A 144,179-nucleotide genomic window follows, 5' to 3' on the forward strand; every position below is an offset into this window, starting at 1 on the left:
GCGTTGGAACGTGGCCGATGCTGAGCACACACCAAATGGGAGCACCTTAAACTCATAGAGGCCGTCGGGCGTCACGAAAGCTGCCTTCTCCCGGTCTCTTTCGTCCACTTCGATCTGCCAGTATCTACTTTTAAGATCTAAGGACGAGAAGTATCGGGCGTCTCGCAATCGGTCGAGCGCGCCGTCTATCCTGGGCAGTGGGTAAACGTCCTTTTTGGACACGTTATTAAGTTTTCGATAGTCAACACAGAAACGCAGAGTGTTGTTTTCTTTTGACAAGAACCACAGGCGATGCCTATGGGCTGGTGGACGGCTGAATAACATCGTCCGCAAGAATTTCGGCAACTTGATTTTGAATGGCTTCTCGCTCCGTCAGCGAAACACGGTAGGGGCGCTGGCAGACGGGTCGCGTAGTCGCATCAGTGATGATACGGTGCTTGGCGAGTGGAGTGCGGCCGACCTTCGAACACGTAGCGAAACAGTCCGCAAAGTCTGCCATGAGGTCCGACAGAAGATCCTTCTGAACAGGTGGCAAGGCCGGATTTATTTTTGACTGACTGAAGAGCGTGATGTGGGCCAGCATTCTCTGGAGTGGGTCCTCCCACGGTGCACAAACAAGGGATCGCAGCAACGTCGTGAAGGAAGGCAACAGCCGTGCCTCTGACGAGGTGTTGATATTCGTTGGAAAAGTTCGTCAGGGTGACGTTAGTACGGCTGTCACGTAGTTGGACGAGATCTCGGGCAACAACAAGGCCCCGCTCAAGCAGCAGCGAAGTATGGCCATCTGCCAGGCCCTCGTAGTCGTGGAATAGGTCGTTCCGCACGAGCACCAGAACAGTGCACCGCGGCTGCACCACGACGCCATTCTGGACAATGCGCAGAGCGTTGCTGCAAGGATCTCGGGAGTCAAAGTGGGCTACGGCCTGTTTGGTCGAGAACGTGACACGTGCGTCCTTAAAGTCAATTACAGCACCGTTCGCCTGCAGAAAGTCGATCCCCAGAATCAAGTCTCTGGACCACTCAGAGAGCACGAAAAATTCACCAATGTACGTGAACCCACAAATTCCAACCCTAGCTGCGCACTTGCCAACAGGGGAAATTAAGTGGCCACGAGCGGTGCGCATGGGGGTCCTCGTCCACGGTGTCAGAACCTTTTTAAGATCTTCAGCAAAGGCACGGCTCATAAAGGAATAATCATCACCGGTATATCGAGCAGCGCGGTAAGCTCAGTGTCTTCAATTGTCACCCGCAAATCGGATGCAGCTTATCGGGCACTACTGTCGCTGCCTCTCTCTGTCCAGGTATCGTCGGCCCGATGGTTCCGCGATGCAGGATCTTGACACATCTCGACGTCAGCGGCCTTGCCTGCAGAGGTCGCTGGTGTTAGTTTTCCCGACGAGGACTGGGCGAGCGGCGGCCAGTGGAACTACTCTGGCGGCCGGGGATGGACGCACGATAACGGAGAGGCGAAGGCGAACGGGACTCGCGCGTGCCAGAGTAAACACGGTTCTGGCGCGCCCAGAGATGATCCGCCATCTCAGGTGGTCGTTCACCGTTCTGAGGACAAGGTGCGTCAGGACGGAAACCGCGAAGACCCACATGGCGGTACGGACAGGCTCGGTAGAGATGACCGGGCTCCCCACACTGGTAGCACAGCGCCCTACGGTCTGGTGTACGCCACAAATCTGACTTCCGAGCACGTGGCTCAGCTGTAGCAGGGACAGTTTCATAATATGGGCTGGTGCTACTGACAGCAGACGTCGAGGAAACAGCGGAGCCAGGTGCGCTTGCGTGACATATGCCAATGCTGCTCATGGCAGGTGTCGGAGCAGCGGGACCGTAGCTAGCCTAGCGACGTACAACGAATGCATAGGTAGGTCGGGCATCGAACTGGGGCGGCGCTTAGGGAACAGGAGGCGCCTGCGAAACCTGCCGCACTTCGTCCCTGATGACTTCTGTCAGCGCTGCCAGGGGCCCAGGCGCAACCTGGGGCAGACGGAACCGTTGGAGTTCCTCCCGGACAACTGACCGAATCAGTTCGCGCAATGTGTCTGTACTGCCGCCTAGGCACGACGAAAAGATTTCGGGCACAATGCTGTTGATGTCCTGATTGTACTGGCGGGCCCGTTGTTGAAGCGTCGTCTCCACGGTAGTCGCCTCGGTGAGAAATTCCGCTAGAGTGCAAGGTGGGCTGCGTACGAGGCCTGCGAAGATCTGCTTCACCCCTCGCATCAGATGGCGAAGCTTGTTCTCCTCAGTCATGTTGGGATCGGCACGCTTGAATAGACGGGCCATGTCCTCGATGTACATGCGCACACTATCATTCGTGCGCTGGTTTCGGGAGTGCAGAGCAGCTTCAGCCTTCTCCCGGCGGTCGGAGTTGCGGAATGTAGCCAGGAGATTCTGGCAAAACGTTTCCCAGGTGGGAAGGGCAGTCTCGTGGTTTTCAGACCACGTCCGGGCAGATTCTTCCAGAGCAAAATATACCTTGTGGAGCTTGCGCTGGTCGCTCCAGCCGTTGTAGCGGGCGACCCGCTCGAAGGTCTCCAGCCAATCCTCAACGTCTTCGAAAACTTCACCGTGAAAAGATGGCAGTGTTCGCGGTGCGTGCCAAAAGATCGGCGCCAGGAGCGGGGGGTATGGGGGTGGCCATGGCAGTTGGACTCACGGGTCTAGGCTGGGTCGGCGCCGGGGACCCGGTGTCAGTGGCCATGTCAAACCCGGTGGCCGAGGCTGCGTCGTTCTTTTGGGTGGGATAAGGGGCCCAAATTCAGGCGACTCTCCGCGGATACGGCGGCTGGGTCGCTGGTGGACAGGTGTGAGGTCCGTTGTGGTGCCGTGCGGAGTGCGCTAGTTGGGAAGCGTGACCCAGCCCTGCTCTACCAAATGTTACGACCACTTCGAAGAAGAACCTCCGGAAACGAGACGCAAAACTGTGGCGGTCCCTAAGTGGCCCGAGCGCGCGAGCCGGAGAGCAACAACTTCTTTCTCCACGGATGCAGGCGCTTTGTTTTCTTCTTCCACAGTAGTATGTATCAATATGTAGTCGGGCAAGGAGGCGGCGACCCGACGATGTTTTTGAGAGAAGTGTATATTGGTTGGTCAAGTGGGCTTCCCGGAGCTCCCGTAACGTGTTAACCATACCCAGCCCACGAGACGCTGGGTGGAGGTGTTCACGGGGAGGTCCAGGGCCTGCTTAATAATTTTGCGGATGATGACTTCGAGTGCATCCTCGTCTTGCTTCCGCAGGTGGAGGTACGGAGTCGAATATAGAATTCGACTTGTCACAAATGCATGCGCCAGCCGCAAGGCGTCCTTGCATTGTAACCCCCCGCGCTTGTTAGAAACCCGGTGGACCATGCGGCCCACCTGGTCCCCCAGCTTATGGAGTTTTGTCAATGTCGTTTCTGACCGTTTGTGTTGATGTATAAAGAGCCCCAGTACCCGGACTTCGACATTTTCAGGGATTGTACCTGTCTCAAGAGACAATGCAATTTTGGCTGTGCACTTTGGTGAGGGGCGTATGTGAACAAATTCAGACACTTGGGGGAGCATTGGAGGCCGCAGCGGCGGGCATAAAGGTCCACTATGGTCGCCGCCTGCTGCAGGTAGGACTCAATGTCTCCGAGGGAGCCCTGCGTGGCCCACAGGGTGATGTCATCGGCGTACAGCGCATGCTGCACACCGGCGACAGCACCCAGCTGGGCCGGCAGTTGCATCATATCCAGATTGAACAACACGGGAGAGAGCACCGCGCCCAGAGGGGTACCCCTGGTTCTTAAATGAATAGGGCCATGTTCCTTATCCTGGATTCGAAAGTAAGATTGCCTGTCGGTCAAAAATTGCCGAATGTATTCGAAGGCGTTTCTGCCGCAGTTAGTTTGCGAGAGGTGGGTGAGAATGATCTCGTGGGTAACGTTGTCGAATGCTCCCTTTAAATCCAAGGCGATTACGACCTTGTCATTGTGGGGGCATTCGGCGGGGTAGAGGACAGTCCGATTTAGTAGTAGCAAGACATCCTGAGCAGATCTGTGTGGGCGAAACCCGAACATGATGTCTGCGAAAATGTGATGAGATTCTATGAACTCGGACAACCTGTCGCGTCCCTCGTTTCCATGACTTTGCCCACACAGGAAGTCAGAGAGATGGGACGGAGGTTGTCTGTGTTGATGGCCTTGCCAGGTTTAGGAATGAAGGTCACCAGGGCGGTCTTCCAGTCGATTGGGAGGGGCACTTCTCCAAGCCAGATTGAGTTAATGTAATCCAATAAAGATAAGTATGCCGGGTCGGAGAGGTTGGCTAACAATTTGAGTGTAATTTTGTCCCGACCCGGAGCAGTGCCAGGTTTCATTTTCGCGAGGGCCGCCCTCGGGTCATGGAGCTGGAACAGTTGATCTAGCTCAACGTTATCAGAGCCTGCATAAGAGTACGCTGGCCCGCGGGGGTCCTGGATGGTGCTAAAGTACTGGTCCCGGAGCTTGTGCGCCAACTGAGTTGTGTTGCCCTGCAAGCTGTGTATTCCTCTTTGGAGGTGTTTTTGAGTTTCCGTGCGTGTTTGCGTTGTGTCAATTAGGGCGCAAATGACTCGCCAGGTGTTCCGGCTAGACATCTGCCGCGCGGCTGTATTGCATTGGGCCACCCAGTTGGATTCGGCGAGTTGGGCCACATACTCAGCCGCTCGCTAGGTGAGCTCGGCGATGCGAGCTTTTAGTTTCCGGTTGTGCTTTTCCCGGCGCCACCGACGGATAAGGCAATGCCGGGCCTCCCAGAGGTGGAGGAGGTGGTTATCCACATCCTAGACCACCTCTGAGAGCAGAATTTGAGATTCGGAGGAGCGAAGGCTAGAGACCAATTGCTGGGACCAAGATTGGTAGCCTTGCTCATGAATGGGTGTCGCAGTGTTATAATTTTGCCTGAACTTGGTCCAATCTGGTAGTCGGGTCTGTGTTGTGGCTCGCGAGAAAGGACAGGTCCTAATAATAGTGTTGAGGAGACAATGGTCGCTGCCGAGGGCTTCCCCGGTGTTGACCCAGTCTGCGTACTGAATGTTGCGGGTGAAGATCAAGTCCGGACACGTATCCCGAGTCATGGTGTTGCCTATACGAGTTGGGTGGACTAGGTCAGTGTGGAGAGTGAGGCCCAGCGTTGACGCAAGCTCCGCCAACCTGCGTCACCGCTTCTCTTCACGGCGGTAGCCCCACGCCGGACCGGGAGCGTTGAAATCGCCCACAATCAGGAGGGGTCCCGACCCGCAACTCAGCGCGCGGCTAAAGAGGTCCGCGAATGTTACATTCGGCAATTTTGGAGTGCAGAATACGTTGAGTATGAGTAACGGTGGGTCATGCTTGCGTAGTGGGAGGAGGGTCACCATTACATAGGAGTATTCAAGTTGCAGGGCTAAGTCGACCTGGTTGGCTGTATAATTTCTATGGACGGATAGACAATTCAAAGTGTCCTGCTGGAACGTCGTATAATTTGTTACTGTGTGGCCTCTCCCTGGCTCTTGGAGGACAACCACGGCTAGCAAATGCTCAAAGGTTGAAAGGAAAAGCCGGAGGTCGGCCCGCTTGGAACAGGACCGGAGTCCCCGACAGTTCCATTGAGTAATCGTAAAGGGGAAGCCGATTTGGAAGGGGGGAGCGCATACACCGAGGGTGTCTTGCCATGCTCAGATTTAGGGGTGAGAGGTGAAAGTGAGGCTTCCGCTGAGCCGGTTACCAGGGGCTGTAGCTCAGCGCCTGGAAGGGGGAGCTGCCTTCGTCATCTTCGAGAGCAGTGACGCGGCGGGACAAATAGGATTGCCGACCAGATACGCCCTTAAGGGGGCCGGCTCTGCGAGAAGGGCGGGGGTTAGTCGCGACGTGGTGAGCGATCATAGAGGGGATGCACGGCACGGCTGTACTCAGCCAGTAGAGCCACAGCGATAGCTCCTAGCAAGATGTGTCGGCAACGATAGTTCCCACCGACTCGGAGCTGAGCGCCCGAGCAACTGTCGTCACAAATGATAGCCTGATCGGTTCGCGGGGAGTAGCAGAAGAAGAAGCCGAACTTGCAGAACGCTGTTTGCAACCGACTAGAAGGCGCCTCACTGGCTTTTGCGACAATCGAAAGCCCGCCTACATGCGTCAATGAATTGCGCACATTTTCTGTTGCAGATCATCTGTATGCCTTCCGTCGCAGTCATTATACGGTAATGATATTTTACTTCTCATTCTGCGCAAAACTCTTTCTTCCACGAGGATAATTTCTTATGGTAAGAGTCGTGGCCACTGTACAAGAAAACAAAACACACTTTTGACATGCTTTAGCGTCGGTTCTGAGGAAAGGGAAGGCGCATTCCCTGTCTCACATTTTAAGTCCACCCTAGAACGCCATGAGATAGGATGGAGGAACGGATTTAGCTTGAAACATATCAATACCGGCCGCGGCCATCTCGTTTCAATAAAGTGAAATGAAAGATTTAAAATTGGTTTTTGTGGCAAGGCAATAGGGAGCATCTGTCTGACTTATTGGCGGACATCTGAACCGTGCTGAGGAACTAGGACAAGAAAAGAAGAAAAGGTGCTGTAGTGGAGGGCTCCGGAATAATTTCGACCACCTCGAAACGATAATTGGTTTTCAGGACAGGAAATAGCGCAGTACAATCGAGGCAGGTGATCAAGCGTTCCCCACCGCAATTGCTGAGGCATGTGTGTTCCTGCTACACTTCGCGCCTACACATCGGATCAATCGAACGCAACAAATACACCCAGGGCTTGCACACTGATACATCGCTCCATTACACACCAAACGCATCAGTTCACCTCCGAGACGCCCTGTGTGATCACAGAAATCATACAAGATACCATCTATTTTTATTTCAAATATATACCACCCACCGTCTCATCCGATGGTTTCATTGCAAACGCTACTGCGAGATCTCCATCCTATTGCAGGCAAGCAACCATTCATTATCTGAGGGGGCTTCAACTGTCAGCATACTGACTGGGGCTACCGCACCACCGCGGGACGAGGAAAGTTACTGTGGTCCTTCGTAGAAGTGCGGCGCCTCACTATACACCAGAACTTTAACACTCCCACGGGAATTGGCAACACTGTCAGCGCGGACACCAGCCCGGACTTGACACTGAGCCGCAATAGGGAGCGATCTTTACATCTCCTCCGTTACAGTACTGTAGAAACAGAAGAACCATTCACCTGACTCACAAACTCACCAACTGGGAGGCGATCCGCGCCGCACTGGCGGCCTTTCCTGACTCTCTCATTACAGACATCTACCAGTGGTTGGCATCACTCACGAACGATGTCTACGCACACACTCGAACCCTCGACACCCCACCAGATACGTCCACCCTTGACACACGCCTGGCCCACCTATGGGAGTTCCACCATCCTAGAGCGCTTGAAAGGGCAAAAACTCAATCGGACCCTTACAAAGCAACCGCCGCGGTGGCTCAGTGGTTAGGGCGTTCGACTACTGATCCGGAGTTCCCGGGTTCGAACCCGACCGCGGCGGCTGCGTTTTTATGGAGGAAAAGGCTAAGGCGCCCGTGTGCTGTGCGATGTCAATGCATGTTAAAGTTCCCCAGGTGGTCGAAATTATTCCGGAGCCCTCCACTACGGCACCTCTTCTTCCTTTCTTCTTTCACTCCCTCCTTTATTCCTTCCCTTACGGCGCTGTTCAGGTGTACAACGATATATGAGACAGATACTGCGCCATTTCCTTTCCCCAAAAACTAATTATTATTATTATTATTATTATTATTATTATTATTATTATTATTATTACAAAGCGGCTAGCAGTACTGCTATCACCAAATGCTGAGCACTCTGAGGAGCTCTGCCGATACAACTGAGGGCAGATTTGCGATTGCATGACTGGCAATCTGTCATCAAAATGCATTTGGGAACTCCTCCATCAGCCTCGCCGCGGTGGCTCAGTAGTTAGGGCGCTCGACTACTGATCCGGAGTTCCCGGGCTCGAACCCGACCGCGCCGGCTGCGTTTTTATGGAGGAAACACGCTAAGGTGCCCGTGTACTGTACGATGTCTGTGCACGTTAAAGATCCCCAGGTTGTCGAAATTATTCCGGAGCCCTCCACTACGACACCTCTTCCTTTCTTCTTTCACTCCCTCCTTTATCCCTTCCCTTACGGCGCGGTTCAGCTGTCCAACGATATATGAGACAGATACTGCGATATTTCCTTTCCCCAAAAAACCAATTATTATTATTATTAACTCTTCCATCACTTAATTCACCCCCCGCAATCCAAACCAACCACACAACACTACGTCTCACGCCTTATACACAGGACCCACCTTTCTCCCGACTCACTCACCGACATACTTAGGAACACACACAACTCCCGGTACCTCAAACACACTGCCCCTTAGGCAGGTACCCCGATTGCCATTCTCGACGCGGAGATTACGGAAGCAGAATTCAGAGCGGCCTTCCTGACTCTCCGCTCTAATTCCACTCCAGGAGTTCATCGTATCTCCAATAGCATGCCCCGCAACTTGGACGATGAGTCGATTGCCCCGCTCACGGGGTACTTCAATGCAAGCTAGCAGGAGGGCACCCTTCCACAATCCTGGCGTCAAGCCAAAATCTCATTCATACCCAAGCCACACAATCCTCTTACACCTGCAGATCTTCGTACCATCTCACTAATATCATCCCTGGGCAAGCTTTTGGAGCATGTCGCACTCACCCGACTCACCCAACCCATGACGCAGCAAGACCTCTACCCGCACAGCATGGGGGGCTTCCATCCCCACCTGTCGGCACAAGACGCCATGCTCCATCTCACACAGGACATTTTCGAGCGACTCATACTAAGCCACACAAAAGCTGTCCTCACCTTGGATCTCTCCAAGGCCTTTGATCGTCTAGACCATCAAGTGATCATCAAGTGATATTCAAGCATTCCTTACTCACCGCATGGCCGAAATTCGCTTCGGTCCCCACACATCGCACCCATGCACCCTTAGTTGGGTTGGCACCCTCCAGGGATCTGTCCTCTCCCCTCTTCTCTTCAATGTCTCTCTCATCTCCCTTGCCCGCAAGCTACAAAACATCCCTCACCTTCGGCATACACTCTATGTTGCTGATATGACGCTATGGACCGCGCATGGCAGTGGTGGAGGCATAGAGAATATTCTGCAGTCGACAGCTACCCTTTCCGATACACATGCGAGGAGAATCGGACTCTCATGATATCCAGAAAACTCCGAGCTCCTAATATTCCGCCCCACAACCCGAAATTACCCCACAGCCTCTATGACCGTGACACTATAAAACCGGTACATCTCGGAGGTAAACACTCTCCGGGTACTGGACCTCCACATCCAGAACAGGAAAAACGCTCTTACCAGCCACAAACTCAAGCAGATGGCAGTGTCGATATCCCAACTAATCCGCCAAGTTTCTGGGCACCACCGGGGCATGAAGGGGCACGACCAATGTCGCCTCATTCATGCCTTCGTCCTCAGCCGCTTTCTCTTCACGCTCCCCTGATTGAAACTCCAGGGCACCGAAATCTCCACCGTGGATGCCATGATCCGAACAGCATTTAAGACAGTACTACATCTGCCCTAAATACCTTAACCGAAAAACTCCTCCAGCTAGATTTACAAAACACGATAGGTGAGCTTATCGAAGTAGGTAGGTAAACTCTTTTATTGCGCCCAAAAACAGGGGACCAGTCAAAGGACCGGTTGCGCTGACTTAGAGGAGGTCGGCGGGGATCCTTTGGGATGCCGCGGCCTCCACCGCGCGCTGGATAAGCCAGCGTTGGTCTGCTGGCTTGGAAGTACACAGGAGAGACTCCCACGTCTCTGGGGTGTTTGCGTTGTCTGTGCTGTAATGTGTACAAGTCCACACCATGTGTATGAGTGTGGCCGGAGTTGAGCAGTGTTTACACATGGGGGCTATCTGTTCCGGAAAGATCCTGCTGTATAAGAGGGGGTGTGGGAAGCTGCCAGTTTGTAGTTTGCGCCATTGGACGGCCTCGCGTCTTGTTAGATCGCGGTGTGCGGGAGGATATGTGCACCTTTGGAGTCGGTAGTGCTGGAGTATGTCCGTGTAAGTGGTGAGTAGAGAAGCGCGTGGGATATTAGTGTCAGCGGAAGCAGGGTGGCTGATCATACTCTCGGCTCGGCAGCTGAGATCTCGAGCGAGAGTGTGTGCCTGGGCGTTTCCGCTGAGCGACTCGTGGGCTGGAGCCCAAAGAAGTAAGCGAGATGTGGAAGAGGGTGCTGTAGAACGTAGAATGTGTAACGCCTGGCAAGAGATACGGCCAGCATCGTAATTGCGAATAGCCTGTTGAGAGTCACTGATGACGACTTTGGTATTAGGGTCGGCTAGCGCGAGCGCAATGGCAACCTCCTCAGCCGCGGTGACTGTTTCTGCATTGCGAATGCTGCAGGCTGTGTACCAGCTGCGGTGAGGGGCGAGAGCTACCGCCACCATCGCTGGCCTCGATGGATGGTAAGAGGCGTCCGTATACGTGACGTCCGGACGTCCGCTGAAGCGTTTCTCGAACTGACGAGCCCGGTCGGCCCGTCTCTCGGCGTGGTGTTCCGGGTGCATCCGTTTGGGAATGGGAGGAATGCGGAGATTTAGGCGATAATCCGATGTAAGCTTAGCGTAACTTGGGGCCGATCTCGGCGGGGAGATCCCAACTTGCTGCAGTACCGCTCGGCCAGCGTGTGTGAGTGAGAGCCGCTCATACTGGGCGGTGAGGGTTGCTTCGATCAGTTCGCTCACGGTATTGGAGATTCCGAGAGCCATGAGCTTATGGGTAGCTGTGGACATGGGAAGACCTAGGGCCGTCTTGTATGCTTTTCGAAGTGACGCGTCTAGCCGTTCGCTTTCGGCACGAGTGAGACGTAAGTAGGGTCCAGAGTAGGTGATGCGGGAGCAGACGAAAGCTTGAACGAGGCGCAGGAGGTTGGACTCTCGCATGCCATGATGCTTGTTGGAGATTCGCTTAAGGAGGCGTCCGATCTGCACAACCGACTGGTCGATGCGTTGGATCGTGATGTTGTTGCTGCCGTTGGCCTGTAGATGCAAGCCCAGGATCCTGATGTTGTCTGTTCGAGGAATCGGGTTTCCTTGCACCTGGAGGTTGATGTCCGGAAGTATCTTTTGAAGGGCGTCGTCCCGGGGAAGGAATGACGATATACTCGGACTTTGTCGCCGAGCACGTGAGGCCAACTGTACTTAGATAATCTCCGATCCGTTCGATCGCGGTCTGTAGTCTCTTCAATCTGGCCGTCACTGCCGCGCGTGATCCAAAGTGTGAGGTCGTCAGCATAAATGCTGTGATGCAGGTGGGGGATGTCGGCCAGTAGCTTCGGCAGGCCTATCAGTGCGACGTTAAAAAGCATCGGCGAAAGTACGGCGCCTTGCGGCGTGCCACGGTTTCCCGGAGAGATGATGGAAGGATCTCCCGTGCCGGCTTTAAGTTGCACTGTGCGGTCGGTGAGAAAGTTTCGGATGTACGCATACATGCGATGTCCGACATCGAGAGCTTGAAGTTGTTGAAGAATCGCTTCATGGAGGACGTTGTCGAATGCCTTGGCAACATCGAGGCCGACGATGACTTTCGTGTCTAGTGTACGTCTCATGACTACCTGATGATGGAGAAGAAGCATAATGTCCGGGGCTGCTAAATGAGGGCGGAAGCCGAACATAGTGTCTGGTAGAAGATGGTCGTCTTCAAGGTATCGTGAGAGTCTGGTCTGGATAACGTGTTCCATCAGCTTCCCAACGCAGGACGTGAGAGAGATGGGACGGAGGTTGGCCAAGGTTGGTGGTTTGCCTGGCTTGGGGATGAGGACTAGATTGGCGCATTTCCACTCTTGAGGGATGGTACCGCTGGCCCAACATTCTTGAAAATATTCGGTAAGAGCATGAATGGATGCGTCGTCTAGATTCCTAAGCATTTTATTTGAAATGCGGTCAGGACCGGCCGCCGAAGTCGTCTTGAGGTGATTGAGTTCTGCTCGAACCTCCGCTAAAGTGATCGGAGCGTCTAGACAGAGATTTTCCGCGCCCTGATAGAAAAAGAGGTTGGTTGTTGGTTCAGGGCGGCTGTAAGTATTTATAAGCTCTTGTTTAAGCTCGTCAGACGTGCCAGGATACTGGTGGAAGATTCGCTCGAGCTGTTGGTGTGTTTGGAGCTTGCCTCCTGCTGGGTCGAGTAAATGTCGAAGGAGGTTCCACGTCTCACGAGCGTTTGGAGTGTTGTTCATCTGGTCACATATGTTGTGCCAGCTCTGTCGAGTGAGTTCTATTGCATATTTCTCGATATTCGTATGTGCGCGCGCCAGTCTACGTCGGATATTGCGGTCCCATTTCCGAGTGGCAAGTAGAGCTTCGAGCGACTTCTTGCGCTCCCACAGATGGGCGTAGTAGCGGTCGCAGTGTGGGATACTGTCCTCTAACTCGACGGTTTGAGTGGCGTCGGCCACTTGTTTGACAATTTCGGTTGTCCACGCCTTGATATCAGTTATAGCGGGAGGTTTGTCCTGCTGTTTCCTGTGCGTCCGGAAGGAGTCCCAGTCAATCACCTGAGCTGGCCGCGTACATTGCCTGGTGGGCTCGTGTATTACGATTTCGAGTACGAAGTGATCACTCCCAAAGTTTTCGTGAGTGTGACACCAAGTCGCTTTAACTCCGGAGGTCGTAAAGGCCAGATCCGGCGTTGTATCACGATGTAGGCCCGTACCGTGTCTAGTGGGGTAGGACACGTCCGTGATAAGAGTCAGCTGGTTCATATGCCAGTCATTCCAAAGGCGTCGACCTTTAGCGGAGTCATAGTGGTAGCCCCAAGCGCGGTGATGCGCATTAAAGTCACCGAGAATGAGGAGGGGTTGCCCCTGCGCCAGCTGCTGGGCTTTGAGGAAAAGCGGACCGAAAATATCCTTATGAGCTCGGGGAGGGCTGTAGACATTAATTATAAACAGACTAGTGCAACGTTTACGCGAGGGTCGGGGTAATATTTCTTAGACGTATTCGGGGAAAGTTGGATCTAAATTGTGTTGGAGGACAGTGAGGTTACGTTTTACGAGAGTAGCTATTCGAGGTTTTACTCGTTCCGATAGGTATGTACTGTAACCGGCAAGTTTCGTGTTCTTGTCGCATTCCTGGAGAGCTACTAGTTCGGGGCGATCACTCGCGGCGAGGAACTGCTGGAGGACCGGACGCTTACGCGCGAACCCACGACAGTTCCACTGCCAGATGGTGTTGTTACCCGAGCTGCTCGCCATGATTAGGCGGGGATAGTTGTGGGGTTTGAACTGGTGTCGGCGCAGGGGCCGCGGGTACCACGGCAGCGAGGAGTTTGCCCTGTGCTTCTATAGCTTTGTTCAGCATGTCAAATTGTTGCGTGACTTGTGAGCCGATTGTGTGCCCACCGACAGACACAAAAGATACGTCTCCCGAGAATCACCACCGGCCGACACATCCTACACACCCTCGGTATTAGGATACCAGCCACGGGTCCCACACAGCCCCAGGTCCCCAACGGCATCCACCGCGAACAACTTATTGAACCTCTCCCCAAAAACATGCACCCCACCTACTACCATCACGCATGAGTGGATATCTAGACGTTGCGGTATAGCGGGAAATGAGAGCGCTGATGCGGAAGCTAAGCTGGCTCGAACTGGTTCATTTAGTGCATGCTGCCATGCAACAACACTGCAACATCTCTAACCGCCAGCAGGACCGCATCCCTCGGCTTGGCGGTGGTTCGCAAATTCACCTGCCATCAAATGTTATTCGACGTGAAGGAACTCTGTTCCATCGGTTGCGGCTTGGTGTAGCAAACACTAGAGGTTACCTACACAAGACTGGAGCTGAAGCAAGCCCGAATAGTTTGTACTGCAGCTATCCAGACACAATTCATTGTATTATTTGCGAGTTCCCTCACTACACTGGTGCGAGAAGGGCCTTGGAAAATATTCTCAGGGAGTCGGACGGACGTCCTCTCTCTGAGGGAACTACCCTAAGCGCCAGGGCGTCCCTAATTGACAGCCGGCGTTCATTGCAGCCTGTTCTCACGTTTTTTAGTGAAATAGGAATGGATTCCCATCTGTGATACTTGCGTGCGCTGTTCGCGTCTACAGCACGCATGTGCATGCGCGCTTGTGCCGGGACATGTGTCTATACTTCAGCTTTCCCAGCAGGTGTGCGTGGTGTGGCTGCGCACGTGTGTGTACTGGGATGTGGGAGTGTGCATGGCCCTTCCCCGCAACCGTGTTTGTGTGTGGGTGCGTGTGCGTGCGCTCGCGCGCGCATGAAATTTGGTGCGCGGAGGGACACGCACAATGTACTGCATGTCGTCTCTCAAGATGGCTGCCGCCCAGTGTTGGCATGGTCTCGCCTAACCTGGCATGCTCCGAGCATTTCATTTTAATATGACATCGTATTCTATTAGCGCCCACTCTCACCTTTTACTTTCCCTTTCCCCTTACCCAGTGTGTAGCAGCAGCACAGGGTCACCTGATCATGGCGACATCTGCACCTTTCCTTCCGTAAAATTATTTTTTTCTCTCAGCCGCCGCGTTGACTCAGTGCTTACGGCGCTCGGCTGCTGATTCTTATGTGGGTTCGATCCCAGCCGTGGCGGTCGAATTTCGATGGAGGCGAATCTCTACAGACCCGTGTGCTGTGCGATGGAAGTGTACGTAAAAGAACCCCAGGTGGTCCAAATGCTTGGAGTCTTTCTCTACGCGTCCCTCGTAGCATAGCTGGCTTTGGGACGTTAAGCCCCTCTAACCCAAAATTAACAAATCTTTATCTCTCTCTCTCTCTCTCTACAGAAAACGTTTCAAATGAAAAATTGGTTGTTGGGGAAAAAAAATGGCGCAGTATCTGTCTCAGTTCTCGGCAGACACCCGAGTCGCGCCGTAAGAGAAGGGATAAAGGAGTGACTGAGAGAAGAAAGGAAGAAAGGTGCCGTATCGGAGGTCTCTGGCATAATTTCGACCACCTGGGGATTTTTAACGTTGACTGTAGAACTTTCTTAAGGTGCACTAACAATGTTTACTACATTCGCATCAGTGCGAAATCACAGATTTGTGCTACGTAGAAGTTCCCGGGTTCGAACCCGACCGCGGCGGCTGCGTTTTTATGGAGGAAAAACGCCAAGGCGCCCGTGTGCTGTGCGATGTCAGTGCACGTTAAAGATCCCCAGGTGGTCGAAATTATTCCGGAGCCCTCCACTACGGCACCTATTCTTCCTTTCTTCTTTCACTCCCTCCTTTATCCCTTCCCTTACGGCGCGGTTCAGGTGTCCAAAGATATATGAGACAGATACTGCGCCATTTCCTTTCCCCAAAAAACCAATTATTATTATTATGCTACGTAGAACACAACGATGCGCGGGCAGTGCTACGAGACGGAGCGCTCGCTCCTGGCGAGCTGGGAACTCAAACAACGGAACAGACCATGGACGATTTTGCTTGACGTTGGTACCCATCGGATTAGTTCTTACGCACTATCAATGATCTGATTTCAGCGCAAGATGCCACTTTGTTTTCTTGATTTTTTTTATTGACCTCTAGCTACATTCAAGGAGAAACTTGCAGCTCCACTGACGCCTCGAAATGCTGTCCGGGTGTTGCTTGTCGCTTGAAAAGCAACTGCAGATTTACAAACGAAGGGTCGCTCGCAATGCGGAGCAGACTAATAATATTAAGAATACGACTAATAACAATATTAAGTGTTTACTGACACCATGTGGTCCGGACGAAAAGACCTGGGAGGGGTAACCTACTGTTACAAGTCATATATAACGCACGGTGAACTTGGTCTTTCTCTCCCACACATAAACAAAAACACACAAACACACAAAGGATAGTCTGTTTAGGACAAGCCCGGGTCCAACGACCGCATCTACTGTTACTATACCAACATACATTATGTACCAGAAACAGTATAACACTAGAAAAACGCAACAAAAAACAGAATAGACGTAAGAGGGGATAGCAACTAGTCACAGTGATGGATTCTGCAAATTGGGATACATTGCGGGCTTCGGCTACCGACGGTCTGCATCTAGGCAGCAGCGGCGGCACAAAACGAAGTACACGCAGGCCACCACAAGGCGCGAAAACAAGCTGCGCTGACGCCGAACCACGGTGCCAGCGCGGACAGAAAGCATGCGCCACGCGAGGCGCCACATGACCTGGGCGACCGGGGAATCAAAGAGAAACATGATGCGCCGTCTCAGTCGGGCCACAATGGAGACACCTCTCGTTGGGTACAATTCCCTATGCTGCTAGGTGCTCTAGCGTCGGGAGAACGCCCCATCACCGTTTCCACTCGAAGTCGCGGACTTCGATCACGGAATTCTATGGGGAGCATAGTCGCAGCCCACGTCACCCGTTTTTGCGACCGCGGTGCGCCTCTGGTCGTCGGGCCTGAGCTGCGCGCACGCCATCAAATCGCCTACGCGCAAACCTGACGTTTCGGCGAAGACAGTACCAGGGAGGTTAGCCTCCAGGCTCAACTAAAACTCGCGGCGTCGCGGTAGAAAGCGAACGGTCACTCGGCCTGCGAGCCATTGTGATGATCTGGGGCAAACGCACGGCCCGGCTCTGCTCAGCCAGTAGAGCTACAGCGATAGCCCCTGGCAACATGTGTCGGGAACGATAGTTCTACCGACTTGGAGCTAAGCGCCGGAACGACTGTCGCCACAAATGATAGCCTGAAACTTGCTCGGTTCGCGGGGAGTAGCAGAAGGACAGACAGAGCTTGGAGAACGCTGTTTGCCACCGACTAGCAGGCGCCTTGCTGGCTTGGTGCTATAATCGGAAGCATGCCTACGTGCATCAATGAATTGCGCACATCATCAGTGCCAGATCATCTGTATACCTTCCGCCGCAGTTATTATACGGTAATGACATTTTATTTCTCATTCTGCTCAAAACTCTTACTTCCGCGAGGATAATTACTTTTGGAGAGAGTCGTGGCCAGTGTACAAGAAAACAAAACACAATCTCGACAAGTGATTGAACGTTCGTTTTGAGGAAAGGGAAGGCACATTCTCTGTCTTATTAATTCGACCGTACAACACCATGAGACAGGATGGAGGAAGGGATGGAGCCTGGCACATATCAATACCGGCCGCGGCATCTCGCTTCAGCAAATAGAAATGAATCATGCTTGAGCGTAACTGTTTAAATATGCTACCTTTCCATAGAATAAACAGTTGGTAGTGTGCGCATGTGGTGTCTCTTTCTTGTCTGTGTCCTGATTTGCGCAGCCGTTCATTTCATCATGCACCAACTCGCCCCTCAGGCCGTTATTCTGATTCGGTGGTGGTGGTAGTGGTTTTATTAAGAATAGTAGCAAAAAGGAAGGTTGGTTGGTTGGTTGTGAAACTTTATTTCCAGCGGATATAGAGGAGCGACACGAAGTCGCCCCCCGCTTAAACGGCGGCCGCTATCCCTTGGGCAGCGGCGGCGTCTTCAGCCAGCTGGAGGAGCTTGATCTGTATCCCCGGGTCGGGGCTGAGCAATAGAGCCTCCCAATGAGCAGAGTCGGTAATGAAGTGACTCGCGGGTAGGGACTGCGGGCAGTTCCAGATCATATGATTTAGATCGGCTTTCGCATCACAGTTTTTGCATTTGTTCGAGTAGAGTCCTTCCGAATAGAAGCTACACAATTGGGGATTTGGATAGGTGTTAGTTTGAAGTTTACGCCAGGCTTTGGCCTGTTGCTTGGAGAGCGTTTTATCTGCTGGGGGGAATCTGAGTCTTGCAAGCCTGTAGTGCTGCAGGATTTCTCTGTAAGAAAACAACCTGTCCTTGCCAGAGTATAGGGCGGGTCGGCTGCACGACCCAGCTCGGCGAGACAGTTCTCGAGCTAGGTTATGAGCCGCCTCATTACCAGCAAGGGAAGCATGAGCAGGCGTCCAGATTAGGCGAATGCGCCGCGTGGGCTGATAATTTAGCAGAATCCGAGCTGCTTGTGGGGAGATTCTTCCAAACGTGTAGTTACGTATAGCCAATTTTGAGTCGCTGACAATGGTTTCTGCCGAGGATCCCACAATGGCTAGAGCAATGGCTGTTTCTTCTCCAACATGTGTGTGCTGAGTGCGTATAGTGCCCCCAGTTATGAGTGTACCACGTTCCGTGGTGACCACAGCTACCATCTTGTCAGCCGAAGAATCTGCCGCATCTACATATACCACAGAGGTATCATTAAGAAAGCGTTTGCCTAATGATTTGGCTCTCTCTGTACGACGTTCAGCGTGGAAATCTGGGTGCATGTTTCGAGGTAGTGGAGGAATGACCAGAAGCTGGCGTATATGTTTGGGAAGGTCAGTTGTGGGTCCGCCTTGTCGTTCGTATGTTATGCCGAGTGTGGACAGAATGTGTCTGCCAGTTGGTGTGGCCGATAGTCGTTCGTACTGCGAGACGGTTACTGCTTCAATAATCTCGCTTAGGGTGTTATGAAGACCGAGACCTAACACTTTCTCAGTCGCTGTGTGCATGGGTAGCCCAACTGCCTGTTTGACGCATTTTCTGATTATGGCCTCCACTTTTTCTTTTTCAGCTGACTTGAGATGTAGGTAAGGGCATACGTAAGCTATGCGGCTTATCACAAAGGCTTGTACTAAACGGAGAGTATTGCTTTCCTTCAAGCCCGAGTGGCGGTTACTAATGCGGCGAATGAGTCGCATAATTTGCTGCGAGGTTCCCTGAAGCTTCCGAATTACGTCACCATTGAAGCCGTGTTCTTGTAGAATTAGGCCCAAGATTTTAATTTTGGGCACTCGAGGAATGGGGACTCCGCGAATACTGAGTTCGATGGCCGGTGGGGTTTGCGCAAGGGATCTGATGTTGCGGAATATGAGAAATTCAGATTTGGCTGGAGAGCACCGCAGCCCCCTAGGGTCTACATAGTTCCCCACGATATCTATTGCATGCTGTAGTCTCTCCTCGATTTCGGCATCATTGCCCTCGGCGGTCCACAAGGTGATATCTTCAGCATAGAGGCTGTGGTGGAGTTGCGGAACCTGCGCTAATAGGTGTGGAAGTTTCAACATTGCAACGTTGAAGAGAAATGGTGATAGGACCGATCCCTGCGGGGTGCCCTTGTTGCCGAGGGGAAAGTCATGCGAGTGGAGACCTCCTACTTGAAAATGCGCCTTTCTACCTGAAAGAAAGTCGCGGATATAGTTGAAGGTGCGGGCTCCCACCCCGAGTTCATGAAGGTTCTCCAAGATCGCATCATGTCTGACATTGTCAAAGGCCTTTTCCAGGTCAAGTCCAAGAATTATTCTGGTGTCCCGCGTTTTTGCCTCAATAATCTGATGTTTGAGCTGAAGCATTACATCCTGCGTAGAAAGTTTTGGTCGAAATCCAATCATGGTTGGAGGGTACAGCTCGTTCTCCTCCATAAACCGGTTGAGGCGGGTATGAACTACGTGCTCCATGAGTTCACCTACACAAGACGTGAGCGAAATCGGCCTGAGGTTCTCAAGGCTGAGTGCCTTCCCTGGCTTTGGGATGAGAATGATCTCTGCCGTTTTCCATATTTGTGGGATGGAGCCCTCCGACCAAGATTTCTGCATATACTCAGTTAGTGATTGTAGCGACACTTCATCCAGGTTGCGGAGGATCTTGTTGGATACTGCATCGGGGCCAGTGGCGGATTTGCAGTTTAGCCTGGCAATCTCTGCCCTAACCTCATCCACAGTAATGGGGGAGTCGAGCTGCGTGTTTTCCGGACCAGCATAATCTGGGAAGGCTTGGATAGGAGCATTGCCAATATATCTATCTTTAAGTTCAAGGAAAAGGTCCTCTGGTGGGCCTGCATACTCATGCACAAGCTTCTGCAGGTTCTGCCTCTGGGTGGTTCTGCTACCTGTAGGGTCAAGTAGATGACGGAGCAAGTGCCAAGTCTTAGAGACTCCCATATTGCGATCCATTTGGTTACATATGTCATCCCAGTTTTGTTGAGTAAGTTTAGCTGCATGATCCTCGATCTCCTTGTTTAGCCTAGCTATTCTTCTGCGCAGATTGCGGTTCCACCGCTGTCGTTTGAGTCGGTTCTCAAGTCCACTCTTTGCCTCCCATAGGTGAAGAAGCCGGCTGTCCGCAATCTCCAGGTGGTCAGCCTGGTCTAACGTATGGGTGACTGCTTTGGCATCTTGACAAAGATCCTGTGCCCAGATATCTATGTCTAGTATTTCGGGGGTATCAGCTTCTCGGGCGGCTCTTTTAGCGCGGAACGTGTCCCAATCGACAAGGGTGGGGGCTCGAGCGCTACGACGTTTGGGGCCAGTTGAGGTCACTATTTCCAATATGTAGTGATCGCTGCCGAAATTTTGTTGAGTGTTTATCCATGTTGGAGTGCCCGAATTTTTAGCAAAAGTCAGATCGGGAGACGTATTCCTGGAAACACTGTTACCGCAGCGGGTGGGGACTAGTGGATCTGTAAGAAGAGTCAACCCACACTGTTGTGCGGTGAGCCACAGTTTTCTACCTTTAATGTCCTCCTGTGCGTAACCCCAAGCCGGGTGTTGGGCATTAAAGTCTCCCGTGAAAATGACGGGGTGATTGCCTGCGAGCTTCAGGGTCGCCTGAAAAAGCGGGCCGAAGCTTGCTTTCCGTAACTTTGGGCTGCTATAGACATTCAGCACAAACAGACTGTGGTCGGGTTTCCTAGGCGGAATTAATTCGACTAGCACGTGTGTGACATTTGTGACTGGGGTATCGTGCTGTACTACCGCAATATTTCGTTTGACAAGAGTCGTGACTCCAAGCGTTCCACCCCCCGATGAAAAGGATTGATACCCACCTAGCTTGCTATTAGTTTGTGTCTCTTGTAGTGCGATTAAGTCCGGTCCGTCCCTATTGTTGAGGAATTGTTGGAGTACAGCTCGTTTGCGGCTAAATCCTCGGCAGTTCCACTGCCAGATGGTGTAATTGGGTTGTGGCGCCATGTTGTTGCTAGTCGGATACCGCTTCAGAAGAAGCGGGTTTGCGAATTTTGTGAGGAAGGAGCCTGCTCTCTGCTTCCTGCTGCCAGCTGCCTAAGTTAATTAATTCCTGCCGGTGTCTGCATAATTCTTCCATGATGGAAGTCATTGTAAGCTGCACTTGAATAAGGGTGCTGTTAGTCTGCGTTTGCGCTTCTTCAATTTTGTGAATGGTGTCGGCTAGTGTTTGGCCTTCGGACAGGGAATCGCCTGCTTTTCGCTTAGGCGGGGGTGCCCGCGTTGATTCAGCATGCATGTCCGCTCCGGCGGAGGTAGAGGGGGTAGGTTTATTGGCGCCATCGGTCGTAGGCGGTGACCCAGCCTGCATTTGTTGCTGTTTTAGAGCGGCATTTTCTTTCTTTAGGTCCTCGACCTCACGAAGTAATTTCCCTACCAGCACTTTCAGGTCTGCTAGCTCAGAGGGGTTGGAGTTAGATTTCTGGGAGGCTTTATCTGCCCAGCCTACCTTTTGCGTGCCGACGGCGTCCTGGTTCAAACCGGGGTTCCGTGGCTGGTGTGAAGGAGTCCTGGATTTGGAGGCGGACCGGCCTCTCGGTTCCAGTCGTGGAAACGAGCTGGATCGATGTCTATAATTTGTCCGTCCCCTGCTTTTGGAGCGGCTGCGTCGCTCTTTAGACTGCGGCGACTCTTGGCTATGCTGGGTCAGATGTTGGCGTTCCTTTTCCCAGCGGCGTTTGCTGACAATGTATGGAGTGCGGTAGATTTCGCGGCATTTGTTGCTGCCCAGTTCATGGCCCTTACCGCACAAGGCACACTCAGGCTCGCAGCTATGTGTCTCAGGAGGATTGGCCACGCCGCATCCGCGGCAGCGAGCGTTTTTCGGGTCCGGGCAAACGTCTCTGCGATGTCCGAGTTGTCCGCACAAAGAACACACTTCGTATTTTTTTTTTGTAGAGGCAGCAGCGAATCATGCCACCACCGAAGCTGATCCAACGGGGAACTCGCTCACCGTTGAAGAGAATGAGGACCGTCTGCGACTGCGCACCCATGCGCCGGACTCCACATATTGGAGGATTCCTTGGATGCTGAAGGTTCGCAAGGATGTCAGCGTCCGATAGATGTTTCGGAACGCCTTGGATCACTCCTTTACCACTGCCATCCGGCGTGGCGACATACGAGGTGATGGCGATCTTGTTCGCGCCGTAGATGAGCTCCTTGATGTTTAAGTAGCGTTCCACTCGTACCGCGGAATGGGTGGCCACCAGTATGGTGTGTTGCTTGAAGTTGAGTAGCATGCAGTCTTCAGATGATTCTGCCAAGGTGAGGCCCGCGGCGTCCCGGATGAGTTGAAAGATGCCGAGTTGGCCACAGCTCTCGAGTATACGGAGGCCGCCCGATGGCCGGAATATCACCTTGGTTAGGCCCTTGGATAGGCGAGGTAGGTTCGACGCCACCGATTGTCGAGCAAGTCGTCGGCCAAGCTTTTTCGCAGAGGAGTCGGCAGAGTGCCGCATGCTGTCCTGTCCCTGGGCGCGATCGGTTCCATTGTGTGCCGCGGGGTTATTCCTTTGGCGTTCGTGACCGGAGCGTTTCGATTCACCGACGGTGAACCAACAATATTGGTGCGAAACTTCTTCGGGGCTAATGTCAGGCCCCTCCACGGTGACTTCCATGTCCAGTGTTGGAGGAAGATCCCACTCAGATAATGCGGCACAGCCCCGTCAGAGCGGGGTCGCTAGGCCTGGCGTGGGCCTAGCGGGCCGTGCGTACCGGCGAGAGCCGAAACGCAGAAAAGTCCGCAGAAACAGGCAAAAAGGGACTTGCCGATGCATCCGACGGCGTTATCCGAGCTTCGAAGACGAAATCCAGGCAAGAGCGGTGTTTACCGTGGCTGAATTCAGCGGTGGGCATGGGTGAAGCGAGGAGCGTTCGCGCGAGCGTCCGATCCACGCCACGTCCGAGCCGGTTCTCCAAAAAGGAAGGAAAAGATTTTTGCTAGCCCCGGCATCTGCCATCGATACTGAAGCACATGAGCTGGGGCAGCGGAAATAAAGGATAGCAGGCAGAATGGAGAAATGAAATGAAAGAGGTGAGGGGACAGGAAGAGATGATAGGGGGAGATGAAATATGTACAAACCATTTACACAATAAGAAATGTGTCCAGGTTGTGCGCGTGCTTAGTTCATTTTAGAGGAATTAAATCTCACACGCGCAAAGCACTGTGCTGGTTACAACTGGAGTGGGACGTCCAGTTATTAATCGTTCAAGGTAGAACTCGCGGAGCGTTCGGTCACTGCGTGTAACTACCAAACGGAGAACAGACGGGACTTCAAGCCCGTGTGTTCTAGGAATGCACAGAGACTCACCAAAGCTCGCTCACGAGTGCGCGCACTGCCCTGCGGCCACAATAGCGTCTTGGTGGAGGCTGGTAGTATGCCCTGCGCCCTATATGCTGCGAGCATATCGCGACGAGCATCGGCGAACGCGGCACAGTGAAGGAGCAGGTGTTCTAGTGTTTCCACTGCACCGCATCCGTCACGCACATCACTCGTCGCGATTCCGTGACGCACCCGTCGTTCCCCGGGCCACACGCAGCCAATGCGCGCGCGGAGGATCATTGCATGTTGTGACCGTGTAAGTGCGCGACAGCCGGTGACACTGTCGATGCGCTCACCTCCCGCGATGCGTGAGTCGGGGTGCTGCTTTCGTAGATGGTCGTGGATGGCCGCAGGCATGTCCGCCAGCGCTATTCTGATTTAAAATTGGTTTTTGGGAAAGGAAAAAGGGAGTATCTGTCTGAATTATTGGCGGACATCTGAACCGCGCCGCGGTGGCTCAGTGGTTAGGGCGCTCGACTACTGAACCGGAGTTCCCGGGTTCGAACCCGACCGCGGCGGCTGCGTTTTTATGGAGGAAAAACGCTAAGGCGCCCGTGTGCTGTGCGATGTCAGTGCACGTTAAAGATCCCCAGGTGGTCTAAATTATTCCGGAGCCCTCCACTACGGCACCTATTCTTCCTTTCTTCTTTCACTCCCTCCTTTATCCCTTCCCTTACGGCGCGGTTCAGGTGTCCAAAGATATATGAGACAGATACTGCGCCATTTCCTTTCCCCCCCAAAAAAACCAATTATTATTATTACATCTGAACCGCGCTGGAGAACTAGTACAAGAAAAAGAGGTGCTGTGGTGGAGGGCTCCGGAATAAATTTGACCACCTCGAAACGATAATTGGTTTTCAGGAAAGGAAATAACGCAATACAATCAAGGCAAGTGACCAAGCGCTCCCCACCGCAACTGCTGGGGCATGTGTGTTTCTGCTATACCTCGGACGTACTTATCGGCTCACTCGAACGCAACGAATACTCCCAGGGCTTCCACACTGATACATCGCTCCATTACACACCAAACGCATCAGTTTCACCTCCGAGACTCCCTGTGTGATCACAGAAATCATACAAGATGCACACTCCACACCATCTATTTTTATTGCAAATATATACCACCCACCGTCTCATCCGATGGCTTCATTAGAAACGCTACTGCGAGATCGTCATCGTACTGCAGACAAGCAAACATTGATTATCTGAGGGGACTTCAACAGACAGCATACTGACTGGGGCTACCGCACCACCACGGGACGAGGAAGGCGACTGTGGTCCTTGGTAGAAGAGCTGCGCCTCACTATACACGAGAACTTTAACACTCCCACGAGAATTGCCAACACTGTCAGCGCGGACACCAGACCGGACTTAACGCAGAGCTGCAACCTTTTGGGTAATACGTGGAACGCAACACATCACATATTAGGAAGTGATCATTACATCCCCTCCGTTACAGTACTGTAGAAACAAAGAACTACCCTTCACATAACACACATACTCACCAACTGGGGATGCGGTTCGCGACGCAAGGGCGGCCCTTCCTGACTCTCCCATTACAGACATCGACCAGTGGGTGGCATCACTCACGAACGATGTCTCCGCACACATTCGAACCCTCGACGCCTCACCAGATACGCCCACCCTCGACACTCGCATGGCCCACCTATGGGAGGCCCACCATAACATCCTAGAGCGCTTGAAAGGCAAACGCTCAATCGGACCCTTAGAAAGCGGCTAGCCGCAACTGCAAACACAAATTGCTGAGCACTCTGAGGAGCTCTGCCGATCCAACTGAGGGCAGATTTGCGATAGCATGGTTGGAAATCTCTCACCAAACGCAGTTGGGAACTCCTCCATCACTTAATTCACCCCCAGCAATCAAAACAACCACACAACATCGCTTGACACGCCTTATACGCAGGACCGACCAAATTAGGAACACACGCACACACCTCCCCGGTACCTCAAACCCACTGCCCCTTATGCAGGCACCCCGAATGCCATTCTCGACGCGGAGATTACGGAAGCAGAAGTCAGAGCGGCCTTCCTTACTCTCCGCTTAACTCCGCTCCAGGAGTTGACCGTATCTCCAATAGCATGCTCCGCAATTTGGAAGATCAGTCGATTGCCCAGCTCACGGGGTACTTCAATGCAAACTAGCAGGAGGTCACCCTTCCGCAATCCTGGCGTCACGCGAAAATCTCATTCATACCCAAGTCACACAGTCATCTTACACCTGCAAATCTTCATCCCTTCTCACTAACATCATCCCTAGGCAAGCTTTTGGTGCATGTCGCAGTCACGCGACTCACGCAAGCCATGACGGAGCAATACCTCTACCGCACAGCATGATGGGCTTCCGTCCCCACCTGTCGGCACAAGACGCCATGCTCCAGCTCACACAGGATATTTTTGAGCGACTCATACCAGCCACGCAGAAGCTGTCCTCACCTTGGATCTCTCCAAGGCCTTTGATCGTCTAGACTATCAAGCGATCATGGTGGCGCTCTCTTGAACAAAGGCGAACGTATGTTCACCTATATTCAAGCATTCCTTACTAACCGCACGGCCGAAATTCACTTCGGTCCCCACACATACCACCCATTCATCCTTAGTCGGGTTGGCACCCCCAAAGCATCTGTCCTCTTCCCTCTTCTCTTCAATGTCCCTCACATCCCCTTGCCCTCAAGCTACAAGACATCCTTCACCCTCGGAATACACTCTATGTTGATGATATCACGCTATGGACCACCCATGGCAATGGTGGAGGCATAGAGAACACTATTTAGTCGACAGCTACCCTCACCTAAACACATGCGAGAAGTATCGAACTATCAGGATCTCCCAAAAAGTCCGAGCTCCTCATACACTGCCCCTTAACCCGAAACTGCCCCACAGCCCCCATGACCGTGACACTTGCAAACCGGTGCATCCCGGAGGTACCGCATTCGCGGATAGAAATAATTTACGGATCATGAATACCTTCTTCCGCAAACGAGAAAACAGGAAGTGGACCTGGAAGAGCCCAATGGTGAGATTAAAAATGAAATCGACTTCATACTATGCGCTAAACCTGGCATCATTCAGGATGTGGCCGTCCTCGGAAGGGCGCGTTGCAGCGACCATAGAATGGTAAGGTCTAGAATTAGCTTAGACTTGAAGAGGGAACGGAAGAAGCTAGTGAAGAAGACCATTAACGAGTTAGCCGTAAGAGGGAAAGCACAGGAGTTTAGGATTGCGCTGCAAAACAGATACTCGGCTTTAACTGAGGAAGATGATCTTGATGTTCATTCAATGCACGATAACCTGACATCAATAATTACGGAGTGCGCAGTAGAAGTAGGCGGTAGGACAGTTTGAAAAGATACCGGGAAGCTATCTCAGGTGACGAAAGATCTGATTAAGAAGCGCCAAAACATGAAGGCATCTAACACTACCGATAGAATAGAACTAACGGAGCTATCAAAGTTAATAAATAAGCGCAAGGTAGCCGACATAAGGAAGTTTAATATGGAGAGAATCGAGAATGCTATAAAGAACGGAGGTAGCCTAAAAACAGTGAAGAGGAAACTAGGCATAGGTAAAAACCAGATGTATGCATTAAGAGACAAGCAGGGCAATGTCATTAGCAATATGGATAAGATAGTTAAAGTAGCCGAAGAGTTCTACACAGACCTGTACAGTAGCCAATGTAATAAGAGCGCTAATGAGAAAGACAGCAGTGCACAGCTATGCGTCATCCCGCCAGTAACGAAAGATGAAGTAAAGAAAGCCTTAGCAGCAATGAAAAGGGGAAAAGCAGCTGGGGAGGATCAAGTAACAGCAGATCTGTTGAAGGATGGAGGGGATATCGTGCTAGAAAAACTAGCCACCCTGTATACGCAATGCCTTATGACCTCGACTGTACCAGAAGCTTGGAAGAATGCAAACATTATCTTAATTCATAAGAAGGGAGACGCCAAGGACTTGAAAAATTACAGGCCGATCAGCTTACTATCCGTTGCCTACCAAGTATTTACTAAGGTAATCGCTAATAGAGTCAGGGTAACGTTAGACTTTAATCAACCAAATGATCAGGCAGGCTTTCGTAAAGGATATTCCACAATAGATCATATTCACACTATCAATCAGGTGATAGAGAAATGCGCAGAATATAACCAACCTCTATATATAGCTTTCATTGATTACGAGAAAGCATTCGACTCAGTGGAAACCTCAGCAGTCATACAGGCATTGCGTAATCAGGGGGTAGAAGAGCCTTATGTCAAAATACTGGAAGATATATATAGCAACTGCACAGCTACTATAGTCCTCCATAAAGTCAGCAATAAAATTCCAATAATGAAGGGCGTCAGGCAAGGAGACACGATCTCGCCAATGCTGTTCACCGCATGTTTGCAGGAGGTATTTCGAGGCCTGAATTGGGAACAGTTGGGAATAAGAATAAATGGAGAATACCTAAATAATCTGAGATTTGCTGATGACATTGCCTTGCTGAGTCACTCAGGAGGTGAACTGCAAATCATGATCAACGAGTTAGACAGGCAGAGCAGATCGATGGGTCTAAAAATTAACATGCAGAAAACCAAGGTAATGTTCAACAGCCTAGCAAGGGAACAACAGTTCACAATTGGCAGCGAGAGCCTAGAAATTGTGCCGGAATACGTCTACTTAGGGCAGGTAGTGACAGCTGATCCGGATCATGAGAGGAAGATAACTAGAAGGATAAGAATGGGGTGGAGCGCATATGGCAAATTCTCGCAGATCATGAGTGGCAGTTTTCCAATTTCCCTCAAGAGGAAAGTGTACAACAGCATAATCTTACCGGTACTCACCTACGGGGCAGAAACGTGGAGGCTAACGAAAAGAGTTCAGCTTAAGTTAAGGACAACGCAGCGAGCCATGGAAAGAAAAATGATAGGTATAACGTTAAGAGATCGGAAGCGGGCAGAGTGGGTGAGGGAACAATTACGGGTTAATGACATCCTAGTCGAAATCAAGAGAAATAAACGGGCTTGGGCAGGGCATGTAATGCAAAGGCAAGATAACCGCTGGTCTTTAAGGGTAACGGAGTGGGTTCCAAGAGAAAGTAAGCGTAGCAGGGGGCGGCAGAAGGTTAGGTGGGCGGATGAGATTAAGAAGTTTGCAGGCAAAGGGTGGATGCAGCTGGCAAAGGATAGGGTTAATTGGAGAGACATGGGAGAGGCCTTTGCCCTGCAGTGGGTGTAGTAAGGCTGATGATGATGATGATGGTGACATCCCGGAGGTACACACCCTCCGGGTACTGGGCCTCCACATTCCGAGAAAAAAACAATCTTACCATCCACAAACTCAAGCAGACGGCAGCGTCAATACTCCAACTAATTCGCCAAGTTTCTGGACACCACCGAGGCATGAGGGGGCACGACCTATGTAGCCTCATTCATGCCTTCGTCCTCAGCCACTTTTTCTTCACGCTCCCCTACCTGAAACTCCACGGCACAGAAATATCCACCGTGGATGCCATGATCCGAACAGCATTTAATACAATACTAAACATGCCACTAAATACCTGAACCGAAAAACGCCTCCATCTAGACCTACACAACACGATAGGTGAGCTTATGGAGGCCCACCGACAGACACAATAGACACGTCTTCCGAGATTCACCACCGGCAGAGACATCCTACACACCCTCGGTATCAGGATACCACCCACGGATCCCACACAGCCCTAGGTCCCCAGCCACATTCACAGCGAACAACTGATTGAACCTCTCCTCAAAAACATGCACCCCACCTACTACGAACCCCTCCGCATATCTTGCGCACGTCGCTCCATAAACACTATGGCACGGAACCGGATGCCGTGTGGATGGATGCGGCATGCACAGGCGAGGACGCGGTTTTAGCCATTACGAACCCCTCGCTATAACCGATTGCACCCTTCACATATCCCCCACTTCCACTTCGAAGGGGATTGAAGAGGCCGCCATTGCCCTAGCCATCACGCGCATGGGGGCCCGGTAAATACTACCGTACTCTAAAACTTCAATACTAAATTTTGCCCGCGGTAGAGTTCACGTCCCGGCATTTCGCATACTGAGCTCCCTTGCTGCACACCCACCCCGCCACATGGAGCTGGTAACGAGTCCTGGTAACGAGGCTGCCAATGGTTTAGCCCGAGGTTCTCTAAACCGGGCACCAGCGGCATACGATCTGTGGTTCTCACCGGAATACATGCATTCATTCCGTCAACTGCTGCAGGCCAGCAAAGCCGAGCGTAGGCTCTAGCCCCAATCCCATTCCTCTCTCGACAATTATTGCGAGACACTTTGGAGGCGGCTCCAAACACGCACCTTACCCTCCCCTTATATACGCTCGCACTATCACCAAGTCCAAAAACCCCTCCTGTACCCTCGGCCACCACCCTAAAGCCACTCTCGATCATATATTTTTCCTCTGCCCGGCGGATCCTCCCCGCAGGGCCTGGAGCACCATACCACTTGGGAGGCTTGGGAGACCCTACTCGCTCCGAGAACCCGGCCAAGCTAGCCATCGCCAGAGGCCGGGCTGCCAGCGTCATGAGCCTTCAGGACATGAACGTTTGATTGCAGTGGGGTCACTGGGGGCCCAAGGACCTGCGTGTCCTAAACTCCCCGGTGTATAATAAAGTTTCCACCACCACGACCAGTGCAAGTGCAAATGCGTCCTTGTTTTTACACTCGGCGACACCTACGTAGACTGCTTCGTTGTAATGCCCCGTACTTAGCATGTAATCCTCTGGCTCTTGCCTTCCTGCGGTTCTCGTGATGTATCGGATGCATATTTTGGGCAAATGTTTTATGTAAATCCCTGATGCATTTCTCGTTTCACCTAAATTTTCATGTCCCCGGCTGGAGCATCAACTGCAATGCCGATCCTCTATAATATGTCCCTTCCTACTCTCGTTTTTCAGTCTACTGAGCTGCGTCATCAAGTCCGCCTACCGCAGTTCTTCCATTGTGTTGCGCACCCATAATCCCATCAGCCCTTCGGTAGACGCTTTTTAGGCAACCCAAGGGCTGCCTTATACGCCTGCCTAATCATAGCCTCCACCTTGCCTTTCTCCGTCGCGTCCATCTTCTTATAAGACATCGCATACACTATTCTACTGAGCACAAACGCCTGTACCAGCTTACACAAGTCCTTTTCCTTGACCCCTCTCTTACGGTTGGCGATTCTCCTGATTAGCCTCACGGTAGCATTGACCGTATTTTTAAGCCTTTCTAAGGCCTCCCTATTCTTCCTGTTGGTCTGCAGATACAGAACCAGGATCCTGATCGTTTGGACCTCAGCGACCGGTGCACCCCCCCTTTCACCTCTAGCAGTGGTGGCGGCACATAGTGCCTCGCATGTATCCCTCTTGGTTTATCGCTAAGCACAAAAAGCTCATTCTAGGGCCGAGAGCACAAGAGTCCTGCCTCCCCTGCTAGCTCCTCCACAATATCCCCTGCCGGTTGTAGAGTTTCCTCCATTTGTGCGTCGCTTCCCCTTTTTACCCTTAGAGTAATGTCATCCACATAAAATGTATGTCTAAGTCCCGATATCCCTGCCAGCCTCGGCGGTATCTTGATCGAGGAGAGATTAAACAAGAACGGCGATAAAACCAACCTTGTGGTGTCCCCTGCCAAACAACGGGAAGGGATCCGATTTAACTTCTCCGGCTATGATCTCCACAGACCTACCCTCCAGAAATGATCTCACTTTCATGGATCCCCGGAGAATGCTCGGGACGAAAGAATGGGCTAGGCGGCAGATGTACCCACACCGACGCACATTTAATACACCCTACGTGAAACAAACACTAGCACACAAAACTAACACAAAACACAAAGACTACCGATACACACGACCAAGGAACACTGCTACTAGCGTCTAATACTAGCGTTCTACTATTAGCGGTAGGCATTCATGCACACGGTTCGGTGCCAATGCAGTGTTGCGTCGGTCAAGTAGCCGGCGTCGAGGTGGCGTTCGAAGTGCTCAGGCTGGCGTCGCTGGCGGCGTCGTTGGCTGCGTCTTACAAGCTCCCGTTCCATGCGCCCGTGGAGGTGATGCTGGTTATGAAGTTGTCGGCACCATCTGTATGAGTGGCAACAGCGCTGGAGACACCCCTGGCCGTAACAGGTGCTTGTGTCATTCGTTGACTCCCCGGAACGGGCTCAGGAAGGGATGGAAATCTACGGTGCGAAACCTAGAACTCGAGATCACCGGAGCAGTAGCCAGCGTTGCTCTCTTCCAGCCGAGGTTTTCATGACCTGCCGGAACCTCCACTTCTCTGTTCTTCCCCCCCCCCCCCCCGTGCCTCGCTCTACCTCGCGCTTTTATAACCTTGGCGATGGTACACGTAATCCTTGTTGTCGTCCTCTTCTCTTCTCCAACAATCATTTCTTCCTGCCTCACCAAATCCTTCTTCTTCTTCTTTATTCTCTGGTTAATACACGTCTTTCTTATTGCCATACTCGTCGTCTTCTTCAATCCTCTTTCATTCATACTTCTATTTCAGCCTCCCTATTATATGTGGCAAGGGGGCCCTCTCTCAAAAGTTTTTTCTATAAAAATCTGCTCACAACAACATCATCTTCTAGCCTTCCAGCCAGCCGACTATCTTCTGTGGCGATTCATGACCCAGCACACAACACACCGCAGATATCGAGCGTACACCAAAAGCACACCAAATTGCATTTACGGAACATTAACACACCACTGCTGTTGTCCGTGCGGTGTCCTTAATAAACATGTTAATATCCACAACACTCTGCCTCGTATAAGAACATAACAACAATAACCACAAAAAGGTACGTCCCAGAGATAGCTAGAGCTGTTAAGTTGGCTCTATCTGTATAGACATCCCATTTCCAAAATATGACCTCCGTTTTGCAGTGAACATTCGAAGACACATCCCACTTGATTTAGAGTAGAGCTGTGATCGTCTGTCTTCATTCAGATTAGGGCTCATTAGCGCCTTATCCCATCCTACACTTTCTTCCCACTGCACGTGGGTGCGTCGGCAACATCACCTGTCTCCTCTGCCACTACGGAGCATGCTACCTTAGGAGCGTACCGAAGTACGGGATCTCTTTCTTCGTATTTCTTCAACATATTTGCATGGAAAACCTTCCAAGTGTCATCTATCAGTAGCTCATAATTTATGTTTTCTTCTTCTGCGTCACAAGTCAAGGGCCCTTCCATTGCATTAGTAACTTATTATGATTCTTGGGTAGCAGGATGAGATCCGTGTCGCCCGGATTCAGATTTCTGTGAGTGGCTTTCTTGCCATAGTAGCCCTTACACGTTTCCGCGCCTTTTCCTGGCCTTAATATGCAAGACTGTATGTTTCCTCCAACTTGTCTCGCAACTCAGAACATATATTTATGTTGTTTTGAGATCTGACGCAATATCTTTATTAGCCCGCAGCTCCATGAGTATTGTAAGTGGAGCTGTAACGTCTCCCATACACATCTCGAAGGGCGAGAAACCAGGACTCGCTGGCGGTACTTCGCGGTAAGTAAGCAAAAGCGCTGGGAGGTATCTATCCCAACCAGTAGGTCTCTCCTGGCACAATTTCCTGATAAGATTTTTGAGGGTTCTGTTGAACCGTTCAACAAACCCATTACACATATCATGGTATTGCGTTGTTAGTAACTGCCTTACTGACAAAAGGCGGTTAACCTCCTTCATTGGATCCGACGATGTTCGCGCCTCGGTCACTCAAAATTTCCCGGGTACCCATAACGCGAGAACATCTCCACAAGAACCTCTGCCCCTTGAATACTGTCAATAGTCTCCAATAGAATAATGTCAGGATAACGAGCGGCCGCGTTAACCAGGGTAAGCACATATCTAATGCCTCTGGGAGATACTGGAGAGATTGGCCCCACAATGTCAATAGCCGCTCTCTGAAATGGTAGGTCGATGGCTGGCATCTTTCCCAGAGGTATGAGACCAACTCTTCCCTTTGGAACTGTGCGCTGGCACACGTCACACAAGCGAATAAAGCGTTTAACGTCAATCTGGACACCTGGGCGGAAGAACTCAGTGATTCTAGACACCGTTTTTGAACACCCTGGTATATATATATATATATATATATATATATATATATATATATATATATATATATATATATATATATATATATATATATATATATATATATATATATATATATATATATATATAATATGAGCGCCTCACTGAAGCCGCGCCCTCCCCTAACGCCCTGCCCGCCCTGGCCTGCTGCCTCGGCAATACAGCATGATATCGTCGGCATCGCGGGAAAGCAGAGCACACCCCTCTGTGCTGTTCAGCAGCTGGCCACAGCCGTCATACACGTGGAGCTTCAGGACCATCGATCTCCTCGAGTACACTGATGGCTCAGTTGCCCGTGGCAGCCGCTCCCTCGAAGTGGCGGCTACCATCCCCGCCCTGCTCCTGCACAGCCAGCAACACGCAACCTTCCTGGGCGCCTCCACCACGGCGGAGTTGATGGGGATCCAGCTGGGATTGGACCTGCTGCACTCCATCGTCCCTCGGCCACCAGAAGTACTCTGCTATGCGACTCCTGCACCACCCTCAGCCGCCTGCAGTGCAAAGTCCGCGGTACCCCACTAGTGCGGGACGTTCGCTCACGCATCGAGTTCCTCGCGCAGAAAGAATGCGCTGGGCGTGCAGAGTGGATACCCAGACACTGTGGCATCGCTGGTAGAGAGCAGGCCGGTGAGCTCGCAATCGTTGCACACCAACTACCTCCAAGCGATCTGCCTCTTGAGCTGGAGAACGTGCGTGCGTTCATCCAGGACCATCTCCGACGGCAGCGCCCGACCCACGCATCACCCGAGGTTAGCGCATCGCCAGCAACAACGGCTGCTGCGCTCTTACGCGGTCGCAACTTGCTATGATCCTCAGCGCGCGGATTGGCAGCGTGTGGGTCGTAGAACGACGGGTGCGTCACGCAATCGCGACTAGTGATGTGTGTGAGGGGTGCGGTGCAGTGGAAACACTAGAGCACCTGCTCCTTCGCTATGCCGCGTTCACCGACGGTCGTCGTGATATGCTTGCGGCCTACAGGCCGCTGGGCATACTTCCTCCCTTTCAAGACGCTATTGTGGCCGCAGGGCAGTGCGCGCAACCGTGAGCGAACCTTGGTGAGCCTCTGTGCATTCCTCGAACACACGGGCTTGACGTCGCGTCTATTTTGCGCCACGTAGTGACGCGCAGTGACCTCACGCTCCGAGTGCGCTACCTCGGATGATTAACAGCTGGGCGCCCCACCCCAGCTGTTGTGTGCAAAGTGTTGTACGCATGTGTTTTCTATTTTCGTTCTTGACTGCACACGCGTGCATCTGGGACAATTGTATTGTTATCTTATGTAAATAGTGTAAATATCACCACTCCCCCTGTCCTTTCTTACTGTCCCCTAAAGCCTTTCATTTCGCGTCTTCAAACAGCCTGCTACCTGTTATTTCCGCTGCCCAAGCTCAGGTGCCGCCGCCGCAGTGATGGAAAATGCCGGGGTTAGTAAAAATCTTTTACTTACATTTTGTTATTCTTCTTGAATTAAACACTTACTACTACTTACACTCTCAATAGTTCTCTGAACACCAAAGGCGACGAGCTGCCAGGGGAATTCAACAGACTTCCTGGACATTTCGCACATTCTTGGGGAAAATATTCTAATATTGGTAAATTGTAAAGTACTTGGAAATATTTAAGGTAATGACCCATCCTTTTAAATGTTTTCCATAGCGGGCATCGAGCAGGTCACGATAGCAAAAACGACAATAGCAAAAAAAGTAATTGCAATTGCCTATAGATTGGAGATTGTGACAGTGAAATCTTCCAATATATGAAACATTACGTTCATACCTTCATTCTGGTTCAAAAATGGTTTTTTCTGGAATTGTTGAGTATGAAATCGTTTTGAACGAGACGGTAAGCCTGGATAACTGATGCACAGGGTGGAGTAAGCACTTTTTTCTTGCTAACAGGTTTGGTGTGTTGCAATTGTTGGGATTCAAGTAGCAGCATCCCACCGCTGCCACCAGTTGTTGGGATTCAGGTAGCGTGACTGGGCCGGAGAAGAGACGAGGACGATCGGAGGAAGACAACTTTGAAAACTTTATACAAAGACTATTTACATAATGTACAAGTAAGGGCAACTGAGAGTGCTTCTCAGTAAAGAGAGCTTCTTAGCAGTCGGGAGTCTCTCCCAGCAAAGGGTATCTCTCAATAAGGGGGCTCTCGTTAAATACTCTTCGCATTCCCCAGATCCCTAGCTGGGGAATACAGTTCGAAAAATGATGTCCAATCAAAGGGTGGCACTGATGGTACCACCCACGGCAGGGCGGATCTGATGTTCTCTCGCAGCTCGATCGAAGGAAAGAGAACAGGACCCGGTCACGTTGTCGTCCACGCGGCCTCCAGGCGGGCGCGCACGTGTGTCCGGACCGCGCCCATGTGGAACCGGAGGGCGCCTGCGTGACACAGGAATGCGGGCTGTCTCCCAGCAGGGGTTGAAAGATCTTGTACTGATGACCGGAACGCGTAACCTCTGTCGAAGGCGCAGCTCTCGGGCAATTGTTCAACCCCAGCGTGACCGAAGAGGGCAACACTGATCTTGTTCTTCGTCGTCTGATCAGAGGAACGAATACGCGGGGACGCTATTATCGTCGCTGCACCCGATGTTCCTGCAGCCACGTTTCTTCCAGAGGGCTCATTCACCTTCGTGGTGGTTTTCAGGGAATCCTCCCATGCCCAAATTCGCCGAACTCACAGCAGGAAGGGAGCGCGCGCACAACAACATGTAATATTATTTCTGACCAGTTTTCGTTGTAGTTCATTAGGCATGCAGTATATAGCAGTAGAGATCGCGCAAATGATATCCGTTTTTTATTATTTTTTCGCCCTTACAGCCCCCCCGCCGGTCAGGTAATGCGAGAGAGAAATAACTTTAATTTTCACCCGTAAAAAAATTATTACAAAAAATGAAAAAATTACGCAAAATATTATTTTGGAGACTGACATCAACAGCTGGGTTATGCAGATGCGTGTGAGGCAAGGTCAGTGACCGCCTCATTGTTCCGACGTGTGACGCCAGGCTCAATTTCAGAAGTTACTTTACTACACGTAAAAAATTTCTAGAAATAAATTTACTAAAAGTATCATACATCATCAATGGCTGCGGATCTAAACATTACGGTTCCTCATAACGAAATTCGCTTACTTTTTGGTCAAAAATCTACTACCTTTGTTTGTTCGCGTTAATTTTTAATTAATTACTGGAACTCCATGAGTCTAATTTGCGCAGAAAAATATTTGCTTTAGTAATTCCTTCAGCTTCAGAACGTGATGACACCAAATCACTCGTGTCATCGGCATATATAAACAACTTGGTATCTGAGCAGATGTGTACATTATAGTTAATGAACATATGAAATAGTACAGGGCCTAAAATGCTACCCTGTGGGACTCCTGAAATTATTTGTTTTCATTGAGAAGTGAAACCATTGATGTTGACATCTTGAAATCAATTTGATAGGTAACTTTCGGGCCGAGCCAAAACATGTCCCAGTATAGCATAATGAGGCAGTTTTTCAAAAAAAAAAAACTATAGTAGGACTAATATAATCGAAAGCCTGGCTAATATCAACAAATATAACTATAACAGTGCGTTTCAATTCAAAATAATTCAGAATATATTCCTTACGGTCCAACAGCGCCAGCTCTGTAGACCTGTCCCTTCTAAAGCCATATTGCGAAGTAGTTATTATGTTATGATTGCTGCAGAAACGCAATATTCGATCTAGGATTATTTTCTCGAAGCCATTTGAAAAGGTAGATAGAACTGACACCGGTCTGTAGTTAGATACATCATTTTTATCATCTTTTTTATATAAAGCTATAAAACAGGCGACTTGCATTTTTGCAGTAAAAACAGCTGTAGAAATGCAGAGATTAAAAATATGTGCTTGAATGGGGCTGATTATACAAATCGCATACTTCACGGGTCTTATTTGTGTATCGTCAGTACCAACACTATGAGAATTATTTAAACTGAACAAACGAGAACACACTTCCTTGCATCTGTTGGTTCTGCCTGGTTTTTCTCGCTCCGACCCATCAGTGCATATAAGTTATTCTATATTTAGTCGGTGTGCTTTGCGTTTCAACCGAACATATTCTGATAGTGCAGTTTTGTTGCTTTTCTTAGCTGCTTAGTCAAGTCCTTACGAAATTTTTTGAGCGTGGCGAGATCAGATGCTGTACGAGTTTGCATAAGTGTTTTAAATAGACGTTACTTCTTTTCAATCTTCTTGAATAGGTACTTTGTCACCCATGGTCTTCGACATCTCTTGTTGCCCGTATGGCGTTTGAAGTCGAAGTGACGTTGGTATACCGAAAGAAACAAACTCAAGAAGGCATCATAAGCTACGGTCGCACTTGTTGCCTGAAGGACGTTTTTGCAGAAAACTGTTTCCAACTCCTGATAAAAAGCTTCTAAGAGGGTAGTTAACAGGATGACAAATATTAAACACTTTATGGTGAAGGTTTGGCTGAGTACTAAATTTTATGCTACAAAATAAAGGCAAGTGATCACTAATAGGATTAGTGAGAACAGCGGTGGTGACAAGGTTCGCGTCATAATTCATTATTATTAAATCTAGAAATTTTTGCGTTACCGTCCTTAGTCGCGTGGGAGAAACAATATGGTTTATACAGCCATTAGATAGCAATACATTTTCAAAATATGTTTTCCTCGTACTATTGCTACTCATATCAACATTAAAATCATTGGCAAGTATCACATTGTGCCTTTTTTGGTGAACAAATGACAATAAATTATCTAAAAACACAAAACATCAAGGACAGAACCATCCAGAGGGCGATAACAAGTTGCAAATAGAGCGTCTTTCATTTGCAAACAAATAATCTCAAGATTATCTGTGACACATGAAAATTCTGAAGCAAGGCAGGCTGTAGGAGAGAGCTTACTAGCACAGGCACACCACCATCGCGACGAGTGGTTCGGTTAACAGAAAAAACTCGCATATTAGGAAGGTAAAAAGTGTCGCAACTGTTTGATTGCCATGTTTATATTATCATCAGAACATCAAAACAACTCTCAAGCTTTTTTAATAAAGATTCTATTTCAGCAACCTTGTTGAACACAGACTGTGCTTTTAAATGAAAACAGCGAAGACAGTTGTGCGTCTGACCGCCAAGCTCTCTTAGGAATTCTCCGAAGGTGGCGTGCCCTAGGTGCGCCATTTCAAGATAAGGGCCGCGGGTTCTCGATTACACGACAAGGCATTTAGCTACCAGTGTGGAGAGTTAACTCACGCTCTTTATAACCTTAGCGCCATCACCACTCTTTCTACGCACCAAAAGTTTCCCATTGGCATGCCACACATATGCAAAGCCAGCCTGTTTAGCCCACTCTTTTGTGGCTTGCATCAACACTCTCGAATAGTTCGTCCTGTTTTCTGTGATGTGTACTGAGTCGCCTTTTTCCTTAAGAACCATTTTTTTTTTCAGAAGCCAAGCGTCTCGTAGATCCGGCCTTACAAAACGGGCAATCACACCTTTTGTCTTTCCTGGTTTCGCCGACATTCTATGAAGTGCGAGGGTGCCCGCCTCAGTGAGATGGTCTATGGCAATTTTATCCGCCACTTCGTTGACTTTTGACAAGAGGTCCTCTCCTTCTGCCCCAGGAATACCGTGAATGTCAATGTTCAAGTGCCTGCTGTGCCATTCTAAGTCAGGGTCACTGAGTTTTAACTGAGTTATATCTTTTGAGTCTGCATCTTTTTCGAGCTTGTAAAATCTGCCTTTAATTCCTTTGATTTCCTTATCCTGCGTATCAAGACGCTCTTTAATAGTGGCAAACTCTTCATTCAGAATCTGGATTGAGCTCTCTACTGCATCTAGCTTTTCAGTAAGAGGGAGAAGGGAAGTCAATTTCCTGTTCATTTCCACAATAAGGACTTTCAGGTCGGCATCCGCATTCGAGTCACCGTTTAAGGCGTCACCGTCGCCTCCACTCGAACGTTTAGACGCTTCACACTTCCAAGCCTCCTTAGTCGACCCTCGTTTTGAAGCAAACGTCGTTTCACTCATGCCAGAACATATCGCGCCATGAAAACAAAATTCGCACTCACTGCATGTGATGACGTTATCGCCATTGTTTACTTTTTCGCAGTATTTGCAACACCGCGTCATGGTGACCAATATCGACTAGCAGGTTGATAGCAGCGGCAGATAGCTAAACAAAATGCACGAGCTTAATATGGAAAGATTTGAAAAACCTGTAAAACACAGCCAAGAACGAATTAATGGTTAATGGTTAACGTTAATGGTAGAGTTTACAGCATTGGCTATCAGGATATTTAAACATATCGCAGCTGATACTGTTTCCTAGTTCCCAAGCGGGTTGGTTTATATAGAATTAATTTGACACATGTTTGAAACGCGTACCTATGGTAGCCGATGAAATAGCATAAAAGTAAAAATTACAAAATCCCTCAGCTTTCAAGAGAGGATTAAAAACGTTCATTTTTCAGGATACTGGCACCGATTAAAACGCGTTTATTTTTGTCTCCATAATGGGTATATGTATCCTGTGTACGTGGAGAGACAGAGCCAATACATAGGTGGAGATGGTGTCCTCCCATATATCTTGCTTGGATTCGTTTTTGTGAAAGCAGTAGTTGCACAGTGCCTTTCTCAAGTCTGATATACAAACGCGGTTTTTGGTGTTGCTATGCAGTAAGCTATAATGAAGAAATGACACACAAGTGCACAAATATTCACCAAAAATCCCAATATTTATTATCCGCATTAAGAGCATAAACCACTTTTGCATTTCTGAAAGAAAAACAGGAAAGTTTATGTAAAAAGATTGCAGCATGAGTCATTGCTTTGACAGTTTGTTATTACTTACGGTATAAAAACAGCACAAAAGTTTTTGTGTTGTTGGTTTTTTATTCTTCACGATGCCTATTCACACACTAAGACGTGTCTCCGATAGGATGCGATTAAGGCAGCAAAAACTTCAAATGGCGCCCATAATTTCGTGATGGTGTAAACATATGGCACGGGTCTAGTGAAGAAGGTGCCGGGTTCCAATTGTGTTTTTTTGGCACACAGCCTGGCGTCTTTTTACTTCGCAGGAGATTCAAACAGATTGAATTTCAGAGATTTCAACCACTTTGCCTTTGAAGGGTGAGCAGCTGTAGAAATCTAAAAGATCCCAAATACGTGGCAAAGCAGTGAACTGCTGTAACACCAGTATTACTATGCCGCAAAAATATTCTTTTCACCTCAGAAACCCTACTTTGAAAACATTAGTGATCACCTAACCTGAAATACCTGCCAGATATACAGGGTGTCTCAGCGAACTTCAGCCAGACTTTAAAAATAGCGCGCGGCACGCTAAGACGACGCCACCAAATGCATGTTGCCGGCTATTGTGTGGAGGAACTCACACAAATTTTTATTTTGAGCTTAATTGAATAATTAGTCGAGATTAAATAATCAAATTCGCAAGCAATGAAGATAGGCAAAAAAGTCCACTTAGAAAGTTGTAGAACGGTCCACGAAAGGTCCAATTGAACAGTTTCTTACTTTCCATCCATTACGCATCTGCTTTTTTTCGCCTTCTGCAGATGCCCGAAAAATACAAAAATACCACTTGACATGTCCGCTTGCGCGCCGCGATTGCAGTGCTCTCAAACGTTCCGCGTAGGAACGAACAGATCTTTTAGCCCGGTGTGCTGCTGCGTGAAAAGTTTACAGGGCTGCGACGCGGACGCTGGCTGCACGATTTACGCGAGCACAAGCGATAAGGACTGTGTCTGTTTCCAGCTATCAAGCGCCAAGGGAAGCATACCGCTTGCCTATATCTCACAGCCAGCTGCTGCGTCACTGACCTGTCACGTTTTAAGTGGCAGCAGACAGGGCTAAATGATCTGCTCCTTCCTACACGGAATATTTCAGAGCACTGCGATCGCGACACGCAAGCGGGCAAGTCACGTGGCATATATATAATATATATATGTAAATGAGGGGCCCGTTAGACAAACTTATGAAGGGAGCGAACATATATATATATATATATATATGGGCCGTAGCAGGTGGAATTTTAATCAATGATTGGACGCGCGATGCTGCTCAGGAAAAACCTGGGTCTCCTCACAAGCCCCAGCGGTAGCAACACTTCCCATCGCAGGGCAGTGGCGCATCGCTTAACCACTGCACCATTGCGCCAAGAGTGGCAGGGATCCATGAATGTGAAGTAAAGAAGTAGCAAATTGCCAATTTTGCATATTCTAAAAACCTTAATCTCTGAACGAAGGATCGGAAGATTGGAACCGAAGTGAAAACCTGATTCGCATTCGGCCGAACTACCCAAATCGACCCTCAAATTTTTTTCTTGTACACATTTCCATTTTCCGAAACCACTGCTACTGGTTGCCACCTTTTTCCTGCAAAAGATGTTTACTCAGTTTTAATCACGTGAGAAAATATTAGTGTTGCGACTACGAAAGGGAGGGGCTAAATTCATGGTTCTGTCTCTGGTAGTTGGTTTTTTGGCGTGCAGCTCTCGTACACCTCGTAGAGACGGTATGTATCGTTCTTATATATTATCGTTCAGTGGTGTTCCAAGCATTCATAATCTCTCATTTTAAGCTGTCTTCTGTTCTGAGGGAGATGAAATTAATATGAGGAAAAAAAACTATATTCTTGAAGTTAAGGAAAAAAATGCCTTGTGGCGAATTCTTTTCTGCCAGGCCATGACCTATCTAATTAACTGACGAATAAAACTGGTCGTTTGACTGATTGGTTCATTTTTAATGGAAGAAAACTTCCACGGCGCTAAAAAATGAAGACACATACTGGCAATGGGCAGGACGCCGCTGTCCTGTTTGTTGCCTATCTTTTTGTTCGTGCTTCTTCATCGCTGTAGAACTTTACATTTATGATGAGTACTAACACCACTAATACGGCGAAAGAGATTTGCTGGTAACCACCGCTATCCAAACTAGACCAGTTAAAAAGACTTACATCCGTGTAAATATTCTATTCCTAGATTTTTCGGTATGCCCGCGTTTTTCAAAACGTCTTCAAATTTAATACTTCTAAGCAAAGTTGTGTATTTCTGGAACGAAGACTGAAGAAAATTCTAGGGTGGAGTGCGTATTCAATTAATGCTCTGTCCCACGACAAAACCACTCGTAACAATGAACGTAGTCAGTGCTGATGCGAGTTTCGGAAATGCGCTCATCAAAACGGGCCGTGAGAGCCTCCCATCACCTTCGGTTCGCCAGTGCTGCTGCAATGGGTTCCATCCGGTGCAGATATTTTTGCTCTGCTCAAAGGCCCCTTCCAAGTCTTGAAAACGCAGAGAAACCTGCAGTTGTTATCAGCACTTGTCTGCAAAGTGAAAATAGATTTTCGGCTCTAAAATTGCCTCTGTGCGAGCGCGTATTCAACCAAAATCTATATGATAGCATTTCTATATCAGAGAACACATTTATGCTATTTTTCGCCGTAATTTAAAAAAAAAATTGCATGGCAGTAGATCAGGATCCGCACCCGTGCTTCACACGAAGAGGCAACAAATGCCACCCCTAGTGACCCACCTTCACTCAGTCTTCCTCTCTTCTTCTCCCTCATCTCCCATAAAACTAGATAAAGGAAAATACCTCTCTCTCCTTTGCCATCCTTGTCCTCTCTCTCTGTCTCCCCCTCTCAAATAAAAGAGGTGAAAGAATTTCACTCTCTCCACTTAGGCACCTGACAACCGAGTCTGGTTGCAGGGGTTGTTGCGGACGCTGATGACGGCGTCGTCAGACCAGACACTTTTAGTTGGGCGTACACAGTAAGCTAGCGTATGCATCGCTCAATGTGTTTAGCACGCTGTAAATGGCGTACACACGACACTTTTTGCCGCGCCGTACCGTGCCTGAGGTAAAGGTCTAAACAGTGGCGCCATCTAGTGACAAGATGTCAAAGCGCAACAACGCTGGATTGATAAAATTTTTATCCGCAATCATTGATAACAAGGGGGGTACATGGCGAGCCTTTTGTATTCAAAGGAGAAAACTATGCAAACAGAAAAAACCGTCGGACTAAAAGCAACAAAACGGCTTCGTCAGTTGTGTCGCTATGAGGAAAACCCACAGCCTAGGCCTAATAGCTGGTAAGTCCTCAAATTATCCAAAATTATCTGCCATCTACGGTCACATCGTGCAGGTGGTCCTATAAGAAATGCACTTATTTCTTCCAGCTAGTAGGGTCTGTTACAACAGACGATTCCTCTTGTTAAATCTCGTGACAGTGGCAAAGAAATGGAGTTATAAGCGCCAGTGTACAATCTGAAAGCGGGCGCTCAACGGAGTTCGGTAGCCTTACCATTACCAATGAACAGCAGCAATTGCTTAGGTTCACCATAACCACACCCTAGATTTCCTTTCGCAAGCCCATCAGCAGCATGGCTGGAACAGAGAGCAGCATGAACAAGCCTGAAGCAGCTGTACAGCAAGAGATGCCGAAAGAAAAAGCACTAGTTCCGCACAAATAATATCGGTAAGTCGTAAAACCCCAGCCTACACCGACCCGATTTAGCGATTAAGAGGATCAGTGCGTGTAGCGCACTGGCAACAATGAATTCATCATTGCATTTTCTACGGCCCACTGCAGGTGAAGGAAGAAGGAATGGGAAAGTCTTAAATATTCAGAAGCATCAGCTGCCACAGATGAAAATATGCGTCACATTATCGGTGCCATGTGGATTCCTTTCAAATGACTCACCACAAAGTCAACTCAAGGCTAGCGATCTATATGCTTCCCCAAAGCAGTATCAGCAAGAATACTTTTTATATTGCAGACGAGGCCCCCTTGCAGTGATGGTGATAAAGAGTTCGCGACTCCACTGTAACCCGCAAGTTGTAAAATGTTCAAGAAAGTGCGATTTTGCCTCGGGTTTCTTTTAGTGACATTCCACATTATCAGTGATCTTGTTCTATGGATTTATATTATAACGATAACTAGCTGTCAATGCCATGAACCCCCGGGTCTGCGACGTTACTGTAGATGTCCGCAAATGGGTCATGTGACCTAATGGGTGAGGTTTTGCGATCGATGAGTTCCAGACACAGAACCAAGGACTGCAGTGTTGAAATGCACCGTCTAGGACGAGGTATGTGGCGTCCGCGTCAGCGCCCTGCAAGGGTGAAAGGGAATACAGAGGCTCTAGACGGACGATGAGATTTCGGAGCTACAACGTAATGGAATTTGCCAGAGGACGTACAGCGGTCCAAGAGACGAAAGAAGTGCTTTAGCAGCTAGGTGTTCATTTAGATGTCGGAAGATGTACATAGACGCTAGGAATCGGAGATAAAGACAATGTTGTGAATGCACCTGTAGTCGACTGCAGTGAGCAACGGTTGGAGGGATGGCAGCTTAAAAGCAGGCAAGTGAGCTGAAGTTGCGAGTTCTGAATTAAAGGTGTTACGCAAAAGTCAATTAGTTTGTAAAAAAGCACGAATTTCTAGATTTCACTTGTGCACTGAAATAATTATTAGAGAAACTTACAGCAGAAAAAAGTGACAGGACGTTTACCACTTTGTAACAGAAGATTTAGTGACAGCTTGTAGGGTATTCATATTTCTTGTATGTTGAGAAAACGATATGAGAGCAATTTCATGTCTCTGTAGTTCTGGTGCACTCTTTTTAGTTTTCCACTCATACTAGTTACCGAACAACTATTCTCTCCACTCCGCTACTCCAGTTGCTCAGCGCCACCGATGATTATTTCGTACGGCGCATTTAGCGGCAACCACAGCAACAGCACACTAACGGTGCTATGTGTCCTGCTATCGCCATATCCGCCCTTTTTGCTCTTCCGGCAACAAAGCTCCGGATGGCTTGCATGGTGGTCACTCTCTGTTTACACATTCCTACGCTCTCGCCATGCCCTCCTCTTTCCAGGCTAGCTACTCTCCGGAAAGCTTCCGTGGCACTCACCCACTGGATGCGCATTATGCTCTCGCCATACTATCCATCCATCCATCCATCCATTCATCCAACCAACCGTCCATCTGTCCATCCATTTACCCATCCATCCATTCATCAATTGATCCATCCATCCATTCATCCGTCCGTCTGTCCGTCCATCCGTCCATCCGTGAATCTATCCATCCATCCATCCAGCCGTCCATCTGTCCATCCATCCAAATATAGTCAAGGTTGTCGCTGGTAAGGTCCTCCTCCCATTGCTCGTGAGAGCGCTCCACTACGGCACCTCTTTCTCTGTTTCTTTCACTACCTCCACACGATGCGGTAATTGCCGTCAGGCTAGTCCTAGCATTTCCAAATGGAAGGTAGAGCGTGGGCTTGTTCCGCACCAAGAAAAATAACTTGGGCATCGTGTGGGTCTCCCCTTGTGTAAAATGTTAAGACTTGCACATGTGCTTGTAAAACTGCAGTAAATGACATCCGAGAAGGACATTTCTTTGTGTGGCGGTGTGAAATTTCTTCCTAGACTAAAGTGTTCTAGCCTGTCACCATACGGTCCTTTGAGGGGGTGTGGTAGGGATGGGGATCCACCTGTTTATGAGAGCTCGTGCTCGATAATTCACTACCACGTTTCCGAATAGGCCTTTGTAACCACGTGTCCATGTAATTATGTGTGAGTGTGAGAGTGCACTTAATAGTGCGCTCGCCCTTTCGTGAGCTTTTCCAGCCAGGTAGTCCCAGCAGGCTTCTTGGAAGTCCGTCACAACGTGCGCTGACTCTTCATCTTGGCCTCGAATCTTGATGGCGACGGCTATATGGCCAGATTCCGCTTCCGCAGGATCCTTGGCATAGATTGAAGCCCCGATGGTTAGCCTCTTCTGGTTCTCGACCGCAGCAATCAAGTGCCTGCCTGGCTCGGCATACACCCCCATGTCCAAGTATAGCACTTCCGGTTCTCTTGATAGTGTTTTTTGCCCATTCTTTGACTCTGGCTCTCCTTCTACCATTATGGTGGGTAATTCTGGGTATCGGGTTTAAATAGATATTCTCCCTTGCAGGTGTCCGAATTTGGGACTTGCTCTCACTAGTTTGTAGTGCCTGCCATCGTCCCAGTTTTGACAGGAGATCGCAATCCACTTGTGGCGGTGGTTCGGCGTTTTTTGTGATGCTCCAGAGCCGCCATCCTGAGCTCCTGGAAAGTGTTGTGTACTTCAAGTGCCGAAGGACATGCCGTTGATGTCTTTGGTGGGATGTTTAGAGCAGTTTTATATACTCACCTTATGATGGCATGAATAGCCCTTCTATCAATGATTTTACCCGTAGGTAATCCTGCTGACGACTAGGCATTGGACTAGGCGGAGGGTGTCTTCCTCCGTCATCCCTTTCCGATGTCAGGTTACCCGTTTAGTCGTTACTGATATTTGGTTGATCGTGGCCTAGATAATTTTGATTGTATAATCCGCTCTCAGATTCCTTTGTATAACAGCCTCAAAACTCTGATCCTCTCTTTTTCCTCACTTTTTTGGTTTCTCAGGTAGAGATTGATTTCACCCGGGGACTTGTGATTTTTCCTCTAAAGCTTGATAAGTTCGGATTTGTCCGGAGAGCAGTGAAGGCCGCTCTCTTCGGCAAATTCTTCGGTCCCAATTATAGCTGCTTGCAGAGCTTTTCCTTCTGCGCCAAGGATCTATGTGTAGCCAATACAATGATGTGGTTCGCATAGAAGGTGAAGCCGGTATATTCGTGGGCTAGTAGCTTTTTGGCTAACTTGAGTATTGCTATGTTGAAAAGCATTGGAGAAACTACAGCGCCCTGCGGCGCGCCTTTGTTGGGCATGGGTACCGTGGGAGACCGGATCTCTCCAATTCCTTCGGTAGCTGTGGGATGTTGAGGAAGACCTTCACATAGTTGAAGATTTTGTCACCGCAGTTGATAATTTTTAATTCTTATAATATGGTGTGCTGGCCAATATTGGTGAATGCTCCTTTCAATTCTATTACGAGGAGAAGGTTTTCGCCTTGTTTGGGGATGCCTTTCATCACTTCTTTAATGTCGAGGGAGCCAGCATGTATGCAGAGTCCTTTGCGGAAGCCAAGCATTCAGGAATGAAATAGGTTGTTTTCGTCTATGCAATTTTGAAGCCTCAGATAGATTACTCGTTCATAGAGCTTTCCCAGGCAAGAAGTTAGGCAGATTGGATAGGGAGTACAGCCGGAGGCTTTCCTGTCTGAGGTGTAGTGATGATGTCCACGTGTTTACAAGTCGACGGGAACTGGCCCTTCTGTCACAGTTCTTCGTTGTTGTACGTAGCTAGGTCCGTCAGTTGGCGGTGCTGAGGTTCCTGATTATGCCGTTTGTAATCTTGTCTCGTTCCGGGGCAGTGTTTCTTGAGAACATACTGTCTGCTGCGTGTACCTCTGCCAGTGTTATCGGGGAGTGAAGGGAGGAATTTTCCTAGCGCTCCTATGGAGTTTAGGAAACCGGGGCGAGGTGCCCAATGTATTTTTGTACCACAGCGACTGTACTCCGCGACACGAAAAGGCGTCGTACTAACGGCCAAGTAAATATGCCTATTATACATGACTCTGTGGCTGAGCGACTTGAATAAAAACATTAACGCAATAGCATGTGGACTATGGCTGTGACTACTCAACGGTTCACGCGCAGTAATGCACAATGAAAATTATGTCAGTAAGGAAAGAACGTTGCACACGAGGCGAAGTGTAACAGCTGTCACTGTGTCCCGACAACAGCACACGCCTTTGTTTATTGTTTTAATCAGTAATTTTTTGCGTGTCATTACCTATTATAACTTGGTATGTTGTTGTGCATTACAATGTCTGTCTCCCCAGCGATTTTCAAAAATATCAACCTCTGTTTATTATATAAAAGAACGAGCTCGTATATTGTTTATATTTCTCCTCTAAAGGAATTTCCGGGTGCTTCTTCTGAAGCTGTATTTATATTACTTTAGATATTTTGCTGAAAGCAATATTTCGGATTTGTATTGCAAAGAATAAATCTCTACCTGAATATGAATAACATTCTTGTCGTCCCGGAAGAAGGCTCTGCAGAAATCCAATCCTTTCAACACTTTTCCTACTAGCATTGTGAGGTTGGGGAATGAAGCAATTGTAGCAGTATCATGTTGCCTCAAGCAGTATGAAGACTGCGACCTGGAACAAAATGGAAAGGAGTTAAAGTAAAAAAAAGCTTAAGAAAAATTGAATGTCAGTATTTCTTCCTTATGATCCTAGTGTAAATAACGCAATCAGTTAAGAAAAGTTATCAATGTAAAGTAATCACTCATTGGCATCCACTTGAGCGCTGCCGTACGGCTACGAAGGAAAGCTCTAGAGTTCCCAGGAGCTTCGCTGTAGAAGGAAAATGCATTCTAGTCCGGGTATCGAACCCTGGACGACGGTCCTTCTGATGCTGTCGTTCTACCATTTAAAGTGATCAGGACGGCTACTAATTGCTAGAGTGAGACCGAATCGGTCAAGCACTCAAGATATTTCGGTCTATTTAGGAAAGACTTTCAAGGTAGATCAGATTTCAGTGAAGGAACAAAACCTGATTACCCTTACGTAATACATTACTGCAATCATTTTCATGTACCGCCTTTGCCAAAAGCAGCCAAACCATGGGGTTTGTTTCTCAGCTGCATCTCTCAGCCGTTTCTCAGGGTTCTCTTTATCTTACACAGATTCAGAGGTTATGAGGTGTCATGTTCTGCACTCCATGGCTGAGAAAGAAACCGGCTTGCCTGGTTAATTGTGGCATGAAGAATGCGCTTGAGGCGAGTTGGTACCGGTTGCCCATTCTGATTCTGATGCGCATAGAAGCACTGCACGGGCCGCATTCTGAGGCCTGAGTTCGGCCCATTCGGAGGCCCGGGGCCGGCTCGAAACCGGGCCGAGCACGAGCCTCAGAGCCCGAGCACTGCTCGGGTCCATGGCTTCAAGCCCCGGCCTATACCATTCTCGCTATATAACGGCCCTGCTGAGCGTGGGCCCGGCCCGCCAAGGTCAACGTGAGGCGCTCTTCGGTTCGTCCCCAGGCCCACTCCTCCTGCAGCTTGACAGGTTAATACCAGACTGAATACAAGTAGTCCTCTGCTACACATGTAATGAAGTGGCTCACAATGCTGCTCAAATCGAAGTAACATTAAAAAAAAATCACAAGCACAGCTAGCCATTTTACTCCTTGACAAAAGAGTAGCAATTGAAGCAATTGATTATAGGACGCGACTTCACTTATGGTCTGGTGACGCCACCCCCGGCCGCCAATGGGCGAACTTTATGGCTGACTACACATTTTTTTTCTGAGCAGCCTTCTAATGCCTTCACACTAAAATTGGTGTCGTAAGCACAAAGGTAGGAGAGGTTAAGTCGGGTACCCCGCTAAGCTTTTTGCAAAGTTATCTCGTCTGGGAATGTTCCGCAAGTGCTCAGATCCGAAGGAAGTGGGTTTCCTCTAGGTTTTTCATCTGCCATTTTTTCTCGCACGTGACGTATAAATATTGGAACGTCTCGACACAGTAGAAACGGCGTTTTCCTTTCTTAATGAACATAATTTCGTCGGTTGAATTCGTGCGCGCACTGCCCGCATTTTTCTGAAGACGAATAGGAAAAGTGCCTCTTTGTTGCGCAGCATATGTTTGAAGGGCCGAACTGTCTGAAGACAAATACGCCCCTCTGTGAAGATCTTTTTTCATAGCGTAGAGGTGTGTTTTTTTTAAGGTGGAGAGGTGGAAAGGGCACACAGTCAAAGATTATCGTGGAGCAGATCCCAAAGCATGGGTTCGCTCATAGATAAACAGCCCCAGCCAGCGCTGGGCAGTCCTTAAGTAAGCAAACTCATTTGTGCAAATGAGCCGTGTGGAAACGTTTCAACGCTGCACTAAGAACGCCAGTTGTTGAATTTTGCGCTTTCTATTTTTAACGTCTTCACTTGTATCGGATTTAACTCGGTCTTAAAAGCAGATTTCGCTCATTCTGCGTCGAGTAAAAGTACAGTAATGATTGAAAAATAAACCACTAGAAAAGTTTAGCGCCGGTATCCTTTAATTTCTGCAACGTTACGGGCAACAGTTGAAGAAAATTTCGCATTGTTTGCAATTTTTCTATTGTCAGGAACATGCAACTGGACGTTTTATGGTGTTTAACGTCACAAAGCGACTCAATCTGGGGCGCTTTAGTGTATTTCTCCGAATAATTACTACCAGCTGGGATTCTTTCACATGGACTGACATCGCAAAGCACATGGCCCTCTAGCATGTCACTTCTATCGAAATGCGCCGCATCGGCCGGGATTGCACCCGCTTCTTTAAGGTCAGCAGCCGAGCACCTAACCATTGAGACACCGTGGTGGCAGAAGTGCAACTATAGTAGACACCCAAGATGAGTAAATAAGCTCTGAGTAATTCATTTTCCTGTCAACAATACGGAGTTAGTTTATGCGTCTCTTTTCTAGAATGTCAAGAGGGAGCGTTTATTGACGGGAAAGGCAGATAGGTGGGCCGCAAAAATGAATGTCTGGCCTGCTACTCTGCACTGTTGAGCCGGAAGAGGAGAAAAAAGAGAATCACGATGGGGATGATGATGATGATGGGAATAGGCAGATGAAAAAAGGCAAAAAAAAACACAACGCACTCTTTCTAACATCATAAACGCGAATCAAGGCCCGTATCGCTTAAAAAGCGTGAGAACTGTCGCGTTGTCTGTAGAGTTTGCGAACTATCTGGCCAGGCGGCGAGGATAAAATCCTCCGAGAGGGGCCTGCTGTCAAGACACTTGAAAGCAGATGCAGCATGAGTCTCTGTCGTGCATATGCTGGGCACGCCACTAAAACGTGCATTATATTCTCTATTACGCCACATGTAGTACGTTCGGGGAGTCCGCTTGTCCAATTAAGTGCAAGTACTTGCGCGTGAAGGCGACTATTAAACGTAACCTATGAATTACGCACACAATAGAGCATGGTATTCCGCGATGAATAGAACAGATCATTCGCGGATTTACCCGTTTAAGGCGCATATGTCGAGTGCCTGGCAGGGCCCAGTATCTAGCCGTCGCACTCCTCATAGATCCTGAAAGGAGACAGGTGGTGTCCGGTCTAGAGAACGGCACAGCTGTGCGCAGGCCACTGCTGAAGAGGCTCCTTGCTTCAGCTTCAACGGTCTCATTTCCATCGAGTCCGCAGTGTAAAGGGATCAATTGGAAAACTACACGATGGCCTTTTCCCTGAGCAGATGACAGGATTCTAGTGTAATCGAGAGCCAGAGCTTGGTAGGCGATGTGGCATAGGAGGCATTCGAAAATTTGTATCGCAGGTTTAGAGTCTGTAAAAATTCACCACTCCTGGGGCGGTTCTCTGCAACTGCGGAGAATCGCTTCCTGAAGGCTCGCAAGCTCTCCAGCGGTTGATGTAGAATTGTGTCTTGAAATGAATTTCCGGGTCATCTGCTGAGCGGGAATTACCTAAGCTGCTATCGATGGCTTTGGTGACGCAGATCCATCAGTGTATACGTGTACACAGTTTCGGTATTCTGACCAGATGTGGGCAAGAGCAAGTTGCTACAGTGCGCTAACCGGCATCACGGATTTCTTTAGAATGCCAGGGACGTTCAGGCATACTGAAGGCTGAGCCATCATCCCTGGTGGCTGCAAGGGATGATGCTGCAGGGCATAGTATGATGGCAATTCGGATTGATGGCAGCGCAGTTCACGTGCAAAACTGCTGTCTGGTCGCTCATCAAAAGTCTTCGTCAGCGGGTGGCACGAGATTCCTCAATCGTGCCTTTGTTCGAGGCACAATGTGGTAATCAGGGGCATATTTTGAGCGCCTGTGCTTGAACAGTCTATAATGTCCGCGAGCAGAAAATGCTCGTGGTACAGAGTACAGGAAGGCTGTAACGAACGTAGCCTATAAAGAGAGTATAGTAAAGTCTTAGCAAGGAGCGCTCCGTTGGGCCTCATTTCATACCTGATACGAAGCGAAGGACATGGCAAAAAAGAGTGCCTTTTTTAGAACATATTTATATGCCTCTATCATGACAGAACGCAGTCAACGATAATGCCCAACAATCTGTGTTGGGAGACGTATGGTATTGCAACACCTTAAAGTGTTACCGGGTGGAAGCAGACTGACTTGCGCGTGAATGCGACCACGACACATTTTTCAGCTGCTAAGTGCAAATCGTGACGCCGCAGGTGCCTTGAACTAGATGACACGGCACTTTGTGATCTTGCGCGCATTTGCGGGCGTGTCGAACCCTAAGCCCAGATGCAGATATTATCAGCATAGGCACTGATGTGAATGTGAGAGGGAAGTTCACTCGCCAGTCCAATCAAATCAACTTTAAATACTGTTGGGCTGAGAACTCCTGCCTGATGTACTCCACGGCAAACCACAGCACGATACAATCCACGGCACGACATGTAGTCTCTCCATCAGGCGTAGACAAGTAAACGAATCGACCGTTCAGGCAGCTCACAATCCACGAGTACATCCGACCGCCAACGCCCATGTCATCAAGGGCATCGAAGATGGCGCCATGAAGTACGTTATCGTAGGCTCCTTTGATGTCTAAGAAGTCAGCAGCGACGCGTCTGCGACTACGTTTTTCCTGTTCCACTTTCGATATGCGGTGGGCTCGGTAGCTGTGCCATGACACAGCCTCCTCATCCACTGATTTTCGCTATGCAGGTGCTCGTGCCTACCTTCGCATACGTCTTGCCAGCACTCTTCAACTTTTCGTGGGTCGTCCTACCAGAGCTGGAAATGCCATTCTACAATGGGAACAACCGAACCTTTGCTTTGGGCGCCTCGGAAGCGTCGATAAAAGCCGCGCCCCCTCACTGGATCATCGACACCGGATGGAAAGCACAAGCGGCAGCGACAACATCGTTCCTGCCAGCGCATAAGAAGCACCGCTTCCCGCCCGCGCTTTGTGGGCTCGGTAGCTGTGCCATGACGCAGCCTACTCATCCACTGATTTTCGCAATGCAGGTCAGTAAACCATATTGCCTTTTTGCAAAAAAAAACTAGTAACTACTGTCTGCTACAGCTGCCGAGCCTGCAGTGTTGCATTTTTGTCGCTGATGAATGTTTTGGTGTCATAAAATCCCTCCTGCTCTTGTCGGGCGATATTGAGACGAATCCTGGTCCTGATAAATTGGACCGTATTCTTGCTAAGCTGGAGACATTGTCAACTGGTCAAGACCAAATAATAACCGATGTACACGACCTTAAGCGTCAGATGCGTTCTATTGACATAACAATTTCTGATTTGAGTAAGCGCGTAGCTGACCTAAAAAGTGTTTCCCGGGGTTTCTCTACTCTCAAAACCGATCTACAATCTGCCCAATCTGTCTCCGCTAAGACTGCTGCTCTTGTTACTAACCTTGAAGCTCGGTTAGATGACACCGAAAATAGGTCACGCCGTAACAATTTGATATTCTATGGCCTTTCGGATTCTAATTCGCGCGAAACGCTCGTTGAATCGGAAGAATTAATAATCCACCATTGTCAGGACAAATTACAGATAACCTTGGACACAAGTCAAATTGAGCGTGCACATCGTTTGGGCCGCTATGAGGAAGGCCGTCGACGGTCGATTATAGTAAAATTTTTGTCCTCTAAAACAAAAGAAACTATCCTCTCAGAGGGACCCAAGTTGAAGGGCACCGATTTTAGCATCGGAGAAGACTTTTCCCTTGCTGTTCGAAAAGCACGCAAACACCTTGTCGCGTTTGCAAAAGCAGAAACCGGACCGTTCTCCCTGCGGTACAAGACACTTTTTCTCGGAAAAAAACGCTACACCTTTGATGCTGCCACAGAAACGGTTACAGAAATAGCTTAGCGCTTATCTCGCCACCGTCACAAATCTAATATTTGCTATACCACCCCTCGAGAGAATATTTGTCTGTCGGTTATCTATACCAATATACGCAGCCTGCTTTCAAAGACCGATCTTCTGTCCGGTCTCGTGTCTTCAACGGGCAGCAATCTGCTCGTTTTCACAGAGACATGGCTGACTGATAGTATAAGCGACGCTGAAGTTCTTTGCAACTTACCAAACTTTAATCTTTTTCGTGCTGATCGCACTAGCTCTCGGGGGGGTGGCTTTCTTATTGCTACAAGCAATCAGTTACAGTGTTCCCACATCAACATCACATCAGACCTCGAAATACTATGGCTCCTTTGCCGAGCCACACCAGTATCTATATTAATTGGAGTTTGTTACAGACCCCCTCATAATAGCCCCGAATTCCCCCGTAAACTGCAGAACATTTTAAACGAACTTAAAACTAGACACCCTAAGGCACACATCCTCCTTTTTGGAGATTTCAACTATCCTGGCATAAATTGGTCTACTCCTCATCAACCTGTTTTTAGACAGGATGAATCCCGTGAATTTATGGATGTCTGCCTAAACTTTAACCTAGCGCAACTAGTAACACAGCCTACACGCATCGCCGGAGATACTGCTAACATTCTTGAACTCATACTATCTAGCTACCCCGACAGCCTCAACGCTATCACTTACCTCCGTGAAATCAGCGATCATAAAGTTATTCATGCATGCTTTAACTTCTCTCCAATGACAAAAGAAACTTCCCAAAAAACAATTTCTCTTTACAACAAAGGAAACTATGAGGCCTTCAACGCGGAATTGGAGGCCTTTTTTCCATCTTATCAGGAATCATTTGACGAACAAGACATCCACACAAACTGGTCAATGTTTAAGCACAAAATGAATGAATTGACTAACAAATATATCCCCAAATGCAGCTTCCGCGCTAACCACCACAAACCATGGTTCACCAAGACTCTTGGAAGATTAGAAAATAAAAAGAAACGCCTCTTCAGAAGTGCCAAACTGAGCAGAGCAGACTGCGCATGGGAAAAATATTACGGTGCTGAAAAGGCGTATTTGGTCGCACTAAAAAACGCTAAATGTTCCTTTTATCATATCGACTTGCTAAATATACTTACAAATAACCCGACTAAATTCTGGCAGCTTCTAAATCCCCAATCTTCGCGCGTTGTTACCCTGACTGACAATTCTGGACGTGTTATTTCGGACTTTGAGTGCGCTAACATATTTAATTCTGCCTTCGCATCTGTATTCACTAAAGAACAAGAACCACCACCCCTCATGACAACCAATGACCCCACAACTGCAATGCCAGCCGTTACGTTCGCAGAAGCCGGCATATCCCTTCTAATAGATATATTAAAATTTTCTTCATCCACCGGCATTGATGGAATTAACACAAAAGTCCTAAAGAACACTCGCCATGCATCTGCCAAGTTCTTATGCTTACTGTTCGCGCAGTCCATTTTAACGGGTATCATACCCCACGACTGGAAAGTGGGGAAGGTCGTTCCAGTCCACAAGTCGGGTAAAAAAGATTCGCCACTTAACTACCGCCCCATATCACTAACCAGCATACCCTGCAAGCTCATGGAACACGTCATTTACTCTTTAACAATGCAGTTTCTGGACTCAAATAATTTCTTCCATTCATCACAACACGTATTTCGTAAAGGATACTCCTGTGAAACGCAATTAGCTATCTTCGTTCATGACCTGCATGCCAACCTTGACGCTAACCTCCAAACCGACGCAATCTTCCTCGACTTTGCTAAGGCTTTTGACAAGGTACCCCACAACCGCCTATTTCTGAAACTTTCCTGCCTAAGCTTGTATCCTGACATACTAGCATGGATAAAAGGATTTTTGACTCACCGTTCCCAATCAGTCGTCATTAATAATCAAATGTCTAACTTATTACCAGTTTCCTCAGGTGTGCCCCAAGGATCCGTCCTAGGGCCTCTTTTGTTTCTAATTTATATTAACGACCTACCTCTGAAATTAGATTGCCATATTCGGATGTTTGCTGACGATTGCGTTATTTACAAGTTACTGACTCCGTTAACCAGCAATCCCTACAAGATAACCTAAATCTGGTACAAAACTGGTGCAACGACTGGCTAATGACACTTAATATAAACAAATGCAAGTATATATCTTTCAACCGTCGCAGTAATCCTCTCCTGTTCCCCTACTCTATCTCTAACGTTCCTATCGACCCTGTCCAATCATATAAATATCTCGGTGTTCATCTTAGTCATGACCTCACGTGGAATAGCCATATCGCGAACATTATTTCATCTGCTAACAAAACGCTTGGCTTCTTAAAGCGTCATCTCCACTCTGCCCCCCAGCATGTTAAGCTACTCGCATACAAATCACTAGTTCGATCAAAATTAGAATACGCATCGCCCATCTGGTCTCCGAAACAAGTATACCTTACTAACTCACTTGAATCAGTTCAAAATAGGGCAACTAGATTCATTCATTCCTCATACTCTTTTGATATCAGCATATCAGCTCTGAAATCGCAGTCCAATCTACCTACTCTTGCACTTCGTCGCCACATTGCTACTTTATCCCTATTTCATAAATTCTTTTATTCCGAGCTATCACAGGAACCCTATATCTGCCCTCCCCCACCGCGCTTTTCTCTTCGCACCGGACATCAGCAGCAGGCATCTCGGCCACGAGCACGCACAACAACTTTTTCTTCATCATTCTTTCCCCGAACTGCTAGCGACTGGAACGGCCTTCCCCATGAACTTGCTGCCATCACATGCCAAACTATGTTTCTTAACCAAATTACGCGTTTGCTTGCATCACGATAATCATTTTTCTTTGTATAACTCGTTCAAGTTTTGTGTACTTTTTCTGTTGTTAATCTATATGTGTCCCACCCCTTATGTAATACCCTCACACGAGGGTCTTTAAGGAAATAAAGTGAAGTGAAGTGAAGATTACGCTGTCAATCGAAGAACGTCCCCGCCGAAGCCCAGTAATCATGTCCGGATAGAAAACATTCTGCTCTAAAACCATTCGAGCCACACCAGCACCATTCGCTCCATTACCTTACCGACGCAGCTTGCTCGTGCAGCTTGTCGGTAGAGGTAAGCTCATAAGGAGGCTTTCCAGGCTTCAAAAAGAGCAAGCAGGCGGCTGATCTTCCAGTGTTCTTTAACAATTCTGGAGTCCCATGTATCATTGTAGTAACTGAGCAGTACTGTTCGGCCTTCCATGCCATGGTGAGAGAGAGAGACACGTAAAAAAACCCGCGAGGACCAGGTGTAGGTGAACGCCTACACGAGGAAAGAGCAGCTTCTAGTTTAGGCATCGTGAATAGCATGCCGTAGTGGTCGCCCGATGGAGGTGGCACAAAAGCCTCCTAACCATTTGATGCTACCGGCGTTGTAGAGGTAGCAGAAGAATTTTGCAAAATGATTGTGGGCACGACCAATTTGCAGAATTCGTCTGCTACGTCTACATTATTACGGCGCTGGTAAAGGGACAGGGCATGGAAAAGATACCATTCGTGTGGGGGTGAACGCAAGCTCCTGGCTACATGCCATGTACGCGACAGCGGTTTTCGAGGGCCCAGCGATGAACAGAACTGCCTCCAACTTTGTCTCCCTAATCTCGCGAGGTGGCCCTTTATTCGTCGTTGAGCTCGGTGACAAATGCCGAGATCATACACGAACTTAGTTCTGTATTTCCTTTGGGCGCGCCGATGGACTGCGCGCATTCTCTCGAACTCCCCATCAATAGAAGATCCCGGAGTAGGCGCGCATGTATACCGCGTGTTCTCACCGAGGGAGGACGTAATCAGGCCTTCTATTTTAGACGGTGACGTGAGGTCAACACAGGAAGTCTCCACGGACGTCCTAAAGGCAGGCTAGTCTTTATATCGCCCGCGAGACGAAGTAGTAGGTGCGTACCACTTGGACGCATACATACGTTAGAATGTGGTCAATCCAATGTGTTTCCACGTCACTGCACCAGCTGATGTAATAGTGAAGACTTGCTGAAACAAACGCCAGATCTAAGCAGCTGCTGTACGATGTGCCACGCTGAAACGTGGGGGAAACATCGTCGATATTCACGAAATTCTGGGAGTGCATAACGTCAAACAGGTTCCTGCCTCGGTTATTCGTAACAGCACCTCACCACTGAGGGTGGTGAGCATTAAAATCGCCAACTATTATATGAGGAGCTGTGCAGCTCTGGATAGCTGAAATAAGGTACGAAGTATCAATGGCATCTTTAGGTTGAATGTAGCCACCGAATACACAGGTGACCCGTCCCTTTAGCGTCACTGTCAAGCAGATGTATTGGTTTGTGTTGTGTGGCTATAGGACTTGGCTGACGTGCGTAGTGTTTTGGCGTATGCAAACTAACATTTTGCTTGTTTCGTCTTGTTTGCGAGACCAGAGCAGCACATATCTAGAAAGGCGGAAAGAAGCCGGAATGTTGGGCTCACATACAATAAGCAGAGGGTAGCGGTACTTGTGAACGCGTTGCCGGAAGTCACTCAGACGTCCGCGTAGGCCTCGGGCATTCCATTGCACCACCGCAGTGCGGCGCACTTGCATTGTTACAGACGAGGTGGATTTTAGTAGTGGCATAATGAATAACTCAATCAAGTGCGTCCAGAAACTGCACAACAATCCTTGCTGTTGGCGTGTTATTGCCTGAAAGTAGCACGTGCATTGAGCACACAAGCCATTTTAACATAATGCTCACATCCTTACCTACAGGCTTCAGCAGCGTGAGTTTGAGCGGCAACGAGTCTCGGTCGTCCCATGTCGATGGCCTTGGATAGCAGAGCAGTCCATTCAGCATCAGATGAAGTTGATAACACAACAGCATGGGGCTGAGCCACTGCGGTAACATGGGACTCTGCCGCGGCCGTATTGTTATCATTTTTAGGCTCATTCTGCGGTGCCAGCTGAGCTGATACTTGCTGCGACGTTGGTGCAGCTAGACTAATTGTTTTGTGTGGATCCAGACGACGGCGCCGGGAGCGATGTTGGCGGCGACGAATACGCACAGCCGCTTTTTCGTGGGTCGAATTGTCCTCCACCATCTTCTTCAAGATGATTCTGTCGTTTTTTATATTAGGGCAGTCCTTAACTGTTGCTTCATGGATACGCGAGCAGTTGGCGCACTTTATGGTCTCCGTCTTGCTGGTGTGATGTTGATGCATCCCGCCGCAGCGAAGGCAGGAAACCTCATTTTTGCAAACAGCACTCACATGTCCTATCTACTTGCACTTGTCACACTGAACAGGCATTGGAACATACAGGCGGAGAGGATGCCTCACATAGCCCACCTTGACGTGGGACGGGTGAGAGCCAGTTTCAAAAACTAACTTCAGACACATGGATCGCCCGAACCGACGAATGTCAGCTATCCGGGCCGTAGAATTAATCAGCGTCCGGGGGTCCTTGTCATCTACCTCCGGGTCACCATCGGCGATAACTCTAGTTCTAGTCCGTTTCCCGTGATCAACGTAGAAGCGGACCGCCATACCACTGAGGACACCAGTTTCTTACAGATTGTCCAAAGATGCCTCAGATTCAACATCTACGGTCAGGACATCCTTCCATGCATTAATTCTTACTTCACAGACTTGTCCCGGAAACACCTGGTCGAGAAAATAGCTTGGCCGCTGTCTCTTATTTGTGTTGAGATTAGCCGTCTGCGTTGTAGGAACGAAAGCCACTAAGAAAACTCCTGGCTTGTCAACAGCCTTGTGTAGGCAACTCACCCGCTGTTGATGTCCGGCGTAACTTCCTTTTCAGGCGGCGCGACTCAACAAGCGCGAAGCTGCTGCGGTCAGATTTCACGTCTGTCACCGTGGATTCATCAGACGAATCGGGAAGCTCCACATCAGCGACGTTCGTGGCACTGTAGTTGCCAGCTGGAAGAGCCGCAGTCTTCTTGACGGCGTCGATGGGAGGGCGCAGGGGATGTGCGCCCGCCATCCCGAAAGATGACGAGGACACGGTTCGCACACAAAATTAAAAAACTGCAGAAAAGTCAAAGAGCTGCAGACAAGGATTGGTTGGTTGGCCTCAAATAATGCTGGCACATACTCACTACGGGGGAGTGGCCAAGACACTGGACGTTCGGTAACACCACTTCTTCTCCACCTCTAGAATGCCAAAATTTTCGTTTATCTGAATAATGAATCAAATGCCGCGCAGAGCCCTTATATGTACCGGCCCGTGCTCGGCCATGGATAGGAAAAATAAAGCATTTACTGGCGCGGCCAGCAAGCGAGGCCCGGGCTTCCGGGCCAACCCGAGCACATGCAGTACTATATTCGTGTTTATATAGGATAATGCGCCGCTTCTGCGGCAACTTACTGCAAATGCTTAGATATTGCGGACTTGCTACAGGGCGAAAGTTCGTAACCACGATCGCCTCTAGCATGTGGGCTCATCATGTAGCCATCTTTCGGAAGGCATTTCATTGAGTCCTTTTCACCATCGTGACTGGAGCCCAGTCTGGAAAATAAAAATGTCAGTCAGAATGAGGGCGAGTCGTTTTGAGAGAGATGGGACGGCAGTCAACCAACAAGCGAGCGCACACGAACACCGACAGAGAAACACAGCTCGCCTCCTGTCATATTTGTAGTTTCCTTCGGCGTGGCTCGCAGTCGCCGAGCTGGCTTGTATGTGTTGTGAGCGTTATGCTACGTAGAACGGCGGTTTTCCGTGCGTCGACCCCTAAGACTAATTCCCCGCTTTACGCGGAAATATTCGGACTTTTTTACGACCGCATGCGCCCTGCGTACCGCTGCGCCACGCAATGCTGTTCTTTCTGGAGAGAATCTCTCAACGCCGGAGCCCTCGAGTGGCAAGGGGGAGGCCTCTGGAGGCTGAGACCGTGGGAGCCACGAGACAACCACGAAATCGGCAGTCGCAAAACGAACCTTGTATATATCGAACCTTTCTGTAACCTGTCTTCAGTTCAGTTGTTCTTATCTCATGGGTTGCTTATTCTTCTACGAACGTCAGCGTATTAACGACAGCCGGAACGCTCCTAGCCACCACTCAGGCCTTTTGCCGACATCCCATTTGCTTCAGCGACGCATTATTCAGCGCCATCATGGCGAAGTCTGACCACATGTTTACATACCAAAGCAGGGACCGCTAACCGATGTCAGGCTGAATGTCATCGTTGCGGTGCGTTCCCTGTATTCGCAACATTCCCTGCCTAGGTACCTGGCATCCGCAAGTCTAAATTAAGACTGCGCTGCGTTAGGTTCATGCAAGCGAACAGATACACCCTGATACGCTTCTGAGACAAGTACGATCGTATTTCTTTCTACAAGCGACCGTGACAGCCCGGTTGGTTTAGACTGCGAAGATGATTACGAATGATATTATACCGGTGATTATAGTCTTTTTCTGCTTCATGCAAGCGGGCCCAGATGTTTCCGGAAGAATAGTGAAACTTGGTGGAAGGTGATGCCGCAGATACTAACAGGAAGTTACGCGTAGTTTGCACTTCCTATTTGAACAGTCAGTGTCTAACCGCTTCAGTCATTGCGTGCACGGTTGTGCACGAAAAGATTTTTTTGAGGCCTTTCGTTATTACAAGGATATAATGTACCTACAATATCTCAAGCTATTACTCTGAGCTCTATGCGGCATGTCATATAAAGCCACTTGAAATCATGCACGCTAATTTAGCGCAGAAAGCGGTTTTTAGCGGGACGTCTCCGTGTAAAACGTCAGCGCCGGCCTGGCCTTCGAATGATTGCTTATCCGTTCGCTTGCTGTGCACGCGTCAGCCTTTGAAAAAGTCTTAAAACACACTGATTTATTAACGTTATTATTGATTATTTCTTCTTATTATTTCTTACAGAAATCCATATATACACATTATTCAGTGTATTTAAGGGCTCTTTTCAGACATGGACTTCTTACAGAAAATCATACTGGCTGCGCGAATCATACTCAACGACTGTTCTTCTATCTAGAGCGCAGCGCTGCTTCATTAAGAATAAAACCCGCTCAAGATTCTGGAACAGTTTGTCAATTCGTCGCCGGAAAAGGCATCCACCGGTATGCTGCATGAATATATCAAGGCCATACTCCTGAGGGGCTAACTTGAGAGACGCACTGTGGACGTTTTATGCGAAGCATATTAACGTAGGTTTCGGGCCTTCGCGCGACGCCCGGCGGTGGCCACCATTGACCCTGAAGGTCACGTGACATGACGTCACGCGATGACGTCACATCGGCTGCAGATGGGGCCTCATATCGCGCCGTCGGTCGCCTCCAGGCGGTGGCCACCATTGACCCTGAAGTGAGATCACATGATGTGACGTCACGTGATGACGTCATACCGGCTGCAGATGGGGCCTCATATCGCGCCGTCCGACGTCCCCCGGCGGAGGCCTCCACGCTTCGGTTCGCGCCGTCGCGCGCGACGCGGCGGCGGCGCCACCATTGCTGCATCACGTGATATGTGACGTCACGCCAGGGATGAAGCGGCGCGCGCCCGCCGTCGCGTCAGTCTCTGTGCCCGCAACCGTGCCAGCGTCTTTGCGCCGGGCGTGTATGCGGTCGAGATGCCTCCAAACGCTAAGGACGTTAATAATAGGAATGCAAAACGAAGGCTGCAGCGTGCTGCGGAAACCGATGAAGAACGCGAAGAACGCCTAGCCAAGCGGCGCGCTCAATATGCGGCTCGACGACAACGCTCCGAGGGTGTTTCGCATCCACTGGGCTTAACCTTGATAAGCCTCCAATTTTTTCTTTTCTGTGTGGGCCCATGTTCATATTAAATCGTCTTAAAGAAGTGATATTTGCTTCTTTTTCTTTTCCCTTTAAATCTCTTTATTTGGCACCCTCACCTCTGTGTTGACGCCAGCGAGTTAACCGGACTTCATGCCATGGTAGCCTCGCAGTGTACTTTCACATTTCTTGCTATCATGTTAAATCAATACTCGCGCCAGAAATAATTTATCACCTACTGTTCTCAGAGCGCTGTGAAGTAGATCGAAGAATTTGGAAACAATTGTCGACATGGTAAAGGTTACATCTTAGAGCGCATGCAATAGGCCAACGTATAAGCGTCGTAAAAGCAACGTTAATACAGTCAGGAGGACTTACAAATGTCCTATCTCGTGGACAGCAGTTTGCAGTCCTGAAAACTTCCCTGGAATGTCTTCAGCTTCAGCCAGATTTCTGCCTGTGCAGACTCCTTTCTCGTAGGCATATCCTGCGTGTTTTCAAAGTTGTGTATTAGTGCTACTGTATGCCACGAGCACTTAGAAATCGATCAAGATCCTGCAGTAACGCATAGTCATCATTGTTTTTTTAAAGCGAAAGGTGGTGCAGGGAGCTCATCCGCGATGACCGTCATAAATCAGTCACCCACAGAAGTGACCAGTGTCCGCCAAGTGCCGACGACAACTAAGTTGTTAGGAAACACCGGCGCACGCGAAAAGTCTGTGCCAGCTTAAGTACCCATTCTTTTCCACGTACCTGTTGCGTGACTGCGTCAAACTAGGACACTCTTTGCTACAAGGCAGTTATTGCTCGTAAGTTACATCTTAATTAAAATGACTAACACTACAAAAGTACATAGACAAGAATATCAAGAGGTCCGCCGGACTCTTAGCACAGAAAGACAGGGACAGCAGGAAACGAAGGAGACGATACACAGCACTGTGTCTCCTTCGTTTCCTGCTGCCTTGGTCTAGCACAGCGTAACAAGCACTGCATAAGGCTCTCTGGCTGAACCCCCACTCTTGGTATGTGCCACTCACACAGAGGACGACAACAAGAACAAGCATCCGATGCACAAAGATGCGTTGCTCAATACCGCGGATTTCCACCACTTAAAGTACCTTTGTAATGTCCGTTCATGTAAATCGTTCGCTCAAGTTCGATTTTTCCATCGCTGTATTTCTGCACCTCAAAAACGATTTCCAGTAACGCATCAACAAGCCTGGAAACACGTCCTCCCGTATAAATCGAGGCTGCGCAAGGTGTGAATGATGTTTCTGCGATGCAGAATCCAGCCCCGCTTCAATTTGCACTTATGCAGATGCGCGTTCACTAAGACAAACATTTGCGACTCATGTAGGGAAGTTCGAACGTTGGAACATTTTCCATCCCGTTAAGAAACAGCGACCAGCGATAGTCCGTGAACCTATGGTAGCATACTACAAAAGGATCTGTCCAGAATAGTGTATCTGACTGCCCTCTGTCGCCAGGGCAGATTGTGAATGTAATTTTTTTAGTCTCCGCCTTTGCGGTTTAGGGTTCTTGGTGGTTTAACTTCACAAAGCGACTAAGACTTTGAAGGACGCCGTAGTGCAGGGCTCCGCAAATTTTGACCACCTGGGGTTCTTCAACGTTCACTGACATCGCACAGCACACGGGCCTCTAGAATTTCGCCTTCATCGAAATTCGACCACCGCGGCCGGGATCGAACCCGCGTCTATCGGGTCAGCAGACGAGCGCCATAACCACTCAGCCACCGCGGCGGCTCGATAAATGGATGGATGGATAGACGGACGGACGGACGGACGGACGGATGGAGTCCATACCTAGGATCGCAGACGTCAGTTGGTCTTTACTCCCTCCTAGGATGTCTAGCCTGAAAGAAAAGAGCTGTGAGACAAGAACTGGGTGCTCATTAAAACATCAAAGTTCAAGTTCGCGCATCGCATCCTTGAGTGCGGTGATTTAGTCAATACTATTTTGCATAGATATCTAGAACGGATTAGAGGCAACCTGCCAATGCGAGACGTAGCCTATAGTACAAGCGACAGACAAGACAACCAAATTTACAGAGCGCGTGGCAAATTGGCAGTATATGGGCAGCTGCGTTGTGCCAGATGTGCATGGTTCATATGTGATGCGAACGCCTTGCATAAAACCAGCAATAGTTGCATATGACTTTCTGTTTCTGAAACAGTGATCACGACGAAAAGAACATCTTGTCGCTACATAAGCCGGCACAGCAGTGGTTGGTCTGTGCTGTCTTCTAATATATACTGTCGTGTCGATGTAAACATTGATGGCTAAAGAGCGCACTCGTTGGCGTTTTCGTCTGGCACTGTGGTTTTCTAGACAGCTCCTACTCTAATAAAGGCCATGAAGCAGGCAGCGCGAATGGCCACTGATTCCCTGCTACATATTTAGGTTTCAAATAAGAACCAATTTTAAAATTATCTCCATGGTTACCTGCCCCTTGTTTGCTCTGAGACAATTATTGCCTTCTGACTTTTGAGCATCTTCGACAAGAATATACATAGAAATAAAAGTAGGATCAGGCTCTATAAAACATTCGCGGGCACTGCTTACAATATAGAGTCGGCTATGTGCAATGGAAGTGCTTTTTCTCGTCTTTTGCTTTGTGAAAATTAATGTCTGCGCAGTATATTTCGTCTGTTTATTGTCGCACTATGGTTTTCCACACACAAAAAAAAAACAAAGTTCCGTATATAGGATTTTTCAGCAAACGTATGGGAGAGGTTATCTGAGCTGCGCATCGAAGCAATGTTTGACAACTACAGCAGCGAAACTGAGCCTCCATCATGACGATTCTTGAGATGTCATAAATCTCGTCGTCAAGACAAGGTGCATGCAGGGAGATTCGGGTTTTTATGCACAGTGTTTCTGGAACACATCCATGATATTATAGGTACAGGGTTGGTCAAATGTCTTAGCGCCAAAGGCTTTTAGCTTCAGTCGCATAACAGAGCCATTACGACTATGTTAAAAACCGAATTATCTGAAATTCTGGAAGAAGGTTTCTTGTTGCGTTAAAGAAGCTTCCTGCTTGACTTGCGTTTTGAATGATACTCTGAACGGAGCATTCTAGGAACATTCATTCCGCTTTAGTTGAACACTGTGGCCTTAATACTTTTGATCAAGACTTTACAAAAACAGCTTTCTAAGTGCACCTGTTTCAAACGCGCCTATTTTCGACGTGTTGCTTACGGTGTCACCAGCAAGATAGCGTCTGATCGCCACATCCCATAGTTTATTTGAGCGAATCTCCAGAAGTCGTCCAGCGTTTCAAGGCCGAGCACTTGACCTTTGTTGTTCAATTTCACAACTGAGGAATTATTCTGCAATATGCCAATTTGAAATACTTATTTTCTAATATGGTGTGCTTGAAGAAATTGATCCCTAAAGAGGCGTATGAACTCAATTTATAAGTCCTTTGAATGCCTGCTAAAGATACAAATCCTGGCGGGCTAAGCTGCTGGAGATGAAGGCTGATCTGCGAACAAGAATTCTTGTTAGGGCAAAGAGAGTGACTAATTGCGTTATTTCTTTTCAGAGCCATTAGATGTTCACATTTATAATACTCGATCGTAGAAGGTATTTTGTGAGCACAACACAATATGTTACAGCAAGTATTTGCTTTGCGCTTTATAAAGCATACGATGGCTTCAAGTGTAAACACCTGTGGTGAATAATGGCTATTATAAGTAAATATTCGTCAAAACGCAGTACTTAGACCTCATTATTTTTGTGCGGCACTTTGTATTCGGTGACTCGACGGCTGTAAACTTTTAATTCTTCATATGAGCTCCAAGCACCGGAGTGGTTGCGCGGTGCCTTTTTTTTTTTCGTGCTCTTTGAACAGCCTGTCTTCATTCGGAACAGCAATCCTTATATACAATTAGGACAGAAAACTGTGCTAGTTGGAATAGATTCATATTGAAAAAAAAAATCTGCTTAGAAAGCACGGGCCAAAAAACTAGAGGACAAACACGGCGCTGTTTTCGAAACTGAAACGCTTAATACATGACAGTGGCACAGTTACACACTCAAGGAATGCGCATGCGGACAAAGGGCGCCGTAAAACAAAGATTACATCTGAACCGAAGAATTCCGGTGGTGACTAGCCAAAAGCGCAAATCCCTTATAATAAAGCTGAATAGAGGGACGGGTGACGCATTCGCCACCACTTCCCTTGATATGAAAGGCTACAGAAGTTTCCCTACTTTATTGATCCTAACCACAAAACAAAACCTGAGTTTCATGGTTTGCATAAATATTTGTTCTTTCTTTTTTGCGATATTTATGTCCGTCTGTGGCGCAATGTGCTGACAGATACGTGCCGGCCGAGTCATTCAAAGACAAAATATGTTGCCGTAGGCGCATATACTGACACATCGGCTTGACTGGCCAATAAGTAGCAACCACACGTAAAAGACACTTTCTGCACGGCCCGAACCTTACAAGGCTTATAGCCCGTCTTGTGCCAAACACCACACCAAAAGATTCGTGGACGAGAGGATGTTTCCACCACAACTCCAATCTACGTCATGTCCTTCCAAATTTCTTTAGCGCCGAGAAAACCACACACACATCATAACATATGCGCTCACATTCTTCAAACCATGGATGCGACAGCTTATGTAGGTAAGGGATGATGGCTGGCGTCTGCCCTGCCAACCTTACCTCACCCGGCGCCCTTACACTTCCCTTGAGGCTCTTTAGAAAACATTCGCACACAGAGGCAGCAAGCCCCTGCGGATAGGCGGCTGCTGCCGCTAGACTATTGCACTGAGGAGCAAGGGCAGAACCCATCTTACGATGTCAAGAGCTCGTGAACGCCATCTTCAAGCACGCGACCCCGATCCCCCCTTCACCACCTTCGAATCCGCCGAAGCGGAGCTCAGGACGAGCTTTTCTGTCCTCGGGAGGTAGCCCCAGTAAACATACTGTGCCCTCACCTCGATACGCAGATCGAGGAAATGCAAGGACCCTTCCCGCGGCACTTCAATACTCAACTGTGTTCCCGAGCCTTGCTCTTTGAACACTTTCAGTATATCACACATGACCCCCGGGTGTTTTGCATGCCTTACAAACACCAGATAGTCGTCTACGCACCATAACACCCGCAGGAGCATGCCGTTCAGGTTGCGCACGCGGGGTACATATCGCTAAGGATAGGGACCACCCCCGAGCCTATGCAGACTCCTCTCTTCTTTACGTCAAGACTATACTGTTGCATCACAAACGTCGACCCAATTTAAAAATCTAGAACTTCACGAAATGTTTCAACAGAAAGAACACACTTGTTACAAAAGGCTACCTCATCATTGTCTGCCACGATGCAGTCATTAACATAGCTCGTTAGGGCGGAATGGGGGAAGCAATAAAAGAGATTCAGCACATCAAAACTGAAGATGCCAGTGTCCACCAATCCATGGATCTTCAGTAACTCAACAAGGTAATCTGAGTTCGTTAACCTATAATGGTCGTCAGTACATAGTCCAGACAAATCCCGCTTCAAATAAGTTGAACCCTCTTTCTGCCATGTACCTCTTTCTGACACAATCGCACCGAAAGGTATCCTTTGCGTTTGAGTCTTAACACTAAAGAACACCCGTAGTTCATCGCTTTTCCGACCCTATCCGCCAACCCTATAGTCAGACGCCCATCAAAAACGCCTTTCCCCTAACTTTACCCTGGGTACTCCTTATGAAAACGGCAATAAAATTCAGCTTTCTGCGAAAATGCCCCCCCCCCCTCCCGCCCACTACCTAATATGACAAAAGAAAGAACTTCTTTATCCGACTCAACCACAAGATAGTCCTTGCTTACGAGGTAACTCACCAATTGGCCCAGGGGGACACCTCGAAGTTGAGGGCACTCAGCCTTTTGTAAAACATCCACACATTCCGCCGAGAACCTGAAGCGTCCTGCGTCTTTCACACGCCGAGACCCTGCCTTGTAGAATGTGACCTTCTCGACAGTTGTCGGATCGGATGTAATCTTTGGTTTGCGCCCCATTTGCCCGCATGCGCATTCCTTGAGTGTGTAAGGGTGCTACTGTCATATACATATTTATTAATCCTTTCACTTGCAAGACAGCGCTGCGTTCTTCCTCTAGTCTTTTGGTCCGTGTTTTTGCGCTGGTTTTTTTAACATGATATAGTCAGCATTTTTAGAAAACGCGCATTGAGGACTGTTGCTCCTGCACAAAAAAAAACCATTTTTTTCGCTTCCTTCAAAACAGTTATAGCCGCTGGCAGGGCTTGCGAGTTCATATTACTCTTGCATTGTTGCTGAGTGTACATTGAGCGACAACATCTTGCAATGTTGCATATATTACTCGAACTTTCATCAAGTTCGAAGTAGCGATTGTGTGCTTTTCTGGTGGTTCTGAACTGCACAATACGCGCTGCGATAACAGAAAGGCATGCGAAAGGTGTCCATTAATGTCGCGCTGATCGCTGTTAACAGCTTAAAAGGATCGCAAAAGGTTTTCAGAAAATTCTAAATGATATGTGCACTACGAATTTTGACCCTTCATTATACAATACACCTTGATTCGTTTCTTGGTCGGATTGATAAGATAGACACAAAACATAATTTCAGTTTCCCAACATGCGTCCCTATCAACCCTATCAAAAAAAATCTTGATCAGCCAAGCAGACATTGCTTAGTTCTTAGTTCCAATTTCGTAGCTCCGCTCGGGAGGCGGCCAAAATGGCGGTTGCGGGAACTAGCGGCATTGCAGTTGAGCTTTCTACATCATCTGCCGTCGCGGGAGTTTCGCTCGCTGCAGTTACGATAGGCCAGTCGGATTTTCAAGCTGATTTTTCTGTGATAGGTGCTTGTGGTTATTTTTAAAAACCACTCTGCGGTAAAATCTGCGCACTTGATGACTTAAAGAGAGTGCTACACATGCCATCCTGCTCTGTACCTGCCTGCACAACTGGCAACTGAAACGATGCCACCGACCATCATTTTTCTCACCGCCTGACGATGAGAGCCATTTTAATAGGTGGGAGTAGATACTGCGACGCAAGAACAGCTGTCTGGCACGTCTAACGTAGGTGAGCGTCTTATTAAGGATGACGATTTTATGAATTACTGCAAGCACGCTGTAAACGGGCAATAGGTGCGAATTCCTCTTGGGACTCCGCGCTGCACGGCAACGTCCTTGGACTCTCTCCCTTCCTTCCGAAGCGAATCTCAAAACCAATAAACGAGCAATGCAGCTGAAATTCGCCGAGAAAATGTGCTTTCATGCCGTCTTATAAGTCCTGAGATCTGAGCATCCACGGTACTAATACTAGGTCTTCTTCAACCGAGCCGTTTGTACGCACTCATTCGAATTGGTTGGTGCCGCTTTCCTGCTGTACTGCGAACACTCTTACGTCTGCACTGACGCTGCCCTTCACGGACTGGCGACATGAATCTCTATACACAATGAACAAGGAAGCTGTGTGGCTTTTGTCAACACGGTGGTAGCTGCGTCGTGAATGGCCAGAAGCTCCACGACAGCTGCTAAAAGCTACACCCTAGGTCATCGGCAATGAGAGAGGACCCTGTAGAGGATCCTGACGGAAGCAGGTCGCTTAAATATCTGTGCATGCAGTCCGCTGTTCGGCAAACCTTGATGAACAGGTGGCGAATTCGGAACCTCCTCATAACAGACAACTGTCACGTGGTAGAACAAAGAGCGAGGTCCTGGCACTGAGGGCACAAGTCCCAGTGGTTACAGATCACGGGACTCAAAGAGCACTGGTTCATCTCCTACTAAGTTGGCAGCGCCTGGCGCTCATGTCAACAGCATGTGGAATGATAGTGAACAGCTCAATGCTTGTGCATTGAAAGAGTTCTGTCAATACATCAGATTGGTATTAAGTGCTATGACCTACGGAAAGAACACCGTGAAAAAATAAACTGCTTGGATGGCGTGAGACAGCGTGGTATTGTCCCCATAATAAACACTAGCACATCTCCAACCAAAATCTTTACTTGAAACGCAACGTTTCGGAGCCGGTTCGGCTCCTTCTCCGGGTGTGACTGGGGACTGTAGCTTGCGTATTTAAGTATGCATGGAGGGGAGCAGGACGTCAAAGAACGAAAGCTGTAATGCGAAAGGCGCGGGGGAGGAAGGTGGGGGTGGTTTCCCTTTGTGCTGTTCATGCTGTTCGGGGTAGTTTGAATGTGCCAGGACTCGCGTAAAAGCCTTTTCTTGCAATTTTTTTTTTGCTTTGGAGCATGCGGAGGTTTCAAAATTTTGATCTACAGGATTGCACTCTCTTGCGAAGTTAATAATAATTGGTTTTTGGGGAAAGGAAATGGCGCAGTATCTGTCTCATATATCTTTGGACACCTGAACCGCGCCGTAAGGGAAGGGATAAAGGAGGGAGTGAAAGAAGAAAGGAAGAATAGGTACCGTAGTGGAGGGCTCCGGAATAATTTCGACCACCTGGGGATCTTTAACGTGCACTGACATCGCACAGCACACGGGCGCCTTAGCGTTTTTCCTCCATAAAAACGCAGCCGCCGCGGTCGGGTTCGAACCCGGGAACTCCGGATCAGTAGTCGAGCGCCCTAACCACTGAGCTACCGCGGCGGGGCATCTTGCGAAGTTGCGGATGCCGTTTTGATGTTACCGCATTCTTTCTTTTAGATTTTTTGTTTCGCCGATGTAGCTTGCGTTGCAGTCGGCGCAAGGGATTTTGCAAACAATGCCTTGGGCTCTTTCTCTCCGCGGCCGGTCTTTGGAAACAGGTACGCAAAGCGCAACACTGTTCGTTGGCTTGTGCCTAACCTGGAAACCCCCTCTTTTCAAGAATCGAGCGATGCTTTGGCTGACACCTCGGACATAAGGCAGAGTGACGTTTTTCGGTGGTGGCGTTGGTTGTTGCGCACTGATTTCTTGTCGCATGTTGTATTTCGGAAGAGAATGGCTATTCGAATAAAGTTTTTGGGTAGCCGTTCATGGTGAGTACTTTGAATATCGTGTGTTCTTCTTTTCTTGTGTCAAGTTTTGTGCTGCAGTGTGTCTCAACTGTTCGGAGCAATGTCTTAACCACTGATGCTTAATGAACTATAGTGTGGTTGGAAGTGAAATGGAGATATCGGCCTTAGTGAATTGGCTTGCGGTTTACGGAGAACTGATGGGCGCTGCGCTTTCAGGATTCGAGGAGGTACAAAAACAGCTGGGAATTTTCTTGTTCCACCTCTAGCGTGAATTGAATATCTGGTTCTACGGACTTTGAATGAGATAGGAAATTTTGAATCTCAAATCTCTTGGTGGCTACGAAGCAGTCGTCCACATACCTGAAGAAAATCTTTGGTTGTGGGTGGAATGAGCTGAGGGCTCGTTCTTCCATGTGTTTCATGGTTATATTGCCCATGACGATAGAGATGGAGGCTCCCATTGGCGCTCGTTTTACTATTTTGCAAAATCCCCCGGTTTACGAGAGATATGTGTTTGATAGGCAGAGTTCCAGGAGGCGGCACACACCATTTACTCTAAGCGGGGTTCATGCGCTGAGTGCGTCATCGCGTGTAGGGCGTGATGGGTAGCGGTCACCGCAAGCTTTACGGGGATTTTCTTGAAAAGGGACACCACGTCGAAGCAGATAAGGCATTCGTCGACCTCAAAGGTAGCTTGGGACACCAGTTCGATGAAGTGCCAGGAATGACGTACATGGTTCGCTGTTTTTTCTGTGATTGAAGATAGGAGCTTTCGGAGGTATTCCGACGAAGGTCGAAGGGTGAAACACCGGAAGTCCACAATCGGGCGCAAAGGGATCCCCTGTTTGTTGACTTTAGGCAGCCCGCAGGATGCTGGAGCCGACCCGTTGGTGCTTAATAACTGCTTAACATGTTGGTATCTTTCTTGACTTCTCCCAAGGCTTGCCTTTCATACGGTGGTAAGTTCGCTTCTTTTCGGCGCGCTTGCATCGAGTTAAGTATACCTATTGTTTTGAGTTAAACCTCTTCTCGTACACCAGGTTCCAGCTGCCGGGTGCAGGCTTCAAGCGCAGACACGATTATTGGTAGGGGAGGTCTATTCAACTGCAGGTTGAATTTGTGTCGCTTGGCTACGATTGACGTTTCCGCGGTTGTGAGCTTTGTGGAGGAGAAGTTGCCGACTAGGTCAGAATGGTCTGGTTTACGCTTTTTTTTTTGGCCGGTGTTGAAGCTTCGACAACTTCTCTCTCTGCTTGGCGCGGTGTTTGTCGCCTTCTGATGGTGCGCGTTCTTTGGCCACCATGCACCATGCACCAACTAGCCCACATTCTTGTTTCTTGACGCCGTAAAAAACTGAGTTCATCTGCAGGTACTCGCTCGGCGCAGCCCGTCTTTACAGAGGCGTTGAATACGACGCGCGAGACGTATATAAAAGTGGAACTGCAGCGCCGTTTGTTCCAGCAACGTCCACGGTAGGCACGCCAGCAAGTGGCGGGTTTGAGAACGTGTGAAAGTGAAAGTGTCTAAGAACTTTGGTCGGAGCAACTATCATTTCGACTGCAGCGCCACTATGACGTTGTCGGCGATAACATCGACGCCGAAAACTAAGCCTGTTCGGGCGCGAATTTCACAGAGTGGCGACATACGGCGGCCAGCTTTAGTTTGTACGCCGTTTGAGTGCACTACTTTGCTCTTTGGTCAGAATTATTCGTTAAACTCCCTTATCTGCGGGGACGACGAACGATAACAACGAACTAGCGAAGCACTGGTACCGGTATCGGCACCTGGCAGCAGCGGAGGCTGCGGCGATAGAACGCTCATTTTTCTACAAAGGGTCATGATGGCGCTACCTCTACCAATCCCGCGAAATCTCGTTCTTTTGTTTCTTCGTCACTTCAGACGATAAGAATTTAACAATTGATTCTGACTGTATCTGGTAAATACCCCACCCGAACGTAGTATAAAACAAAAATGACAGCCAAATTCCACCTCTGCACGGAATTTGATGCATAACAATCTAGCGGAATTTGATCCATACCGATCTAGCGGGTAGGTTCGTTACGTGCAGCTGGTGATATTGGCCCGATGCTAGGCAAGCTCTTTAAGCAGAGACGGTACTAACTGTAGTCAATATTGTGTGTATTTCGTAAATTAATGGGGATTTTATTTATGTACTGGTTCGTTGCGGCTCACAGGACAACATATAAAATCGAGTGTAGCTTCCTCTCGGATACGTCGCGCGGCACTGTCTGACAGGGCACATGGTTGACACAGCTGCCACTCAAACGTGTACTACACGGCGAAAACGTAACGTAGCCATGACAGAGAAAGAGCGGTTCTTGGATCCACGGAGCAACAGAGCCGGTGCTACTCATGTGATGTAACTGCACGGAATACAGTTCTGCAAATAACTGGAACACTTTTTTAATTCCTAAGTTTAGTATAAATATATTGTGTTCAAAATGTCTTAAGATGACGTAATCCAGTATTGTTTATGCCGCCGTAGGGCGTTGCATGGCATCGAAAGGCTAGGATTTCCAACGGGAATTGTTAAGTTTTGATTCAATATTGTGCCGAGTAAAAGAAGAATCAGCCTGTCTAATGCTTATTTAACTAATGAGAATTACATCGGGCCGCTACAGTTTCTCTTCACGACCCCTTCGATGTCTTTGCAGATAAAAAAGCCGAATTCGTCGTATAAATTGCGTACACGGCCCGTGCTTGGACTTCACGCACAGCTTTGGTTTTCATTGGTGAGCACGTCAATACTGAAGTAAAGGGTGGGCAGCGGACCGTCTTCAGACGCTACGCGGGAAACTTTGCATAGGTATATCTCTTTAAGAGCTCTTCTTGTGAAGCTTTGGAAAGAATCATGCAAATATAGCAGCCACAACAGGCTGTTACATTACAGCACCCAGTTCTGAGTTACGTAAACCGACTCGGATTGTCACTGTCACCCTTCAAGTGTTACCTGCATTTCAAAGTGGCTAAGCGCGTTAAGTACCAAATCGTTCCCAAATCAAATACGTCAGCGGCCTCGAATATCTCTTAGATACAGTATGCCAATGTCGCAAGTATTGAGAACTAAATTTATACTCTTGTGCATTGAGGATTCTAGACGGAGAAAGTGGGTGGCTTATTGTTCTCAGGCAAACTAACTCATGAAATCAACTACTGAATTGAGAGGTTTAAAAAGCAACAACCCTTGCCAAAAGGATGCAGTACTCATACATCTGCCATCAAATCAATGGCGTATTTTTTGCCTAAAAATTACACAACTACAACACCGACCGCGACACTCAAACCTATAAAATCGCACTGTTCCAGACTCAAGGAAAGAAAACACGAAAAAATGGCTTGAACTAAAAACGCAATGCGAAAGTGCCTTCTGTTCGTGAGAATGTCTGAAAAAATTATGCATAGTACAGACTTTATGTAATAACACGCCTAGACGCTGCGATAAGCCATGATATGAGATAAGCTGGTATGAGATGCTCAAATTGTGACTGTCGATCAGAACGCCGCACTTTTCATAGAGTGTGCAAAGTGTTTTGAAAAAAAAAAAAAGGCATTAGGCGCATACTAAAAGCTGTTTTTTCGCTTTGGCAATGTGAGCAGGCTGACACCTTGTGAAAAGTTTATTGTCATCGGCAATCCACTAGATAACATAATAAAAAAATAAGATTTCAGTCATAGCAGTAACAGTGCATTTTTATGTACACGGTATCCCATCTAACATTAGCCTGGGTTTAAAAATATGCCGCAGCACTTTAAGAAGACGCTGACGAATGCATGTTGGCGGCTATTGTATGAGAGCAAGTTGGACTAGTCTCATTAAGTTTTGTGTTACGTTTAATTGCACAATTATAATAGGTAAATTAACCAACTTCCCAAGCAATAAATATAAGCCAAAGATTCCAATGACAATGTTCTTGAGCTGTCCGCAAAACGTCCGACTGAACAGTTCATAATTTTCCATCTATTACGTATTATTTTTTCTTGGTCACTGAAGATGACCGCGAAATGCTGAAATAAATACCACGTGACATGTCCGCTTTCGCGCCGCGATTACAGTGTTCTCAGACGTTCCGCTTAGGAACGAACAACTCATCTGGCCGGGTGCGCTGCCGGTGGAAAGATGACAGGGCTGCAACGCAGGCGCGTACTGTGCGATTTACGTCACGCAAGCGATAAGGGCTGCGTCTGCTCATCGCTCTCATGAACCGCCGCGGCTGAAGCATACACCTGGCGTAAATCGCACAGCCAGCTGCTGCGCCGCTGCCTTGTCGCCTTTTAAGCGGCAGCACACCGGGCTAAATAGTCACTTCGTTCCTACGCGCAACGTTTGAGCAAGCGGACATGCCCCGATGTTGTTTTTTCTATTTCACTGCCACCAGCAGTGTGCGGGAAGACGCTTATACGTAATAGATGGAATGTCAGGAACTGTTCAGTCGGACGTTCTGCTGTCAATGTACGCATTTATCTTTGGAATATTTCGCCTATCTTCATTGCTTGCGAAAATGGTTAATTAGTCTCGACTAGTTACGCAATAAGGCAAGTACAAAAAAGTGTGACTTGCTCGCTAGTATGACCAGCAGCATGCATCTTGTCACGTCGTATAAGAGTGCCGCGGCCTCTTTTTAATATCTGGCTAAAGTTAGCTGGGACACCCTCTATATTGGGAATGTACAGGTGGTCGTAGTTTGATGGGATTCAATGCGCACAGTTCGGTACACAACCGCTTTCCTAGATTATACGCTTCACGTCATCACCTTAATTCATGTTATTGCGCTCGCAAGCCTATGGCAATCGGCGCAAAACTTCCAGAGCGGTGCATCAGTTGCCTACAGAGTTTTTTATGCCAACGGCGCAGAGCAGGAGGTGAACCTGAAAACCGTCTGCTATTGACTCAAGAAAGTGCTGTAGCGACGCCTAAGTCACACCAGTGAGTTATTTCGCGCTGATCGTCACTGTTTTTTGCACTTTATGCGTTTTCAGTGCGAAATTTAGATCCCCATTACTACAGCGCGACAAATAGGACAATGAAAGATTAGGATATCTTAGACGAACTCAGGCTCAGGCTCAAACTTAGGCGAGCTCAGGCTCCGAAGGAAACCAGGTTACTAATGTACAAGTCCCTGATCCTTCCAATTCTTGACTATGCATGTATGCGTGGAATCCTTCAAGGTAACAAATATTAAGAAAATTGAGGCCATTTAAAAGAAACCATTTGGCTCACATGTAATAAATATCGCCCTGATTTTTCACCCTCTCCTGCCCTCAAATTATTACAAATATCTACCCTCGCGCTCGCCGGCAACTAGCAACGTTAAACTTTCTGCAGTCCGTCTTTCATTCGCACTACCGAATCTCAAGCGACACGTACATCATCAGTACCATAACATCGTCAACCGGAAGTTATCCTAATATTAATCTTTCAGACTACTTTGCTCACGCTAAGGTGTTTAAAAAGAGTTTCCTTCCGCGAAGCATCAAACAATGGAATACACTGCCCGACCCAGTGCGTTCTCTTCCAATAGACATTTTTATACTGGCCATAACTGATTCGTGGTGTCTTTACTGCATATATGCTCCCAGTTTGTATAATGTTCAATATGTTTTCAACTTTGATGTTTTAATTTTGGCTACCATATCTATAGTTTTGAGTGCATATGTCCACTCCTGCGATAGCCTCTGTAGAGACTGCAGTATGTGCAGATAAATAAAAACAAATTAAGAAGGAAACACGCAGGTTCGCTACGCTGTAGTCATGGAATATCGTCACCAACTCCCCCCAAAACTTGCCTTGTCGAAATCTGGTTTCCAACATCTGGGAACACTGGTGTGTGACAAAAATTCTACGAAATGAAGTAGTCTACGATTGAGACCCGGTCTAAGTTCCCAATGTAAACATGACCAATTAATGACGCCACTAAAAGTTGAACACTTGGTTTTATATTTCAGTAGATGGACGATGATAATTAGCATCAAACTTTATCTCTGCTTGGTCGGAATCCTCACGTGCGAAAAAGCCTTTCACCTATTTCTCATTCACTGTTTCTAAAGAACTCCAGAAGTCTAAGTTCGCACTGCCTTCTATTTCACCGTTAGTTTGTTCCTCCCCATTGCATCTGGGTAGTGCTAAATTGTGTCCTTTTCTAGCTCCCTTTCTAGCTAAATGTACCCAAGCAGTGTGTGAAAAATATCCACTCGGCATAGCCAACGCTAAATGCATTGAAGGCTCAGACTCACTTTCAATGTAAGCCTACCACAGGATTCGAGTAAAAGATTATGACAAGCTCTGATGTTCAAAATTAGCCAGTTTACGGTGAAGGAATAAAACATTTATAAATACACTGCTTTAATGCACATGATTTTAAGGCATCAATATACATTTGGGATTAACTGTTGTCTACTGGAAGAAGCTAGACTGGAGAACGCAGCAAGCTGCGAAGTATTCTAATCAAATTAACCTCGGAAGTTAGAGAATACTTGTACTCACCGAGTGTACGAATAGCATAACGTACTCTAAATGATCTTCAGGCTTTTGAAAATGCATGGTGTGGTTGAAGTCGCTGACAAAGAACAACTCCAAAGGGAAATTATTTGGCAAAGGGGTGTTTTCTGCAAAGTGCGTCGAAAGAATTGTGGTCGGCTATTTTATGATTTCCAGAATAATGCTAATTCTGAACTTCCCTCACCTTGCCACTTGTATCTGTATCCACTATTCGTCCTCGCCGGTTTCTGCTGCAGTAGTCTTCGTGCAGCAGGTTTCAACATTCTCTCCATGATTTCACCTTCACGGAGGTCGTGTTCTGCAATATGTTATACCTTACTGTGAAGGCATATTTTATTAGTCATTTGTTATGCACTAGGGGGAATTCTCTAATTAAACTGAATGTTAATGCTGTGCAGGAATGTTAACAACTGCCTCATTAATCACCCCCGAGTAGGCATCTATGGAAGGAGCGGTTTAACTTTGTCCGCTGATAGCTTTTAATCAGCTGCAAATTACAATCGAATATTCTGTATCATTAAAGCGAAAGGTTTCCTGGCCTATCAGCAGCCAGCAAACTCGGCCCCCAGAAACATGACGTCAAAGCCACGTAACAGCTCGTGACATCGCACCAGTGCCATAGCAACGCATCACGTGACTTCACCGCGCCGCCGAGCCGAGTCTTCACTGTCGCTGCGCCGGGGCTCCAAAGCAGCGCAGCGGCTGCTACCTGACCATGTGATCTTGCCGAGCCTCAGCTGGATAAAAATTGCTGGTGGCTTAGCTCGGCTTAAACTTAGTGTGTACGCGATAGCTGAACCCAAGAAGACGTGGCTCCGCTCGTGGCTTGTCGCTTTGGTTTCTCCGCATCTTGACGGCGTGATTTGGCGAGCCGTTCCTCTCGTTGTTCCGGAGCCTCGGCCACGCGATTGGCAATGCTCGCTTCTTGGGCTCGTTGTCAACTCGCCTATACCACGCCACAGCTTCGGGACCCGTCGATGTGGCTTCCCGCAGTCGCCGTTGATGTCGGTCGCAGTAAACACGCGGACTTTCCGCTTCTTCCCCCATCGTTCATTTGAAGAACGAGCGATTCGCACCCTCTATAAAGTGGCCGAGCAATGACGCGCATCTGTCGCCCAACTGCGTATTCGCAGCGCAGCTGTAGCTGCTGCGCATGCGCGACGCGCGCAGCGAGGCTGCGCAGTCGGCGGCGGCAGCGGCGACGCTGGAACTCTGACGTGACGCGTGGCGGGCCTGTTGCTGGGAGCAGCGAGGCTGCGGAGTCGGCAACGGCAGCGGCGCAACTCTGAAGTCACGTGCGCCGCACCTGTTACTCGGCACATGCGCATTAACTGCTCCGATTCGGCGCGGTGACCTTGGTTTTGCATGGCGTAGAGAAGGCATCGCTTCGAAAAAATTAGCTGCGGTTTAACTTCTGTGAGCCTGGTTAGAGCGCGGAAGCTGTGGTGTATCGGGCAAGTAGACGCGGCTAGGCGTCTGTAACGTTGTGCGTTCCGCGCTCTGGATAAACAGCACGCCCACCCTACCACCCTGACAGGTGGCGGTTAAATGAATGGTTGATCGCGAGATGTTTGTCAAGAAATGAACAATGCGGCCCATTGCTGCAGTGCAGCGTGTATTCCACAACGTTGTCAGCGCTAATGCGTACAGCCCACATCTCCCTCTTTCTCTCTCCAGCTCCACGTACTTTAAAGCGCTATCGAGGCGTCCACTGACACAGGGAGCCCTTTCTTTCCTCAAAATCATGGGAGTCTAGAACGTTGTCAACGGCAACTTCAGTGAACCCAATGAACACCGAGACCTTTCGCTTTGTAAATTCTGGATTAGTTGAACAATTCCTCAGTCTAATTTTGTTCCCTTTATTATAGAACGAAAGTTTTTTTTTGTTTTTTTTTTGTTTTTCGGCGTATGAGGGTTGTCGGTACAGGTTGGATGTTGAAAGCCAATTCTTCAAATGCGCCCGCTGATGAAGTCGCTTAAATTATGGCTCTCCAATATGCTGTACTGATGCAACAGCTGTGCTAAATTTATTCTACTGACTGCCGTTGCAAGAAATCTAGGAAGGATACCTGCAATGAATCCTCAAAAGCGGATATGTTACATATGTACCACCGCAATGAAAAAAAAAATATGTGATCAACGTGGCTCGAACGCGATCCGGTGTTCTCATTGCATTTTATCGCGCTTTACTCTGGGTTTAAAAAAAAAAAGTTAGAGTCGTCCTAGGGTGAGTCTCGCATGACTGCATGATCTTTTCACTGCCACCGAAGTAAAAGCATGATGACAAGAATTGGGAACACCAGAGCGCGTAGGCTACTCGCTTTTCGCATTTGTTTTCATCAGCCTTCTACATACCTGTGCATAACGGCTACATACTTCTTCCACAAGCTGCTAGCTGATGTGAAGAAGAGTTATCTGTAGGCATAACCAATTTGAAAACGGTTTATGAAACAATTTTCTAGGCACTCTACTACCCGGCAGAATTAGTTCTTTCACTAGACTCATTTTGAGACAGCTTAAGGGGCTCTAAGAAAAGTGTCCAGCACTAAGCAACTGCTTGGGTACGGTGTAAGTAAAACTAACGGCATATTAATCTTACTATAGGACATTGAAAAAAAATACCATAAAGACTATCCAATTTCCGATCGCCACTGCATGTAGCCATTTGTAACAGATTTCTCTGCGCTGCAACACCGGAAGAGATGACTTAAAAAAGCTGAGAAAAAGGCCGGCAGAAGGACGAACGATTGGGCGAGTTGGTGTTCTGTGGTGAAAAGAAAATTCATACAGCGCTAGACGACTGGACCAGAAACAGGTGGAGACGAACACGGCGCTCAAAAAGGCATGTGGATGTTCTAGGTCATCGTTGAGTAACTCCGTAATTTAATCGTAATTTATAACGCAACAAAGGGTTCCGGTGGTATATTTATTTGAACAGCCTGCGTATGTGTGTCAAGCTAAATTTGCCAGATATATCAAACGTCTATGTAACGAAATATCAGGAAAATTTCCACACGGTAGCATATAGTTAGGAATTCTTAAAAACGTTTTTGCAGTTTTGAGGCCTTCACGAACTGACTGACCATTAGCCTGATCAACGACGCCGGTGATCCTGCTTTCCTAAAATAAAAAGACCATTACACCTTCGCTCACAAATATAGCTTGAAACCGCGCATTACTTCTTGAATATGCTGGCTTTGCCACACCTTGTTAGAACACCGAATATTTGTACAGAATTTACATTGCACTCCCGTTATTCTTGTCTCACAAAATACATAGTACTAAGCAAATCTGCTAACTTTTCGCAATGCTTCTGTTGTCGCTGCATTATTTATGTTTGGCCGAATAAAGGTGTCAATGGCAGTAGCTCACCGACTTCAGCAACTCCATCGATTCCTTCATTGAAGGTTATCTTCGATACTCTGTGTGCCGTTATTCCTTAAGCCAATCTTTCTGTGGGTGCCTCAGGGTCAATTCGATGTGTGGCGTTTAAGAGTCCAACCTGTAAAGGTTTAAACTTAGTAACAAACCCACTAGCAGAGGCGGGAATGCATATTTGAAAGGCCTTACAATATCATAATGTCCTTCGGCTTGAGGTTTAAGTAGCAGAGAAGTCATCTTGCGCTTATCTTCATATAGGTACCTTTGTAAATGGACTCCACCAATCTGAAAATAAGCTCCAGACATGAATGCTAAGAATTCATCTGCCAGGAATGCAGAAAGATAGCTATCGAAGTACCTGGTGTGCAGTTTTTCGTCATCAAGATCGCTCCTTTTTCTTGTGTAATACAGTTTTGTTTCTAAGTGCTATATCCACCTAAGCAGCCTTACCCCGCAAAGCTGCTGTCGTGTGGTCATTCTAAGACAAACGACCCACACTCAAGGCTCAACCACCATACAGTTCTTCAACAATATTTATTCCACATGACGCTACTGTTGGAAATAATCAACAAGCTGGATTTTGTAGAAAAACATATGCACGCCCTCCCCATCATCTCAAGTTCGAAAATGATAGTAAAGCCAAGTTTACAAACAATTTTGAAACATGAGCACTTTCACACATGAATAGTTTTTTGAGGGGAATAAAAGGCATTGCGATTTTATAGGCCGTGATTATTTAATACCTATAGAATTTTATTATCAGACCTATGAAAGGTATGTCGATGCAGTTTGTCCATGCGGGTCGTAGACCAAAGCCCACAAAATATAACTATAACAGAGCTCAACTATGGAACGTTATTTGACTAAAGCTACACAATCAAGTTTTTATTTTATATTTTAAGGACCCACATATTATTTCGAAATCGAAGGCCGTCAACATAAATGGGAGCCTAGTATTTATACTTTTTTTAATTGGCAACGTGATTCGAAATATTGAACGTCACAATTACGTAAGTGAAAGATTGTTGAGTTGGCTTTTCCGCTTTGAATATTAAAACAATTCGCCGCTGCGCGTGGTCTCGTTGCCGAAATCGAGTGAACTTCTTCTAACTCAAGAAATGCGACCGAAACCATTTTATAAATGTCCAATGCGGAAAAGCGAAATTAACAAGCTATCAAATGCATATATTTGACGTCAGACATTTCGAAGCGCATTGCCGATTACGAAACTCTGAAAACAGGGCTGATTTTCGATGTTCACGGCATTCCATTTCGCGATATCACCTTAGCCTCTAATAAAAAACGTATAAATTTGATTCGGTTTAATAAATTATTCGTGTACATGTTGATCCAAATGAGGTACATAATGTTCACCTTGCTGTGCACTCTGCCTGCACCAGAGATGAACATTTGACCTCACAAATCTCGATATGACCTCAACCCCCCCCCCCCAAAAAAAAAATGCTTACTTCTCTCGAGAACGACGTCATCAGTTGAGGTTGAGGCCTTCTGAGGCGCCCTCACCTCACTTTTCCTGAGGCCACTGGCGACCTCACTCAAGCTCACCTCAACCTCAAATTTGTGAGGTTGAGGTGATTAAAACAGCGATTAAGAAGTCTTTTAGTTTAAAACAATTCTGAGAATCCTCTAAGACAGGAAAGCCAGAATGATACTGGTATTATTAAATAAGGTTTGTACAGACAGCATTGATGTGGACGCCATAGGAGAAGCTTACCATCTTGGATGAACCCTCGTAGAGTTTATGGCCTGTAGACAGGGGTCTCCCTCACGTGGTTACTATCAGTACGTCCAAGGGCACTCTTAAAGCGAAAGCTTTACTTGCCGCGAACTTTCGATTTCACCGTGGCGGTGCTCCGAGGAGGCACATGACGTCACAATGTGCGCCTTGCCGTGGATCTTTTTCTAGTCACTACTGCGAATGCGCCACTAGTAGCACTGTGCCACAGGTGTTCCGCCACTGCGCCACGCCTTTCCACAAAATCCAACTTTCAATTGTCAGTTTTCTCTTTCTTCTTTCCCTCCATCCTTTATCTCTTCCTTTGCGGCGCAGTTCGGATGTCTGCCGAGATATGTGAGACGGTCACTGTGCATTTCCTTTCCTCAAACAGAAAACAGAACAAGTGAGCCGACGGCGTTTACAGAGTTCATTGGCGTCGACAACTTTGCGAAGGCCATTCATTTTCACGAAAGGAAAGGCGCACAACCGGATCCGTGGGTCAGTTCCGCACACCGGTTAGGCAGCGCACCCTTCCTGCCACCCTGGGAGGGGGCATGCAGTTAATGGTTGATCGCGAGAGATTGATCACCAAATCTACGCTGCGGCTGAGCTATTGCTGCAGTGCCGCATGTCAGCCACGAAGCTGTCAGCGCTAATGCATTCAGGCCACATCTCTCTTACACCAACGCCACATATATCAAAGCACCAGTGAGGCGTCCACATATCCAGGGAGCCAGTTAGGCGCCCTTCCTTTAATCAAATTGCTATCGCCGCCTAGAACGTTGTCAACGCCAGCGCCAATGAACTCAGTTAGCGGCGACATCTTTCGCTTTTATGTCCTGAATTAGCTGAGCTAATCCACATTAATATTTTTTTCATTGAGCTTGCTTCACTAACTATTTTTAGGCTTATCAGTGCCTATATTCGGCAACCTGCTTATCGTATACTTGTTCATATTGGAAGCCTCTCGCTCATTCACGCACGAACCGACAATTGTCTGACACAGACCTTCTACACCATGTACCACAAATTGGGAAGGGGGGAGGGGAGGTATTCAGGATACTGTTCTTAGGATTGAGAATAGTCTTCGAATGTAAGGAAACTGGTCGCCGATGTATTTTCCAATGTGACGGCTACGCAGCCGCATATCAGCATATTACGATTTCATTGCTCTATACGGCATACCGAGCGGACATGGCGTAGATAAAAATGTCACCCAGCAAACGCTCTTTTTAGCCCACTGTATGCTGCCTTCGAAAACACTTAACAAGTTGCGACTTTAGTACACGAACAGGGGCGCGTTGTATGGATCACTACGTGGAAGCAAGCGGCTTCTTTTTTTCGTGCGAAAGCATTAGACGGCTCAGTTTCAGTCATATCGGCAAAAAACTATCCGCAAGAAACGGCACCATGTGACGTCACGAGCCGGCGAGACACTCGACAAATATGATTACGTCACACCATTAATTAATACTAATTAACTATTGATGATTAATCGTACTAATTAGCATAATTAGTGTCGGCATTGCTTGAGTGGGGAGTCATACCAGATCACGTGACAACTATGTAATGTGACGTGACAACTATTCAAGTGACAACGATGTAATGTCACGTCATACCACCTCCCCGCCCACCACACTCCACCCACATTTCAAGATCCATATGGATCCCACAATACTACACATGCGCGCATGACGCTTTACACAGTGCCCCCCATTTGATTCACAATAATGACATCCGTATTGTTCAGCAGGTAAACGCGCAAGTTCTCATGTATGACATAATGCAAACATCATGCAACGACACATGCTGTTGACCCTCGACACGGTGGCAATGATGATGACGATGCTAATAGTGCGTCTTTATGAGCCCAAGGAAGTCTGATCTACCGCTTCCAAATTAAAAGTTGCCAGCCAATTCATAAAATATTGTACATTACCTTGCAACCGAACACATTCTGCTATAAAAAGAGGAATACCTGCAGCAAATAATTAAGGTTGACGATGTCGATGTTCTTGGGAGGCCAAGGCCCTCATTTCTTTCCGCCACTTCCCTCCAGGTGGCGGTGGGAATAGTGCTGCGGTGCATCCGTGTATCGAACTTAGATATCTCAACTTCCGAAAACGAATAAGGAACTGAAGACCAAAGAGAGGTTATTCGGAAGGATATAAAAGTGGAATAATATCTGCATCTGCTTCCATTACGGAACGGGAATACAGAGAAGTAGTGTGAGATTCGAAAGGGGGAGACACTGATCAAAAGCTTCAACGATGTTATACAGGTTTTTCTGTCATCGTGCTTTTTTCGTTACATCTGCAGGTGTCCTTATTAGGAACCGCCTGAATGGAATTCTCTCGCCTGTGCCAACTGCTGCAGTTTCGGTTAAAGCACCGTGTAGTCTACAGCAGGATCCCCTTGACTCGACTGCAAGGCAGGAGCTGTGACATCAGCGCCGGCAACGAGCATGAGAACGACGCAGTCTTGATTTGGGCCATCCACGGTGCGACAAATTTATTCCGTGCTCGTTGGACTAAACTCGCCAGCCTGTCCGGTCGCATTTCTGTCACACTATAGCTGTCAATCAAACTGATGACGTCATCGATGACATCATCAATGATGCAGTATGCCACGCGAGCGCACGGAACCTCTAAACTTTGGAACCCCGAACCTTATCGAATGAACCGTTGAAAAACGACGTTACCCAGCGGCCGACCGACGTTCACCGCTTGCGGCTTCCCGGCTTGTCAAACACTACACGCGCGGTGTAGTGTGCCGTAACTGGAAACTTGGGGCATGTTGAATGCACTGCGCATGCCCAAGGAGCCAGCAGACGATGCACCAGCGCTTCAGTCTACATTCGCATAGTCTTTTACTAGCAGCTTCAGCACACAAACAGTGACAGGAGCAGCAACGCCGCGCAAAAGACCTTCACACCATCGCACTTAAGATTACCAAAGTGTCCCCTAATTTTTTGTTTGTGGCATCAGACAAAGTTAGTGCGGATCAACGTGAGTTATATGCTTTGCGCGCTCCCACGAGTTGGAGCCGCCCGCCAGGCAGCGACGCTTGCTACGCCGCCGGGGAAGGGGGAAAGTGAGTGGCATGCCGGGACAGTGGCACTCCTTTCAGAAAGGCCAGAGGGGTGCGTCCTCCTGTAGGCTCGGGTCGAACGGGCGTTACGGCGCAGCACCAAAAGCAAAGAGCGGACTGCGTGATCTGTTCGTCCAAACAGGAGAAACCGAACACCAATCTTCATTGCATGAACACTGCACTAGTGTGCTCCAAGTCCGCCTCGGAAGCGGCACTCGTCAGGGTAAGACGCGACAACTACAAAGGTCTCGATCTCAAAATTTCGACCTCACTAAAGGACGACCTCACTCAGCCTCAAACTCACGCTTGAGGATGAGGTCTCATTTGCTGACCTCACTCACAAACTTTCGAGCCTTTGCCGATTTCATCTCATGGCGTGAAGTTAAGGTCGACCTCATAAGGTCGAAACCTAATGAGGCTGCCCACCTCTGGCCTGCACTAACACCATCCACATATGTCTCGCGGGTCTAAGAGTAAAAATATCTGAACTTTAAACAATCACCTTGTTCAAACATTTCAAATAAATTTGCTTAATTTTCCCACAACTATGAAATGCCGAAAAAATGCCCATCGATCGTTATTTGCAGTTTTTAATATATCCTATATGTTCGCATACTTGATTTAAATCGGGTTCTTCCTTTCTGAGGAACCCAAGAAAGTAAATACAAAAAGAGTAAACATGACGGGAAAAAATGCTATATTTGGAAAAAAACTGGTTTTCAGCATCATAAACTGTCAGTGGAATAGTGAGGTGGCCCAAAAAGAGTACGAAAGGAAGCGCATTGCACAATACGATTAAAAGATACTTATTTCAGGGTGTTTAATTGTCAATTATGTGTCTTCAGAGAAAAAAATTTTTTCAATTGAGCCCTCGCGCCCTATTATCGCGGTACTCCTTACTCGCTCTTCACTGCAGTACAGGCAACCACTGGAGCTAAGGAGACGCATAAGCAGCCCCACGGTGCTGCAAGTGGATGCTTAGGATTTGTGGTTTGAAAAGCCGGTTAGCGTGCTCATTCATGTTTCGGCATTTGAAAATCCTGGATCGCCGATTACGAAACACAACCTTTGTCCATAACGTTTCGAGACTGATTTATTTTGTTGTCTAGAATTGATTCCCCAAAACAAATGTTGGTGTGTATGTGTAGCGCAATCTTTTCAGGCTAACCTGAGCTATTTATGTTAATTGCTGTGGTAGCCGCTAGATAGCACTGCATGTAGAAAAATACATTGTCACTTGTCGTCTGCGCATTCTAGTGTGAGTGAATGTGGAGAGATTGGATGTCCACCTCGAAAAGCCTGTAAACATAAAATTCTGTGTGAAGCTTGGCAAGATAGCCACACAGATGTATGAGCTCCTTAGTGACGCTTACGGCAACGAGACATTATCGCGGGCGCGAGTTTTCGAGTGGCACAAGAGGTTCGTTTCAGGGATTACGTCGGTGAAAGACGACACATGGCAGGGACGCCCTTCAACCTCACGGAATGAAAACAGCGTGGCTCGGATCAGGGGAATCGCACGGCAATACCACACCATCACAGTCCGCATGCTATCAGAAGCTCTCGACATTAGTAAGACAGCATGCCACCAAATTTTGCGTGAAAACTTGGGGAAACGAAAGCTGAATGCCACACTGTGTATGCTGTGTATAAGCTGTGTATAGACTGCAAAGGAGACTATTTCGAAGGAGTGCCGCACAAATAATTTCAATGTAATTTTACTTCTGCCCCCCGCTCACTGAAATTTCTTGTGTACGAGACACCAATCCGTAGCAAACTAGAATACGGTGCATTCAATTGGGACCCTAGCAGTGCTAACCTAACCTATGCCCTGGCGCTTGTCCAGAATAATTCCGTTCGTTTCATTCTGCATAACTACCATCGTACTGCTAGCATATCATCAATGAAGGCCATGTTAAACCTTCCTTCATTAGCTTCTCGTCGGAAATTTTCTTGCATTTGCTTATTTCATAAATTTTTTCATATTTCTCCCAAGATTCGTAGCGCACTCATCCTTTCGCCTTCGTACTTCTCATCTCGTCTGGACCACTCACACAAGGTTGGAATTGCACCACTCAGGACAAAAACATGCAGCAACTCCTTCATTCCTCGAACATCCAAAGACTGGAACCACCTTCCCGGATCGATTGCCAGCATACTAGAAATTACTAATTTTAGAACCGCATTAGCCAGCATTGTATATGTCGATCATTAATTTGTCTGCTTCTTGTTATTTTTTCTGCTTTGTATTTATCTCATTCAACCAGTCCCCTCGGTAATGCCTCAGGCGTTGAGGGTAAAATAAATAAATAAGAAAACTAAATAAATGTTAATTGCATTTTTTTAATAGACCCAGTCTCGGAACTGTACGGACAGATGTTGTAGGTCAAAGTGTAAGTTTGCGTTACTTAGTATGTCATGGTATGGAGGGCGGCGTTTTCATTTGGTGTCATGATTTGCTCAGTGCTAGAGAACCAAGGTCATGAATGGACACACGAAGACTGCTGTGTCCTGTCTCCCTCTTGTGTTCTTTTTATCTCGGGCTAAGCCCCCCCCCCCCTCCAATTCACGACATAGGCCCCGCGTGCAGTATTGATTGAGGTTAATGCCTTGTGTCACGAAATTCACGTGCTCTGTTTAATGCTATGCTCATTAGCCCCCTTCCCTTTCCTCCCCTTCCGATGTGTTCAACATATTTCTTAGATTACTTTTCTAATGGCAGCCGAGGCCTAAGAGAAACTTTTTCTTCAATCTTGCAAACAGCTGAGGGCCGGGAGGTCAGTATTGGACCTGTGCACCTAAATGGAGTCTTATAACGACCAGCTGGCTCGCCTTGCCGTGTTTCCTCGATGGGCTTTGTAAAAGTAACTAAAAAGCGGAATCTGTTAAATAAAAATCAGAGCACGATAGGTCGGAGTATAAAGGTCGAGCAGGATAGGTCGGAGCAGTTTTCACTTCACTTGATATCAACTGCAAAGTGCGCTCCTGTCTGAGGGGCCGGCACGGATGTCGTCAATACGAGCTCGATTCTTTACGGGAAGGAACACTGGCCCCAGTGCGGGTGTTTGGACTAAAAGCGGCTCCTGAACGTGATAGCGCATCCGGTCGGGGGGGGGGGGGGGGGGGGGAGCGAGGGTGCAACGACCTTTCATCGGCCTCTCCAGTTATCACGCGGGGTGTCATGATGCTCGTGTTACATGGCCACTTCATTTTTATTTTCAGCAGCTGTGCCTTCGAGCCGACCGTCCAATCTCAGCGCACCATCTCATCTGGACAGCGGCGCACTGCTTCTGCGTCTCCTTAGCTCGGGCAGCTATATGCACTGCAGTCACTGCCGGAGTAGGGCGTGGTTGTTAAGCTTGCAGTCATTTTCTCGCCCAGATAAAAGTGTTTCGACTAAACTAGCTGAAAGAAAATATATTAAATAGTACTATGCAACGTGCCAGCTTTCATATTTTCCTTGCATTACCTCGCTATTCAACAGTCCGTAAAAAGCAATTTTTTTCATTATCGGTGTTTTTTTGACACGCTTTACAAGCACTGCGCTCAGAAGTAGTTTTATCAGTTTCGCTGTGTTCTGCATAAAGTTAGAAAAAAGTTAAAATGACTTGCGTAACTAAAACAACAATAATTCATACCAAGGTTTTGCACTTTTTCGGTGTTTAGTGTGGAGAAAAATGAATCAAATTCATACAAAGCGAGAATATATAATGCAAACGGTCTTAAATCATGTGGACACTTTTTATGGTCGTGCGTGGAAATTGAAATTTTTAATACTCTTTATAGACTACGCTTGGCTGCTTGCGAAATCAAGATGACAGCCATCAAGAAAAATTATTCCGCACCGAAATCTAGCCGGAGGAGTAACGCCGGAGGACAGTAACGCCATGCGCCATGATTTCTTTCACACAGAAAGCGGAGATGGTCGGAAGCAAAGCACTTGTTATTTATCGTCAAATGACGCATGCTCACGACGGTGGAGTAGGTGCGCTTACGTATCTGTCGCTGATACCGTCGCCTGTGACTTCTCGGAGCAGAACACTTTCAGGGAGCACTGAGGCTTTTCTTAGTTGAAGAGAGTAGTCATCATTAATCAACAGAAGTTTCTCGGACTGATCCCTCCGCTCTTCGTACAATTGGGGGTAAACTGTGACGCTTCGCTGCATGAATTCCTTCTGGCTGCTGATGGCTGTACGAGAACACGGAGATGAAAAAAAAAATCAGCTTATATATGCTCGCCCACATTAGTTCCAGCGTATTTCGTACGAAGAAGATACCCAACGTGCCCTTTCTCTAATAAACTTCTTGCTTGAGGACGAACATCCTTTTCTACACAGACATTGAAGTGATATTTAAGACATTTTATCACTAATAATATTTTGGCGTCTGCTCTTGGCATTGAGGCCGTTATCGGTGGTACTTAACTGTATCTGTTGCCTTTCAAATGTTGTCTACCAATTAACAATTAATCAGACGTTTCCAAAGTGCGGAAGTGTTTGCATGTTGGTTTTAAATCCCCAAGAGATGATATTTGTCCGATGTTTATAGTAAATCGCGACGAAACAATGCAAATAGTGTTGTCTGATTTTTCACTGGCATTCGCCTCTATCCAGGAACCTAGAAAGCAATAAATTTTATCTTTTCATGGCCTCAGAGCACTACTGCATGGTGTAACAGCTGCGTTTTATACTTGAGCGACAAGAGTAATACCATTCTGCATGGTTTCAGTGCCATTCGCCGGCATTTGGACAAATGAGACAAAAACATTGTGAGGTTCGGACCATTTAAGACACTCCGCGGTGACATCATCGCAAAGAAAGCTACGTAGCCGTGCATTCGCCCGCTAGTAATCAATTCCCACATATCGCCTCCATCTAAGCGGGAGGTTCCGCCGCCACGGGGCGCGGCGAAGCATTCTGCCTGCACGAGGAAGTCACAGCAGAGCAATTCACGCGTAAACAGACCAATGTCACCTACACTTGCAGTCAAAGACATTGCTGGTGCCTGTCTTTCGGGAAGCAGAAAAGTACAGGACTGCCGTCCAAAAGCGATAAACAGTCATAGGCGACGAAAGAACACACCACCGCGATGGGTTCACTACGTCTTCAAAACAGGCCTTCGCGCCCTACTTCAAGACAATACGTCTTGAACTTTAGTTGTCACATGCCAGTGATCATGCCATGCCAGTGATCCTTTCAGACCAAGGTCTTGAAACGAGAGAAGACGCGTTTCAACATTGAGCTAGAAGAACGTTCCGTAATAATGGCAGCGGATACAGCCATCAGTAGTGTACAAGTAAATAGTAGTGAATGTGAGTATGGTTATACAGGCGGCGCGAACTGTCGGCATTGAAACCTACACTGTGTTTTGCCGCTGGCAGAGCGCCCATGAATGCGCCACTTTTCGAAGGTAATGCAACAATGCCAAGCAATAGCCTATGGCAATTTTGTTTTCACGGTGAGGCAATTGGCCTAATTACGCGTTTTTCTGCCAGATTCGCGAAAAAAAAAGAGGTTGAAATGGCGCACAGTTGGACTAAATGTCAACCTGCTTAAGTTCGTCTTCTAGAAACTGCGGATTCTGTGGCGATATAGCTGATGACATGAGTGGAAAAATTCCCGTAATTGAACGAGAGCTTCCACTTGTCTTCGACTTAAGAGGCTTAAAAATAAGGCAGCAATTTTGATGCGTTGAAGATTAGTATACTTGAGAACAAGTAGGTAATTACCGATAATAGCGCAGAGGGAGAAGTGCCTTAGCAGAGCTGAGCCCATCAGAAATTTGCGAACTTAAGAAACGAGAGCAGGGGTCTCGCCGTTCTTCGATCTATATCCTTATATATCGCATGGTCAAGCGGGAAGTCAAATTTAAATGCAAGTTTTGACACCTGAGAGATAAATAGCAGAGGCATTGTGGATAAAAATTTAACCAATAATAAACTAAATGCCTTCGTCGCCTATAAACGCAGAAAAGGCTCTTAAACTACCGAATTATTTTCTAGAATGTGACCAGTGCGTAGAATGTCAGCGACCAATCCGTAGTGAGTCATGTGAGCAGCCGAGTAGGCGCAAACAGCGAGGACGTCACTCGTACCAGGTGCTCAAAAGGTCAGCGGAGAACCTGAAGACGGTGCTCTGTGCCCTCTAACCTTCGACCACCGCGGACATGTCAGTGGCCGCCCACAAGCTCGTTTAAAGCGAATAACGGCTGTATGTTCTCTAAGTCTCCGACCCACAAGCTTTCACTATACACAGTGGGCAGGCTTCATAAATGACAAGACGTCCTTCAGATGGAAACGATTTGCGCCTTAAAGTGCCTGCAGTAATTTCTCTGTTGCCTTATCCACGCTCGTTTCTAAATGACACACAGAAACTGCTAAAGTGCTCATGTTTTGCTTTAAGCGTAATTTTGTTGTAGAAAATGTTGTTTTCATTAATCTACAAGTGTTTCGACATGATAGGCCTATTTCTATGTAAACTCTTGCTGTCTTCTTAAATCAGCAGATTGCAAAAAAAAAAAACGATCCTTCCCCGTTTAGGCGAGGATTTCCTGTAATGCTGTCTCTGTTGAAAGTATTGCTGTGATATACCGGGTTGCTCTACTAGTCTGAACGTATGAATCGTACAGAGGTAAACATTTACTTTGATTGATATTTTTTATGTGACCGCGCTGCTTTAAAACAAATATAATTATGCAAAGAGAGCTGCGAAAGCAACAAAACAGAATATATGCAAAAACCTACAATTTGTGGTTGTGTTGAGGATCATCATTTTCATCTGGCGGAGTGTGATGTCGTCGACGAAGCTGTCGATTTAGGCTTCCAGTCTGTATTGTGTGCATGTATCTGGCATATACGACCAGTGGGATGCAGACGCTAGCCTGGCTTCGCATATCTGATTATCTGTTTTGGCCTTCGGTAGAACTGAAATTGCAAGCATGTTTTGCCTGGGGTATAAGTAATAACTATTCATTTGTGGTATACAAAGCACAGTTGAAGCCGTATCTACGTTTTTATACCGCTGCCTCTCGAAGGCTGTGCTGTGCAGAGAGAGTAAAGGCAGCGTGCGACATTAGCGGTTAGTCCACGACGGCGGGAAACAGAAAACAGCCGGAACGAAATTTTAGTAGACGTCATTGGCATAAAATACCAACAGCCTTTTAAAAATGTATTCCATCTGTCTTCCTCTCAGCAATACCTATGGATTTATGTATCTAAAGGTTGAAAAAGTAATAAAAGTTTGAATTCGGGGGGTTCACCGGCTTTGGCGGACATGAGTAGAGCGATGTTCGCAGTTGAACTTACGACTCTCATGGGGGAATATCAAGGCGCTCACCACTGACTATCGTGCATTTCATCCATGTGCAACGAGATCTGCTATCAACGGCATATGGGAAGAGCTGGATACGTTCCGTACCGGCCTAGGATTATAAAGGAAATATAGGATTCAAGATCAACTTTCGCGTGGGCGGTTACATATACAAGAAAAGGGTACAGGAACGGACAAGGTAGATGTATACTGGTAGCGAAGGCTCCATAGACGCCCATTGGTCCAAAAAATGGCGGCTCATGGGCACTCCAGCGCCCCCTGGATTTGGGGGGGCAAACTACGCAAACGTGACGTAGAATGACGTCACGCATACGTATGCTTTTGGCGCGAATTATAAAGCGGTCTTTCTGTAGAAACCGCGTTTTCGAGCCCGTATCTCTCGAAGGTTGCTGCCTTTCAGCGCGCCCCAACCTTTGCCAGTCAAATGTGCTCGAGTTCCTGCTAGTTATGGCAACTGGGAACGCAATGAAAGTGACTGGTAAAGGAGGGGCAGCATAGAAAGCGAGCAACACTTCCAGACACTGGCGAAGCATGCATGATTCGTAGTGCAAATACTGGTGCTAGTACTTTTGAGAGCTTTTGAGTACAGCAAGGTATGATGCAAGGTATGATGCACAAAGCACTGGCTCAAGTGCACAGTTCGCAATAGAGTGTACGGCAAGTATGGTTTTCATAGTTTCATATTCATTGTTTATTGCAGCAACCAAACAAATACAGTCACAAAGCACACCCTTGGCACACAAACAAAAAATACATGTCACAGGCAGCACAAGCAGCATTGTTTAAGTTGGCTAATCATCTCAATAGTCACAGTGCAGATAGGAAAAAGCCCTGAAGTGCCACGAACGTTGTCAGTTAGGAAATTGAAAAGTATAGAAAACAATGCTACGACAGCTTCAATTGAAGCAAACATAACATGACATAAGTAGGCGCATCAACACAGACCATAGAGCACACTGGGATTTTTCTTCACATTTAATTTCTTCAGCTGAAAGAATATAGCAGGTGCGTTTACATCTGCAAGGCAATGTTAAAGCCAGCTTTAGCACCCTCAAACGTGCTCAACGTAGGAGCAAATACCATACATTGAAAAAGACATGAAGCCAAGTACGCACGAACGGGTTACAGCTATGAAACACGAGCGAACAGCCCGGCGAAACCATATCGAAGCTATCGCGCATACCTAGAGCAGACGACACACCTGTGAAAGTCCAGCGGGAATCGGTGTAGCGTGACACCAATGGTACTATCCACGCTGTCGCAGTGTACCACGGAGCATCGTTTCTTCACATGCCGCAAGCTCATCTTGAAATGAAGCGCTAAGCGCTTCAAAAGAAGAGCGCGAAGCGTGCAAAGACGGAAAAAGACTTCGCACTGGCCGCACGCCGAAGGAAACGGCAAAACCGAGAAAACTGCCGCAGCGGTGCAGCGGGGTGCAAATCTTACCGAACGGTGACAAAGAAGCGACGTGCAAGGACGACGAAAACTTCGCAAAAGGAGCATTTTGAGACCGGCGAGCTAAATTTATACGCTTTACCAGGCACGCCATCGCAGACAGCTGGCGATAAGAAATCGCCACTGTGGCCGGGTTAGCCGGGTATCGAAACAAGGCCTGCAAAGACGCGCTGTAATGCACCGCACATTCATGAATAGGGGGCAGGTCAAGAGTGTTGCAAAAGTACAAAATTTGCCAGGTTTTAATAAAATGACTTACCTCTTTCATAAAACAAGGTGCTAATATATTTTTTCTTTTCTATTGGCAGATTACATTTCAATTTTGTAGCTTTATTATTTCTTTATATGAGTGTTTTGCCCCCCCCCCCCCCCCCCCCCCCCCCCCCATCCTCTGGTTGTGCTGCAGTCGCGCTAAACCACTTTTCGGCCCAGCCTTCGCCACCACTATAAATCCGCCTTGGCGCGGACAGAAGTATATGGAGCGCGCCGTACAAGAAATAACTGCGTGTCAGCGCCGCCTAGCCGAACCAGACGAAAGCTCGAAATCGCCACGCGCATGTGCAGGCCCGCTTCCGGCGCGACCTTCTCAATGCTCCGCTTGCTTCGCATTCGTACGGCGTCTGTGTCGTGCTGATGCTTATCATGATCGGATGGTCGCGCTCTGTGTAGCTAGCGAACATTTTGGAATGCAAAGACCGCTGTCTTGATAAGGCAAATTGCGCGGGGATGGCTCTACCATTAAGCCGCTTCGTTTGAGACAGCTGAAGGCGCGTTTGCGCCGCAAACAACCCGCGTGTTTCGAACTTTTGCTGCCGCTGGGTCTCTGCTGCGTCTCACTCGCAAGCAAACGCGCTCGAAACACTCAGCGTACTGCCGCAGTTTTGTGCTAATTTCCTACAGTTATCACTGACTATTCGCCTTGCGCCACCCAGACGCCGACGCGGCACTAGTACATGCACCCTGCCTGTCTCACCCGAAACAAACTGCCCCTATCCTGGATCCCTATACTGGATCCTGCTCTTATCGCCACCGAGACAGTGCGCTGCGTATCGCGCTGTCATGTGCAGAGCAGAGCTCGTGGTAATCACTTTGCATGCACCTTCGGATCTTAGGATGACTATAAGCAGCCGCTGTCTCACCCACACGAATGCCGCGGCAGCAGTGCGTCACTGTTGCGTGCTTGCGTGCCCCGCGTGCGAAATTCGGTATATAAGTACCCGTGATCGCCCACTAATCAAAGTATGAGCCACGACAGAACCCGGCAAGCGATCCAAACTCTTCTGTGCGATCTGTATTACTTCACTGCTACCGGTTACATACAGACATTGGTCTGTTTGAGAATATAGGCGTGGCAACCCAACAGCTGCATCCAGCACATTTGGAAGCAGTCACTATCCTTGAGACGCTGGATCGCGCTGCAAAAAGCGCCAAGAGCGGCGGTTTCATCTCATTTTAAGCTGACCTCCTAGGCGAGGTTCCAATGCAGGAGAACAGTGGTGCAATACAGACACACAGGGCGCATGCTTTGCCGCTCCGTCGGTTCCTCGTAGGAGCAAGCCGAAAATGAACGGTAACTGTATTAAAAGAACCCGAAACTGCGGTGGTGGATCGAGTGTTTTGAGTTTATTTGGTCTATAGCGAGACGGAAATGAATCCCGGAGGCAACTAAAGTTCGAAGGACGCGCGCTATTTGCGATGGAAACGCGCCCACAGCCGTCTCAGATGAAACGGCATAATTATAGCGTCGCCCCCGCGGGCATTGTGGCATCAAGGCAGCGGTCTGTGCGTTCCGAAATGCCCGCTCGTTACTAAGGGCCCAACCATCCGACCATAATCATCATCAGCGTGACCCTGACGCCGGCCGAATGCAAAGTGAGCGGAGCAATGAGAGGGTTGCGCCGGTAGGGGGCCTGCATATGCGCGTCGCGATTTTGCGCTTACGTGTGGTTTGGCTAGGCGGCGCTGTAGTAGTAGTAGAAAACATTCATTGGATTGGCCGCAGTATGGCAATCCGCGTCTATAGTGCCTGCATAGCGCTCGCCGCCTCGCTTTTACGCCGACGCTTCCCATGTCCACGGTCCGGGCGAGCGGGATGGCGGCGCGCTTTCTGTCATTTCGATGGCCGCGTTATCTCGCTGTGCGATCACAAAGCTTCCACTACAGAATGCACTCGGCTATCGGCGTGCAAGGGACGGCGGCTTGGGCGTGATGTCTGTTCATAATTTTGTGCATCACTGATGTGTGGCGGAAAATCGAGCGATGGCTCCTCACAGGGCGGCTAGGACAGGGCCACAAAGCCAGTGCACACATTAGCAGCTTATCGCGGACGCGGCTAGACGGCTCACGCTGTACCAAAATTAACCAGAGGCCACGCGTTCTCGGGATCGCGTTTCATTCCGGCCCGGTAGCACGCCTCTTGAGGATGAGGACACTGCACGCTACAGCCAGAGCGACGCGGCGAAGACGAGCGGCGCTACGAGTATTATTAATGAGAAAGCAATAGAGGGCCCTGCCTCGAGTTTTGTGGCAGCAAAACATTCTCTGCACGATTGCGTCGTTCTGTGAAGGTAAATATGCAAGCGTCTGGTGAGATCTCGCTGTGGGAAAACTTTGGTCGATGTGTTGCAATTAATTAATTAAACACATAAATTAAACTTCAACGCACAACAGCGACGGCCGTTGATATTGACACAGCTTCTATATGGATACTATATAGGTTGTGTGCAGAAGTGTAATTGTGTTAGTGCATAATGAAATCTTGCAGTGAGAAAAATTTGGTCAATAAATTTTAATTACTTCATTAATCAAATGCGAAAATTACACTTTGACGTCACAATGGCCCTGTGGTTATGTCCCATGTGTCGTATCAGCAAAACATTCTCAACACGATTACGTCGTTCTTTGAAGATAAAAGAGCAAAAGTTTGACTGTGTTAGGTAGTGCATAACGAGATCTTGATGTGGGAAACATTTAGTTGATGAATTGTAATTAATTAATTGCACTTAGACGACGAAATAGTCACGGACGTCGACATAGGGCCTGGACGTGAAAAGTAAAATGAATAAGTAAAAAAAATTAAAAATAAATGAAAATAAAAAAATTAAAAACTAAGTAACAATATGTTGCGTACTAGCGTCATGGAAAAAACCCGCTTTCTAGAATATTTCATGCTTTCGCATTCGTCCACGTAAGCAGACTTAAAGGGACACTGAGGAGAACCCTATCGAAATTTTTTTTTTAGCAATATCTGATAGTTCGGCATTTCATGGATTTGTTGACGCTTGTCCGGGAGCGAAAGATGCATTTATTTCAAAGAAATTTGGATTCGAAGTTGAAAAAATTTTTCCCGCCGCTCAGATTCAAACTCGAGAACTCTTATGACGACACAGAACGGAGTGACGTGAAACGTGACGTAAACGGAGACTCCGTGATTTCTGGCTGCTAGCGGTGCGGTCTAGCAGCTGCCGAAATGAAAGCTACCGCCACCGCACGTTGAAGGCATCTATCGGGGGTCGCCACCGTCGCTTCGTTTACATCATGAATTAAAAGACTAGCGCATATAACAGAGACACAGACAAAGAAGTAGACAGGACGAGCGCTAAACATCAACTGAGTTGTTTACTGAACATAAAGGAACATATAAGCAATTCGGTGGTGCACGCGCACACTGGGTTAACAATACATAGACAATCTAATCAAGGTGTGGCAAACTGTTCTTTAGGTACATTTTTTTCTTTTTTGGTCAAGGTAAGTGAACTAGTGCTTACACAGTTATCACCTTCTCTGTCAATGTGATAGGCCTCACAAATCTCGCGACCTAACTTTGTGCCTCCCCTACCAAGCACACACGTGGCACCAAACGCCGGCACGCACCCGCACCGCTTACAATGATTGGCCAAATGACCGCCCCCCGCCAATGAATCTACCTGCGTGCTGTGCTCTCGTAGCCGCTCGTTCAGGCACCGTCCAGACTGCCCCACGTAGCATCTACCGCAGGAGAGGGGTATGCGGTATACGATGCCAGTAGTGCAAGGCACAAACTTGCATACGTGTTTTGTGGTGCAGACCGGTTTCCTTTCTTCGTTGACCGCTTTGCACATGCGCACCAGCTTTTCGGGGGCGGTGAACATCACGTCCACACCGCACCTCTCTCCAACTTTCTTCAGCCGGTGCGATAGCTGGTGCACGTACGGAATAGCGGTACGCCTCAGCCTCCTGCAGCTAGTTTCGGCTGCCACGCCAGGGCGGCCACCTGCCCTGATTTCTTTCAGGAGGCACTGCGCTACAGCCGTCACGGTATCCATAGAAAAACCGGCGTTCTGCAACCGGTGCACTTGCGTCTGCAAACTGATCTCAATTTTATGCTGGCAAGACTTCTCGAGAGCACCACGCAGGCAATTTTTTGCAATGCCCCGTTTTACCAATTTCGAATGAGCCGAATTGTACGCTAAAATTTCCTTTTTTGTGCGTGGCTGGTACGACCAGCAGATGTGCCCCGTGCCAAAGAACAAACAAATCTCGAGGAATTGGAGACACCCGTTGATCGGAACTTCATGCGTGAATCTCAGCTTGACAGAACATTCACCGAAAATATCTAAAACACTTTTTACAACCTGTGGTTTGTCACTCTCGTTCTCAACATTCACAAACACAATAAAATCATCCACATATCTAAAACACCTCACTACACCTTTTTCCCTTTTAATGCACGCTGCAACGCGTTTGTCAAATTGACCTAAAAATATTTCGCTAAGTATTGGAGCTATGCATGAGCCTATGCAAATACCGTTTTTTTGCACGAACAACTTGTCGTTAAAACAAATAAAGGTGGATGAGAGGTAACACTTAACTAACGCTACAAAGTCATTTACAGAAACCCCGCTGCTATTTTGGAACTTAACAGCCCCCCAGCTTTCAATTCGCTCTTTTACTGCGTCTAGTAACTCTATTTGGGGAATGGAATAAAAGAGCTCCTCAATATCTACTGAAAAGGCGAAATTAGCTCCTGAAGCACCACCTTGCTCACCCAAAAATTCAATTACATCCTTTGAGTTGCTCACACGAAAAGGGTCTTCTACATCTAGCTGGCTAAGGTGCTTTTGAAGGTATTTTGATACCAGGCCTTGCCAGGCTTCATTCTCGGATACAATCGCTCTGAGTGGCATGCCTTCTTTGTGGGTTTTGGCGGAAAAGAATACGTTCAGACCCAGCGTCTTTGCTGTTTTTACAGACTGATATAGTCCTGTCAAATTGAGCCGTTCACACATTTTTAATGCCTCTGCTTTTACTTTTCTGCCAGATATTTTCAGGGGAATAAAATTCTTGTCAATAGCTTGCTTAGCCTTTTCAAGATACATCGTTTTGGGCAACACGACGAAAAGTAAAAGCAGAGGCATTAAAAATGTGTGAACGGCTCAATTTGACAGGACTATATCAGTCTGTAAAAACAGCAAAGACGCTGGGTCTGAACGTATTCTTTTCCGCCAAAACCCACAAAGAAGGCATGCCACTCAGAGCGATTGTATCCGAGAATGAAGCCTGGCAAGGCCTGGTATCAAAATACCTTCAAAAGCACCTTAGCCAGCTAGATGTAGAAGACCCTTTTCGTGTGAGCAACTCAAAGGATGTAATTGAATTTTTGGGTGAGCAAGGTGGTGCTTCAGGAGCTAATTTCGCCTTTTCAGTAGATATTGAGGAGCTCTTTTATTCCATTCCCCAAATAGAGTTACTAGACGCAGTAAAAGAGCGAATTGAAAGCTGGGGGGCTGTTAAGTTCCAAAATAGCAGCGGGGTTTCTGTAAATGACTTTGTAGCGTTAGTTAAGTGTTACCTCTCATCCACCTTTATTTGTTTTAACGACAAGTTGTTCGTGCAAAAAAACGGTATTTGCATAGGCTCATGCATAGCTCCAATACTTAGCGAAATATTTTTAGGTCAATTTGACAAACGCGTTGCAGCGTGCATTAAAAGGGAAAAAGGTATAGTGAGGTGTTTTAGATATGTGGATGATTTTATTGTGTTTGTGAATGTTGAGAACGAGAGTGACAAACCACAGGTTGTAAAAAGTGTTTTAGATATTTTCGGTGAATGTTCTGTCAAGCTGAGATTCACGCATGAAGTTCCGATCAACGGGTGTCTCCAATTCCTCGAGATTTGTTTGTTCTTTGGCACGGGGCACATCTGCTGGTCGTACCAGCCACGCACAAAAAAGGAAATTTTAGCGTACAATTCGGCTCATTCGAAATTGGTAAAACGGGGCATTGCAAAAAATTGCCTGCGTGGTGCTCTCGAGAAGTCTTGCCAGCATAAAATTGAGATCAGTTTGCAGACGCAAGTGCACCGGTTGCAGAACGCCGGTTTTCCTATGGATACCATGACGGCTGTAGCGCAGTGCCTCCTGAAAGAAATCAGGGCAGGTGGCCGCCCTGGCGTGGCAGCCGAAACTAGCTGCAGGAGGCTGAGGCGTACCGCTATTCCGTACGTGCACCAGCTATCGCACCGGCTGAAGAAAGTTGGAGAGAGGTGCGGTGTGGACGTGATGTTCACCGCCCCCGAAAAGCTGGTGCGCATGTGCAAAGCGGTCAACGAAGAAAGGAAACCGGTCTGCACCACAAAACACGTATGCAAGTTTGTGCCTTGCACTACTGGCATCGTATACCGCATACCCCTCTCCTGCGGTAGATGCGACGTGGGGCAGTCTGGACGGTGCCTGAACGAGCGGCTACGAGAGCACAGCACGCTGGTAGATTCATTGGCGGGGGGCGGTCATTTGGCCAATCATTGTAAGCGGTGCGGGTGCGTGCCGGCGTTTGGTGCCACGTGTGTGCTTGGTAGGGGAGGCACAAAGTTAGGTCGCGAGATTTGTGAGGCCTATCACATTGACAGAGAAGGTGATAACTGTGTAAGCACTAGTTCACTTACCTTGACCAAAAAAGAAAAAATGTACCTAATGAACAGTTTGCCACACCTTGATTAGATTGTCTATGTATTGTTAACCCAGTGTGCGCATGCACCACCGAATTGCTTATATGTTCCTTTATGTTCAGTAAACAACTCAGTTGATGTTTAGCGCTCGTCCTGTCTACTTCTTTGTCTGTGTCTCTGTTATATGCGCTAGTCTTTTAATTCATGATGAAACACCAACTAGCCCAGCTTTCCGCCTTGATCGCTTCGTTTACGTTTGCACCGGCGTCTTGCCAGCGTTACGATGGATCCCGTTCCCGAACCCGACGACGTAGTTCTCGCAAAAACTCTGGCCTGCATTTCAGCAACCTCAGCCCCACAGAGCGTGCGATGCTTTTGAGGGAGCACGGTTAGGTTAGGCGCCGGCGGGTGGTTTCCCCCTTCCTCAGAGAGCAGCCGCTGCAAACTAAATATCATAACCCCAGTGCGGGGAGCCGCGAGGGGTGCGTTGCGCCCATCGGAGCCTGGCCGGAGCTTTGGGGCCAACGGATTGTTATTCCTTGAACGGAGCGGTTGCACGGCGCAGAAGGCAGCGTCGAGGTCTCCCACGGTTGCAAGGGCCAAGTTACTTATTTATTTTTTGCCACAAAAAACAAATGGGTGCTCGACGGCGGTCGCGTTTAAAGTCGGCGGCTTGAAACCAAAGCCGGCGCACGACGCTTCAACGGTTTCCGCTAGATCCAACGGGTCCACTGGATCTGGCTCTCTCGCCAACTTGCATGTACCTTCAGATATGTACTGTGAATGGATTAAAATAGCCGAGCGCGAAAAGAACAGCCCCGCCGAACTGCCGCAGCTATTGAATATAACGCGCACCTCACCGCGGAGCCAAATCAGTGTGGCCGGGCCGGCGGCGGCTGGCGCACTCGTCGCGAAATAGATACATGCTCCAATCTCCCCGCCAATGCGGTCAGAGTGCGCCGAAGCCGCCCAACGCGTCGGCGGTCAAGCGCAGTTCCGACGTGACGTCGCCGTGCAGCGTGCGCGCGCGCGTTACGCCGGCATATAAACGCGCCTTAACGGAGCCGGACCCTAACCGCTAGCCAACGTATTCGGTGGCGGCGTCTATGGGAGTCACTGAAACCCCCCGCCCACTCACTGAATAAAAGAAATCCTGCGCTGAAGCTCGGAATCGAAACAGGGTCTTTGGCGTTTGAGGCGGAGACGCTACCACTCGGCCACGACGGATCGGTGTTGTCCATCAATAAAGGCGCTTCTAGTGAATGCACCATTCGATGCAGAAGTCTCCGCGCTTTCGCTGCGTATATCTTGGCCTAACAGAGCTAAGCAATCAGCAATTTTTCTTAGCTGCCTTGTACCTTGTCTCCCGCCCCTAATAAACGAGTTCCGTTAAGTAGTTTCAATTTGACTGGCAGAGCCGGGAATGTTTCGCCGGGCGAGCGTGCGAAGAAACAAGTGCTCTTTATACTGCCAACTGCCTTGTACGATCACCGACCACCGTGCCATCAGTTTTTCATCGGCCGTGGCGAGCATATGACCAGACTTAGCAAGCTCCTTCAAAGGTTAACTATCTACGAGAGCGAGTTGACGGGCTAGTTGGTATTGCATGGTGTAGGAACAGCGCTAAAAACAGGACAGAAGTCAAACATGGAAGCACAGGGACGGGCGCTGACTATCAACTGAATCTTTATTTCGGAGCACAAACAAATATAAGGTGGCAGCAAGGTGCAGTTTTTTATCGTTTTTTTTCTGTTATATCGCCTCTTCCCTTCCGTCCTTATCAGCCTCACATGTCAAAATTCATTATTTGACGTGACTATTCACTGTTTCCATGTGACCGCGCATACCTGATTGTACCCACTTCCTGCCACCTTATATATGTTTGTGCTCCGAAATAAAGATTCAGTTGATAGTCAGCGCCCGTCCCTGTGCTTCCATGTTTGACTTCTGTCCTGTTTTTAGCGCTGCTCCTACACCATGTTAACTATCTCTTGAAGCGGCACTTGGAGTTCCTCTGCTGTTCCGCGCTTGTAAATCGAGGCGCGTCAAAAACAAAACCACAGGGCACGCAAACCTCATAGACTCAAAGCGCCACAACAAATCAAAACTCTGCTGGCCGCCTGTGGCGCCGCCAAGCATCGGTTTTCTTTGCTTCCAACATTCAGGTTGTCTTTTGTCTGTCTTCCTTGTGTGATGAGAGTGCACTCTCGGTTTTAAAACAAAACTTCAATCTTGAACCGTTCAACCTTCCTTTGTGAGCCTCAGAGATTCGCGCCTCCATGTAGGAAGGAAATTTCCTCCAAGGTGGCGTTTCTTGTCCTATGACGTCAGCACGCTTGTACCTGCGAGACTGGCCTTTGGCGGCGATGCCTGTACTTTGGTTCTTGCTATTTTCTACCTTACAAGAGCTTTGTTTTCAGTAAGAGGGGCGTATTTGTGATCAGGAGCTTGTATTCTATCGATACAAGCCAACTTCAATTTCTCCTCAGTGTCCCTTTAAGAATGTTGCTATACAAGCGAGTAGAAGCTGTACAAACATTCAGGATGGTTCGCATATTGTGGTAAATGAAATGTAACTACGTTTAGTAAGTGCTAAATCAAATTTCTGACAGTCATTATTTGCAAGAGGCAATAATAAGCAAATCTAGATAACAAAAACATGAACTATGTTTTGTATTTATTTTCATACTTTAAAACAAAATAATGCAACACTTCTTTGTGCTTTAAAATTGTGAAGTATTGAGTATTCTTAAGTAAAATTTTAATAAAATTCGATCATGTTTTTTTTTAAATCCAAGTCAAAATTGTCAGTTTTTCGACGTTTTTGAACTGCGGCCAATTTTGAGGCCATAATGCAAAATATAGGTCAAGTGTAGAGCTACAAAACTTGCCTGAAGTGATTAAAAGTAGCTGAAAAATAGATACAAAAGAACAAGTCGGGAGGTCTTTACGCATCTTGCTCTAAAGCTGCCCTGAAAAGTGCCTTTTTGGCACCGCATGGCTCCGGAAGGGATATTTGCGATTTTTTACTCAGAAGATTAACGCAGCAAGAAAACGGTTTTTTATTCGTTCGTATAGTACAAGTTGTAACGAGGTACTCAAGAAATACTATTGCACGGAAACAATTTATTGTGCATGCAGTGATGCTCCAAACTTGCATCATTGCGAAGTGGCAAAAACGACAATCTCCTCCTCTTGTGACATGATTTTTTTCCGAGAAAACTACGAAGTTCCTCGCAAAACTAAAGTTCATTCCTTTGTGTGGACACATTTACCCATCACATATAAAAATATAATTGCAAACAAAAAATGGTCATGGGACCTCGATTACCGTTCTTATCTGAACATGCCCATATATACTACTACTACTACTACTACTTCTACTACTACTACTACTACTACTACCACTACTACTACTACTACTACTACTACTACTACTACTACTACTACTACTACTACTACTACAGAAACAACCCTGAATTTCATTCTGAGCTTTGGCTGGCAAGGACCGTGTGGCAAACATCAGCGGAAACTGTTCACTGCACTGTAATTGAAGCTAGCGCCCGCAAGGCGTAACCGAAACCGAGACGAAGTAACAGTTCACAATACACACAATGTGCTTGACTGCATTCATTCATTCATTCATTCATTCATTCATTCATTCATTCATTCATTCATTACTTGCATTATGCTCTAATCTTCATTCCTAGCTTCACTTACAGTGCAGAGAACAGTTTTCGCTCATGTTTGCCACACTGTCCTTGCCAGCCCAAGCTCAGACTGAAATTCAGGGTGGTTGTTGTGTTGTTGCTGTAGTAGTAGTAGTAGTAGTAGTAGTAGTAGAAGTATTTATTTGGCCATATAATACAATATGCCCTCGAGGTGAGGCTAAAGGAGGAAGACGAGGCAAGCCTCCTGACGAGGCCCATAATTTTCTGCAGGCGTCCACCGCTCCGCTCTTGTCTTCTTTGGCTTCGGAAGCTACCCCTCCTTCTGTAGTAATCGATTCCGCTCCACAGGGCCAAAAACAATTTGAGCAACAAAAGACCTCTCAGGCCTCTCCTTCGACCAGCGTTATGGACTCATCCTCTATAGACTGTATGGATATGGAGTCTGATCTCCGCGCCCAGAAACGAAGTGGGTCTCCTCTGAATATTGCAGGCCCATCTTGCCCCCAATCGAAGACAAAGAAAAGTAACGCAAGTCAAAATGCTAAGACCAGGATTCTAGAAAAGGCAGTCGCGGCTGCGGCACTCCAGCCAAGATAGGGTTCTTAAGTGTACTACAGTGGAATTGTCGATCTATATTCTCAGCTTCAACAGAATTAAATTGCCTATGCAATCAGCTTCTACCAGATTTAGTTGCTTTACAGGAAACATGGCTAACTTCAAATTTCAATTATAATCTCAAGAATTACCGTCCTTTCCGGCTTGACCGGTCATCACGAGGGGTGGGTTGTTAATGCTCATCTCTACAAAGTTTTGCCACAGGGCATGCATTTCTTTCCAATATCCGGACAATGAATGTGAAATCCTTGCGGTTGACCTCAGCGTCCCAGGTCACCAGCCCTTTATGGTAGCTAATGCATATTTCCCGTCTGGTGTGTGTGACACTCGGCCCCATGACTCACTCATGACTAGTAGCCGATCTCAGGTTCTATTACTTGGCGACTTCAATTCGCACCATGTGGCCTGGGGGTTTAAAACAGACAGCTTTGGTTCTAGACTATTTGATTGGGCTTCTGACAACAACTTTAGGTTGCAACAATTCCGGATTGCCTACGTTTGTTCGGAGCCAATGCCGCTCTGCCTTGGATTTAACTTTTTCCTCCCCAGGAGTCTCTGTTATGTCTTGGGCGCCTGTTGACAATGCAACAAGCAGTGATCATCTACCGATTAGTTTCAAGTTTGCGTGTAAATTAACTCTTCCTGAGCGACATCAGCGCACGTTAATAAATTACAGTTGCTTTAAAGACACGCTAAAATCAGCCCTCCAAATCCCTTCAGACTCTTGCGCTCCGACAAGTGCCGAAAGCAAGGCTGCACATCTATGTTCAGTGCTGGACCATGCAAGACAAAAGTCTGAATTTTTGGTTAAGAGAACCAAGGGTGCAATCGCAAACAATTGGTGGAATGCTGAGTGCACGCGTGCATATAGACGACGTAATGCAGCTTGGAAGAAACTTCTCATCAATCAATGCCCAAAAAATTGGTTGGATTATAAGTATGTTGCAGCAACATTTAAGCGCACCGTCGCCCGTGCAAAGGAGGAGTATAATACAAATCATTACGATTTTCTTTCACAATCAGCAAATAAACGAGCTTTGTTTAATTTCATGAGGCGCAACAAGGTGATTTCACCGGCTGCCAACATTGAATCCCTCGTTCAGTCCCCTGCTGACATCGCAAAGGCCTTAGAGGATATTGCGTGTGGCTTAGAGCTTCGCTTTACATCGGCCTTACTTTCGCCTACTAATTTACATACACCTCAAGTGATTTCACTGAGGTCTCTATGCCTGAGCTGTCGCAAATTGTTCTGCGCTTATCCCCAGCGGCTCCTGGCCCCGATAAGGTCACTTGATCTATGATCAAAATTTTGTTCAATGAATCTCCTGCAGACCTGTTGGCTCTAGTTAACCATTCTATTAAAGGTCCTTCGATACCGCATGAGTGGCGTCTTGCTGAAACAGTTCCACTGCTTAAAAAGCAAGGGGAGGGCTTAACTTTAGACAATATACGCCCTATTTCCTTAACATCGAACCTAGTGAAATTGGTGGAAAGGGTCTTTCTCAGCCGTGTCATGTCATTCATTTCAGAAAATGCTATATTGAATCCATGTCAAATTGGTTTCAGGCCCGGTTTTTCAACTTGGTGTGCCCATACTGACCTAGAGAGTCGTATTAAATTAGTTCGCAATAGAAAACAGTTTGCGGCGCTTGTCACCTTGGATGTCAGTAAAGCATACGACAGCGTTGAGCACTCGACTCTATTACTAAGATTGCAGGAACTGAACTTCCCATGCTATTTTGTAGCCTGGATTTCTGCTTTTTTGGAAATAGAGAATTTTACTGCTGCCAAAATGGTGTTTCCTCAAGGAGATTTCCACAGACAAGAGGTGTTCCTCAAGGATCAGTTCTCTCACCTGTTCTTTTTAACATTTTTCTAAGCTCAATTCCATGCATTCAAAATGTGAAAACTTATGTGTACGCCGACGATATTGCATTTTTTGCATCAGCAGGTGACATTCACTCTCTTTATCGAACCCTGCAAAATTACCTCAATGTTCTTGACAACTGGCTAGAAAGAATTCATCTGTCCCTTAATGTGAAGAAATGCGCATTGTTAGCATTTCCAGTTTCTGTTCCTGTAAATATCTGCCTGGTCTATAGAAATAACATAATACCTCAAGTTCAGACGGTGAAGTATCTCGGTGTAATATACGGCTCTACTCCCTCCTGGCGGCCACACATTGAGCAAGTTTCTGCAAAAGGAGTTCGCGCCATTGGCATCCTGCGCAGGCTTTGCAGTGCTAGGTCAGGCATGAGAAGGCATACGCTTCTGATGATTTATAAAATGTACGTCCGCCCAATTTTGGAGTTCGGGTGTGTTTTATTCTCAGGAGCTCCTGCCTATAAACTTCTCCCTCTTGTGCTTTTGGAGCGTGAGGCATTGCGCCTTTGTCTGGGGCTTCCAAAATATGTCGCCAATGCTGTTCTGCACCTTGAGGCGCGAATGTCTTCGTTATCAGCTAGGTTTCGCCTTTTAACAGTTCAAACATTTTTAAAATTGTGCGAATCACCTCTTCACGCTTCCAGTATAATATTTCTCAGTCAACCTTCCGCCTTTTTTAGTGCTGGCTGGTCTCGATTTCATACCACGGAGATATGTTACGTGCAGTCCCTCCTTGATCGCATAAACATTCATTTCACAGATGTCCCCCAAATATATAACAACTCCTCATCTGTCCAGATTGAATTCGATGACATTTTCCCATCGAATGCAAAGCTGCAGCTCTTCCCGCTTCTACAGGGTCTATTGCAGGACCACCTAAGGTCCTTTCCCTCTCATGTTTTTATTGCTACCGATGCCTCGCAGGATCGCGAAAAGGCAGGTGTGGGAATTTTTTCACCTGCACTGGATTGGTCTTTTTCTCTCCGTCTTCCTGATTTCACTCCAATTTTTCTGGCTGAATTATTAGCAGTAATCTTAGTCTTACGAAAACTAGAAACTACCATTTCCCAGGTTGTGGTTATGACAGACTCTCTGTCCATTTGCTCTTCCTTATCCTCACCCACTGAGTCTCGGGCATTACGCCTCTTTAAGTTCCTGATTCCGCTCCATCTAAATTCGGTAAGGTTGCTTTGGGTACCAGGTCACATGGGTTTTCACTTAAATGAGGTTGCAGATTCCTTAGCTAGAGCCTCTCTCTGCGGCCCAATTGTTGCTGTCCTACCAACGTGTGCATATACAGCTGCGGTGAGGTTTCGCAGCTACACAATATTTCAGGAATTTGCTGCCTCAACTCTTACATCATCTCCCGAGTACCAGCATCTTCTGCATCCTTGGAGTAGCAAAGACTGGCACCCGGGCAGACTAGAGGTCTCTTTCACGCGCTTGCGTTGCCGGGTTCCGCTTCTAAATTTCTACCTTCACAGATCTGGCCTGGCGACTTCCCCACTGTGCCCTTTTTGTGCCGAACCTGAGACAATAGAACATTTCCTGCTGTTCTGCCGCCGCTTCTCTCATTTGAGGAAGCGTCTTTTGCAAATTCCGTTTCATCAACTGGGCTTGCCTGTGTCTTCCGCGGTTGTTCTTTCAATTGGCGCTTCTTTGCTTGGACGAAGCGACAGGAGTGTGCGCTCTGCTGTGCAAAATGTTCTTCATGAAACGCAGCGCCTCCCATTCTAATTTCTCCTTCCCGCTCTCAGTCAGTACGACATTGGAACATTACAGGCATTGTATACTATTATGCACGTACATTAAGCCATTGTCCCGTCTTCGATCTCCAAGTTAACAGGACCCCTGTCCTTCCGTCTTCCAATCTATCAGGCTACATCCTATTACCACTCCTTTTCCCGTCAAAACTTTCCTGTATCCAGCAATTAACCGCCTATGTCTTGGCCACTCCCCCGTAGTGGGTATGTGCCAGCAACGTCTGAGGCATTCGTTCCTTCCTTCCCATACGCCCCGAATCCCGGACGGAATCTCGTCTGGTCGTTTCTTTTAATTGCGGAAATTCTTCTAGCGTCGACCATTCGTTATTAATGACGTTTCTGCCCCACGGCGGGGGCCTTGTTCACACAATAAGGCCCCCGTAGTGGTGCCGAAAGGTCATTTTTCTAACGAATGATCAGCGCTTGAAGAATTTCCGCCAAAGCTCAGACAGCAGTCATGTTCCCTCTGACGTTCAGCTTAACCCCGCTGTAGGGACCTCCCCATCCCCCGCATTCCAGTGGGGTTACTCTGGCCATCGAGTAGCCTCTGGTTGACTTCACTCTGCCTAAGACCCAGCCCAGCAAACGATGATGCCTGGTGCACACTCCGCGCACTTCCTTAGTCGTTGGCGTGTCGGCATCTCTATCTTACGAAGCCTGTGTATGGCCTGTCAAGCACAGCCGATAAATCACGTGACTTCTGTTGATAATCGACGCCTTCATCTCTCGTGCATAGTATTCCATCCTCGGTCCACACAAAATCCCGAAGCACCAAGCTTAGGCGCCAATGTCTGTTAAAAGGCGTGAAGACGAGACAGGGAAGAAGACGGGACGAAGCGCCCCATTGCCCTTCATCTTTTGTCTCGTACTGAAGCCAGAGCCTAAATTTAAACACGAACTGGAACAGCTAGGGAAGTTGGTGTGCTGTCGTTTAGATTCTCACTTCGTCCCTGTCTTTCATGTGTCGTGTTTTCTCCATATGAATTCCTGGAGGTCTTACAAGACGCGACCCAGTCAGCAGCGAGTAGAGCTTCCGTTCTTTTTCGTTTTGGTGGATTCTGTGTTTTATAGATCACGCATCCTCGTCGAAACAATACAAGCAATGCTTGTGCGCATTTGCTCGCCATATCGTTAAAATCAAACACCAGGCGCCTGTTGGGTGCGCCTAGAATATTAACAGGTAACTAAAATAGTAATCATCATCTGAGCGTCACCTATGTTACTATATTTGTCTATATTTACACTTCAAATCGTTCACAGCTCTTTTTTCCTGTCATATCAATGTTTTCCTTCCACTAAATATAGACTGTAGGGCTATCGAAAGCATTGGCAGTTTCAGTAGCAAGGAAGAAATCTCTGCACGCGACAGCATCCATCGACGCCGAAGAGGAGGACGGCCACGCGATTCCGCAGGTCGCGCGCATCCGCTAGGTGGTGGTGGTAGTGGTTTTATTAAAATAATAGTAAAAAGGAAGGAAAAGATTTTTGCTAGCCCCGGCATCTGCTATTGATACTGAAGCACCTGAGCTAGGGCAGCGGAAACAAAGGACAGCAGGCAGAGTGGAGAAATGAAATGAAAGAGGTGAGGGGACAGGAATAGAGGACAGGGGGAGAAGTAATATGTACCACTAGCAGCCAGGAATTTCGTCTCCGCTGCGAAGACGTGCCAGCTCATCTTGCTGTGGCTAGGTTTCAGCAGAAAAATGCCGCTGGTATAGCGCCGTCCTTGGCGTGTTCTTTATGAGAAGGCGACGGGTAAAAGAGTCGCGCTACAAGACCGTCACCTACCAGCACCCGGAGCAGGTAAGCGGCAAGACGTGGGAGAAATCCCGGCAGCGGCGGCCGCATTTCGATGAAGGCGAAATAATAATAATAATAATTGGTTTTTGTGGAAAGGAAATGGCGCAGTATCTGTCTCATATATCGTTGGACACCTGAACCGCGCCGTAAGGGAAGGGATCAAGGAGGGAGTGAAAGAAGAAAGGAAGAAGAGGTGCCGTAGTGGAGGGCTCCGGAATAATTTCGACCACCTGGGGATCTTTAACGTGCACTGACATCACACAGAGAAGGCGAAATGCAAAAGCGCTTGGGGGCTGTGCGACGTTGCAGCGGCGGTGCCCTCCATTTGATAGCCCGTGTGCAGTTTGTGATGTTAAACCGCACACAGCATATGCCGTACCAAAGACAAGCAGCATGCTGTGGACCACACTGTGAGACTCGATAGAAGCTGATGAGGGGCACGCACAGTGAGTGGTGTTCGCAGTCTAATACGTGGGCGCACTTCGAAGACATACGTCGAGATATCAACCCCTGCGAGTCACTTGTGCGAATGATCAGGTCTTCGTGAGTCGGCTGACAGTGTCAAGGCATTGCTTATTTTTCCGAAGCGTATTTGGAGCATTCCTGTTGGAATAAGCGAGGGCACGCGCCGTAGCACTACTCAGTGATGCGTCCGAAATGATTCAAGCCGCGAAATCATCAGGCCTGAGCCACGAATAGTGAGTTTGTCAGATTTTATACGCATTTGTGCGATTAATATTTTTTCCATTTATTTTTTCAATGGCTCATGTTGTTTGCTGCTGGCGTTCTGCTAAATGCGCTCTAGGTTTCGCGCGTTCGAGCGGGATCACAATAGCCGCGTTTCGATGAAGAAATTTTTTGTGTAGGGCGACTTCGCTGCCGCACCGATGCAGACGGTGTGACTAAGATAACTGAGAAACTTAGGCAGTCGAAATCCGGGGCCGCTTAGCAACACATGGCTTATATCCGCTCCCTCGGCTTTGGCATGAAAGCAGCCACGGTACCATTTTTTATGCGTTTAAATATAATCCATGTTCATCGTCACATAATTAAACCTAATGCGTGTTTCACGATGCCTCATTGAAGATATTGAAGATTAACCTACCTCACATAATGACGCGTATTTCACCATTTAAGTCCAGTGTCGGCTCTGATTTTCGTGCAGGAAACTACGCGACCCGGCCGACTTTTGAAGGATCAAAACGCTAGCAGCTTTCTCTAAACAGCAAAGGGCGAGCGTCGAACCCGTCGATTCCGCGAAAAATGAGAACATGCTCTGCGTAAGAGGGCACATGCATGGATCATGCAAACATTCTCTCAACGCGTGCTTGTCTGAAAGGCTGATTTCAGTAGGTTTCAAATGATAAAACAGCGAGCGCTTTCCTTGGCGGTCAGCATCTTTGATCTGTATCCCCAGTATAGTTTTAGCCTTCAAAGCAACCTGAATGAAGCAAGTGAAAATGCTGAATTCTCTAGCCCGTGTGCTGTGCGATGTCAGTGCACGTTAAAGATCCCCAGGCGGTCGAAATTATTCCGGAGCCCTCCACTACGGCACCTATTCTTCCTTTCTTCTTTCACTCCCTCCTTTATCCCTTCCCTTACGGCGCGGTTCAGGTGTCCAACGGTATATGAGACAGATACCGCGCCATTTTCCTTTCCCAAAAACCAATTATTATTATTATTAGGATGAAGCGGCGACGCTGATACAGGCCGCCTACCGCGCCCACCTCGCGCGAAAGAAGGCAGCAATGTTTAGGGTAAGGTGTAAACATAATGTCAGCCGCCAAGCGCACGTCGATAGCGTCACTTCTCTCACAGAGGCTGCAACATCACCGCGGCACGCGCACCAGCCGCGTGGAGGCGCCCTGCACGAGCGCTGCTGCCGCCGCTGGTGACTTCCCGCCGCATGACTGCGACAGCAGGCGTCGCCATGCGGCGCTCTCAAGCCAGCGAGTCCACTGGCGTCTCGGCCGTTCTCTCAACCGTCACGAAGGGGCGTACCCACCGAACTCTAGCAGCAGCAGCAGCTGCTGTCGGGATCAGTGGGCAGAAGAGACTTTCCGCCGCGGTCGTGCGAGGGGGCAAACTTACGATCCGCGACTGCTTACTCCACACGCTTCGAACGCACGAGATGTAAAGGCTGAGGAGCATGTTCGCTTAGCAGGGAACGGCATTGGCGACAGCATTAGACCTAAGGGCCGCAAAGCCTGGCTTCTAGATCAGAGCAGCACTCCAGAATCTTTCAGCAGTGAAGGATTTTTCTGTAAAAGTCGCGGCGCTTTCAAGCTGCCACGCTCCTACGGCGTCGAGCGTCCATTAACCGACGAATCGCGAGCTCTTTACCTACGAACAGAAAGTTGTGAATGTAGGCAGTCGAAAACCAACGATTTTAGTTCTCCATTACAACATCGTGGAGGCGTCCGCATGCGCAGCTCGGAGTTTACGAGGGACGAAGAAGCACGCTGCCGAACGCACGCTGCCGAGCGTGTGCACACTGTATACGAAGGAAGCCAAAGTCACGAGTCTGGATGCACAGAACAGCAAAGTTCAAAAGAGTCTTTCCTTTCGAGTGGCAGGAAGTCCGACACCCGTTCGGTCAACGACACAGATCGTCCTTACCAGGAAAAACGAATAGAAAGGCACGCGCATGGAAAAGAGACACCTGACGAATATACACGTGAATCTCGCTCCGAAAGGGACAAGCAAGGATCCCTTGCAGAAGCTGTGTACCTGCCAGAAGACCCTTCGCAGACAGAAAGGTGGGTCCTATGCCAGAACTTCCGGGTACCTGAAAAGCAGCCTCTTCACGCTGAAAGCGCGGCTGATCCCGTGCTCTTATTTGGACGCGCTCCTTCGCCACCTATGGCTCCCACCCTAGCCACTCAGAAGAAAATAACACCGATGCAAAGTGTGGGAAACGTGCAAGAAGCTTCCGTTGACGCCTCCTCCGAAGACACTTCACCACCGCTGGAGAGGAAGCACCTGCGGTTTGTCTCACACACCCCTTCAGCCGAGCAGAGAGCCAGACGAAGTTACAAAGACATAATCAGGGAAGAGGAAATGAAAAGATGTGCGGCCGCCTTTAGATATGTATTTCGCAGAGGCCCAGAGAAGTACACTCCTACGCCCCGCGTTTTCTATGTCCACTCCTCCGACGACGAAGACAACGAATGCGGACCTCCCGCAGCCGGCTCCGAGGAAAGGATGTACCATCCTAACAGCGAGAATAATGCTCGGCGTACAGAAGTGGTTCGTGGCGAGTATGAAGCTGCGGGAGCTTACATTGCGGAAAGGATAAACCATCGTACCAGTGTGAACAGGGGCCTGCTTGCGCAAATGGTTCACGATGAGTGTAGCAAGGAAACTACTGACCGCCGCATCAGCCAGAAAAGCAGGGGCTGATTACAGAAGTTGGCCGCGCCCAGTGCAGAACCCCTGCGTTCCACCCTACAGAAAGGATGGAGAGCCGCATCCGCGAAAATAAGGAATGGTGTGCAGATGTGGGCCGTCAAGAGTGCAGAGATCCTGGTGTCGACTTCGTGGAGACAGTGGACCATCGTATACGCGAGAGTAGACGGTGGCGTACAGAGCTAGGCCGTGACCAGTGCAAAGCCCCTGAGTTCGACTTTACAGAAACGATGGGCCGTCGCATAAGAGGAAACAGGGGACGTTTTACAGAAGTGGTCCTCGGCGAGCGCACAGCACCAGTAGATGACATTGTGGAAGACATGGGGCATCGCGCGAACGACAAAAAGGGGCGGCGTACAGAAAGAAGCCTTCAGTCACGAGTGCGACCACATAAACGAGAACAGGGGGCGGAGTACAGAACTGTTTTGTGACGAGTGCACTGCTCCTGGTCCTGACTCTACGGAAGCCAGGGACCGTCGTGTCAGTGGGAACAGGCAGCGGCAAATAGAGGTTGGCCACAGCCAGTGTAAATCCCCTGCGATCAACTATGCCTCAGCGATGGACCATCAATTTACCGAAAACAGAGGGCGACGAACAGAAATGGACCACCAAGAGCACAGAACTCCCGTAGGTGACATAATAGAAACAGTGGGACATCGGATGAGCGAGAAAAGGAGGCGCCGTGCGGAAGATTTCCGCGACGAGTGCAAAGCTCCTAGACAGCACTTCATAGAAACAACAGAGCGTCGTGTCAGCGAGAACAGGCGGCAGCTCATAGAAGCAGGCAGCGACCAGTACAGAGCCTTTACATCTGACTTTCCGGAAGTTATGGATCGTCGCATCAGCCAGAACAGAGGAAAGCGTGTAGAAGTGGGCAGGGACGAGTGCAAAGCTCCCGTAGCTGACACTGTCGAAACAATCGGCAATCGCATGAGTGAGGAAAGGGCGCGGCGTTCAGAAGCGGGCCTTGAAAAATGCAGAACTCATGGACCCTACTTTGTGAGGACGATGGACCGTCGTGCCAGAGAGAACACGGAGCGACGTACAGAAGTAGGTCGCGACCAGTGCAGAGCTCAAGCAAAACACTTTGCGGAAACAATGGACCGCCGTATCAGCGCGAACACGGGGCGACGTACAGAAGTTGGCCTGGAGAGACGAGAACCCTCAAAAATGATGACCGCGTTTTACCCAGGCCAGAAGAAAATCGCGTGGGACGATACTTCTACTAGACGTCAATCTTTCCCGCGGTATGAGGCAGAGCAGCCGGAGAGGGTATTCACAAGAGGCTCGCGGCCTCTCTTGGGAGAACGTGATATAGGAAATATTCGTCCACAACGAAAAAAATGGATTTCCAGCGCTCATGACGGCAGCGGTGACCAATTTATAAGCTCGGCTGACCCCGCGCATCTGCTGTCTGCCGCATCTCGGCTGCGAAGCGCTTCGCGATTGAACGCTATGCAGTTGCCAAACACCGCTCGCGGGCAAACAAAAACGGAGTCTCGCGCATGCCACAGTTCGCTAAACTGCCTGGCGGCGAGTCAGCAAAGCGACCCGGACTACTGGAGTCCTCTGTGCAAGATTTTGCCGCCGATGACCCCGAGAACAGTCGACGAGCGGTGAGTAAAATTTATCGCAAGGCCGTCTATTTGTTCTCTGTTTTCTGTCAATAGGCCACCAAAGTTTTGCCCTTAGTTTGGTGAGAAATATATGTCACAAAGATGCAGAAAGGCGAGCTACGCTGCAAGGACCAAAGGCGTTTCTCCTTCTATGCAGACGCTGAAATGTCACACTCATAACCGTGCTGGTCAGCACCTTGACCCCCCCCCCCCCCCCCCCCCCCCCGGGGTCGTTTGTCTTGTGCGCCTTCTGTCCGTTGAGCGAATTTCGACTGGGCGCTGTTTGAGATGCCTCACATCCGATAACACGTGCATGCGCAGAAAATCACGATATCGATTTAAACGTTGCGCTCTGTATATGCGTGTTACGCAGTTGCTCAGCCCTTTTTTCCCGGCCCTTTCGGCCATCCGGCTGCGATGTGTGCCTCTGCGGCTTTCTAACGGCTGGCGCACTGAGATGTGTCGAGAACTCAATCTTTCAAGTCTCCTACTGTCTGCACGTGGTAGCGATTGTGGCTAGGCTTGAGCCAGTGAGCAGGCCTGTGCACTTTCCTTTTCTTTCTTCCTGGCAACAACAGACAGACAGACAGATCACGGCCAAGATCACGGCCGCTCGATCTCCCTCCTTGGGAGCGGCCTGCCGAAAGCGCCTCGCGTCCTGTGATGGCGGAAGTACCAGCTTGCGCCGCTGCGGCGGCCGTGGCGCTGGCTATCGGTGAAGGAGTAGAAGCGCTGGCGGCGCAGTGTGCGCATTTGTAACGGAATCGTTGCCTGCAGTTTTATGGTGTATGCGCTGCCCCTCGCGGTATGCACTGGGCCTCAGAGCCCTGTGAGTTAGGGCTCCGAAATTTAATAAAAATTACATTTCGATCTACTGGTTCTTTATCCTGTAGTATTCATAATGGTATAAAGTAGGGAACGGGGTGGCCGGGTATAATTTCACACCTTTGGAAACGCAAATAAAATGATCACGGTCGCGTACGCGGATGTTTGTCGATATCCGTGTGGTCGATAAATTTCGCAGCACGCAAAGCTATGCAGAACACGCAACTGAGATTGACATAACGACTAATGACATTGTTTTGTCCACGCATGCTCAACTCATGCCCTTTGTTTACGGCACAGACGCACTTATTGCTTTTTTCGAAGAAAGTGCGCCCTCAGATAACCAGAAATTTTTTTTTACTCAGTATTGTTGATGTATATAAAAGATGGCGAGCAGTAACGATTTTTCGTACATTTCCTCTTATACAGGACATAAATACATGTTGTAACGTGACGGCGAGCCGAAGACTCGACTACACGGCGAGTGGCCATGGCATGATTTAATGGTGCTGGGCCTTGCGCGAGCGCTCCTGTACTCACCACTGCTCGCTCTGTAGTCTTGTAGTTTGCGACAATATTGTGAATTATGTCAAGGAGGAGGGGCTAAAGGCGAACCATGTGTCTCCTCACGAGACTTTCAGCACATCTGACAACAGCACAAGGATACTTCGTGTACCTTTGATACAGTAATAAATATACGCAGCATACAAAAATGAAAGCTAGAAACACTTTAATAAGACCACTCGTCCAACATGTGCTCTCTATAGACGCAAGACTTTTCGGGACAGAGGCTTCCGCGAAAGTTTCAGGATACTTTCCAGCGAGCTATTCACGTCTCCTGCCCAGTTGGCTAGGAGTGGCCTCAACAGCTTCTTAACAAAGATCTCACAAAGTTCTTCACAGTGTTGTGGGTATATGCAGCCTTTGCACCACATCACAGGGCAGTCCTTCAAGCGAGGAAGCACGGCATTGGAAAGAAGTTTGGAAATACGTGCACAACGACGAAGCTTTGCTGACATAAGGGCCCTCTCGACGAACGTGCAGATGAGCTTGCACAGCCATACAGCTTCATGGCGCGCATTACTCAGACCTCCTTGGTCAAGGCCGGACACAAACTTGTATGCTCTGTCACGTGAAGGCTTTCCTTTAAGCAGCAGCTTACACTCAGGGCATGTGACCTGAAAAAGTAATCACGTGCGTAATTTACCGCCGCTTGGTTTCAAAATAAATATGCTTACCTTTCTTTCACAAACAAAGACAAGGTAGCCAGCCAAGTACGTGAGTGGCGCGAACTCAATTTCCGAAGGTACTTCGTCGTACTTCATGACGTGCTGAATTTTCCAAAGCACAGCCAGGGCGTCTTCTGGAACTGCTGGATTTTTCACTTCGCAGGTGACGTTCGCACATCTCATTGCCACTTGGCACTTTGAGCTGGAAGGTGCATTTCCATGCCTGGCAGCATCCAAGATGCCTGCCTGCAAAATGTTTTCACCCGTTCGTGAAAAAAGTATTCAGTTTGATTACAATATCTGACTTGCCTTAAGCAACTTTTCCGCCGTGAAGACAGCTGTTCTGGCGTCTACTCGGTCGTTGCCACCGTTGAACTGGCGGAAGCAACTGAACAGGAACTCAACTGGGTCACTGTTAAAGGGCCGGGTGAGCACGTACTTGAAGCTAAAAAAAACGACAATTAAATGAGAACATCAAAGGCTAGTACTGCGCTCGATTTTTTTTTTTTTGAGCCATGGACTAAACGGCTACAATTAAATAAGCAAGTTTAGCGAAATTTATACTTGCCCGAGATCAGTCAGCAGATACTCGACAACAGCGACTGTTGATCTCGTCGTCATGACAGTGGCTTCATAAGTCTCCTTAGTGAGGAACTTCGCACGAGACTCCCCTCTTCGGACTTTGATGTTTTCAAGGAAGCTGATAAAGCCGACCTCAAGCCAGGTTAGCCGATCGTCATCTGTTTCGACGAATGGTGTTTGCCTTGACTTCGAAGTGGAGATGTCGTGAAGATCGTACCACATACTTATTGCCTTCATAAATGCGATGGTCGATCCGCAGTCGCGGAATTCTGATGCTTTTTCGTGTGAGTGAGGATGGTCCTGAAGGTACTCCAAGGTGTTGATTACGACAGGTGAAAATATTAATGTTGCGCGGCATACCTTCATTTTTTCTAGATTGTTTGGCTGCACGTGAGCTCGGCTTAATAATCGCACCGGCTTGACCAACAGCTGCTCCTGAATCTCGTATAAAGTGTGGAGGAAAAAACCACCTCTTATGGGCTCTACACCATCAAACATCTCTCTTTCCAGCAGGTTGGTTCTCAGGTTCTTGATGAGATGATTGGGATCAAATGAGAGGAACAGAGGGTCACTTTCGCGTACTGGATGACGAACAACAGGTTGGAGTGTATTGTCCTCGGACATGTCGCGGAACATTGCGATGTTGGTCTGGTGGTTGTCGGTGACAACACGAACAATGCGGATTCCTGCCTCTTCAACCGCCTTGATGACACTTAGCGTCATAGTGAGGAGCTGGTCATGCTTGAGGTTTCTTGTAAAAAAGTAACCGACCGGAATAACATAGGGTGTGGACAGCCCTCTTACAACAAAACAAAGGAGTCTAGTGGCCACTTCACTAGCACCTTTTCTAGCCTCGCACACAGTGTCAACCAGCCCAAATATTTTGTCTACCTGACGATCGTAAATTACTTTCTGCTGGATCGACATTTCGTCAATGATGAGGCTGCAATATGTTTCTTTTTCTGATTTCATACCTTCCCTCTCTACCTGCAGTCGTTCCTTGATGAGGCTCGTGACTCCGGTCTCTCCCGTAGACGACCCAACAAACTTCTGCAGCGTGCTTCGGCACGGTAGTTTCAGAAGCTTTCTTCCGCGCACTAAGTCGTATCCTTTGGAGGACGTTGCTTTCCATAATATACACTCTCTCAATGTTGGCTCGTCCCAAGCTGGTCTTGCTTTGTCAAAGCTCATGACCTGTTCCAAGACAAATTTCGCAGTCTTGTCACCGTCTGCTGCAGCCTTGGACATGTTCACTGCGGCCTGCACAGCTCGGTCATCTTCATAACGTTTCAATCGTTGGCGGACTTCGTCATAACTTTCTTGCAGCTTTTGCAGTCGCCCATTAAGTCTTCGGGTTTGCATTTCAAAGCGATGAGCTTTTCTTTTAGTCTCGTCGAAAAATCCTGTCAAATTGAATGACGTCTGACATTCTCCATCTTTACACTCCTTTATCCGACATACCTCTACACCAATGCAATCGTCCGAAGAACGGCTTTCTGCTACAGCTGACTGGACTCTGAAACTTTCGCTTCCGCCGTGTTCAGTGCTGAAATCTGAGTGTGCAGATTCCTCTTCCGCATTCATTCCTCTCTCTTTACCTTCTAAAGTGCCGGTCGTCTGAGATATGAGAACGTCAGGTTGCGCACGACAAAGCGTTCTCCGCTTCTTTGAAGTCACCGGCTGTTTGTATGTGGGATAGAAGGGAAACTTCGTCGGAACCGCCGTCGGCCTGAGCAACTTGCGCTTCGTTCCTTGTCGATAATCCTCCTGATTGAAATGCAGTGAGCATATAACTGCTCTGGAGCTCGGTTGCCACTGGCTGCCCTTGTCACCACCTTGCCGCGAGGTGTTGCGTAACCACTCCTCCCGAAGGTTTGCATTGGACGGTAGTTCGTGGTAACAAAGCTCCGTGTTTCTTGCAGCATTTGATAGGCAGCGCGGCACACAACAGTTTTTAGGCATTATCGAAAACCCCTTAGAGGATCTGGGAAAAAACGTAGCTTACGCAATCGTCGTAGGAGCACGTGCAACAGAGCTTACCGAGGAGCATTCTTTCGCTCGACGAAGGCGTACGACAAGGCACCGCTTTTACGGTTATTCGCCAGTGTTGTGCGCAACTACACTCAGAAAAAGAGTTCACAATGCTTGTTTTCGACGCACGTACGTGAGCGCAGTGAAGTTCGAACAGGAACACCACGTAAACGCAACAGAAAACACACAAAGCCTCAGCTTCCGAGCCTCCGACCGCGCCGGCCTACCGGGAGCGTTTCACCGATGCTTGGCGCCCCTAGCGGCCGAAATGGCAAGTAGCCGCATCACACTCTCCCCTTTGTCTGCTCCGCGACTCGGCAGGCCGCTCCCAAGGAGGGAGATCGAGCGGCCGTGCCAAGATAATTGGCAGCTCGAATTCAGCTGCCACGGTCCCTCATTGTTGGATGGGAGCAATAAACTGCAGTAATAACACGCGGCTTCCAAACGCGACGCAAAGCAAAGATGGGGTGCTTGTCAAACTTCAAGCTCTCACAACATAGCTTAGCGGTAAAGCATAGCGGCGTTTCTATAGCCTAGCAGCGTTTTCAGTCGGACATAAAAAAAAAAAACGCGTGTGAGTGTGTGGGCATCAAAAACGAACGCACTGAAGCAAACAGCAGATTGTGACAATGAATTTACGTTACATTTTATGTTAACTTTTTCTTCTATTTCTCTTGTGCCCAGGAACGAAATCCTGGGTTCCTTTTTCGATGACTCGTTTTACGGCGACCTAGCGACCCCACTTCAACTGACCACCAAAGGGCCTTGTCACAACCTGATGCTCATCGGTGGCATATCATCTACCCAACCAGACGATTATGCTGATGGTAAGCCGCCTTTGAGTCGGAACACGCGGGCGTAGAGTTGGCCACAGTTTGCGTCGATACACACGCGTGAACTGTCAACGCAGCTTCGTTCGCTTGGGAGTCATGATTCCGCCATAATTATGTTGGTTCGCAGTTTAATGCTGACACAGGCAAAACTCAGTGTTACAGAGAACATCTTTCTTTATCGGTACACGCAGTCAATCGTTGTGCGTTAGATGTACTAACATTAACTCCGTGGAGGTATTACTCGTTTCCGTTTCTCTCTCCGTTCTATATATTCCCTGCATTTTATAAGTAGTATTAATAGTTGTTGTAGAACCGGTTATTAAAAAAAGAAAAAAAAGGAAGAAAAGATTTTGCCGGCCCCGGGAACTGCTATCATGTATCTTAAGCCCCAGAGCTGCGGCCGGCGGAAATGAAGGAACAGAGACAGGATTTATAGGAGACGTAAAAAGGGGAATAATTCCTTGAACGGACAGGTTAGGGTTCACGCCCAAATTGGGCTTCATTTCGCACACTCTCTCTACCATATAGTTTCGACGTATTATTCTGGGCCGTCGGAAAAGCCCGCGGTCTAGTACTTGTTTCGCGGGGTCCCCGCACCTGCCTCCCACAATCACAGAGCGTGTTTTAGCCTTGGTTCGCAAGCTGCAAGAATAATAATAATAATAATAATAATAATAATAATAATAATAATAATAATAATAATTGGTTTTGGGGGAAAGGAAATGGCGCAGTATCTGTTTCATATGTCGTTGGACACCTGAACCGCGCCGTAAGGGAAGGGATAAGGGAGGGAGGGAAAGAAGAAAGGAAGAAGGAGGTGCCGTAGTGGAGTGCTCCGTAATAATTTCGACCACCTGGGGATCTTTAACGTGCACTGACATCACAAGATGACCTTCAGGTCAAAGATTTCGGTGTTAAGTGCGCATAGAAATGATGGAGGAAAAAGGAAGCTTATTCCAGCGCGCACGCGGTGCGTGCAGGAGCCGCCGTGCTGTCCTATGACCCGGGCAACGATCGCAGGCGGTCCTACGGCTTCATGCCTGAGCCGAGGTGCTACCACACGGCCGTCATCGTGCGCAACAACGACGTCATGGTGGCCGGTGAGTGCAGTGTAAACCGCCCGCTACAAAAACAGCGTTAACGTCGGCTCTACCCGGCGCGACGCAGTGTTCCACACGGCTACAAACTTCATAAAAGGAAATGTGTTCCGTCATAAATTGGTATCCAGGCATTAGTGAGTGATGGATGTACTTTAAGGCCTCTCCTCTGCAGAAATGATCCACATAGCACTTTTCAAGCTGTGTGGAGTAGTCAAAGTTCCTTTTCTTTTCGAGCGTCCATGTTAGGCTCGAAGAGCTTCCAACGTGTACGTTAGGCACGCCTGACACAAAAGCTTTGTACTCAACAAACAAGATAAACATCTATGTTAAGCTTGAGGCGACGAGCCCAGAGCAAACTACACCATATTTTCACTGAAACAACAAGAACCACGCAAGATATTTGCTTTAGTTTTACGTGCATCACATTCTATTTAACACTATCTTGATTTTAATAGAAAATGCAGTTGTAGATGCTTCATGGGTTTTGGGGTTCATAGAAGAAGGGGAGCTGTCAAATTCTTTGAGAACGTTTATAAACTGACATTCCTAAGCCTGTACTTAGCGCTTGTTAGCCCTAGCTGCTGATGCGCCGTAAATATAAAAATAACACAAGTTAGAACAGCGACCCGAAGGCCAGGAACTTTGATGTTCGTCCCATGGATAGTCGTATGCACAGTCGGTCCAGTTCTCTAACCACAGTCCGTTTGATTTTATCGTTATGATTATCATTTTTTTTTTGTTTACGAGACACATATATCGTCACATACAGCCGGAGAAGCAGGGTGGTCGCACAAGATGAACCGTGGTGCTAGAGACTAGGCAGGTTTCCGCAGGGTCTTTCTGCTTTTTGTTTCCTTGCCTCGGTCTTCATATAAGCAACAGCATAGGGTGCCTCGATACGAGCGGGCATCGAGGCATCCTACTGAACAGCTTAGCCAACACTCGCTACAAGTTAAGCGCGCATCGAATGCACTGCGGCTTGTGCTTGAAATTGCGCGGCCTATACTTCCGATCCTCTGACTCGTCATAGGCTGTATATGCGCATGTTTGAATGCAACCGTGCCATCTGCGCAGGCGGCCTGGACCCTCTCTGCGTGACGACCAGTGGCCATATGCAGCCATCGAACAAGGCTTTTTTATTCAGTAGCAGAAGGAAGAGGTGGATCGAGCTAACCGCAATGAACCGTGAACGCGCTTTCCACGCTGCCGTCGGCTGGTATGACCGCATGATGGTCTTCGGCGGTATCGATCGCACCGGCCGGTGAGCTCACTTACAGGACGTTTACAGCGCGCAGTTCTTCCGCTTGAGACCAGATGGCGCTACATACGCGCTCGGAACACGGCGCCATTACGGGCCTCGTAAGTCGCCTGCGATTACGCCTCGACACAGTAATGGAAATATCGCGGGTGGCTGCCCAAGTGTTCTTTATGCGATGATCGGGAAGGACAGAGGAAATGCGTGCTCTGTTGTGGACTGCAAGAATTGGGACGGAGAGTTAAAGGTGCTGGATTGGATTGCTTTCGAGATTCACGAAACCGAACTGCACAAGGAAGCACTGCCCCTTTTGGCGGCCGTTCACCACGCATCCCTTCCGAAAAGGCGAAAGCGACAAACACGTTCGCCAACGCTAGACAGCCAACAAAGAAAGAAAGATTGCGATCTTGGAAAATCTGCTAGGGCAAGTGCACAACATTGCCGCGTGAACAATCTGTGCCGCCACCGAAGCCGTCACTTCGTGCTTTCAGTTGCTGTGCAGTTCCGCCTGCGTGTGTAGCGAGACCCCATTGATCGCAAGTTAAGGTTTGCGGAATTTATAGTAACAGCAACGCCCGAGGCCGAATTAGGTACGGAAAAGAAGGACGACTTACTCTCCTACATGCCACTACCGTATATCGTAGAGTGCACAGCCGCGCGAACGGACAGCGCTTACCATCGGTGTATTGTGTGGCGTCTTGGCGCTATTCTTTATTTCGCTCCAAGCAGAGCGCTTTTCGTGGACCATATTCGGAACGAAGCTTTTTGCGTTACGGCTGCAGTGCTGCAGGTAGACTGTCACTTCTTTCTGCGAGACAGTCACGAAAGTTGACTCCGCAGGCCAGCGCTGAGAGTGACGCTGATTGCTTACCACTGACGAGACCTCGAGCCTTTTTATGCCCGCATATCGAGCGCGGGGCGTACCAAAATTTCATGTGAATCAGGCTGACGTAATTATGAACTTCGTGTTGTGTGAACGCGTTGCCGTGCGCGTGTTACATAAAAATTATATCGCGGAATCCATCGAAGTGATTGCACGCCAGCTCATGAAGGCTGCTTGATGGATGGCACTGCTACCGTGATATTTAACATTTGTGTGTGTATTTAATTTTGTCGCCTATCTGTTTTGAACAAACCAGTAGAAAATGTTTTTGGTTTTCTAAGCAACGTTAACAGGTTCCAAACACATGCTTTTAATGTGCATGTGAGCGTTTTATAGAGCGGTGTCTGCATGTATGTACGCAAGACTACAACGACCTGCGCAGCCGCGGGAGCATTAAACCTTGACGTTTTAGATAATAATAATAAACAACATTCAGCAAAGCCTTCTGCGTATGCAAAGACACGCATCAGTCGATCCATCCGTTGGCTGGCTGTGCGACATGAGTAGTTGTAGTAGTAAATGTTTATTGATAAAAAAATAATAAAAAGAAGTTACAAGATTTTTGCTAACCCCGGCATCTGCCATCACTGTGGCGGCGGCACCTGAGCTGGGGCAGCGGAAATAAAGGATAGAAGGCACTAGGAAGAAGTAAAATGAAAGACGTGAGGGGACCGCAAGAAAGGACATAGGGAGTGGTCATAAATACACTATTTACAAAGAGTAACAATAAAGTTGTCCAGGTTGTGCGCCTGTACAGTCAAGGTGCAAAAATAAAGATAAAAACACACGCGCACAACACTTTGCACACAACAGCTGGGGTGGGGGGCCCAGCTGTTTTACGTCCAATGTAGTGCACGCGGAACGTTCGATCACTGCGCGTCACTACCTGGGGCAAAACAGATGGGACGTCAAGCCCGTCTTTTCGAGAAATGCACAGAGGCTCACAATAGTTCGCTCACGGGTGCGCGCACTGCCCTGCGGCCACAATGGTGTCTTGAGCGAGTCTGGAAGTACGCCCAGCGCTCTGTAGGCCGCGAGCATATCGCGACGAGCGTCAGAGAACGCGGCACAACGAAGGAGCAGGTGCTCCAGTGACTGCACCGCATCCATCACACACATCACTCGTCGCGAGTCCGTGACGCACCCGTCGTTCCCCAGGCCACACGCAGCCGATGCGCGCGCGGAGGACCATTTCGCGTTGCGACCGCGAAAGAGCGCGGCAGCCGTTGATGCTGGCGATGCGCTCACTTCCGGCGATGCGTGGGTCGGGGTGCTGCTTTCGGAGGCAGTCCTGGATGACCGCACGCACGTCCTCCACCGCAAGGGGTACATCGCTGGCAGGTAGTTGATGTGCGGCGGTCGCGAGTTCGTCGGCCTCCTCGTTGCCGACGATGCCGCAGTGGCTGGGCACCCACTGTGCACGCATCGCATCTTTTCTGCGCTAAGCACTCGACGCTTGCGGAAATATCGCGCACTAGGAGTCGCACTGCGGAGCACTCTGGGTAGCGGAGGGACGATGGAGAGCAGCAGGACAAATCCCAGCTGGATCGCCATCAGCTCCGCCGTGGTGGAGGAGCCCAGGAATGTTGCGTGTTGCTGGCTGTGCAGTCGCAGGGCAGGGATGGTAGCCGCCGCTGCGAGGGAGCAGCTATCGCGGGCCACTGAGCCGTCGGTGTACACGAGGAGATGGTCCTGGAGCTCCTTGTGTATGACGGCTCCGGTCACATGCTGGACTGCGCAGAAGGGTTTGCTCCGCTTTCCCGCGATGCCGACGATTTCTCTCTATCTCCGAGGCAGCAGGCCAGGGCGAACAGGAGCCGTAGGGGGGGGGGGGGGGGGGGGTGAGAGGGGCGGCTTCTGTTATTTCATTTCATTTCATTTCATTTTGCATTTATTTCAGTCCTGTACAATGGCTGAGGAGAAAGGAAAAAAAGCCGCGCACGCGGCTTGACAAAGCTCCCATCTCCCGTAGCGGCTTGGCACGGCGATGACAGGCAGCAGTAAAACAATAACAAGAGAATGCATGAAATAACAAATATGTACAATATCTTCATAAAAGATCACCAGAATAGTCTCGGTACTGTTACACACACGCAAATGATAGTTTAATCACAGCACATGGATACTTAGTTTCCAGCAGCGCCGTAGCCATTCGTGAGCGTGGGTGCGTGCTCATCCGCTGCAGTAGCGAACCACCATCCGGTCCGCGATGTAGTCGGTCGATGTGATGTAGCGCCCTGCGCGCTGCTTGGAGCTGGACTGACTGGAACGGCCCCGCTCCTGCCTCGGCCAGTGTGGCGGCGCACTGGGAGTTCTTCGGCAGGCCGAGGCACACGTGCAGGGACTTGCGGTGCTGGAGCTCCAGTTTCCTCCAGCACGGCTTGCGCACCGAGACGAGCGGAAACGCGTACAGTGCCGGCCCCAATGCTGCGGTGTTGTACAGTCGCAGTGCAGCTTGCTGGGAGATGCCCTGTCCTCGAGCGGTGAGCTTGTGGACGGCGGCGGTGATCCCCTTCATCTGCAAACAGGCCTTGGTCGCCGCCCGGCGGAAAGAAAGGCGCCAGCCGATGTCCAGGCCAAGGTACCGCACCGATTCGCGCAAAAGAATCGGAGTCCCGTCCAGTGACAGTGGCGCAAAGCGTGCGCGCAAACGCGAAACGCAAGCCATGGCTACCGATTTGTCCGCGCTCAGCGACAGACCTAGGCCATGCAAGAAGGTGTCAATTGCTGTCAGCGCTCCCTGAAAGCACTCCCGCACGCGGAGGGCCTCGCCCGGTGGCCACCAGCACCACAGAGCAATGTCGTCCGCGTATATGGACATGTACACAAGGTGTCGGCCGCTCGTGGGGAGGCAGGCCGGCACCACCGACATGGCCACGTTAAACAAAAACGGGTTAAGACAGAGCCCTGCGGCACACCCAAGTTCCACCGAACGAGGCTCGGAGAACTTGCCTCCGACTCGTACGCGCATGGTGCGCCCGCTCAGGAAGCCGGGAACGTATCGCAAAAGGCGCCCGCTCACACCGGCTCCCTCGAGCACCGCGAAAATTGGTGCACCGTGGACGTTGTCAAAATCGCTCGAGACGTCCAGCAGCAGCAGCGCGACCTGTCCTGCCGCCCTGGCGTGCTCCAGTGCCGTGACAACGTCCGAAATCGAATCAGCCGTGCACCGCATGCGACATGAAGCCCGACACCTTTTCCACGCCTCAAATGAACAAATTAGGCTGCTCACACGTCATTAGAATTTTTGGACAAACTCTAGTGTCTTTTACAACCGTATGAGCCGAAACACTGCCTGTCGCAACCGAACCATCGGACGCGGCAGCCGTCCCGTCGAGGCGCACGCCGAGCAGTCAAGAGGAGTGTAATGACGGCGGTCTCACGTGATCAAAGATGGCAGCCCCATGGCACGGCGCTATAAAACGTCTACAGCGTGCACTGCAAATTCAGAGCGTGCCTGTATTCGGCCACAAGACTACCCTGTGACAACTGCACAAAATAAAAGCCATGAGGCACTTTTTCCAGCTGGCTTGCACCTTTTCAGCCAGCATGGACCTGGTCGGCATGGAGCGTTTTGAAGCGAAAAGCTGCACTATGTTAGTGAACACCGCACTTCGCGCGAGCCGGCGTATGTCGGAGCACGAGTGACGTCACGCACGGCAGAGGTGGCCGCCGCCGACTCCGTCTTTCTCTCTCTCTCTCGCTCCCTAGTCACTACTGCCCATGCGCCACTAGTAGCTCCGAGCCACAGGTGTTCCGTCGCTGCGAAGCGAAGTGCCTTTCCTCAAAATACAACTTTAAAGTTTCAGTTTTTATTCTTCTTTCCCTCCCTCCTTTGAGCCGACGGCGTTCGAGGCGCATGATCGGCGTTGACAACTTTGCAAAGACCGTTCATTTTCAAGACAGGAAAGGCGCTGTTTAAATCATCGTGGTCATTTACATTGTTAATTTCGTTGTAAAGTATGCAGTCATCGGCAAAAAGTTTAATTTTAACTTGTATGTTAGAGGGCAGATCATTAATGGAGATAAGAAATAAAAGTGGAGCAAGGACGCACCCTTGGGGTACTCCCGACGTAACGAGCGCAGTAGATGAAATTTCATTGTTAACTACAACATACTGAGATCGGTTAGTTAAGTAGTCCTCGATCCAGTTGATAATAGGGCCGTTACCTAAAGTTGATCTAAGTTTGCTAATTAGTTTTTTATGGCTTACTCTGTCAAATGCCTTAGAGAAATCAAGTGCAATCAAGTCAACTTGCTTTTGGTTATCAATGCTCTGGAACAAATCATGTGTTAGTTCGAGTAATTGGGTGATAGTTGAAAGTCCCCTTCGAAATCCATGTTGAACAGGCGATAAAATGTTTTCTTGCTTAACATAACTGGTGATATGCTTTAGTATGATGTGTTCCAATAATTTTCCTACCGTGCACGTTAGTGATATTGGTCTATAATTTGAAACGTCATCTTTGCTTCCTGTTTTGTGTATAGGAATAACTTTCGCTATTTTCCATTCATTAGCTAGACTACAGGTTGATAAAGATTTATTGAACAATAAATGTAAATATTTCGCGTTGACTTCAGCATATCTTTGCAAAAAAGTGTTTGGAATATTATCAGGACCATTTGCTTTTTTTGTGTCTATTGATAATAGTAGGTTGAGCACGCCTGTCTCAGTTATTGTTGGCATGTCTAGCGGTGTTTGAATGCGCTGAATACTCTCCGGTGTGCAGCCATCGTCAACTGTGAACACAGATTGGAAGTATTTATTTAAGGAATTTGCAAAATTTTGATTTTGTCCTTGCCAATTGAAGGTGTCTTCTTGTGTTTTGGGGCTGAGGTATTTCCAAAATTTTCCAGGGGAGTGTTTTAAAAAATTAGGAAGCGTAACTGAGAAGTAGTTTGTTTTCGCTGCCATAATTTTTGCTTTCATTTCATGGATGGCGTTCGCGAGCTTATGTTTTACCTGAGAGTCATTTTTTGATTTTAGTGATTTCCTTAGTCGTTTTACTTTGCGTTTCCCATGAATGATATCGCGTGTTATCCAAGGGTTACGCGTATTTGTTCGTTTGGTCTTCAATGGTACAAAGTTTTTGATGCAGTGCGATACAATGGCCTTGAAGCTTCCCCACAGCGTATCTATATTTGTACCTTGGTAATTAGCGAGTTCTTCAAACGATTCGTACTCCGAAATAAGGTAATTAAGTATGCTTGAATCATCAGCGTTTGTGAAGTCTGGGTAAGTAGTTTTCGAGATAGTACGAGCTGCTGTTGCTTGAATGGGTGTGGTGCACAATGTTAGCTTATGATCTGATATGCCATCGAGGACTGCTAAGTTGGTTTGATCGATCGCAAAGTGATTGCTGAGGAAGATGAGGTCAAGAATGTTAGATGCACTACCTTGAACACGTGTAGGCTCGTTGATAACTTGGAACAAGTCAAAACTAAACATAATATCAAAAAGAGTTTCAGAACACGGTGAGCGGTACGACATGCATTGCCAATCTATATCTGGTAGGTTGAAGTCCCCAAGAAGGATCAGTCTGGATTTTTGAACATATTGTTGCATATATTCATACAGCGAGACCAATGCAGGCTGATCTGCCGAAGGACTGTGGTAAACACAACCTACAGTGACAGTGTTCGTTCCAAATAACAACTTACAAAAGAATGCCTCGGCACCCTCAACTTCTGGTAAGATTTCGAAGGGAATTTTTTTGTTTATTAGTATAGCCACTCCTCCTCCACGTGTTATCCTGTCTTTGCGCACGATAGCATAGTTTGGTGGGGCAATTTCTTTGTCACTGATATCGCCAGTGAGCCAAGTTTCTGTAATCGCTATGAAGTCAGGTTCGAGGCCGATAAGAAGAGATTCTAGTGACTCAAGTTTATTAAGTATACTTCGCGCATTTACATTTGCAAAAGCTATCTGTATCGTTTTGTGGGATGACGGGGGCGTAGGTTTGGTGCTTTGCCATGTTTGTTTTTTTGGCTTGTACTCGCATTTGTCTCGGGACACGAGTTAGTTGTCGCGTTTGTCTGTGTCTTTGCGGGTACTCGGCAGTTGTTTTCTTCATCCCATTGGAACATTTCACCGTTTATGCGTATTTTGTCGAACACTAGTGCAACATTTGCCCCGGAATCTTTCAATGCTTTCGCACTAATCCACAACTTTTTTCTTACATCGCGTACTCGGGCTGAAAAATCTTCACTGATCGCATATTCACAACCTTTAAGTTTACTACAGTTTTTTAGCACAAGAGTCTTTTCGCGATAGTCAAGAAGTTTTAGTATTACAGGCCTGGTTTTTTCAGCTGAAGGCGTCCCCAACCTATGTATGCGTTCAATGGCGACAGGTTGAATTTTAAGGATATTTTTAGCAAACGATCGTGTAGGGAGCAATTGATGTATGCTGAAAAGATATTACAAAATATAGGGGTATGCAAGAGCCTATGCAAATTCCTTTCTTCTGCGAGTAAGGTTGCTCGCCAAATAAGATAACAGGACTCCGGAGATAAGATTCTAAGAGGGCTAAAAAGTTATCAACAGTGATACCAGCGCCGCTTCGAAAGGCACCGGGCCGCCCTCGTCTATGCAATCTCTAACCGAGGCAAACAGCTCCGGATAGGGCACTGAATAAGAAAGGCCTTCTACATCAACAGGAAACGCGTAATCTATGTATTTCTTCTCTTAGAAAAAATGAACTGCTTCCTTTGAACTCTTTTTAAGAAAGAAATCAGTTATTACGAGGCATTCAAACTTCACTGAAGGAACTTACTCACGCAATGCTGCCAGGTACCAGCTTCACCTACAATGGTACGGAATGGAGCTTCGGGATTAGGCGCTTTAACGGTAAATAAAACATTTAACAGCCCTCTCGCGCTGTTAGTTACATCTTTAGATAGTCATCGCAGATCTAGGCGCTTACAAAGTTCAATCGCTTTGCTCTTGTTCCTCGTTTGACCTTTATTCACAGCCACGATGTTTTTGTTCGCCGCCTGTGCTGCCTTCTCTATATGCATGGTTCTAGGCAAAACTACGAAGCCGCCTATTTTATCTGCCTGCAAAATGCTGGGATCATTATCCTTGAAGAATTTCACCAGAGAGCGCAAAGGGTCTTTACAGCAGTTCTGATCACTCCACATGACACTCCTGTCAAGGCGGTCCACTCCGCAACAAGGCAACGCTCCCGATCTACTTTTGGGGCCTTTTTCGCCGGTCCTGTTGAGACCCATCAGTTCGTGGGGTGGAACCAATGGCTCAAGTCTCAACTTAGGGCCTTTCTGAAGAATATTTGAAAGGTTGGAAGGAATGGAGGCACCTCCCACAAACTGTAAGACTTCCATGTACACGATCCGGCGCTTTTGGCTTTCATATGGCTCTAAGGATGGATTTCAAATGCCAAATCCACCATATCTCTATCATACGGGCTGCTTCACTTCTGAGGTGATAAAAACGCCTTGGAGCAATCCATTCCCGGTACTGTGCACAGCAGGCAACATGCAGCCAATCGGTATATGAACGAACTTGCCGCCACAGTTCAGATCATCAGAATTTGCAGACACGTTTCACATGGCACATGGAGGGTGCGACAGGGCCAAACAGAGCACTCACTTCTACCGCTATAACAAAATTTCTGATGCAGAATCCAAGGCACCTTGTACGGCACATGGTGGGGGTAGTGGTTTTATTAAAAATAATAGTAATAAGGAAGGAAAAGATTTTTGCTAACCCCGGCATCTGCCATCGATACTGAAGCACCTGAGCTGGGGCAGCGGAAATAAATGATAGAAGGTAGAATGGAGAAATGAAATGAAAGAGGTGAGGGTACAGGAAGAGAGGATAGGGGGAGAAGTAATATGTACAAACTATTTACACAATAAGAAATGTGCCCAGGTTGTGCGCGTGATTAGTTCATTTTAGAGGAATTAAATCACACACGCGCACAGCACTGTGTTGGTTACAACTGGAGTGGGGCGTCCAGTCATTAATCGTTCAAAGTAGCACTCATGGAGCGTTCGGTCACTGCGTGTAACTACCTGACGGAGAATAGACGGGACGTCAAGCCCGTGTGTTCGAGGAATGCACAGAGGCTCACCAAGTATCGCTCACGAGTGCGCGCACTGCCCTGTGGCCACAATAGCGTCTTGATGGAGTCTGGTAGTATGCCCTGCGCCCTATAGGCCGCGAGCATATCTCGACGAGCATCGGCGAACGCGGCACAGTGAAGGAGCAGGTGTTCTAGTCTTTCCACTGCACCGCATCCGTCACACACATCACTCGTCGCGATTCCATGACGCGCCCGTCGTTCCCTGGGCCACACGCAGCCAATGCGCGCGCGGAGGATCATTGCACGTTGTGACCGTGTACGTGCGCGACAGCCGGTGACACTGTCAATGCGCTCACCTCCCGCGATGCGTGAGTCGGGGTGCTGCTTTCGGAGATGGTCGTGGATGGCCGCACGCACGTCCTCCAGCGCAAGGGGCAGATCGCTGGCAGGTAGTTGGTGTGCAGCGGTCGCGAGGTCGTCAGCTTCTTCGTTGCCGGCGATGCCGCAGTGACCGGGCACCCACTGTGCACGCACGGCACAACCTCTCTGCGCGAGGTGCTCGATGCGCGAGCGAATTTCCCGCACTAGTGGGGTACCGCGGCCGTTAGATTGCAGGCGGTTGAGGGAGACGCGGGAGTCGCACGTCGAAATGCGATGTTTGTCAGCACCTGGTTGACGTCAATAGAAAATAGTTTTTTTGGGGAAGGAAATGACGCAGTATCTGTCTGACGTCTCGGCGCGCACCTTAACCATGCCGTAAGGGAACTGATAAAGCAGGGACTGAAAGAAGAAAGGAAGAGGGGCCGTAGTGGAGGGCTCAGGAATAATTTCGACCACCTGGGGATCATTAACATACACTGACTTTGACATACACTGACGGCAGCCAAGGCGTTTCGCCTCCACCGAAACTCGGCCGCCGCGGTTGGGTTCGAACCCGGGTGCTCATGACGACCTCCAAGTTTGGCACGGGTCTTTTGAAAACGTTGGCCACGCAAACCCCTGAATTTTGACCTTTGCCGATTTGGACCAAAATCGATCTCTAATCCTTATTGAGCATGCCCGACACGATGGCGACCTCGAAATTTAGCACGCGTCATTTACAACGTTTGACCCACTCCTCCTAAAAAATTACCTTGGCCGAAGTGCACCTAAATCAATGCTCAACCATAACTGACTGTGTCCGACACTATGGCGACCGACACATTTGGCACGGGTCATTGGGTCCCAGCCTCCCCCAAAATTTGACCCTGTCCGATTTCGTCCCAAATTGATGTCCATTCATAATTGAGAGTTTCCGACACGCTGGTAGCCTTTAACTTTGATCTGGGTCATGTGCCGCCGCGGTGGCTCAGTGGTTAGGGCACTTGGCTATTGATCCGGAGTTCCCGATGTTCGAACCCGACCGCGGCTGCGTTTCGATGCAAGAGTGACGCTAAGGCGCTCGTGTCCTGCGCGATGTCAGCGGACGCAAAATATCCCCAGGTGGTCGAAATAATTCGGGAGTTCTTCACTATGGCACCTATTCCTTTCTTTTTTCACTCCTTCCTTTATCCCTTTCATTACGATGCGCCTCAGGTGTCCGCCGATATGTGAGACAGATACCGCCCCAATTCGTTTCCCCAAAAACCAATTTTCAATTTTTTTCATGTGAAAAAATTTGGTCCTGGCCACCCCCGACAAAGTAGTTCACAGCTTTGAGAGTTGCGCTTTATAGATGCTATCGTGTCGCTTGTGCCGTCATCACCGCGCTTTTGCACGTCACACATCGGTTTAAGCGGAGTTCAATAACGGCTAATCTTTGTTGCGCTTCTCCAAATGGCCGGTGGGGCTTCTGCCGGCATTGCCCTGCAATACACAAGACTGAGTACAGCGATATGACCAGCGGTAACACTAATGCAGCTTTATGTGACTGAAAGTTGCGTTTCCCTTCCACTGAACCGCGGATGCCGTGGGGGCTCTCAGTACCGGCTGTGGCGACCTCGTTTCGATGGAAGCGAAACACAAAGCGCGGTGTGCTACGTTTTGATGACGGTAGAGTGGGCTGAGGGGCTCGCCGCACGTCATGGACTGTTGGCCATCACCCGGGATCAAGATCCAGACCAACCCAAGGCAGTGACTCATCCATAAGGCTCATCAATAAAGTTTTCACCTACCTACCTTTGATGAAGTTGAAACGCGAAAGGCGCCTGTGTGCTGTGCGATGAAAGTGCATATTAAAGATCCTCAGTTCGTCGAAACTATTGCAGCGAAAGCTACAATACGCTAGCCGGAGCAATTTCACCTGTATTGGCCGTCTGATGCTACTGGTTGGTTGGTTTTTTTGGGGAAAGGAAATGGCGCAGTATCTGTCTTATATATCTTTGGACACCTGAACCGCGCCGTAACGGAAGGGATAAAGGAGGGAGTGAAAGACGAAAGGAATAGGTGCCGTAGTGGAGGGCTCCGGAATAATTTCGACCACCTGGGGATCTTTAACGTGCACTGACATCGCACAGCACACGGGCGCCTTAGCGTTTTTCCTCCATAAAAACGCAGCCGCCGCGGTCGGGTTCGAACCCGGGAACTCCGGATCAGTAGTCGAGCGCCCTAACCACAGAGCCACCGCGGCGGGGCAAGATGCTACTGCGCAGCAAGGCGCACAGCTAGTCCCGGCGTCAATGCGCAGCAGGGTAGGCGGCAGGAGCCGGTGTCGGCGGGGGTCGAGGCGGCGGCAGAGCTGTGACATCACGCGCGGCGCACCTGTGGCGAAACTAGCGCTTGCGCAGTGTGGCGTCAATGCGCAGCAGGGTAGGCGGCAGGAGCCGGTGTCGGTGGGGGTCGAGGCGGCGGCAGAGCTGTGACATCACGCGCGGCGCACCTGTGGCGAAACTAGCGCTTGCGCAGTGTGGCGTCAATGCGCAGCAGGGTAGGCGGCAGGAGCCGGTGTCGGTGGGGGTCGAGGCGGCGGCGGAGCTGTGACATCACGCGCGGCGCACCTGTGGCGAAACTAGCGCTTGCGCAGTAGCCCCCGCCGACACCGGCTCCTGCCGCCTACCCTGCTGCGCATTGACGCCGGGACTAGCTGTGCGCCTTACTGCGCATGCGTGTGGGGTTGAATGAATACGGGAGGCAATGCGCTCGGCGGTCAGTTGCAAGCCATGGAAGAAGAGAAGCCTTGCTCATTGCGGCAGCTTTCGCTACGTATACTAGGCATAGCATAGCTAAGCCACCGCCAATTTTTTAATCGGTTTAGCGCTTATTCATCACTTTTCTCGATTTCTAGGGGTCTGCTACCAGTAGACAACGTTCTTGGGCAGGTTCGTTCATAGCTTGATTAGAGGAAGCGCACAAAAACACACCACACAGGAAAAGAAAGACACGAGACAGGAGAAGCGCCTGTCTCGTGTCTTTCTTTTCCTGTGTGCTCTGTTTTTGTGCGCTTCCTCTAATTTAGGTTTGTTACCACATCCTTCTGGCATGAAATTTTCAAAGCCCGAGGAGTCTAATTCCTAAGAACTCAAGAAGCGGCCCCCGTAGTAACTCGATATCAGAACCGAAATGGTGATTTATTCGTGACGTCATTATTATATCGAATTGATGATTAATTGGTGACGTCGCTGATTTTGTAGCGTCATAATTAACTAGTCATGTGACAATGTTTTACTACTTATAACTAAGTAATTATTGAGGCCATCATAAAACAATTTAGATATTTGGAATCCCCTAGATGAGTAAAATACGTTAGACACCGAAATTACCTAATAAAATTAATATTTAGTTGTTTAGGTTTCTATTTAGTTGCCTATAAATAATTCATGAGCGAAAGATGAAAGATAACAAAGGCTTCAAAAACATTTGAGTTACACTTCGGTTCCGCCATGAAGGGTATGACGCCACAGAGATAATGGGCATCTTAAGCAGCTTATGGGGGTCTTAAATTCACAGTGACTCAGGCTTTGAGAGACGCCGAGGTCAAGTGCTCTGTAAATTTCGACTACCTGGGGCACTTCAACGTCCACTGAAATTACACGCTACGTGGGCATCTAAACTTTTTCCCTCCACCGAAATTCGACCGCCGGGGCTGGCATCCAACCTGCGTCTTTCGGGTCAACAGCCGACCGTTATAACCACTGAGCCACCGCGGCGGCTCCAGTCCCGTAAGCGCATTAGCCTGCGGCAGCCGTGTTCCCGTGGAGGCCAAGAGAAAAGGCGCCCGTGTGCTGTGGTGGTGGTAGTAGTTTATTATAAAAAAATAGTAAAAAGGAAGGAAAAGATTTTGCTAGCCCCGGCATCTGCCATCGATACTGAAGCACCTGAGCTGGGGCAGCGGAAACAAAGGATAGCAGGCTGAATGGAGAAATGAAATGAAAGAGGTGAGGTGAGGGGACAGCAAGAGAGGATAGGAGGAGAAGCAATATGCACGAACTGTTTGCACACTAAAAAATGTGTCCAAGTTGTGCGCGTGATTAGTTCATTTTAGAGGAATTAAAACACGCGCACAGCACTGCGTTGGCTACAACTGGAGTGGGGCGTCCAGTTATTAATCGTTCAAGGTAGAACTCGCGGAGCGTTCGGTCACTGCGTGTAACTACCTGACGGAGAACAGACGGGACGTCAATGTCGTGTGTTCGAGGAATGCACAGAGGCTCACCAAAGTTCACTCACGAGTGCGCTCACTGCCCTGCGGCCCCAATAGCGTCTTGATGGAGTCTGGTAGTATGCCCTGCGCCCTATAGGGTTCCGCTGGATGCCTCCGCCAGCTTGGCCCGCCGGATTAGGCCAATTTGGTCGCACCGGCGGTCGCTGGAGAGCAATCCCTCCCACTGCTCCGCACTCGAGTTTGGTATGGCTGGGACCACGGGTATTCTCGGGCATTCCCACGAAATATGATATATCGTGGGCGTTTCGTTACACCATGGACATGTATCTTTATATTGCGTGGGGTGAATTTTGTTTAGTATATGCAGCTTACGGTAGGTACCCGTTTGCAGCTGTCTCCAAGCTACAGCCTCTTCCCTGCTAAGTGATTTGTGTGGTGGGCGGTAGCGTCTTCTGACCTCTTAAAATTATCTAAAATCACTGTATATCCCTAAGGGATAGGTACGAAAACCTCGGGGCCGCCTACGAGGGAAGCTCGGCTTTTCGTACGCTCACCAGCTACCCTGTCGGCCTCTTGGTTGCCTACCACTCCTTCGTGACCTGGCGTCCATACTATCGTATGCAAAAGTGGTCTTCCTTGCTTATCCTTTTGGGGTGCGCCGCAAGAGCGGAGTATGCGGAGCGTGCTGCGGCTGATTCTGCCGTTCATATAGTTTCGGCAGGCTGCTCGCCAGTCTGATATGATCGTTAAAGACTGCTTGGACCGGTAGCCCTCCGCTGCCGCTAGAGCTACGGCCGCCTCTTCGGCATCGACTACCGTGCAGTCGTTTAGAGATGCGCTAGTGATCTCGCGTAGGTCCGAGCCTATCACCGTCGCCACCATGTTGTAATTGCCTTGTCCTGGAATTTTGGCGTATCTGGCTGCGTCCTCATGCATCGTTGTGTCCCTCAAGGCTAGTGTTCTTTGTATATAGGTGGCTCTGGCCACTCTGCGTGCAGTGTGCAGATTTGTGTCCATATTTTTGGGCAGTGGAGCCGCCTTTAATGTTTGTCTGTGTTGGTCGGGTATTGTGTCTGTCCTTTGAATTTCTACTAGCGCTCCTTCGCAACCCAATTTTCTTAATACTTCCCTGCCCGTTGGTGTAAGCATTAAACGTTGTAGCTGAGTTACAAGCTGAGCGCTTTTGAGCTCGTCTAGCGTGTTTAGGAGTCCTAGGGCCATCAACTTTTCGGTCGGTGTGCTGTTTGGTAATTGTAGGGCAGCTTTGTAGGCGTGGCGTAGGATTGCTTCTGCTTGTTGTGTTTCTCCTTGGGTAAGGTTAAAGTAGGGGAGACTATAGGTCATCCTTCTCACCACTAGGCTCCTTACGAGTTTCAGCGTGTCTTCCTAGCGCATGCCGTATCGTCTCTGCGAGACCCGCTTAATCATGCGAGCAACCTGCAGCGCCGATGCTTTTAGTAGGGCGAGGGTGTGAGTACAGCGCTGGTTCGATTGTGTCCACATTCCTAAGAATCTAATCATGCGTTTCTCTGGGATCGGTTTGCCTTCGAGGTAGATTTCGAGTTTTAGCTCGTCGTCGTCTGCCGGAATCGTGCGATTCTGTTTGCCTCGCCAGACGCGGAGAATTTCCGATTTTTCTGTCGAGCACGCGAGGCCTCTGGCCTTGACATAGTTTTCTACGCATGTCGCGGCTTCCTGAAGTTTCCCTTCCTTTTCCTCTAGCGACCCTCTGGTCATGCAGATTGTGATATCGTCGGCGTACATGGCGTGGTGTATGCCGTTGGTTGTTTCTAATTGTTTAGCTAATCCAATCATCGCTACGTTAAAGAGCGTGGGAGAGATGACTGAGCTCTGGGATGCTCCTTTGTTTGGGGTGGAGAATTTATCCGATCTAAGTTCTCCTAGTCCAATCGTAGCTGTTCTGTCCGAAAGAAACGCTTTAACAAACCCATGGATCCTCCACCCACAGTTTAGGTCGTCTAGACCCGTAAGGATGGCGTCGTGGCTGACATTGTCGAAAGCTCCCTTTATGTCAAGTGCCATTATAACGTGTTCCCCGTTGTAGGGTACTCCTAAGAGTACTTGTTATTTGATTTAGAGAAGTATATCCTGGGTGGATAGTGTGACTCGGAAACTAAACATAGAGTGGGGATACAGCTCATTATCCTCCATATACTGTTGTAGCCTGCGCGTTACCACTCTCTCGTATAGTTTGCCTAAGCACGAGGTGAGCGATATTGGTCTTAGATTTTCAATCTGTATATTTTGCCCGGTTTAGGAATCATGACTACCTCGGCATGTTTCCATTCCGCCGGTACCGTTTCCGCTTCCCAATGTGTATTGAGAAATTCGGTTAGTTCCTCTACCAGGGTGTCGCTAAGGTTGCGGATGAGCGCGTTTGTAACTTTTTCCGCGCCTGTGGCCGTATTTTTAGTCGCGCACTGTGGGTCAGTCTAGATCGTTATTTTCTTTGCCCCTGTACCCGTCCGAGTAGGCTGCCGGGTTTGAGTCTCCGTAGCATTTAACGCGAACCTTTTCGAGGAGCTCCGCATCCGGTCCTTCGTATTGATGGACCAGGCGGTATATGGCCTTATTATTTTCCGATTTAGTTTTCGTTTGGTCTATGAGCGCCTTGAGAAATACGCCAAGTTCTCGCTGTGTTCAGGGTAACGTTAAGTGAGTCGCTAAATTGCTGCCAATTTTGCCTCGCCAGTAGGGTGGCGTGCTCTTCGGCCTTCGCCGTAATCTCCGCAATTTTGCGTTTCAATTTCTTCTTGTTCTTTTGGTACTTCCACCTTTTGGTGAGTCCTCGGCTAGCCTCCCAAAGCCCTAGTAACCTTGTGTCTACTTCGGGTGTTTGGGTCGTTTTCGCTACCTCTTTGGTGAAATGGTTCTGTTTTCCTTTTAGCATTTTAGTCCAATCCTCGATCGATTGTATCCCTTTTTTTCTAGTTTGTCGCATGCCTTTCGGAAGGCGTCCCAGTCAGTAATTTTCGCGGTTCCTAATTGACGTTTAAGTCTTTCGGAAGAGATTTGCGTTTTTATGATGTAATGATCGCTACCTAGATTCTCCATTAGGTTTTCCCATTGCGCCAGCTCCGTGCCGCGAGTAAAAGTGAGGTCGGGGCTCGTGTCGTTACTGACGCTGTTGCCTGTTCTAGTCGGGGAGTCAGGGTCTGTAAGGAGCTCGCATTCGGTAATTTCGGCCGCCTCCACGATTGCCCTCCCCTTGGCGTCGGTAGTCCTGTATCCCCAGATCTCGTTGCTAGCATTAAAGTCTCCTAAAATTATTAGGGTGTTGTCCTTTGCTAGTTTTCGCCCGCCCTGAAACAGTTCCTTAAATTTTGCTTTCCTTTGTTTCGGAGGGTTATACGCGTTTACTATGATAATGCTGCCGCGTTTGCTCGTCTTTTTGGGTATAATTTCGACTATTGCGTGTTCTACGTCCGTTTCCTCGATTCTGTCGTGGCTGATGGCCACCAACAATTTACTGACCAGGGTGGCCGTCCTGCTCTGTTCGTTCGGCTCGTAGCACGTGTAACCTGATAGTGTGGGGGTTGCGCCAGTCTCCTGAAGCGCTATAACGTCCGGTGGGGTGTCGTGTGTGCATATATATTGTTGCAGGAGACCCTGTTTTCTGCGGTAGCCTCTACAGCTCCACTGCCAGATGTTGAAGTATTCTTGTCTTCCTTTAGTCGTCCTGGCCATAGGAGTTTTTAGCGGTGGTTCTGTTTTGGGCATCTAGGGCGGCGAGGCCTGGACGGTGAAAGTGGTGGGCCTTTTCCCTTATATTTCTCGAAAATTCTTGCTTTCTGAGATTACTTCTTATTTCAGCAAATTGTGATTGTGTTTGCTGCATAAATTATTGTAACAGAGATTGCATCGTAGCTTGCATTTCTTCCTTAAATTTTGAAAACTCGTCATCTCCCTGCTGTTGCATGGGTGGTGACGGTGTCGTAACAATTTGGGGCTGTCGGTGCGGAGGGCTGCTGGTCCTCAGTTCCTGTATTTCCCGTCTAATTGCGGCAATTTTTCTTTTTAGCTCTTCGTTAGAGGCTAGCGATTGTTATAGTTTCTTTCGCAGTTCTGCTTTTTCCGGATCATCCTGTTGTTTAAGCGCGGGGGGATTTTGTTGTTTGCCCGAGTGCGGAGCAGTGTTGGAAGGGCCTGCTGCACAGCTTACCTTGGTGCCGGGCTTTTTCTTCTTGTTGTTGAAGGGGTTACCGTTGGCCCAGGCCCCCTGTGGTGGTGGTGGTGGTGGTGGTGGTGGCACCTTAAACCTCTAACGGCTCCTCGAACGGCTTCGTGTTCGGCTGCTGGATCTCGAGGGGCTCCGCGACGAGGCGTCTCCCTCCGAGCTGAACCATCTCGGTTTCCTGGCGTCTCTGCTGCGGCGGCGACTCGGCCTGCCGCCGTCGTATCTCGCATTTTTCTTTAGGCGCTCTTGACATTCTCTGGAGCCGATAACGTGACCGCCCCCACAGATCATGCACTTTGGAGCGCATTGATGACCTTCGGTCGGGTTTTGCGTCCCGCATTGCTTGCATGCCTTGGCGTCCGGCGTTGGGCAATCGTCGGACCGGCGACCATACTGGCAGCAAACGTGACAGTATTCTTTGGATGGTTGGTATGGAAAACATCTGAGCTCGCTTCCGCCATACATGACGAATTTGGGTACAAATGGTCCGTTGAAAATGATGACGGCTGTCGTTGTTTTTTCCAATCTTCGGGCGCTGTGTATGGTGACGCCTTGCATGCGGGTCCACAGTTCGGCTTTTAGTTGCTCCGGCGTAGCTCCGGGAGGCACTCCGTGTATAACGCCACGGCGAGTCTTCTCGGGAACGGCCACGTATGCGTTGACTGCGTATGAGCGGCCTTCGAACGTGAGGCTGGTAATGCGCCTCGCGGCTTGAGCGGCTTCCTCGTGGGGTGTGCTTACAATGATAATGTTGGATCCGGTCCGAAGTCTAACGATCAGGTCCCGGCCCTGAAATTTGTGCCCACTTGCCTCGACTACTGCTTGGGCCACTTGATATTGGTGCAGCGACTTGACCAAAAGTCCCTTGGGACGCATTATAATCTTGTAATCAGCATTGGGGAGCGGCGGCAGTCTCTGCCTAGGCCACCGCGGCTGCCCGCCTTTTTGCTGTAGCGCACCGCCGACGCCAGCTGCCGGCGGAGAGCATAAGTCACCTGGAGCGCTCGGCGAACTCCCCGGTGGAAAATTCCCGGCCGCGTTGCTGGCGGCGTTTCGTTCGTGTCTTCTCTGGCGTTTCTTCGTATTTCGGGATTGGTAGAGCTCCCAATTCTCTTGGTCTTCTCTTCGGGTTTCTTGTTGCAGCTGCATGTCCGAGTCCTCGTAGAAATCCCCGGCTGCCGACGCATCGGAGTCGGAAGCGCTATCGAGGCAGTCGTGTTCCATTTCTTGCGGTTTCGGTAAATTCCTGGTCATTCCGGCAAGTTGTGTGTTTTCGGGGGTAAATTCTCGTTGCGGGGGTCGAAATTTGGCTGCATCTCCATCGCGAAGCGGCCCGGCTCACCGGCAGCGCCCGTAGTAGTCCTAGCCACGCCTAGGCTTAGCGGCGCACGCTTCCCGCCAGAACACTCGGGGGCTTCAAAGTCTGGTAAGTTGC

General features: G+C 48.5%; 1 protein-coding gene, 1 long non-coding RNA gene and 1 pseudogene across 2 annotated transcripts; all 3 read right to left on the bottom strand.

Annotated features, from left to right (window-relative positions):
• Window positions 1-1,902: 1,902 nt before the first annotated feature.
• LOC144109878 (uncharacterized) lies at window positions 1,903-46,323 on the bottom strand (annotated as a pseudogene).
• A 14,329-nt stretch (window positions 46,324-60,652) lies between these two features.
• On the bottom strand, window positions 60,653-64,895 carry LOC144110988 (uncharacterized). Its single transcript, XR_013309960.1, has 3 exons — window positions 64,849-64,895; window positions 63,404-63,512; window positions 60,653-60,784 (listed from the first exon to the last, which is right to left on the bottom strand). It is a non-coding gene; the product is annotated as an uncharacterized LOC144110988 (long non-coding RNA).
• An 11,176-nt stretch (window positions 64,896-76,071) lies between these two features.
• LOC144109879 (uncharacterized) lies at window positions 76,072-92,885 on the bottom strand. Its single transcript, XM_077642647.1, has 7 exons — window positions 92,867-92,885; window positions 90,714-90,907; window positions 82,080-82,175; window positions 81,973-82,011; window positions 81,593-81,629; window positions 78,495-78,616; window positions 76,072-76,116 (listed from the first exon to the last, which is right to left on the bottom strand). The coding sequence occupies exons 1-7, from the start codon at window positions 92,883-92,885 to the stop codon at window positions 76,072-76,074; spliced, it is 552 nt and encodes a 183-aa protein (XP_077498773.1).
• Window positions 92,886-144,179: the final 51,294 nt, after the last annotated feature.

This window comes from Amblyomma americanum, chromosome 11 (assembly GCF_052857255.1).
Source record: "Amblyomma americanum isolate KBUSLIRL-KWMA chromosome 11, ASM5285725v1, whole genome shotgun sequence".
NCBI lineage: Eukaryota > Metazoa > Arthropoda > Arachnida > Ixodida > Ixodidae > Amblyomma > Amblyomma americanum.

What these genes read in the sequence shown, in the direction of transcription:
- LOC144109879 (XM_077642647.1), bottom strand. An exon ending in ACGGTATCAGCGACAGATAC is followed by an intron (nt 82,176 to 90,713) that starts GTAAGCGCACCT and finishes GCTTATTTTCAG; the next exon opens with ATTGGTGGAGTCCATTTACA. An exon ending in TTATGCTATTCGTACACTCG is followed by an intron (nt 76,117 to 78,494) that starts GTGAGTACAAGT and finishes TTCCACCGGCAG; the next exon opens with CGCACCCGGCCAGATGAGTT.